General features: G+C 40.7%; 1 protein-coding gene across 1 annotated transcript; it reads right to left on the minus strand.

The window, feature by feature from the left end:
• Window positions 1-32,233: 32,233 nt before the first annotated feature.
• Sp4 (Sp4 transcription factor) lies at window positions 32,234-90,544 on the minus strand. Its single transcript, XM_050120829.1, has 6 exons — window positions 90,405-90,544; window positions 89,880-89,989; window positions 87,821-89,375; window positions 54,614-54,842; window positions 48,071-48,270; window positions 32,234-35,536 (listed from the first exon to the last, which is right to left on the minus strand). Exons 1-6 carry the CDS (start codon window positions 90,409-90,411, stop codon window positions 35,289-35,291), a joined length of 2,349 nt encoding a protein of 782 aa, XP_049976786.1. The 5' UTR covers window positions 90,412-90,544; the 3' UTR covers window positions 32,234-35,288.
• Between the last annotated feature and the right edge of the window lie 29,152 nt (window positions 90,545-119,696).

The raw sequence follows: 119,696 nt of genomic DNA on the forward strand, positions 1-119,696 counted from the left end.
GTGGGTGCACCCCTCGTGGTCCTGACTTCTTTGCTCATATTTTCCCTCCTTCTGCTCCTCCTTGGGACATTGGGAGCTCAGTCCAGTGCTCCAGTGTGGGTCTCTGTCTCTATCTCCATCCATCTCCAGATGAAGGTTCTATGGTGATATGCAAGATATTCATCAGTATGGCTATAGGATAGGGTCATTTCAGGTTCTCTCTCCTCAGCTGCCCCAGGAACTAACTGGGGACATCGCCCTGGGCACCTGGGAGCACCAAATCTCTTGCCAACCCTAAGGTGGCTCCCTTAATTAAGATGTGTGCTTCCCTGCTCCCCTATCCGACCTTCCTTTATCCCAAACATCCCGTTTCCCAAGTTCCCCCCAACCTCCCCTTCTCAAAAATGGGATCTTGGGGGAGGGGGGGGGGAGGTAAGGGGAGATGGGGAGAGAAAAGAGAAAAGTGTTTTTGTATTTCTTACACTTGCTTTTTGTCATAACATATTATCTACTTTAGAAAAAAGTCCATATGCTGCTTAGAAGAATGTAATTCTGTAGTATCTAGATAGGAATTTCTGCAGCTGTCTGTTAAGTTTATTTGATCTATGATGTCATTTAACACAGATATTTTCCTCTGAATTTTAAGGTTGCTGTTTTAGTATTTGTTTGTTGTTATTGTTTGCTTGGTTTTGGTTGGTTTGTTTTTTGTTTGGGATGTCCTTATCAATTGGTGAGTAGTGTATTGAAGTCACACTCTACTATTGTGCTGGGTTTAATATGTGACTTTACATCTTGTAGTATTGTTTTATGATATTGGGTGAATTCATGGTTGGGTCTTTATATTTAGAATTGTAATGTCCTCTTGGTGTAGTTACCTTAATCATTGTGAAGAATATCTTTTCTCATTATGTTTGAAGTCTGTTTTGTCAGATATTAGAACAGCAAAAACTGCTTGCATTTGCTTACAATATCCTTTCTCTGTCCTTTCCCCTGTGCCTGTCTTTTGTGGTAAATGTATTTCTTGGAGGCTGCAAATAAATGGTTCCTGCTGTTTGGTCCAACCTACTAGTCTCTGGCTCTGAGAAATTGAAATCATTGATACTCAGAGCAACTGGTGAAAGTGTGAACTGATTCTTGTCATTGATATTCAGAGCAACTGGTGAAAGTGTGAACTGATTCTTGTCATTGATATTCAGAGCAACTGGTAAAAGGTGTGATTCATTCCTGCCATTGGTATTCAGAGCAACTGGTGAAAGTGTGAACAGATTTCTGCCATTGATATTCAGAGCAACTGGTGAAAGTGTGAACTGATTCTTGTCATTGATATTCAGAGCAACTGGTAAAAGGTGTGGCTGATTTTGGCCATTTTGTCAATTTATGGTGTTTGGTTCGTCCCTCTTGCTCTCTTGCTGAAGAATCATTCTAGCATAGTTTATTTTTTTTTTCTGGCCTTGTGGATGGATTTGCCTTCCTTTTCAATCCATATAATACCTTCAAGCATGAGTATTTTCTGTAGAGTTGACCATAAATTCCTTTAGCTTATTTTTTCCACAAGTGTTTGTTTGTCATTCAATTATGACATGTAGCTTTGCTGGGTAGATCTGGTTTCTAGTCTAGGTTAGCCATTATTGTCTTCCTGAACTTGAAACATATCCTTCCAGGCCCTCTCTGGACTTTAAGTTTCAGTTGAGCAGTCTGCTTTCATTCTAATGTACCTGCATTTAAATAGACTTGGGCTTTCTCCTGTGCTACTTTCAATATGATTTCTTTTTTCTGTTTATCTAGTGGTTTGGTTCTAATATGCTGAGGGAAGTTCTTTTCTGGTCTTGTTGTTTGGTATCCTGCCGTGGGAACTCCTTTGGCCAATAGCCTTTAAGATACTGACCCCTTTTGGACATGGTCTCATGTGCTACAAATGCAGATATAAAGAATGTGCTGGGTCCCTTGGCTGCTGGATTTCATTACAGTTCCTAGAGTATGAAGAGGACTGTGGATCACTACTCTTTCTGTGAGTTTACCCCCTAATAAACCTTTGTTATACTCCATTCTGGGCTAGTGTGAAACTCTTTTGTATGGTAACAGTTTGGTGCCCAGGTAGTCAGAGTCCATGCCATTATCAAGAATTTCCCAGAAGGTCTGCAGGCTTCTCCCAGAACTCCCCTCTGGCATGCAGTTGTGCACCTTTTGGCTGGCCCACCACTCAGTGACTTGGCAATTTTCAGCTGGCATGACCACATACCTTGGTTCCACCTAGCTGACTAACTTTCACCCATAACTTTTGCCAACATACATCCAAGGCTTGTCTGGTTTCTGCCACACCTGCTCTGATCAGGCTTAACTCCAATTCTGGGGGCACAGATTGCTCCGGCTTACTTTCCAGTTCAGATCCATGAATGCCTAGACTGAGATCCAGCCAGTAACCTCATGGCTTGTGACTGCCTACGAGCTCTGGGTTCCTTGATATTCTGCCCACCTGAAACCTCTCCCTTTTGTCTAAATCTAGAAGATATGGCAAAGGTCAACACTGGACCAATGAATGTAGATCAACAAGAGAAAAACAAGGTAACCTGTCACCATCATGTAACTCCTGTGGGAGGGGGGGCTCTCACACGACTCCAGGTTAAATGTGGTCCAGCCATTCCCAGTTACTGTGGAGGACATGTCTCCCCAGGAAAAATTTAAAAACATAGTTTCTGTTGTAAAAAAAAAAAAAAAAAAAAAAAACATACTGCTCTGGATGATAGAATAAACATGGAAAATGAATCAAAAATTTCAAGAGAAAATAGGAAACATATATTTTGCCAGACTTCTATAAATGATCAAAGACCAAAGCTGAGAGTATGAATAAATAACACTGGAATTGAAAGATTACTGGACATGGGTGCAGATTTACATGTGTTATTATTACTCCAGAATCTTAACATCTGAATTGATCTCTTCAGGAGGCAGATGCTTAATTCCTAGGAATTGGAACCCTATCTCAAGTAAAACAAAGCATGAGATGGGTTGAATGCATAGGGTCAAAAGGACAAAGAGGAAGGCTGAGGCCATATGTGGCTAATATAGCAGTGAATCTGTGGGGTCATGATCTGTTGCAGCAATGGAATACCCAGATTAACATTCCTGTAGTCTCAGAAATGAAACATAAACCAACTCATATTTCTGGGAAGGATATTAATAGGGACTATAAAAAACAGTCACCAACCATTCAGGCTGTACAAAACCACAAAACAACTGGCAAACCTGCAGAGGTACCAATGGCTCTACCTTTAAAATGGTTAACTAACAAACCAATATGGGTTAAAAAATGGCCCTTATCAGAAAGAGAAACTGCAGACTTTAGAACAACTGGTGCAGGAGCAACTAGATGCTCACCACATTGAAGAATCAACCAGTGCTTGGAATTCTCCTGCATTTATTGTTAAAAAGAAATCTGGAAAGCAGAGAATAGTGACAGATCTAAGAGCTGTTAATAAAGTGATTTAACCAATGGGTCCTCTAAAATCTGGAATTCCTTTGCCTTCCCTATTGCCTAAAGGATGGGCTCTTATAGTTATTGATTTAAAAGATTGTTTTTTTTACTATACCTTTACAAGAAAAGACAGAGAAAATTTTACCTTCACAGTGCCTATATATTATAATATTTCCCAGCTTACTAAGAGATAACAATGGGGTGTGCTTCCAAAGGGAATGTTAAATAGCCCCACCCTGTGCCAATACTTTGCAAGTTGAATATAATACATAAGCAATTCCCTAAATCTATAGTTTACTATTACATGGATGACATTTTGCTATATTATTCAAATGTGTATACTTTAGGATGCATCCACACACTGAGACAATGGGGATGTTCTATCGGAAACTCACCAAGGCCAGCTGGCCTGAGTATGAAAAAGCCTGGGTTAAAACCGGTCTTGCTGAACATTGCAGACAATGAGGACTACTGAGACCTCAAGAACAATGGCAATGGGTTTTTGATCGTACTGTACCTATTGGTTTCGTGGGAGCCTAGGCAGTTTGGATGCTCACCTTACTAGACCTGGATGGAGGTGGGTGGTCCTTGGACTCCCACAGAGCAGGGAACCCTGATTGTTCTTTGGGCTGACAAGGGAGGGGGACTTGATTGGGGGAGGGGGAGGGAAAGGGGAGGCGGCGGTGGGGAAGAGACAGAAATCTTTAATAAATAAATAAATAAATAGAAAAAAAGAAGTAAAGAAAGTTTTGCCTAATTAGGGATTTAAAAATGTTCCTGAAAATATACAAATAGGAAATTCTACCAATTATCTAGGTTATAAAATAGGTTTACAGAAAATTAGCACACAAAACATGCAAATTAGAAGAGATTGATTGTGGACTCTTAATGACTTTCAAAATGCTGGGAGACATTTCCAACTGATGGCCCACTTCTAGGATAACATTTGATGTAAAAATTCATTTAAACAAACCTCAGATGGTGACAAAGATTTAAACATTCCCAGGGAATTAACATCTGAAGTTGAGGAAAAAATGACGTTGACTGAAGAGAAATTGCAGAAGGCACATGTGGATCATGTGGATCCAAATCTTAAATGCATTCTGGTCATATTACCCTACAGGGATTTTAATGCCAAGGGAAGGTACTGTCTTAGAATGGATTATCTAACCACATAAAGTGAGTAAAAAATTAAAATCTTATGTGGGAAAGATCTCTGAATTGATTATAAAAGGAAAAATGAGACTTCATCAATTAGCAGAAATAGACCCAGCAGAGATTATAATGCCTTTTAATAGTGAAGAAATTATGGGATGACTATAAACCTGGCAAAGAACTAGTACTAATTTGGGGGGAGATATTAATAGCAACTATCTCAAAAATGATAGAATTAACCTTATAAAGAGAGCTAATTGGTTCCTTCCCTGCATTGTAACACACCAAAAAACTGGAGCCCCATTCTATACTAATGCAAATAAATCAGGAAAGGCAGGTTACAAACCAGAAATAAAAGTGGAACAAAGTTTTTATAATTCTGAAAAAAAGTCAGAATTAAATGGTATTCTCATGGTACTAAGGGATTTTAAAGAACCTCTCAATATAATTACTGATATACAATATGCAGAAAGAGTTGTTTTGCATATTGAAACCACTGAATTTATACCAGATGATACAGAATTGACTTCATTATTTATTCTGGTTCAAGATATAATCAGGATTTGACTTTGTACCATATACATAACACACATCCTATCCTATACATGTCTGCCAGGCCCCTAGTACAAAGTAACACAGAAATTGATCTGTTATTGATTGGAAATGTGCTGATGACCTCAGAATTTCATTAAAAATACCATGTCAATAACAAAGCTTTAAAAATCAGTTTTCTATTACATGACAACAAGCTAAGGAGATTATAAGGAGATGCCCTACTGTTCTTTATATAACCAAACAACACTACCTGCAGGAAGTAACCCAAAGGATACTCAAAGGAATGAAATCTGGCAGATGGAAGTGTTCTACTTTAGAGTTTGAAAAATTAAAATATACACACCATACCATTGACAGCTGTTCAGGTTTTCAGTGGACAACTGCTTTGAGTTTGGGAAACGTTGATTCAGTAATCACATATTTACTAGAAGTTATGACCTTCATGGGTCATAACTGTACAAATAAAGATAGTCATGACTCACTTAAAAATCAAAGCTGGCTTTGGAGTTGGACTGTGGCTATCCTTTTCTACATCCAAGCATGTTGTTAAAAGAAACATTCAGAGTTTCAGCCTCATATCAGAAGCCACCTGGTATGGGACAAAAGGAAGAAAAAAAATTTAGGAAAAATTTTACTTCTCCCCATACATACTTTTGTCTCTATGGTACCTTTCATATGTCTATATGAATAGTGTTTAAGTTTTTCACATTGAACAATAAATTTTCCTGCAGTAAACTTTGAAGTTCCCAGCAAGAATTTGGAACCCACAACGATGATTGGGTTGATATGATGTCATTATGCTGATAACACTTTAAGATCAGTTTTGGGTTAGCTGAAATGGTTCACCTTCTTACATTGTTCTGGCAAGAACTTTAGATAAGAACTTTTGAAAAACCTAACCAGATACTCAGAGACTATCTGCAATTATTCAGACAGAAATCTAGAAACTTAACCATCATTTTAGTTTTTATAGGATCCCATAGAAATAACATTGCCTCCATGAGATCTCGAAGTAATTCTAGAAGATGATGTGCCCTCTCCCAACAAAGTTTGTCCTTAGGGTTAAGGACATCAATTAGGGGTTGGTTATAATTGGTATAGGGTTGGGGGTGGAAATTAAATAGGCTCAGGAATCTCTTGAAAAGAATGGGTTAGGTGGAATAATAGGTAGATTAGTGTGACCTTATTCACACTAATAATAATAGTGAGAATACTTGTGAGCTATTATTTATAGACAATTTACATTGTTATAGATTTTTGTATATTGAGACAAATTCAAATTACATTTGTTGTATTTAATATGCTCCTATTTCTGTTTACAATATTTGTGCACCTATGCAAAGTTATTTTGTCATATTGTATGCATGCATGTTTCTACCTCTGCTTAAGATAATTTGTATATCAGCTGTAGGAGTTCTTTGGTGGAGTTATTGGGGTCACTTATGTGCAGTATCATATCATCTGCAAATAATGAAAGTTTAAACAAGTGAGAAGGGGAGCTTGGGGGAAAGGGATGGTTGGGATAAAGGAAGGGAGGATATGGGAGCAGGGAAGTATATATCCTAATTAAGGGAGCCATCTTAGGGTTGGCAAGAGTCTTGACTTTAGAGGGATTCTCAGGTGTCCATGGAGATGTCCTCATCTAGTATCTTGGGCAACTGAGGAGAGGGAACCTGAAATGACCCTATCCTGTAGCCATACTGATGAATATCTTGCATATCACCTTAGAACCTTCATCTGGCGATGGATGGAAAAAGAGACAGAGACCCACATTGGAGCACCAGACTGAGCTCCCAAGGTCCAATTGAGGAGCAGAAGGAGGGAGAACATGAGCAAGGAAGTCAGGACTGCTAAGGGTGCACCCACTCACTGTGACAGTGGGGTTGATCTATTGGGAGCTCACCAAGGCCAGCTGGACTGGGTCTGAATAAACATGAGATAAAACCAGACTCTCTGAACATGGCAGACAATGAAGGCAGATGAGAAGCCAAGGACAATGGCACTAAGTTTCGATCCTACTGCATGAACTGGCTTTGTGGGAGCCTAGCCTGTTTGGATGCTCACCTTCCTAGACCTGGATGGAGGGGGGAGGACCTTGGACTTCCCACAGGGCAGGGAATCCGGACTGCTCATCAGACTCGAGAGGGAGGGGGAATGGAGTTGGGGGAGGGGGAGAGGAGTGGGGAGAGGAGGAGAAGAGTTGGGGGAGGGGGAGAGGAGAGGGGGGAGGGGAAGAGGAGGGGAAGGAGAGGGAGGGAAATGGGAGGTGGGGAGGAGGTGGAAATTTTTTCAACAAAAAAAAAATTTAAAGAAAGAGAAAAAAGATATTTTGTATATTGATACAACTTTAAGATATATTCATCATATTACACTATACATTTCAACCTCTGACAAAGATACAGAGAGAGAGAGTGTGTGTGTGTTTACCTTTTGAGGTCATTTTCCTCATTGCTGTACATTTGTTTAAAGATTATTTAATATTTTAATATGAAGCCTTAGTCTTTAAACTATAGGTATTAAGAATTATAGGTCAATAGTCAGCCATGTTTGTCATACTTATAGTTATACTAATCAGGTTCTTTAGATGCATAGAGATTGTATTCCACATAGATAGGTAATCTTCAATCACTTCAAAGAACTGTAGAATATGGCATTTAAATAACTTAGGGTTCTATTGACATGAGACACAATTGTTCCTGGCAGCACCTATCTATTCCCGAGACAATGTTGGGCACTGAAGACACTTGACTTGGAGCTTGCTTTCTTCTTGGCAAAACTGGCCTTTGGGCAAAAAACTGCCCATGCCTCAACCACTACAAAATACACATTTTCCAGATTGGATAAAGCAGGATAAAAGCAAAAAGATTGCCAAACTTTGCCAAGACAGGGTAAGATGTCTTTTAAATTTTTCCTGCCTCTGAAAATGGTCTGTCAGTTACTGTAGGCCTTAGCCAAAGTTGGTTGCCCCAACATTACAAATGAGACTTTGGGTGATTGCCTAGGTAGCTGGTTGTCTCTGTCATTTCTTGCACCTTTTGGAAGTTGTTTGATTGTGCTACCTATTTACTCAAGTAATATTATTTCACTTCTCAGGTTTTTGGTGGGGTTGAAGACTAAAGAGTTGTAGTTACTTTCCTTATATGACTTAGCCAGCCATTTCTATTATACAGACTTAGACTCTTTAGGATAGGATAACTATTGAAGCATTTAGCGTATGTTTCTTGCTTGATGTTGTTCATGCTGGTTGCAATTCTATTTTTTATACTTGATATTTGTTCTTATTGTATATAGTTTTGTATTAGCCTTAGAACTCTTATTTAGACAAAAGCGGAGGTGTTATGGGAATTCCTTCTGCCAATAGCCTTTAATATACTGGCCCACTTTGGGCATGGACTCACGTACTATAAATGCAGATATAAAGCATGCACGGTCCTTTTGGCTGTTGGATTTGGTTCCAGTTCCCAGAGCATGTAGAGGACTGCAGATCACCACTCTTTCTGTGAGTTTACCCCTAATAAATAAACCTTTTCTACACTCCGTTACGGGCTAATGTGAAACTTTTTTGTGTGGTAACAGTATCCTAAATGCTTCCTCCATCTGGTTTGGTATCTTTACTAACTCTAATAAATATGATATTGTGATTCTTTAGAAAATCATTTCTATGCTTGTAGAGTGAGATTCTCTTCTGCCTATATTGTTGTTATCTGGATTTGACATTTTCAGAATCATGTATACCTTAGAAATCCCACTTAATACCTCCTTATTATTTGGTTCCTTGTTGGATCATTCCATCTCTACATGTTAAGTCCAGATGTTCTGTCCTCTCCTTGATTGTTCTGCTGTTGAGAATTCCCATGATGCTTTTTATTCGACTTACTGTATTTTTCATACCTAGCATATCAAATTTGTTTTGCTTCAGCATTTCCTTCTCCTTGCTAACTTTCCTTTCATTGTTTTGAGTTACCATACTCATTTCATTCGGGTCTGTGTTTTCTTGACCAGGAGCTGATACTCTTCTTTGATTTCTTTTGGGTTCCCTATCTGGGATGTCATCTAACTCACACTAACTGAATGCTATCACTGTAAGATCAGTTAAGTTCTGCAGAGTTTCCATTGCCTTGGTTTTTCATGTATTTTTTCATCAGGGTTTATGCATCTGGGTTTATTTCATTGCTTGGTTGTAGTAATTGGAACGGCGGGGCTACATCCCCAGCACCACGGCTGCCTGCTAGCTTATACCCCAAAATAATTACACGGACACTGTATTCTTTTAAACACTGCTTGGCCCATTTCTATCTAGCCTCTTCTAGGCTAATTCTCATATCCTGATCAACCCATCTCTAATAATCTGTGTAGCATCAGTCTTACCAGGAATGATTCTAGCCTACGTCCATCCTAGGTCGGAGGAGCTTCATCGTGTGTGGCTCTAAGAGGAGCTGCATGATTTCTGACCTCACTTCCTCTTCCTCCCAGCATTTTGTTCTGTTTACTCCACCCACCTATGTTCTTACCTATCAGGGCCAAGGCAGTTTATTTAACCAATGACCTTCCTCCATCACTTGGTCTTTTCTGTATTCAACTATATCCTTTCAATTGAAGCATTTGCAATACTCAAGTAGGACTTTGATATGTTGTAGTTGGAGTGCACCATTCATAAAATGCTCCTCAGTGTAGATTTCGGGAATATTAACTACAAGAATAAACACAGCATTGTACTAACTGAATAACACCAGCGGTCCCTTTGACCTCAGTAAGTGAGAGGATAAACAACAGAGGAGAGTGTGATATGTACTTGTATTTCAGTGACTAAGATAATGTGGGGGGATAAGGATAGGAACAAGTACTAGATTGACTTTGAAAAACAAAAGAGAAAATTTGCTGAGAAGAGAAAACTGTAAACTGGTAGGATCTACAAATTTTAGAGGGAGTTAAAGCTGTAGATGGTTGTAATTAAAAGGTAAAGAAGAAGGGGAGAAGGATGAAAGAAAGAGGAATACAACTTAGCAATGGGAGGAAATCTGTGAGATGCAGGTGATGAGTATGGTGGAGAGTGCCTGGATATAGATCAGGTGAAAAGAGCATTAACAGCTATCCTATTACCTACCTGAGCAAGGTCCAGACAAAAGCAAACTGCTGTGGCACATAGATGCCAGGTGGAGGATAATGGAGACTATGAAATTAATAGAATACTGATGTAGTGAATTACTGGCACAGCTTTCCCTGAGTTCGGAGGTGATGTTCTGGACCTTGCTGGTACTGGGGGCAGTGGGAATGAAAGTAGGGAGTCCTTGGTCTCTGCAGTATTCATATTCTGTGTAGTTTCTTGTCCCTCAGGTTTGGCGTATGAAAGGAACAACATTTCTCAAGCCATTCTCAGGCAGTTTTATCCAACAAATGGTGCTGGTTCAAGATAACTTACAGCTGGGCCCCAATTCCCAGCGCTTCAGCCTTCTTTCTCTGCAGAGATCTTCCCAGCTACTGAGTTCGTCTACAGACCTTGACTCTGAAAATGAGTATACTGTGTATGATCTTGACTATTTTCTTGGATGGGTTTCAGTGACCATGACTCTAATCTGCCATCTCACTCAGAAGTTCTACTCTCTGCTTTTTGAGTTCCACTCCAAGTTTTAATGGAACTCATGGTGACCCAAACTAGACAATTAATTTCCAAGTTTCCCTTGGAACTAATGGGAAGTGAAAGTCATTGAGACATACAACATCTGACTTCTTAGCTTACCACTTCTCTTTCCAATTTGCTGGCAAGAATACAAATACAGAATGTTGAACCTCATTCAATTATGCAAAATACAGTAAGCATAGGAAAGATGCTGAGTCGTCCTCCCAAAATAAAAAGGCAAACTATAGTACAATTCTATTATTTTATTTTTAAATTTCTTATTAGTTCTTTCTTATTCAATATGCTTTTTTATCATATTCATTTACTCTGCTGACACTTCCAAGATCCACTTCCTCCTCTCTACTCACCTGGTCTTGTGCATGCTGTTGAAACCTCCCCGAGCTTCTGTGTGCAGCGGCCTTGCTGTGTCTGAAGACACTGTTTCCTCTAGTCTTGTAGAACTCTTTCCACCCCCTCTTCGGCAACGATCCCTGAGCCTTGGGACAAGAGGGTGTGGTTTTTGTTCCTTGTAGGACTGAGCATTCTGTAGTCTCTTATTCTCTGTACCTTGCATGTTATTGGTCTGTATTAAATACCATCTGCTAAAAGAAGGTTCTCAGACAAGGGCTGAGAGAGACACTAAGCTTTGTAATTTACTCCTCACAGGAAGGCACGAGAATCACACCTTCCTAGCTCTGTAGCCAGCGAAACCCAATCTGTGGGTGTGATTTCACTGGCGAAGAGGAAACTGCTCGCATCGTTGAGAAAACAGATGCTCTCACCCATCACTACAGGGAACTCAAGATGACACAATCACAAAGCACTCAGGAACTACTGGAGAAGTGATCTGTGCATCACTTCGATGTAGTGAGCTTCTCTCTGGAACACTGGACACAAGGCTAGTCACTATATTAGGAGCTGGAAAGCTGGAGAAGCCAAATGTGCAGCAATCAGAGGTTGGTTTGATAATTGTGAGATACAATGGAGTGACATACAACTATTAAAAAGGATAAGGAATTTGTCTACATGCTTCCTGAAATGCTTTCTAAGGTACTTTTGAGCAAAAAAAAAAAAAAAAAAAAAAAAAAGAAAGAAAAGGAAAGAGACATGTGCGTACTAGCTACCATCTATGAAAGCAGAGGATTGTAACACATACAGTACTGATGATTTATTGTTTTAAGAAACACAATGAAGTAATCTCCAAACTAATCATCAAACATGGAACAGGATAGAGGAAGCCAGACTTTTCAACATGCTTTTCCTAGATGACTTGGAAGCACATAAATATACAAAAGTTTAAAGTTTGAAACAAAATGTATAAAAATCAAATGCATTAACTGTGTTGATTTGATGGAAAAATCAGATTGAATGATGTCATGTGACTTTAAAGTAGCAATTAGAGAGTATGTCCTTGATGTCAATCTGTCCCAAGGACAACAGAGCTGCACAACAAAAATAGCATTTTTAAAGGATTTTCCAAATTGTGGCATTGTTGATGTGTCCATGTGTTGGGAGCATGAAGTTGGATTCTCTGATACTCATTGTCATTTGTAAAGAAGCACTCTTGTGGGGGCCAGGTGAAGGTAAAAGCTGGACTGTTAGGCAGTTGCAAGAGAAGGCTTGCTCAAGCCCATGAAGAACTTGAAAACTCTTTAAACTGAGACAAGAAAGCCACACCTTCAGTGTTCATGGCCTCAAGCAATATAACATAGTTTTTGGATGTTAGTTCACCTGGGTAAAAAGTACATACTAGTCAAGAAAGCTGTTTTGGGGTAGTATCATAAACTATCAGCTGTGGGGCACTGGGCAGCAACAACTGATCGGAATACTTCAATATTGCCTGAAGGGTAGGGAAGTGGGGATTGGAATCTATGTAATCTCTACACAAAATCAAATGAATTGAAAATCATAACTACACTGAGATTCCACCTCATTTCAGTCAGAATAGCCAACACCAAGAAAACAAAGGTTAGCAGGGCGGCGGTGGTGCATGCCTTTAATCCCAGCACTTGGCAGGCAGAGACAGGCAGATCTCTGTGAGTTCGAGGCCAGCCTGGTCTACAGAGCAAGTGTCAGGACAGTTTCCAAAATTACACAAAGAAATTCTGTCTCAAAAGACAAAACAAAACAAAACAAAAAAAAAAAACAAAGAAAAATAAAAGCAAACAAAAAAAAAAAAGAAAAGATTAGCTGGGTGGTGGCACATTGCCTTTAATCCTAGCACTCAGAAAGCAAAGGCAGACAGATCTCTGTGAGTTTGAGGCCAGCCTGGTCTTTGAACTAGTTCCAGGACAGCCAAGGCTACGCATAGAAACCCTGTCTCGAAAAACTGCCCCCCCCCCAAAAAAAAGAAAAGAAAAATGGAGAATTGCAGTGGACCTGAGTTTGGTTCTCAGAACCCACATCTGGTGGCTCGCAACCACCTGCAACCATCTGGCTCCAGGAGCTTTGGCCTCTGTGGACACCTGCATGCATACAGCACACACGCAAACAAGTAGGCACACACACATAAATAAAATTAAATACATTTTAATGTCTGTAGGGTGGTGCTGGGATGGGAAAGGATGCAGATCTACACGCTGTGGGTGGGAATGCATATGGATGCAGTCACCATAGAAATGAAAAACTAATCTAAAGCTATGCCAAGTGTGACGTTACATTACTGTGTAATCTCAGTATATTGATCTCAGCACTAAAATGGTGGAGATAGGAGGATTGGGGTTAACAGTGAGCCTCATCCACTAACAAGTAGGCGGCTAGTTTGGGCTACATGAAAGTGCGAGTCACAAAATCAAATACCACCACCACTACACACACATGCATGCATACACACACACACTCATACACTACATACACACAGAGATAAGAAAGATAATCAGAAATAAGATAGATGAGTTAAATCGAAAACCCTTCATAACCTGGTTTTGAAATTAGAGTTTCAATATATACTCACATTGTACTTTATCTTTTAAAGATTATTGTTTAGTTTTGCTTTCTGCAAAGGGTTTATTTAAAGTTAGAAATAAGTGGAGTATTGGCATGATAATTACTTAAGATATGGGAGTGGGAAGAAGCCTCATACTTTCAGGAAGTGCTGATGTCCTAACAAAGCATGCTTGTACAAAAGGGTAGAACCACTTCTGAGAGGCAGTGGAGGGTGTGGAAGAGTGGGGGAAATCTCATTAGGGACTTAGAAGAGATAGCTCATCAGGAAGGAACTCTTGCTGCTCAGTGAGCTGGCTGAAGTCCTGTTCCCAGCACCTTATCAGGTCGGCATGGCACCACTTGTAACTCCAGATCTAGGGGACCCAAGGCCTCTTCTGGCCTAGGACTGTGTGTGTGTGTGTGTGCACTCCCCCCACACTCTCACATACAACTGCATGCATACACACACACATACAAACACACACATATCACAGCATACAAACAAAAACACTGCCAGAAACCAGAAGAAAAAATGGCAACAAAGCAACCAATATAACCACATTCTGATAGGGCAAGGTATGAGTACACCCAGGAGGGAAATATAAATAATTATGAGTAATTGCTAAAGTTTCTGATGGAGATGGTCAGAAAGTAATTTGATCAAGGTGATAAAACTATTTTAAGAAAAACTTATGGAAATGCTAAAATAACATACACACACTGTATAAAGAATGTCTATGACAAGATCATCAGGAGTTTTAACAGGGATAGTGAACTTGTAAACAACTCAACAGGAACTCCTCAAAATGAAACAAGAAGAGAAAAAGAAGACGAAGAGAAAGGCCTTCACACCCCCATGCTGCAGAATGACATCAGTCTCTGAGTCAGAATCAGAATCCTGGACAGAAAAGAGAATTCATGAGAAGAAATGTTTTAAAATAACAGCTGAGGCATTCTTCTGAAATTAACAAACATCAAATCACAGATATGAAAATAGTTCTCCTTATGTGCAGCATGCCCACTGGATAGCCTATCTTTTGACGCAATTATTATGTTTGGTATAGATAGTACACAGGTTGTTGTCTTCAAGATGGTCACTTGCCTCCTATAATGGCACATTGAAAGCTCAAACTGCTTTGAAGACCTAAGTGGTTTCTTGCACCAGTCATTAGAAGGGGAGTGAGTGTCTTAGTCAGAATTCTATTTATGAAGAAATGTCATTATCACAGCAACTGTTAAAAAAGAAAGTATTTAATGGGGGTTTGCTTACAGTTTCAGAGGTTCAGTCCATTAACATAATGGCAAAGAACAAACAGAACATGGTAACACACAGACAGACATGGGGTTGGAAAAGTAGCAGAAAGTTTTTCATCTAGATCCATGGGAAGAGAGAGACACTGGGATTGGAGAGAACTTTTGTAACCTCAAGACCACTCCCCCCTCTCCCCCCCTCCCCGCAGCCCCTTGATACACTTCCTCCAACAAGGCTACAGCTACTCCAACAAAGCCACACCAACTCCAAGAAAGCCACACCTAATCCAACAATGTCACACCTCCTAATCCTTCTCAAATAGTGCTACTCCCTGATGACTAAGCTTTCAAATATATGAGCCTGTGGGGGGCATTCTTATTCAAACCACAGAGAGTGTGCTGATTCTAAGTTCAGTGGACTTCTGGGTTGTTCAACCAAGCAGAATGAAGTCTGAGAGTGGAGGGAGGGGTCTCCGAAGACATACTGTGGTCTTGAGAGGGTGGCTTGGCTGGAAGTAAGATAATAAAACAATCATTTATAGTTACTACAACAGAACCAAAGAAGTGTGAGATCCTTGTGCAAAGAATGAGAGACTTTGGAGCACTCAGCACTTAAAGGGATGTCTTCCTCAACCCCTTTCCCGTAAGCCTCAGAGATCTATGAGAAGAGGAAGTGGAAAGCTTGTAAGGAGGCAGGGGTGGTAGATAACTCCATGAAAACTGTGTCGTCCAGACACAACAGGATTGATGCACACATGCACTCACAGAGACTATGGGAGCACACACCAAATCTGCATAGGTTTAAACAAAACAAAATCCCAACACTGAAGACGGGAACTGTACACTGGGTTTACACCTAACCACTCAAGCTAGCATGGCCACGGAGTTGGGTAGACAGGAAGGTGGGGAGGAAGTGGAAGGAGTTGGGGGAAAGGAAAACATGATCGAAATATATTGCATGATAAAAACTAAAAAAGAAGAGTGAGTGGGGCCAGGAGCTTGAATAGAGTGGATTTCAAGATCAATGTTAAAGAGCAGCCAGCAATCAAAAGAACCAAAATATTTATTTATTATTTATTTATTTATTTATTTATTTTATAGGGAGTTATTACTGAAGTGCTGGAAATTCTTACAGAAATAGTATCTAAAGAGTACCTGGAAGCTATGAGCTCTGACAAGGAATAGCCCAGCAATAGAATATGATGACGAATTTCATGTCATCCTTGTAGCGACTCCAGACATAGTTCATGTATCATATAACAATCAAGTAGACATGAAAGATATCAAATTCATTCCTAAAGTTAATTACATGATATCTTCTTCAGAAAGGTAAAGGTAAATACTCCGAAAAAGAATTCAGATTTAAGCCTTCAGGATTAGACTTAGAAGTAATGGCACATTTCAAGTCCAAACAAAATGAAGTTAAATGAAATAGAGAGTATCTACTATATGCTAATACCTAACATTTTGCCATTTTATTACTAACACTGAATATGGTTTATTTCAGAGCCACTTTTGACTGTGCTTAAAACTTAAAACTTCTGAAGGCAACAAAAACAGCACAACCCCAAGAAAATCCACATAACTTGAGGAGATGTAATATTTGGCCCAGAGGTAGCCAGACAGAAGAGCTTGGTGCTGCTGTTCAGGTTGCCAACAGAAGGGGGTGAGTGAGGGTGGAGGCAGACAAGCCTCTGAGTCAAGCAAGATGATAAGCAGATTTCTGTCAGGAAAGCTAACTCCCTAGCAAGGTCGTTCCAAACTACCACAGAAGTGACCTTTCCTTGCCACTGTTAGTTTGTCATAATAACTAAAATAAAATAAATTAGAAGAGCTCAGGTATTTTTTTAGACTACAAGCACAAACTTAATAATTAAAGGGGTAAAACTAGAAAAATTCTGATAGACTTACAGGTAAGACTGATGTTGTGACATCTACATAGAACTCAGGTGTGCAGTCTGATAGGCTTATAGGTAAGACTGATGTTGTGACATCTACATAGAACTCAGGTGTGCAGTCTGAGACTGGACCCAGCAATCAGGCCCAAGAAGAAGCTACACAAATTCATCTAGTACTTGGTATGGTGTCTTCCTTGACCAGTGATTCATTCTGCCTTACATCCCTTATTTTTTTTTAATTTTTTCATTTTTTTATTGAGAAAAGGAAGAAAAAAAGTTTCCGCCTCCTCCCACCCTTCTCCCCCTCCCCCAACTCCTCTCTCCCTCTCTCTCCAGTCCAAAGAGCAGTCAGGGTTCCCTGCCCTGTGGAAAGTCCAAGGTCCTCCCCCCTCCGTCCATGTCTAGGAAGGTGAACATCCAAACTGGCTAGGCTCCCACCAAGCCGGAACATGAAGTAGGATCAAAACCCCTTGCCATTGACCTTGGCTTCTCATCAGTCCTCATTGTTCGCCATGATCAGAGAGTCCGGTTTTATCCCATGCTTTTTCAGTCACAGTCCAGCTGGCCTTGGTGAGCTCCCAATAGATCAGCCCCACTGTCTCAGTGGGTGGGTGCACCCCCCATGGTCCTGACATCCTTGCTCGTGTTCTCCCTCCATCTGCTTCTCATTGGGACCTTGGGAGCTCAGTCCAGTGCTCCAGTGTGGGTCTCTGTCTCTATCTCCATCCATCACCAGATGAAGGTTCTATGGTGATATGAAAGATATTCGTCAGTATTGCTATAGGATAGGGTCATTTCAGGTTCCCTATCCTCAGCTTCCCAAGGGACTAACTGGGGACATTGCCTTGGGTTCCTGGGAGTCACTCTAGGTTCAAGTCTCTTGCCAATCCTATGACTTGCTTCCCATTAGCAGTAACTGAGCCTTGTGAAGGTAGAGATGTCAGCAGAGTTTGGGCATATACAGGAAGTTCAGCTTCTTATGTATCAACAAGCCATGGAGCAGAAACACAGGGCTGCAGCAGTAGCAAAGATGGTTCATTTGGAAAAGAGACACCTCAAGGATCACAAGCTGGTTGAGCAGCCCAAGGACCCAGAGATGTACGCAGGCCTGGGAGGGCTGATCTTGGAGTGGTGAGGCTGTTCCAAAAGCAAGATGGCAGATAAGACAGTGGACAGCAAGGAGCAGGGCTGTGTGAGCAGTCAGGGACTCTATAAACTATAGTCCTGGGGAACTCAGAGCAACTGGTGTCAGACTACACACAAGGGTGAGGAACTGAGGCTTAATGCACTGTCCAGCAAATCAACTAATGGTGTAGGAGGTTCTTCTTTCTATGCGTTCATTTCATTGGTCAAATAAAGAGACTGCCTTGGCCTTTTGATAGGGCAGCACTTAAGTGGGCAGAGTAGACAGAACAGAATGCTGGGAAGAAGGGCAATGAGGCAGACACCATATTCTCCTGCCCAAAATAGACGCTGGTTAGACTCATGTCGGTAAGCCACAGTCAAGTGGCGATACACATTAATGGAAATAAGTTAATCAAGATGTGAGAGTTAGCCAATAAGAGGCTAGAACTAATGGGCTAGGCAGTGTTTTAATTAATACAATTTCTGTGTCGCTATTTTGGGGTATAAGCTAGCCAGGCGGGATGGAACAAAAGGACCCACTCTCCGTACTGGACACAAAGAACCTGCAGAGAGAGGAGTGGCACCCAACATGGTAAACTGACTCCACGTAAAAACTGAGAGGGCTTGAAAAGGAATTCTAGACACAAATATAGAGTTTAACACAGCCTTTTGCTGTTTGCCGGCGGGCTGCCACACAGAAATTTTCCTGACTCAGGAGCCGCAGGAGGAAAAAAGCCATGCCATTTTAAAACAAGGCTTCCTGGGCCCTGCCACCAGTGCAAACTCTGGCTGTGGAGCATTTGTGGGCACAGATGTTAGTGTGCCCACTCAGGGTTAGGAACAAAGTACCTGAGACCATGCTTGTGGCTTGGCGCTCCCTGCCTAAGTAGGCAGTGGGAACAGGTCTACTAGAAAGTGGCAGTTTTGAAATACCAGTTTCTGGGCTGTACCGCCATTGTGATCTCTGTCTGGCTCCTGCAGGAGACAGAGCTTTTGAATGGGGTTTGTGGGTAAAGTGCTACGGCTTGCTTGATGGCAATGTGGACTGCTGTGTGCCTGGAACTGTGCATGGCTCAGAGGCACAAGTGACTCAGAGGCATGAGTGGCTCAGCCATGCTGAACTGTGCTAATCTCAGGCAGGAACTACCGTAATTGCCATAATAACAGTGCAGTGAAGGTTTAGACTTAGCAGGAAACAGGCGGTACTGTATTACCCCTACATGGCGCAAGCTAAAGATTTTAAAAAGCACTTAGGATTTTAAAAAGTGCTCCTGGATAGTAAAAAATTTACAGATTCACAATAGGACAGATTCAGACATAAAAGACATTGTTGAATAAATGTACATAGGCTTGGAAGAGAAAAGATAAAGAGTATAGAGACTCATAAAATAAAGTTAATGCTTTAAAAAATGGTAAAGTCTTTAAAGAGACAGAGTAAATTAATAGAGTAAAAAAAATAAGCCACATAAAAATGGAAAATTCAAAGAGAGTCTGGATTCTATGTATTATTGTGTTTTATTTAAATTTTTTGACTGTAAAGGAGCTAAGTACAGAGAGACATTTCATTGTATGGGCTAAGCTAAACCAGCATGTATATTATACAGGTATAATGCCTTCACAATTTGGGTCTAAGGATATGATGCTTTGGAAAAAAGGTTTTTTGTTTTTGTTTTTGTTTTTTTACAGAGGATGAGACCCTGTGGATTGCTTCTAGACCAATATGGTATGATAGACCATGCCCTCCTGAAAAGTTGCCGTAAACACCCTCAGAAAATTACTTTGCCCAACTGCTGACTGAGAGGAACTTAGCATACAGGATATACCATGAGAGACCTGATTAACAGCGCCCCTATACAGCATGAAGCAGTTTGGAGAGAAAAAACTACACCCATATTCCCAAATATTGTTTATAAATGTTCTTTTACACTTAAAAAGGAATATGATATAGATATGAATAATTTGCATTGGTATAAATCTTGATTTATTGATACAAGTTTAAGATCAATTTTGTTGTATGTATATGTATTTCTGATCTTGATTAAGGTATTGTGATTGTGTAGCTCATTTAAAATGTAATGTATAATAGGAAATATAGGTTATAGATAATATCTATAATAATCAAGTTTGTAGAAGTACAGAGATATATTTCAGATAGGCATTCTTCATATTTTTCAAGGACTACAGAATATGGCATTTAATGTTTTAATAACTTAGGACTTTTCATGACAATGAGCCACGTCTGTTCCTGGCACCAGCAAGCTACTTCAGAGGAAGATGGGCATCGAAGAGTCTCCTTATGGAGTTGGTTAGCCATTTGGGCAAAAAACTGTTCTTGCCTGGACTGTTGCATAAACTGGATACAAAGAACCCACAGAGAGAGGACTGCTGAACTTGCCTAAAGGTGAGATGGTCTTTCAGGGTTCCTGATTCATAAAAGAGTCTACAAGACATTCTGCAGGACACAGCAGATAGTGACTGAACTGTCTTTGAAATTTCCTGCTTCATGGAAATATCTGCTGGATACTATGGGCCTGTAGGCTGAAGATGGATGCCCCAACGATACAAAAGAACTTTGGGTGACTGTCCAGGCAGCGAGATGTCTCTGTCATTTCTAGAGTTTTGGAAGCTTCTTACAATGTACTTCCTGTTTACTTAGGTAATATTATATCCTTCTGGAATCTTTGATGGAGTTGAAGAATAGATAGATAGTTATAGTTTTCCATTGTTATAATAAAAGGTAAAATAGATATAAATATTGTAACTGTAATTCTTGCTTGATGATAGTTTTGTTATATCTAATTTTACTGTTAAAGTGAAAGCCTTTCTTTTTTATTTAAACAGAAAAAGGGGAAATGGTGTAGGAGGTTCTTCTTCCTATGTGTTCATTTCATTGGTTAAATAAAGAGACTGCCTTGGCCTTTTGATAGGGTAGCACTTAAGGGGGTGGAGTAGACAGAACAGAATGCTGGGAAGAAGGGTAATGCAACAGACGCCATGATTCTCCTGCCCAAGATGGACTCTGGTTAGACTCATGTCGGTAAGCCACAGTCAAGTGGCGATACACATTAATGGAAATGGGTTAATCAAGATGTGAGAGTTAGCCAATAGGAGGTTAGAACTAATGGGTGAAACAGTGTTTTAATTAATACAATTTCTATGTGGTTATTTTGGGGGTTAAGTTAGCTGGGCGGCAGGATGCAGCCCACTCCTCTTACTACAAATTAATGTACCTGTCTGCTTTAATCTCACTACAAATGTCTTATTTCTGCCCCTCCCCTCTTTTCTGACTTCTCCACTCTTATTCAACATAGATCTAGAAGTCTTAGCTACAGCAATAAGACAAAAGAAGCAAATAACAGGGATATAAATAGAACAAAGAAATTCAAGTCCTCTTGTTTGAAGATACTGTGAGTGTATTCATAAGGGACCCTGGAGACACAACATAAAAGTGGCAGGGTAAAAATGAACATACAAAAGTTAGTACCTTTCTATATACCAATAACAGACATGATGAAAAAAATTAGAGAAACAATTCCACTCACAATTCACCCCCAGAAACAAATGGACTAAATCAGAGTCCCTGGGAGTAACCAAGGAAGTAAAATACCTCCACAGTAAAACCCTTAAAACAGTTCAGAGAAACTGAAGAAGGCACCAGTTTCTGGAAAGACCTCTCATGTTCATGGATTGAACAAATCAATACTGGGAAAATTCTTCTCTTACAGAAACAATTTATATACTAATGCAACGCCCATTAAAACTGAAACTCCATTCTTCAAAGACCAATAAAAAAATCTTAAAATTAATTTGAAGTCCATAAGACCTTGGATAATCTTACAGAACTAATGGAGAAAAAATAAGGTTTTGTAGCATAACTTGGAACCATACCTGATTCCAAGTTATGCTACAAAACCACAGTAACAAAAACATGGTACCAATACAAAATTACAGCCACCTGATTTTTGATAAAGATATCAATAATAGGATGGGGTCTTCAACAAATGGTAATGGAAAAACTGGAAGTTTACATACAAAGAACAAAAGCCCACACACAAACACCAACTTCAAATTGTTTGAGGATATCAATGTAAAATTGAAAACTCTGAAATTGCTAGATGAAAAATCAGGGACCACTCATGCAGATGATAGGGCTTCCTGAATAGAACTCAGCCTGTTTGTGGAGGGGCCATGGGGGACAAGGCCTCAAGTCAACAAAGGGACCTCATGAAGTTAAAAGCTTTGCATAGCAAAGGAGAACGTAGGCCTGCAGGATGGGAGGAAATCAATGCTGATTGTGCTTCTGTCAGAGGATTAGTGTCTAAAATATACAAATAACTCAAAAAATAACAAAAACTGAAGAATAAGAAAACAAGCAATCACATTTTTAAAAATCAGGTAGGGAATAAGCGTTCTCAAAGGAATAGACTGAAGTGGCCAATGTATGGTTTTAAACATGGCCACCACCTTTAGCTATGGGGTGCTTCAAGTATGTCTCACTTGAGTCAGATGCTGGAAAGGCTGTGTGAAGAGACAAATCCTTGTTTACTGTTGCAGTGTAAATGGGTGCATCCACGATTGAAATCACTGTGGGAGTTTTGCAAAATAAGAGTATTACTATATATAACCTCAGTATACCACTTCTGGGCATGCATCTATATCTGAAGGAGTCCATCGCTGACTAAAGAGACACTTGCCTATCCACTATCACTGCCTCTCTATTCACATTAGCACGGAAAGGGAACCAGCCTCCATGCCTGCCAACTGATGAAGGCATAATGAAAATGTGACATGCATATATAATGGACAGGGAGCTCTGCAGGAGGACAGAGGACCTGGATAAAGTAGGATCAGAAGGACAAATGCTGCATGGTCTCTGCCTTATGAGGAGTCTAGATTATAATTTTATATATTGTATTTATGTGGGCAAGAGTGTGGAGAGGCAAGAAGGCTAGAGAGAGACCCATGAGAGAGAAAAGAAAGGCCTTAAGGGAGAGAGGCACAGGGAGCGCAGCATAACACAGCACTAGGAAGTAGAGAGGGGGCTTCTGGAGGGCACAGTGGGGGTGGGGACCAGAGAGATGTGAGATGGCAGGAGATGGTGGGGAGAGTCACCAGAGCCATGCTTCAAAATCCCTATCAGTTACTGTCCTATTGCCGGGAGAAAACGCCATGACCAAGGCAGCCTATAGAAGGAAAGGTTTATTTGAGGCCTACAGCTCCAGAAGGACAGGAGTTCGGTCATCTTCATGGCAGAGAACACTACACAAGGCAGGCAGGCCGGGTGCTAGAGCAGCTGCTGTGAGCTCACATCCAACCCACAGAACAGGAGCAGAAAGCAGACACTCTGAGAGTGGCAAAAGTAAATACTATCTCTGTGGCATATCTCTCCAAAGGCCACACCTTCTAATCCTACCCAAACAGTTCCTCTAACTGGGGACCAAGTATTCTCATTCAAATCACAACATACCATAAGAATATCTGCTGCTTTCCAAGGTAACTAAAAATATAGAGTAATAAAATGGTTGAAAAAAGGAAAGTGATATACTTCTAAGGGAGGAAACAGGCTGGAGCAGAGGGTTTAGCAGCTTAAATACAACTGGGTAAAGGATGGATACTTTTGTGGTAGGTGGGGCAGCATTTGAGTTTATTTGTATAACATGGACTTTTTTCCTGCATGCTCAATATATATATTTGGTTTTTCGAGACAAGGTTTCTCTGTAGCTTTGGTGCCTGTCCTGGAACTCCCTCTTTATGCGTGTGTCATGTGCCTCATTGTCATCTTAAATTTCTTCCAGGGGTGTGTACTTTAGTGTGACAATGTCACACTAAATAATGTCATCTTCAGTGTCAGTGGGCATCAGTAAGTTTTCTACCTTCCTTTTGGCCAGGTTACCCCTGCCCCTTTTCCTCCATATACTAGTTTTAAAAACCTTTTTGTCAGACTCTCTGCCTGCTCTCCTAACTCACAGAAACCATAACCATGTCTTCTCTTTGTTTTCTTACAGCCTTCATCATCTAGCACAGACCCTCTAGCAGCATTACTATCCAAATATTTGCTAAATTGGTTGGGCATGGTGGCATGTACCTTTAATCCTAGCAGTTCCGAGTCAGAGGCATGTGGATCTATGTAAGTTTGATGGCAGCCTGCTCCATACTGTGAGTTCTAGGCAAACCAGAGATACACAGTGAGACCCTGTCTCAACAAACAAATGTTTGCTAAATTAGAAAGGACACCTCAGAGACAGAGAAGGAAAGGACTTCTGAGACCAGCAAAGCTCTCATTAGGACTCAGAGTCTCCTGAGGGGAAGGGGCTAAAGTTATTTATAAAAATAGATTAACGAAATGATAGAGGCCAGAGCAGGAAAGCAGATTTTCTTCAGGAACTTTTAATTTTTATCTCCAGGGAAGGAATGAGAATAAACCATCCAAACAATATAAAGGAGCAAAATTACAAGGAGTGTGGGAATAATTACTCCTGACTTCTCTCCTCAGTGGTAATAAACATCATCTTTCTATTTCTGTCAGTTACACCTCAACTGGAGGCCAGATTAAGAAAAAAGATTGCAAGTCCTGTGCTGGGAAGGGAGAGGGGGGTAAAGAAGGATTTGCCGTGGTGAAGGCATGGAGGCAATGGATGGTGACATTCATCTGTACATTTGCTAGAGCTGACCAGTTTATAAAACTCTGCTCTGTAGGATTTGTTGTTTAGGGGGTCAGGATTGAAGGAGGGCACATGTGCTTTGGTGTGCAAATCTTCGATTCCTTTGTCTGTGTGTCCCCTTTACCACTCACTCTTGTGTGCACATGACAAGCTTTCTTCATGGGCTATGCATGCTGTTGGCTTTTTTCTTTAATAACACTAATATGCTAGTGATAAATTTTTCCAGGATACAGAATATCATATGGAACTAGAATATTTCCAACTTTCCAAGGACAAATATGCTCTTATTGATGCATGACATTTCACCAGCATAGGATCCGTCAGCAACTACCAAAAGCAATCTCGCTCATACAAAGACTACATGCACCCCCACTGCCTACTCAGAGTTGCTATGATTAAGAGCCATGGACAGTTAAGATATCCTGTCACTATGGGACACAGAAGATGTCAACAGAATCATCTCTGTAAACATGTTTGTCCTAAAATGGACAAAATGACTGTCTTATTTTTCAATAATTTATTTTTATTTATGTGCATTGGTGTTTTGCCTGCATGTCTATCTCTGTGAAGGTGTCAGGTCCCCTAGAACTGAAATTACAGATGGCTGTGAGCTACCATGTGCTAGGAATTGAACCTGGGTCCTCTAGAAGATCAATAAATGCTCTTAACAGATAAGCCACCTCTCTATCCCCTAAGATGCTGGTCTTAACAGAAGAAAGGAAATTGGTTGTTGTCTGGGTTTCTATCCTGCCTGGTTTCTGCCCTCCCACCAGGTCCCATAGCTGTTTAGCCCCAAAGAAATCACACAGAGGTCTATATTAGTGACAAACTGATTGGCCCATTAGCTCAGGCTTCTTATTAAATCTTATAACTTATATTAACCCATTATTCTTATCTATGTTAGCCACAAGGCTCGGTACCTTTTTCAGCGGGGCATCACATCTTCCTTCTTCTATCGCTGGGATAGGATTGGAGAGGGAGCTTCCCTCTTCTTAGAATTCTCCTGTTCTTATTAACCTGCCTCTACTTCCTGTCTGGTTGGCCCACCTATACTTCCTACCTGGCTACTGGCCAATCAGTGTTTATTTAAAACATAATTGACAGAATATAGACATTTGTCCTGCACCAGTTGGTGGCAGTTGAAAATAAATAAAACACAACTTAAAATGTAGTTCATGGGTCCTGCAGAGTACATTGTCCCCTCCTCCCATTTTAGTATCTTTCAAATTGGTATATTTGTGGACATGCAGAAGGTGAGTCTATAAAGGTGTTTTTTACATATTGTTTAAGGGACTCTATTGCTTTCATAAAGTCGATTTTTTCCACTTCTTCTGTGTTAGGGTGTTCAAGTCCTTTTGTTGTAAGATCATTGGGTTCTGGTGCTTTCATGTTGTTTTTCAGCTTATTGGGAGAATTTTTGCCTTGGCGCCTGCCCATCTCCTCCTATTGACCAGCTCCGGTCTTTTAAAACCGGATCAGGTTTCCCTGCTGGCCAGAGGCTCCTCTTGCAAAGTTCCCTCGTTCTGTTTCCTGGCTCCTGCCAGGGGCCAAGATCCCTCTCACCCCTCAGACGGGTCTTCAGGAAAAGAACCAGGTTCCCTGTTTGCCAGGGACCTCGCCAACCAAAGGCCTACCTCTTTGTTTTAATTGTCCTGGGGCGATCTGCTCTTGGTGTTGCACTGGTCCCTGTCGCCTGCGTTGTCTGCCACTGTGTCAGTACCCGCCGGTCCCGGCCGCTGCGCCAGCTACGTCGCCCGCCGTGCGTGTCCGGTTCCGGCTGCCGCTGGTGCCGCAGAAGGTGAGTCTATTGTCATTCTTTTCTCCCTCTATACATCTTCAGTATGGTTTGCTTGGATATGGTCAGTGAGAGGAAATCTCGGAGACCCCATTGGAGCATCCTGTAAACAGTGTGTAAATGTCGATGCTCTGAATGACTCAGATGATGAGACTGACTGAAAATTGAGGACTCGTGGGATATTAGTTATCTATTGTGGTCTAATAAATCACTCTCCACCCCAAACATAGCTGCTTTGAACAATACCCAACAAATCATATTGCACTGATCAAGAATTCATGAGGCGTTTTGTTAGGCATCTCTGGACAGAGTCTCACAGTTTGAGGCTGCAGTCACCCTAACAGTGGACTGGCTTGGACAATCATTCTGGGCTCACTTGAGAGGCTACTGTGCAGAGAAACCATTGCCTTGCTGCCAGCGCGTCTCATAGGGTTGTTTATGTGACAGGATCAGGACTCTCTAGAAAGACAAATCCAAGAGAACAGCTAAGAGGGAGGCCACAGTGGTTTCTAATGATGTAGTCTCCAGGTGTCTGGTCTATAGACTGTATTCTATGTTTTAGAAGCAAGTCACTAAGTGCCATCTACACTCAGCAGAGGGTGATCAGTCTCTATTACACTCAAGAGTAGACATAGGGGCATCCCAGCACTTGGAGGATCAGAAGTTCTAGAAGTTCTTTGATACATATCAAGTTTGAGGTCAGTCTGGGCTACATGAAAATTTTATTATGCAGTGAGAGGGGAGGGGGCAGAAAGAGGGAAAAGAAAATTAACATTTGAATCTGCCCTGGTGCTGTATGTCTGAAGTCCCAGCATTTGGGACAGACATTGAGGAAAAATGCTTGGGAGTTCAAGGTCTTCCTCGGCTATATATCAAGTACAAGACCAGCCTGGACTACATGGAGACCCCACCTCAAAAACAAGACAAAGAAAACAAAAGTCTAACACCCAGACAAAAACATGAATAGAAATTTCAGCCCTGGTATGAAGGAGAACTTTCATGTTTTCTTCGTGTATGAGAGCAAGGCATATAGAAATGTGTAAATATCTAGCAAGCTTTTTCAGAGGTATAAATGAAAACATTTAGGCAATACTGTAACATCAACGATGAGGCTTCTCAGTGGGGGCATAAAATTGTGTCCTACATTCAATAAATAGCAAAGAAAATTTTGGAAGAAATCGATCTTGTTTATCTGTTACTGTTGCGTTTATTAACCATTTCTCTGATTTACCTTTTAAAATTGTTCAAAATATGACAATCAGATCAATTGGCATCCTATGCCAATTTTATGGGAAGTTTTGAGTCAGCCCTAAGGATTTTGAAGGAAAATGACTTCTGCCCATCTTTTCTTGATTTTCATGTTTAAGCACAATGCTATGTAAAAGCATGGGCTTCATCACAAAGTTAGTTTAGCAATTAAATGGATGCTTGATTGACTGGGTTTTTGCATTCAAATATTGAAAACGGGTATAGATTGAGCATAAAGTCATCTGGAATCATATACTAGTTATTAAAATATTGAGGAAACTGCACACACCAGGAAGTAACAGACACTTCTATTCCCCAACTCCACTTTAACCCAGGATCCAGCAAGGATGGGAGAGAGGAAGAGCAGTTGCTCTGGGAGCCTGCTTCTGTCACTATGCACAATTCCTTTGCCGAATGGACTTTGTGCTTTGTGCCTCATTAACTTCTTGCCTGTCACCCTGGTCTCTGTTTGCGTTGCTATAATAAAAATACATAAATTAGGTAGCTTATCAATATCAGCAATTCCGAGGTTCTTGGTGCTGGGAAGCACAAAATGACGGCCCACAGATGCTATTTTCTCTGTGTGCACTCATATGGCAAAAATATCCAGCCAGCTCTCTGGGGCCTTTCACAAGGGTACCTCTGGGACAGACACTTGTAAAATTCCCACTCTTGACACGTGAGCTCCTTAAAGATTAAGTTCTAACATTAATTTCGGAGTGACCCCAATATTCAGAACACAGATATAGAAAAAGAGAACCCATAACTGTCTTTATAATCTCAGAATAGGGTAAATGGGTTTGACATCTAAATACAGAGGAAATCTATTGTTCTGCCTTGCTGCATAAATTCAAGATCAGAGCATGGACACTGGAACGAGCTGCATGGACTTCAGGGCTATGTCAATATTCAAGCTTAACCAAGGAAAATTAATACAGGAGGGCTGTTGGAATCTTCTGAAAAATGACACTTTGGGATTATCCTGAATGGTGGAGCGAAAGACATTTTCTATTTTCCTAAAAGACATACATATTTAATTCACAAATCTAATCAAAATTCCATTAGAATAAAATATATGAGCAGAAGATAAGCATTCTATTTGGATTTATTTTCAGGGGGAGTCTTAACTCATATTAATATTTTCAAGAATTGCCAAAATCAAAGATTCAAGTCAGTTTAATTAATATTTAAAATTTGCTTTTATCAGCAAGATAATTCTCTTCCTAAAAATACAGAAAAATGCCTGTCTCTGTAAAATGATTACTCCAAGAAATCTGCCAGGTTTGCTTATTTCTTCCACTTTTTCTTGAATATGTCTTGTTCACAAATGGGTTGTAGGAGAAAGCACTTCCAGTGATTTGCAGAATCTGTGGACCAATTTACATAGATGTCTAATACAAACCACCATCCACATCGTAAGAAACAACATAGACATCTAATACAAACCACCATCCACAACATAAGAAACAACATAGACTTCTAATACAAACCACCATCCACATCGTAAGAAACAACATAGACTTCTAATACAAACCACCATCCACATCGTAAGAAACAACAAAGGCAAATGAACAAGAAGAGGCAACGACAAAAATACTTCAGGTTCTTTAAAGAAACTAATAGAGGACCACCAAACTGGGACTTGACTTTCCAGTAATGATATTTTTTCTGTCCATGAAATCAGAAAGTAATCTAAAAACTCATAAATTTCATTCTTACAACGCATCTTTACACAAAGCACACGCCAGTGTAAAGAAAGCTGTAAAGATATAAAGTGATTGTGTCAATTAAGGGTGTAACCAGCTACACTATTATTGAATTTGGTATGTCTTTTTTGTTAGCTTGTTTTCTTTTATGGTATTTACTCAGTAGTAGTTTTCAAACCTGTTAGGTGATCAAATGCTTAGAAATCATGATGTCTTTTACATTGTGCTATGAATTATTCATATATTTAATTCCAGCATAAAGTTATATAAACTAGAAACAATTTTATCAGCAGAAAATATAACTTTATTATAGCTTCCACATCACAAAAATACTACTATAAATAAAATATTTATTAGACTGAATTTCATAGCAAGATAATAAATAACACAATTTAAACCAAGCCAACCACCTAGGAAGGTAGGGTGCAAAGAATAATCGTTGCTCCAGGCATCTGTGCAGGCTCATCTCTTCCCGTCTCCTGTCCCTCCGTGGTGTGGAATCCATCTCTGGATGAGCTTTCTCAGCTGTCTTGAAACCTGGGCATCCTCACTTGCCCTGCTTTGGCTCCTCCCAGGAGGCACCATCTCAATATGCTTCAGTAACTTCAGTCTTGTTCCCAGTGTGACATGTCACTCCAGAGACTGTTGTCTCCCAAACTAGCTCAGCTTGAGAAAAATGTAGTTGAAATGGATAATTCTCGATGACGTTTCCTTCCTTTTTGTGCAGTTTTGAGTTAGCTTTGCACTATGGTGCTCCGATTCTAAGCATCTGGCTGCTCAGTGCCCCCTGCTGGGTCTGATGGGTTGTCTCCCCAGATCCCAACACAGTAGAGGTGTGGCCTCTCTGAGGTTGTAAGATCTTAAAAATGGTGAACTCCTGAAATGGTGTTAGTGCCCTCGGAGGGCCACCTCACCCCTTCTACTGTGTAAGGGTTGTCAAGGCAACACATGAGCCAGGGCTGGCTCACAACAGACACTGAACCTCTGGCCTGTTTCTACTGTTCACAACGCATGCAGTTTATGCTATTTTGGGACAGTAATGGGAATGAAGAACCTTCTTCTAGGTTACCGACTGCGAATGCTGCTGCTTACCAGGCGCTTGGCGGGCTCACTGACAGTATCAATCAAGACTGTGCAAGGAAGGGCAAGATGCAGGAGGAGGAACTGAACACTTGGGTCAGCAACCACGGAGCCAGCCCAGCCTGAACTCTGGCTTCTTTTCCAAGTGCCATCACCATGGAGAGATGACTCCATTAGCAACAGCCCTTCATGCTTTCCTCCGGCCCTTCCTATCTCTCCTTTCCTGGATTGCTTACTATTTCCTTTTGAGATCGTGCTCAGGTATCCAAAAATAAATGATTTCACTTCCACCTGCTACTAAGAGAAGCAGAACCCAAGGCCATGCCAACCAGAAAAATCTTAGAAAATGTCTTTAAATTCTTCCAACACAATTATAAACTGATGGAGCCTATTATGTACATTACAGCATGAATAACAATCCCTGAAGAAAATCCAAGAATTCCACATCTCTTCCTGGCATCTGAAGTCATTGTACCCTTTAATTAGGACCTGACCTTTCAGATAGGGTAAGCTATGTGAAACACAAGGTTGCTGACTTCAAGGTCATCTTTAACAGCAGTGCTGTGGACTACAGGAGCCACATTATCGCTCTAAGAATGGCTTCTGCTCCACCCCAGTCTCATGTCAGCAGCCTGATTGTGACTGATCCCAACTTGTTCATGCAGTTGACATTCCCAGTTCAGAAACCAGACCATTACTGTTTTCAAATGAAAGTCTCAGGTTTTGAGTTTCATCTTTTCAGGCAGTGCCATCCTGATGAGTACATGTTAATCTTTCAGGAAATTGAAACATATATTAGTCTGGGGAGGGATAAAAAGAGGAACAAGCAAACAAGCCAAAGAATTCCAAGTGTATCTTTGGGAACTGACGTTAAGCTTTGGGCTAAGAACCACCCAGAGGAAAAAAGGACAGGCATAGTTGAACAAGCCTGGTCAAGATGGGTACCTTTACTTTTGACATGAAATCTTTTGACCAAGTTGTTACTTGGTGGGGGAGCATACATTTAACTGTCCCTTGGTTTGATCACTGTTAAGGACATATGCTATGCATGTACGTTGTAGCATAGTCATGCCCTTAGGCTGTGCTCTCCAAGCTATGCACACACACAGACACCACCCTACCTAGGCCATGTTTAAACACTCTTGGAGCCATGTGGGCAGCTCACTTCCCTTGGTGCCTAACATCCTGCAGTTCTCTCCAGCAGATCTGCTGTATATAGACTTGGAAATGCGTCCACTAAAGTCATACTCAAGTGTATTCATAAGGTTTTTGTGAAACATGCAAGTCTGCTAGAAGGAAAAGCAGCTCTGTTCTCCTTTACAGATCTCCCCACACCTAGGTGGCCTACACTTCTTCTACATACTGCTGTGGGCTTAAATATTATTTTAATTTTGTTTTCCAATTTTTAGACCATCCTATTATTTCCTAACATTTATTGCTTAAAATTATTTAAATGAAGTGTCTCTAAATCAAAATTTAATTTCCATAAATGCCTACAGCAACGGCCACAAGTTAACATGCAATCTAAGCTGGAGTTCTTTGGTGGTATACTGAGAAGAGTGTTGATCAGATCTGAACAGCAGGATTAAGAAGGGTTGCCAATACATTTTCTAGTGAGAGGCATTTAAATTTTCAGTGTTCACTGTGATGAGAAGGTTGATAGTTTAAACATTTTATTGCTGCTCTATGATATACATAATTAAATGAAGCATGTTCAACCCAAGGGGACTCTAAAAGGTTACTTGCAATTGTTACTGCAGGCAACAACTTGTACATGATTTTATTTCCAAATCCACAAAAAACAAATTTTATACAAATCAGCACTGTAAAAATGTCAATTACAGCCCCAGAGGCTTTGCTGGCAGAATAATTGTCTAAATTCTAGGATATGGGAAAACAGGTTCTTTTTTTGTATTCATCTTTTTTAACCATTTTCTTTTTTACAAAAAATTTACAAGTGAAATGTTACTACGAAACTTTTTATAAGGAATTTTTGCAAAACATTTACATTTTACCATCAACTATTTCTGTTTTAAAATCATTATGTAGATTTAATACCCTATGCTGCACATCAATTTATGTGAGATGACAACTTAGTGACATGCATAAAAAAACACCACAAGGCATTAAAATGGAGACTCAAATACAAATATTGTTGCAATAAAACAGTTATAAAATTGAAAAATAGGACCTAAACATCATGCTTATCTAAGTTTGACAAATTAACTTTTTCTCCTAGATTACACACTTTTATTACTGCTCTCATGAGTGTGATAAATAATGACTTAACATCAAGTTCTAATGTAATCAGCAACACATACACAAACTTAACCAAAGAAAGTATACTGTAAGAGTAAACTATTCTAACACTGGAGTTCTACCATGATAAATACAGAGCTCTGCACTGATAATTTTACAAAGAAAAGCTTCAGACCGGTGGCAAAGAGAATGAGCAGTGAAATGCCGTTAACAAGACTCTACCCGCACGTCTGTGCCCTACCACAGCTATATCCCACGGAGTCAAAGGACACTGAAATTTACGACTGCTGTACGACAGGAAGGTGGACTCAGAATGGTATGCAGAACAGACTGTCCAAATATTTCTAATTTCAGTGGTGAAATGTGTCTGCTGACTGATTGTTTTATATACCATAAGGATGTCCAGATTCGTCTGATTCATCTACAATAGGTCTCACTATTGGTGAGGATAACTTGCACTTCGGATGAGCATATGAGTTGCATGAAACTGGCTCGGGGAATAGTGATGCAGAGTGCTCATACTTGGTGCTAACAACAAAAGTATAGCTTGGAGAAAACATGATTAAAACATTAAGAAAGTCTCTTTGCATAAAAAAATTTATAGCACTGATTGTGTAGCATGATAGATAAAATATATATTTGATGTTTCAGCTCCTATATAATAAAATTAAAATTAACACTACCAAATGCTCCTCTGTACCAAACAAAACAACAAACTGATCCTGATGTTTTAAAGCCAGATGCATCAGTTGTTAAGACTACATTAAATAAAATATACAAAACAACTTACAAAATTCAACTGAAATTTAAAGACTTTGTTACAAGTCTACAAAAGCTTTAAGAAACTTGAAATTTATAACCACAGTGTAAAAATTTTTTCCTTTAATCTCAAAGCTTTTTTATACAAACCGAAAGCACAAAAGGCCTTCAGTTTTATATAACGCTACAAAGGGCTGGCCTGAAGTGTACATAGTGTAAACAGTGATCATTACAGTATTTCTCCTTCATCAAAAAGACAACAAACATCATGATTCCAGAAGAGAGTTCTCATGAGCAGTATTTTTCCTGAAATAATAAAGAATGCACAAGAAAACATATACCTATTTTCAAACCAATAACAAATGAATTAGGTAAAAATTTTAGTTTCCAAATGGTGAGTTTCAATAGTTATGATTCTGTGTAAGCACGGTCTAAAAACATTAAGTGTCTTACTAATGTTTAATCTAGTAGAATAATCCAATTGTTTTTCATATGAAATGTTTGGCCATCTTTCCTAATAAGACACTGTTCTCTAAGACCCTTGCACAAAAAAATGAAATATATTTTCAGTCACTATTTGACTGAAAAGTATTCTGGTTTTCCAAAAATATTTTTTTTGCTTCATAATATCATTTTTATTATATATTTGCTAAGCTGTCTAGACCTTTAGGGAAAACTTTGTTATTGATATAACATAAAGACATCACTGTGATATAAATTCTTATAAGCCTAACACAGTACTAGAAATAAAATTGGATTTGCCAATTTTTAGCAAAGGAAAACAAAATTATAATGTAGTTAAAAATAAATTTTTGCCGACCTGAAAAAAGTATGATAATTCTTTCTTTGGCTACTAAGTCAAAGCATAAAGAATTCTACACATTGTCAGCATAACTCATATTTACAGAATATGAAATTACATAGATTTGTAATCTATGTGAACATTTCCAATATGAGCATTTAAAATGAAATTTTGCTACTGAACACAGGGTTAGGCACACAGTCAACCCTAACTTCAAAACTTGTTAAACTGCTTCCTCTCACCTTTTTGAAGCTATCATGATTTCTAATAAATTTTCCCCCAGCATTTTCCTAAATTTTCAATCTAAAATTTAATCTAAGATTTCGCTCTAAGGTCCTCTTGTGTCTCCAAAATGGAGAAAATAATTGGGCTTCACTGATTGTCTGCATACACACTACTATAATGTAGTGGTGATAAAAACCCGAGATATATCTCAGGTTGGTATTTTGGAACATAACCTAATTCAACTTTTGAAGAACTTTTGATAGTTAGAAAAGACGGCCAAAACTATTTTAAGTGGATTTTTTCCCCAAAAACCAAGCTAAAGAAATACAGTATTATCCCTATTGTCATATCACAATCTGTTTTCTGTGCTAGAGAGTAAAAGTGTGTGTAAATTATTACTGACTAGACTTTGAACAAGGTCCATCCAAACAGATCTTAATTTGTCCAGCTTGCAAAAATGTCTCTTTAGACATGTCAGCAACTGGGACGTTAGAGGGAGGGTCTGTTTGAAGGTTATGTGATGTATTTCCAAAGACTACAGCAACTTATAACATGGAAGAAATACTTTTCTGTTTCCAGTACATTGGTTTTCTTTTTTTTTATTTTTAAAAATTCAACACTTTATGCGTTGAACCAAAAATCCCTGGAATACGTAAATATTCCAAGGTGCAAATGCGATTTCCCACTCTGATTTCCACTTGACCAGCCCATTTCCAGATTTCAAAGGTGTGTAAACTTAAGTGCAGCACTAGAGGTCTCTGTTAGAAACAGCGTTTCAGAATTCTTCCATGTTTGTTGAAACATTGGGAGTTGCTGGATTGGAATCTTGAGAAATGGCTGCAACTGTAACAATCCGTGGAGAGCCAAGCACCTCTGTGACAGACGAGTCCAGTTCTCCCGAGGTAACAATGGCAAGAGCTGTCCCACCTCCTTTCTTATTCTGGTGAGTTTTCACATGTTTGGAAAGGTGATCACTCCGCATAAACCTTTTAGAGCATTCTGGACATTCAAATCTCTTTTCACCTGTAAACATAAGAAGTAAATGAAATTATACACATATTTTATTAAATGAAGTTTTAATTTCTAGTAATTTCTCTTCCAAGAATATTTCACTTTTATAAGTTATGATATATAGAGATATGCCTAGTTTGAGTAGGGACACAACATTTTCTTCTTGTTTTTAGGATGGTAAGGAGCCAATCCTAATTCAGAGCCTTGTTCAGGCATGTAGGCAAGCTCTCTACCACTAAGTTATCTCTTAGTCCTTTCTATTTAAAACAATAACAAAACAAACAAGCAAACAAAAAAACCTATCAAGCAAACAATGTAGAGGAAAACCAAGTGGCTGAGAATAAAAGACCTGAGCTTAACTTAAAAGTCCTCTTTTGCCATGAACTAGGGGGGTAAAAGTTGGAACAAGTAAAGAATCACGTTGAGCCGGGCGGTGGTGGCGCATGCCTTTAATCCTAGCACTTGGGAGGCAGAGGCAGGCGGATCTCTGTGAGTTCGAAACCAGCCTGGTCTACAAGAGCTAGTTCCAGGACAGGCTCCAAAGCCACAGAGAAACCCTGTCTCGAAAAAAAAAAATTTTTTTTTTTTTTACTCCGTTGTAAATAACCTTAGCTTCTTCTCTGAACCAGGTACTACATTGTAATTGTGGCCCGGGCTCTAAAACACCTTTAATTAAATCTATCCAGTCNTCTCTGTGAGTTCGAAACCAGCCTGGTCTACAAGAGCTAGTTCCAGGACAGGCTCCAAAGCCACAGAGAAACCCTGTCTCGAAAAAGAAAAAAAAAAGAAAAAAAAAAAAAAAAGAATCACGTTGAGCCTTAATTTTTCCATCTACAAAATAAAAAGGTTCCTGATATAAGAGCTCTTGATGTCTCTACCAAAAAGCACAGTACAAAGGGAAAAACCATGTGTGCTGTTGATAGCTGGGTCTCATCTTTAAACCTGAAATTTTTTTTTAAAAGTTTTTCAAGACAGGATTTCTCTGTAGCTTTGGAGTCTGTCTAGAACTAGTGTCGGTCAGGCTGGCCTCGAACTTACAGAGCCTGCCTCTGTTTCCTGAGTGCTGGAACTAAAGGTGTGCACCACCATCACCTGGCTCTTAGAAACTATTTTAAGCTAAGATTTTAGTATGCTAGGTTTTTATGAGTAAAAAAATGAGAGCTGGGAACATATATTTCAAATTAAATCCAGCCTTAAGTTTCCAAAGAACAATGGTGCTATTTCGATCCTTAAACATGTTTTCTACAAAATATAAGCCAGTTCTAATTAGAATCACTTCTACTTACTAGAGTACAAATCAAATGTTCACTAAAGAGGGCAAAGGCCCCTCTCTTCTTTTTGAGTAATGGAGTAAGACATGAAACCTTGGTTGACTGTTCCATCCTGACGTTTACAAAGGCTACCTAGCTAACAGCTTTAGTCCTTCCTTTTACAATTGTTATGGCAGTGAAATAGGGTTTTCCTGGTGGGAAACAGAATTTAGATAATATGGACATTCATTTGTCTTGGTTTCCTTGGCCCTTCTTTGACTCGCCAAGAGAAAACCCACAATTCCAAGTTCTGGCATATCAGATGTTCCCCCATCCAGCCCTTGTCTTCACTACATTTACAATATAGAATTTTTCTTCTAAAGGCTAAATAAATGCACTGGACAAAATTCTCAGAGGTACTGAAAATACAGGCAGTAAATCGCTAATGCAAAGGAATACGGATATTATTAATGTTGACACTCAGCAAGGGTGAAAATTAAATACAATTGAGAAACAGTTTTGCCATCATTTTCTATTTGACCATAAATGACTTCAGTTGATGATGTTCAAGCTAGAGAAACCGTGATGATCTAGTTTTAGATTTTGATTTTATAGATGAGGTAGTTGAGGCTCAGAAACTAGCTTGCCTGGAGAGCACAGCACCTACACATGTGCTTATGTTCCAGCACAGGGCAACTAGACTGCCATTACCTCACAGCAGCCAAGGCTGAGTCACAGGCCAGAGGGTGATGGCCTGAGATGTGGGAGCCTTTTCTAAGTACACAGCTGGAGATAAAGCTGCATGGTGGCTGTTTAGCAAACCTTATTTAATTGCAATGTTCATAAACTCAGTCACTTTCCAACAGTATTTGTTGAGTATGCATGGCACTGGCCACAGAAAGACTGAACATGTCTGACTTTTAACTCCTCTCTCAAACCTTCAGCCACCATGTACATCTATGACTCCGGTGAGCAGTCCAGATAGTCTAGCCCGCAGCATTCCATGACAGATGGCAAGAGGGAAACAATGGTGACATGCTTAGTGGGGACTTCCCCAGCCTTTCTACACATCCATTTGGTTACCAAATTAACTTCAAGCCACAAAGGGTGGGTTAAAATCTCAAATATTCAAATTATATCGTACAAGGAAATGTACACTAGGGAAATGATTCCTCTTTTCTCAAGGTCCTTTTCCAGAGAAGTGTTTTCTGTTATATTGGGTAATAATTTCTTATTTCCTAATCTTCAGCAAACACCATCAGTGGACTTTACTTCAAGGAAGTAAAGAATGTTTATGTTAACTACAGATGATACAATTTTAGACAAAATTATCTTAATTACTCCAAATCTACCTGAGCTTTCAGAATTTATGATCACCTTTTCTGATTAAAGCATCTAGTAAAATCAAATCTGTTGATACTGGCTACTGTCATAGACAACATGGCTTATAAGGATGTGCATGTCCCAATCCCCAGAAGTTACACATACGTTACAAAGCTTAACAGCTGTGACTACACAGGTTATGGAATTTGGTGCAGGGAAATTATTCTCAACTGTCTAGGTGCTCCAATCTAATTGCACCAGCTGTTCAAAGAGACCTCTCTGTATCTAGCATTAGAAGGAGAAGTGTGACAGGAACCAACCAGAGTTTTGAGGTGTTCCAGAACACATACGAGAAGAAAAGCACACACCATTCAAGAGCAAACACTGGCCAGGTGACCAATGGCAGGAAGCAGGGACCTGATCTAACTCCAAGGCTGAGCTGGCTGAGTGTGGATGGGCTTCAAGGCAGCTTCTTTCCCTGAGTGCAGCGCCATACTCACCCATGACCCTGTGACCTAAGGAAACTAAAGGACAATTGCGTTCTTTTGAGCTGCTCAGTTTGTGTTGTTCTCTTCAGTTCACTTTTATGAACTTTTATAAAAAAGGCCAGAGAATCTTGTCAGATACTTACTGTGTCATTTAAGTCTTATTAATAATTTCTTATTCCATTATTAATCTGGTAAGTTACCTTGCCTAAATGACTTTCAAATGCTCAGATTTGTACACCTGGAATGAAGTCTTCTTAGATTTGGATCCAGGATATTATTTCCTGGAAGTTTTTAATAACAAATTCTATTTCTTTACAAAAGAGGGATTTTGTGATATATATTTTCTTTCATTTTAAATTAATTTCAAGACGGACTAGGTTGGCCTTAAGGGCTCCAGTGAACAAATCTTCAACTGTACTCTCAGTGGTCCCAGGGGCAGCTTCAGTGTGCTATCCTTGGTGCCCGTTCACTCGGCTACATCCCAATCCTATCTACTTCTCCGTGAGCCAGTCCTGATCCTGGGCCTTTCCTGGGTTATTTTCACATTTAGAGTAGAGTCATGCAGCTTGTCCATTTATGCCCATTTAATGTCTACTCTTCCTTCAGTGGTGGTCACACACTTTCTTGGTCAATGTGACTGAGGGATGAAGAAGATTCTCAGCAAATCCAATTTTGGGTTCAGTGGTCTGGGCACAACTAGCTCAGTGGCTCAGCATGTGTCTAGTCCGCGTGCAGCCTTCGGATCCGCCTCTGGCGGTACAGGAATGACCCATGCCCACAGGCCAGGGTCTGAAGGGTTTTCAGAATTGTTTCCCTATTTCCACTCATTATTTAACTTCTCATTTTGGATTTCTTCATTCTTATTTCTTAAGGTAAAAAACATTAGATTACTGACTGAAAAAGAGGATTTAATGGTATAAGTTCCCTCTTCATCTGAATCTTATAAATTATGTGATGAAACTTTGATTCAGTAGAAGTTATTTTCTAATTTCCCTTGAGATTTTCTCTTGGCTCATGGGGAACTTAGAAACATGCTGTTTGGTCATTTTAGGCAAGTCAAAGGCCAGCATGGGTGACAAAGCCTAGTTTCAGTTTCTGCCTCCATTTTCATTCTTACATTTTCTTTTCTCTCTCTCTAGTGTGTATGCATATTGTGTACACACCCTGCACACACACCTATGTATAGACACAGGGTCTCAACTATAGAGTGTTAGCTGGTCTGGAATTCACTACGTAGACCAGATGAGCATGAACTCAGAGAGAGATCTGCCTGCCTCTCCCTCCCTAGTGCTGAAGTTAAAAATGTGTACACTATGTCAGGCACTAACTCCAGTTTTTGTTGATTAAGATGGTTCTCCCTTCACTTCAAGTTTCTTTCTCATAACATTTACTGTTTTACCATCAAGAACTTTTGGATATAAAAGTATTACCATGAAATATTTCTTTGATGCAAAGTTGATGATAAATATTTTTAATCTGATTTCATCTTGAATAAGATTGTCTGGAGAGTACTTGTGCAGTCATGAGGAGCTGAATTTCGATCTTCAGATCCCAGCACCATGTAACAAGCTGACAGTAGTTTAGCACATACCTGTAACTCCGACACTATAGGAGGGTGGTGAGAAGGGTCACTTGGGCTTGCTGACTGTCAACCTAGCCCTGTGAGCCATAGGTTCAGAGAGAGACCCTGCTTCCAATGAATAATGCATAGAGTGATAGAAGAAATATTTGGTGTCCTCTTCTGGCCATGCACACACACGAGTGTGCATCTACACATATTTAGGTGCATTTACCATGCCTAGGCTGCATTTCCACTCAGACTCTCTCTCCTCAGCTTCTCAAGTTCTAAGATTATAGGAATGTGCTACTACAGGTGGCTAAATGGTCCCAGTTTGCTTTCGATATCAAGGATATCCTCCCTCACTCCTCAACCCCCATAATTTTTAGGGGGAAGCTACTATTGTTTAAATTTCCATTTCCTGTATATGCATATACATATACAATGTGTCATTTTCTTTCACTGCCTTTCAAGATTCTCATCATCTTTGGTCCGCAGTAGACTGATCTTGTGACACACCTGGGCATGTTTTCCTTTTAGCACTTCGCTAGGATTTAGCTAACGTTTGGATCTCTAATACCTAATATGAGAAGCCTTGGCCACTGTATGATGTTTTTCCCTTCTTTCTAGTTATATGAACTTTAGATTCTTTATTTCTGCCCCATGCATCCCTGAGGTCCAGCTCACTCTCTTGCTGTCTTATCTTTTCCTTTGCCTTTCAGACTCTAATTTCTATTGCTCTATCTTCAACTGCACTGCTCTCTTGTTACAGTTTAGTCATTTCTTACTTTGAATATTGTACTTTTCCACTGGGTTATGTCCCATAGTTTTAATTTCTCTAATTGCAAGTGTCTGCTTTTCCATTTCTTTTCATCATGTTTGCTTCTAATCAGTCCATGGACAATGGTTTTAGTGGCTGCTTTAAAGTCTGAGAAATTCTTAAATCTGGATTATTTTAGCATCCTGTTTTACTCTAGACAATTGAGATCTTATGTTGTGGAGATTATGAGTCCTTTAAAATCTTCTATGAAATGTTTTTGTATGAGAAGAAAATACCTCCACTTATGTCCATTCAGATTCAGTTTCGTACTTCTTTTTTTGAATTTCCAAGTTTCAATATTAACTCCTCTTTGAAGGCATTGTTAAAGGGCTAGGGAGATGTCTCAGTGGGCAAAGGCACTTGCTAGACAACCATGAGGACCTGAGTTTAAACTCTAAGTACAAAAAAGGAGGGGGTGTAATGGCTGTGCAAGCTATAAGCCTAGCACCGTGGACTGGAGACAGGTGAATCCTGGAAGTTTGCTGATTAGCTAAGCAACCTAACCAGAGACTAGCCTAAACCATAAACTGCTGGTTCCATAAGAGAGGCTATCTCAAGGCACTAAGACAGAGACTGATGCCTCCCTCTGGTTTTTACATGTGTGTGCACGGATATATATATATATATATATATATATATATATATATATATATGTGTGTGTGTGTGTGGATTTAGTGCATTTTCTCTCTCTATCTCTTTCTCTAACACACACGCACACACACACACACACACACACACACACACACACACACACACACACACCACAGAAGGATAGGGAGAATGTGCACATGCAAGAATTAGGTAATGGTTTATCAGGTTTTGTGTCATTCTATGTTGACCCTGTGCATGCACAGCTTAGGAATGAGCTAGCATTTCTTTTGTTGTACACAGAATTAATGACCAGCTTTTATCTTCTTTCCCTCAATAGTTCCTTCGTATTTTTCAAGGCACAAATGTATCTTTTTTTTTTTATTTCATCAACTAGAATGCCAAGTTTTATGGCCTCTTATAGCATCTATCTGTGGCCACAGTTTGAGCAAAAATATTGAGAGAAAAATAATGGTCATTCCACTCACATAGCATGGTAAACAGCCCCATTTTGTGGATCCTCTTGCTAGAGATGTGAGCGTGTAAAACCCGTTTGGTATCTATGTTGCCACAACTGCAATGGAATGTTGATAGGCCTGGCTTGGGAACCCACTGGCCCCTTTTCTGACTTCTCTGGCCATATACATGGAATTTCTCTTATTTTTTTGTTGCTTGCACCTCTAAACACTAACCCATAGGATGGGGAGACAAAGTAGGCAGAACAATGTGAAACTTACGTGCACTTGGTACTTATTTAAGTTTGAGTTCATGCCTCAATTGTCTGCTTTGTTAATCCCATCATTTAGATAAGAAAAAAGCAAACTACCCAGTTATAAAATGTTAGCCCGGGTACCAAAAGGCTGATTCATTTCGGCTGGTGGCCAAGTCACAGGAAATAGTTATAAACATTCTCCAAACTTACTGAAGCAGCGAGCAGCTACTTTCTGGGAAAAAAAATTTAATGTATCTATAGAGTTTCTGACCTTATCTATTTCACCAATTAATCCTTTTTCTTTTGTACATGAAACCATAGGCATTTCAATTATCAACTGTCCTTTCCACTTGAGCCTCTAATTACCTATACCTTTATACAGGATATTGTGAAACTCTCCGCAACACATTGTAAAGTCTACTGTAAACAGCACTTCAGGTGCATCTCTGGGTTTTTCTTAGCTGGTGAAAAATAATAGATGTGGTTGAAGATGAAACCTCCCTGTAACGTTACTTATCAGAAATCATCCCTGGATTGACTACTTCTTGGCACAATGTAACTGGACAATGAAATATTCTAAAAACATGGGTACCATATCTACAGTAAAATATTCACTGAAATGAGCTATACTATTACATGAAGTATGCTCTATGTACATCTATATCATTATTATGTACAAGAAACACTTGGTTCTATTCCTATAATATTTTCCAATGAGCAGAGAAGGTAAATGTAATTCTTTATTAAGATGGCAGCATGATCATACCTGACTGCCTTCCCCTGAAACACCATTAGATTAGCAGTGATGGGGGAGGGGGAGGGGCTTAAATCTGCAGCATAAAACCAGAGGAGAGTCACAAACAAAACAATGACCGCACTGCATCTGAATACCAAAACAATAAGGGGATGTGTTCTAGAACAAGTCACTTCTGCATAGAACCCTGGATGTCGAACCAACGACATAAAGTTTTGTTGTTTTCTTTTGAGGCAGGCTGTCCCTCTGTATGCTGGTTGGTCAGGCTGGCCTACCTCACAGAGATGCACCTTCCCCTTCCTCCTGAGCACTGCTGCTCAAGGAACGAGTCCCCAGGCCAGCCATTATTCACAAAATTAACCTGACTGTCATAAAGTCAGGCAAAATATTTCAGTGTATCTAAAGAGATACTATCACAGCATCTGTGGTAGCCATCACAGGGGGAGAAACAAAACAAAACACAGTGCAGTAATTTTCTCTTGCAACCAGGATGAGAGGTGAGGAAGAGCCTCCTTCACAAGTTTATGTACTATCGATTTTTAAATACTATGCATGGATCATTACAGACTTTACATTATTTTAGCAAAGCAAATTAATCCTTACTACTTTCAAAGGAGATTAAAAATAATTTTTTAATTATTTTACCTACTCACAGTCAATCAATGTGTTTCTATTGTGAGTGATGGCTAAATACTGAACAAAAAGCCATGAATGATCAAAGCTTTTTCAACTTAAACATATTCAACTTTTAATCAATACTTATTTCAAAAGATATTTTTGTTTGATATTGTTTTCAACAAAATTAACAAGCACTGGCATGGCTATTTTCAACCCTTTTGAAGTCCTCTCTATAAGCACATCAACACAGGGCTTAGGAGTTTTGGTGCCAAACAGGTTTCACCTTGTCTCGCTGCAGTACTGGGACCTGCACTTCCTGCACACTATGCCAGCATTCTACCACCAAGCCCCAATCTCAGTCCCTAATATGTTTTGTTGATTTTTTAAAACACTTCCTAACATTTTAAAAAAGATTTTTAAAATATAATGTGAAAGCAGCTCTGTCTGTGGAGGAGAACATAGACACGAGTGCCAAAACCCCTGGCAGCCAGATGATGGAGACGCTGGACTCCCTGGAGCTGGACTTAAAGGTCCCTACACTGATGCTGGGTGCTGAACTAGGGTCCTCTGTAAGAGGAGCACAGACTCTTCATATAGGCATCTCCCCATATCCCTCAATATGCTTTAATTAAATAATTTATATAGAATAATATGTATTCAAAACATTTGTATCAATAAGCATAAAGAACATCTGATTCTGAGTTACTAAGAGAGCAGATGATTACAATCTGGATCATATTAAAAAGGAGAGGGAAGAGAGAGGAAGGGAGGGATGAGGAGGGAAGAAAGGCTAGAGATGTGGCTTAGATGGTGCATGCTTAGCAAGCACAAGCCCCTGGTTTAACACCAAGAATGGCATAAGCAGGATGTGATGATGCATGGCTGTACTCTAAGCCCTCAGGAGGTGGAGGCAGGTGGGTTAGGGAAAGGATACATGAGACCCTGACTCTAAAAGGTGGGGCATACCGTCAGTTATTAATATTTGATTCTGTAGCATTTATGTTTTGTGTACCTGTATGAGTATGGATGTGTGACACAGAAGACTTTACAAACACATCAATTCAAACAACTGCAATCACAAAGCAAGGCTTCAAGTCAAATGGCAATTCTCCTCAACTTTGTTAACTTTTCCTCTGCAAATCCAGGGAGGAGATGGCAAATATTCTAATGTGGGCATACATAGCAGAGTCATTCTCAAGATCACACACAACACTGTCATGGCATTAGCTTTGAATCACATCATATTTGATAATGTCAAGAATGAGGTGGCATTAGAAGTACCAAGTAACACTAACAGATTTAAAAACTTGTAAAAACTTAAGTTCACAGAGGTAACATAATGCTAAGTTCCTGGGCAGAGCAACATGCTCATTTGTGTTGCTACTCCGCGGGTGTGCCAAGGTGGATCATACCATGTTTGTGCTTTGTAATTTATTACCAACTGATGGTGCTGGGAACGGAGCCTAGGGCCTCCGTCACTCCTAGTCATCCCCAGATATCAGAGATCACTTTCTAATCTAAGGACAGAGCTTGTTTCTATCTCATGGTGAGGCTTGAGCAGCAAATGAAGTAATACCTTCAAATACATAAGAAACAGCAGCTCCTAAGAAAGGCCAGTTCTAGGACCTCCCACGTCTTTAATATACAACTTCAGTTTCTGCAGGGTAACACCTAACTTGAAACGTACTCAGTAAGAACCAGGTACTTTCTCAACACAAGATTTCATATAGCTTACAGTAACTGAAACTGGATGGTGCTGGTGCAAAAACACTTCGTCACAGGGGACCTAGAAATTAGACACAATTACAGAGGATAGTTTGAAAGAAATGTTAGTGCAAATTAGTACAGAGAAATAAACCAGTCAAGAAATGGCTTTTCATACGGAAAATATTACAGCCTTAGTTCATTCTCTCTCTCTCTCTCTCTCTCTCTCTCTCTCTCTCTCTCATACACACACACACACACACACACACACACACACACACACACACACACACACACACACACNACACACACACACACACACACACACACACACACACACACACACACACACACATACACACATGGGGCAAAAGAAAAAATAACCAAAAGGACACAAAATTACTCGTCTGGGCAATCTAAAGATCAAACTAGAGGCAAAGAACAAAAAACTCAAAGCTATAAGAATAAAAATGTTTCAATAACATCAAAATTATTTTAGACTTGAATTTTTCATTAAAAAGGCTTTGCAGCGAAAATTGTAAAAGTTCTGTATGACAAAAGGAAACACAAAAACATGGGGTAAATCTGCAATGACATATAAATGACATGACTGAGAAATACCCCAGAAGATAAATCAAGAAGTAGGATGGCAAAGAAGTCAAACAAACAACACACATAAAAAGATGCTTGATCTCAAGGAAAACCATGAAAAATGCAACTTTAAAAAGAGAAACTAGTTTAAACAGATACGAACTCTGAAGCCTTGGCACTCCAGTAGTGAGAATACATGAGCACGGACTTCTGACACCGCTAGTCAAGCAGAAACGTTGAGGGCCACTGTAGAGACACCATTAGCAAGTCCACATGCTCTGTGATCCCTTATATATGTCCAGTGCTGTCAGAGCAGCAAAGAACATACCAACAAGCAATGCTGCAGGACATGATTTCATGCACTGCGGTGACCATGTGAAGGAACACTGAGAACACTGCAGGACATGACTTTATGCTCTGTGGTTATCACGTGAAGGAACACTGAGAACACTGCAGGACATGACTTCATGCACTGCAGTGACCATGTGAAGGAACAATGAAAACAAACAAATGTGTAACTGAGTAAAAAGGAAAATAAAGTAGGCAGAATGATATTGTTATGTAACATTTTATGACCTGCATAAAACATTGCTTTCTATGGAGACCCACAAATAGCATGCATGAGTATTAAAAATACACTAGAAACATGACACCAAAACACAGACCGATGGTGACTGCTGTTTTTGATACTGACTTCTTTGGTGAATTGATTTACTAAAAATAACAAAATTGTAATTGTGAAAGAATGTTAAGTGGATATTTATTATGTTATTGTTGACATTTATTGTAAAAACGAAAGGAAGATTACTCAAAGACACCAATATGATCACTGTAGGGATCAGGCACTTAAATTTACCATTGCCTACCTGCTGGTGGTCAGGGACTTGTGCCCTGATGCTCCTTGTCCTAAAGAAAAACTCTGCTGGCTCCTACCACAAAGTTTACAAAGGCATGGTACAGCAAACGCATGGTTCAGGTCCTATCCCTTCTCAGTCCTGGGTTAACTGGTAGCATCAGCACTGGGCCACCAGGATTAACTACTTCCCTAATGACCTCTCAGTTCACCCAGGACCTCATCCTCATGCTCGAGGGCCAAAACGACTTGCTGGCTTTGTGGTGTTACAGAACTGGCAAGGATTAGATCTACTAACCATAAAGAATGGTGGTCACTTCTAGAATATTAGTAAAGATGTGTTACATTTATTTACACTGTGGAATATTTGTTTAGTGATGCAAAGATGTGTTGCATTCTTTTATGTTGTATTTGTTTAATTCTGTGATGTTACTTTTCCTGCCTAAAACACCTGATTGGTCTATTAAAGAGCTGAGTGGCCAATAGCTATGCAGAAGAAAGGATAGGTGGGGCTGGCATACAAACAAAGAGAATAAATAGGAGGAGAAACCTAGAAAGTAGGAGGAGCAGAAAAAGGAGGAGGAGAGGTGGACACTAGAGGCCAGCCACCCAGTCAGCCATGGAGTAAGAAGAAACTAAAGATGAAAAGAATAAGGAAAGGTAAAATGCCCTGAGGCAAAATGTTATTAAAGAGAAACAGGATAATTTAAGTTTAAAAGCTGGCTAGAAACAAGCCAAGCAAAGGACTTCAAAGGTAAGAAGTCTCTGTGTATTTATTCAGGACCTGGAGGGCAGACCACCAAAGATAAAACAATAAACAAAACAAAACAAAAAACCAACTATAGTGGCCTTTGCTTCATCCTCAGGGAGAAACATTGCTTCTATGTTGACCAATTAGGTATGCTAAAAGACAAGATACGACAACTCTAGACATCTCCAAAAATGTAAAGAACAGCCCAGTGTCTCTGGCTGATGGACTGTTGATAGTCCAATATGGAAGTGGATACCACCTTTCTTAACCCCTTTCTCCTCCTTAAAAATACTGACAATCATAATCCAGTTTTCGTCTTACATGTTTAAACTTATTTAAAAAATAGTATGAATGTAACATCCTAAAAAGCAAAAGGAACAAATTCCAGGTCACATAAATATGGTGATAAAGTTGCAGAAGTAAAATAAATGTACGTCAGAAAGAGTTATGGTGTCTTGCCCTTCACAGTGTGACTGTCAGTAAGCACCGGAGAACTAAGTAAAAAGAACAGCTACAGCCTGAGATAAACAACTCACCTGTGTGGGTCCTTCTGTGCCTCTGAAGCTCATCGCTCCTTGTGAATCTTTTGCCACAGAACATCCAGTTGCAGATGAAAGGCCTTTCTCCAGTGTGCCAGCGGAGATGTGCTCGGAGGTGAGAGGTCTTGCCATACACTTTCCCACACCCTTCAATGTGGCAAATGTGCTGCTTCTTCTTGCCTGGTTCACTGCTTCCCCTAAGAAGAAAAGCAACACCATTACATCCCAAACTCAGCTTCTGTCTGTGCCAAAATGGTAGGCCTCTACATGATTAGAAATTTCTTTTGAGTATGTCTGCACATAAAGAAACATGAGAAAATTGTGCATTAATGAAAAAATAAAATATGCTCATGTACTACATAAAAAAACTCCAATGAAAATGTGGCAAGTCTCAGAATTTATGTCTATTACATAGCTCTGGTTGCCTGGACTTGATAATCTCCCTGCCCCAGTGTCCTTAGCGTTGGAGTCCAGGCATGCTACTGACACCTGGGTAAAGAAAAACAAAACTTGTGAAAATTCTCCTCTAAGTACCAAAAAGCCTGCTAACCAAGATGTGGGATACAAAGACCCACTGGTAGCAGGCCGGTGTGTCAAGGAGTTCCATGAATCCTTCCCAGCAAAACCAGTAAATTATAAATCTACCTCCCAACCACCGTCCAAGAGTCTCCGGTCATGGTCCTAAGAACAAATAACAGCAAATATTCACTCAATGACATCTATAGAAGTATATAAGAACAGTTGGTCTCCTTCCCTCCAACCTCCATGACAAGTTAGAGGGCAGTACAACCTCCAGTCAAATAGCTATCTTCCAGAGAGGGGCAGTGTGCGGTGTTTCTCACTCTACTGCCAGCACCCCCTGTTCTGAGGCTGAGTGCCAGCTGGGGGTGGTTAAAAGGCACCCAGTGCCAATCTAGGGCACATACACGGGAGCTGGAGATAAGGCTTGACCACAGGCCGGCTAGCACCTAGGGCACATACACGGGAGCCGGAGATAAGGCTTGACCACAGGCCGGCTAGCACCTAGGGCACATACACGGGAGCCGGAGATAAGGCTTGACCACAGGCCGGCTAGTCCTGGGAAGAAGCAAGTAGACAGGTCCAGGGAGCTTTCAGATGTGAAAAATGTCAAACATACATATGCTCTCAGACATCAACAAAATGACAATCCTTCAGCTAAACTAACCAAGACAAACAGACTCAATTAACTCACTCATAAACGAAAATCATTATCAAGCTCATGAAAATAGAAAGGATCTTAAAGGAACATTAGGGATAAATCTGTTATCAACCACTTAGATGAGGCAGATGAGTTCTTAAACAGAAAATCTGAAAATTGACAAACAAGCAAACAACCAAATACAAGTGGCCAATCAAAATAAATCTGTAGCGAAAAGAATTAGAACTATACAAAGCCTAGGTTCAGACAGCTTTACTGATGAAATCCCATCCCCTAATACATATCATTGTTTGCTTTTGAGACAAGGTTTTCCTATACATCCCTGGTCATGTATAAAAAGAATTGTACACCATGACCAGGAGGATTTTATCATAAACATGCAAAAATGCTGACTTGTACTAACTACTTACGTTACAACTATATAGAATTTCCTTAAAAGTTCATGATCATTATAACAAATGCAACAAAGTGTTTGTCATAATAATCCTTCTCTGATTAAAATGAGAAGAAAAGAGTGTCCTCAATTTGATCCAGGGTTCTACAGCTGGCGTCATAAAGGACAAACTAGATGACCTGCTCCCAAAACCCAAACAAACAGAACTTCAGAGTAGAAAAAGAAGTAAAACAGAGCTAATTTTTTTCACAGATATAATTGTAAATATAGAATTCATTGTTTTTACTTTTTTTAGTTTTCCTCTCCTTTGACTCTCCTAGGAGCGCCCCATCTCCTTATCCAATCAACTTTACATTGTTTCTCTTTCTCAAAAAAAAAAAACCTACGAAAATCAGAACACATAAAAGATCAACAAGACAAAAACTACAACAAAACAAAATGCGATCAAAAGGCCTCCCCCAGATAGAGTGAGTTTTGTGCTGGTCAACTATTCCTAAAGATAGGGCCTGCTCTGGAGCACGGCTGATATACTCAGTGCCACTCCTTTGGAGAAAACTCATTTTCCTTGGCTAGTAGGTATCAATTGCAAATAGCTTCTTGGTTAGGAAAAGGAACCCATTTCTGCTCCCTCTTCCCATCTGCCTTGAACGTGTGCAGGTCCTGTGTATGTTGTCAGTCTCTGTAAGTTCACATGTGCACTGGTCCTATTATGTCTGGAATACACTGTCTCCTTGAACTCACAGTCTTTTGATTGTATGACGCCTCTGGCTCACACGGCCTTTCCTACCTCCTCTTCCACAACATCCCCCAGCCTGAAGGAGAGGAGCTGATGAAGACGTCCTATATAGAAGTGAGTTCTCCAAAGTTTCTCCCTACCTGCACTGTCCAGCTATGAATCTCTGAAGTTTCTGATGAGTGCTGAGGGAGGCACTCACCTACGGTACAGCAGTCAGTCATTAGGAGTCACTTCACTGCTCTGTTCCCTTAGCAGACTAACAGTAGAAGGTTTTCCCTTAGGCTCATGTCCTATCTAGTCTCAGATCCTTGGCCACTTGATCAGTTTCAGCTATGGGTTCCATTTAATGGAGAAGACCTTCAGTACAATTTTTAAAAGTGGCTGATTGTGACAGAACATTTGTGCCCCTACTATGCTATGGTATCTTATAAGGTCGCAGTGTTTGTAGCTGGGTTGTCTTTCCCTTGCAGCATGCAGATTATTTTCTAGTACCATGAATGCTAATCAGGAGTGAAACTTCTTATTGGGTACCAGTTTGACTTTTATATATCCAATGACGAACTGTCTTTAGAAATGGGTCTTATAAATAAATTGTGTAGAGCAATCAATAACCTTCAACAATCTGTTATGTTTAGGGATTCGATGTGACCCTTCGGTTAATATCTCAACGAGATGTAGGCTGTGAGCACCAGTATGTGCCTATTGCTGGCACTGACGGTATTACAGGAACATAAGAGGCCTAGCTGAGTCATCGTCTCCCTACTAGTTGTGGCTCCTCTTAAATCCCTCATACACACCCACATCCCAATGGCCTTTAGTGCTGGTTATCCCTCTCCATCTTCCCTCCTTAATCCTCCTATTCTAGTCGCCCCTTTATTTCTCCATAGCTTTATCTTCCCTTACACGGGAAATTATCTCTTCTTCCCTGGTCCCTTACTTGGTACTTAACTCCTGTGGTTGTTTGGATTGTACACATATTCTGAAAACCCAGAGCTAACAGCTACATATAAGGAAGAACATTATTTATTTTTTGTGCTATTTATCTTTTGGGATCTGGATTACCTTACTCAGCATGAGTTTTTTCTAGTTCCATCCATTTACCTGCAAATTTCATTTTTTAACTGCACAACAGTATTCCATCGTGTAAATGTACCACATTTTCATTATCTACTCATCAGCTGATGGACATCTGGGCTGTTCCCAACTTCTGTCTATTATCAACAGAGCACAATAAACATAGGCGAGCAAGCATCTCTGTAGTGGACTGTCATCTTCTGGGATAAAAACGCCTAGGAGAGGTAGAGCTGGATCTTGAAGTACATCAACTCCCAGCTTCCAGAGAAATCTCCACACTGTTTCCATAATGGCTGCACAGGTTTTCACTCCCACCAGCGACAACCCACTTCCCTCAATCCTCACCAGTGTGAGCTGTCGTTTGTTTTATTAATCTTGGCCATTCTGACCAAGATAAGATGAAATCTCATGGTGGTTTTAATTTCCCTGAGGGCTAAAGATGTCGAACATTTTTAAAAGTATTTCTTAGCCATTTGAGTTTCAGTTTTTGAAAACTGTTTACTTCTGTACCCTGCTCTTTAATTGGGTTATTTTCTTGATGTTCAGTTTTTTTAGTTCTTTATATATTCTAGATACTAGCCCTCTGTTTGTGTATAGCTGGTAAAGCATCCGAATGATAATGTCCTTTGCCACCCAGAAGCTTTCCAGTTTCATGAGGCCCCATTTAGTTTTTAAACCATTTTACTGTATTTGTGTGTTCTGCTTGCATGTATGTCTGTGTAGAGCCTGCATGACTGATGGCTGTGAAGTCCAGAAGAGGGTGCTGAATTCCCTGGAACTAGAATTACACAGAGCTGCGAGCTGTCCTGTCTCCCCAGCTCTGAGGTCCTATTCACTAGTCACTGGTCTTATGTGTGCTCTATTCAGAACATCCTTTTCTGTGTCAATGAGTTAAAGCCTAGTCCCTGCCATCTCTTCTATCTGACTTCGGATATCAAACCCTATGTTGAGATCCTCGATCCAATGGGCGCTGAGTTTGTGAAGCGCAATGAATAGGTACCTATCTGACTCTTCTACATGCAGCCATCCAGCTTGACTAGCACCATCTGTTCAAGATGCAGTCTTTTTTTTCCCCAGTGTGGATGGTCTGGTTTATAGAAATCTTCAATTTCTTTAAATGTGTATAAGTGCTTTGCCCGCACATATATCTGCACACCACATGTATGCTACGAAGGCCAGAAGAGGGTGTCCGGTCCCCTGGGAATGGAGTTACAGACAGGTGTAAACTACTATGTGGATGATGGGTTTTGAACCTGAGTTCTCTGAAAGAGCAGCCAATGTTTTTAATTGCTGAGCTATCTCTTCAACCCAATAGATATAGAATTCTTAAGCAACCATTAAGAAAACCACAAGGAGAGATCATCAACATTCCACAATATAAGATCAGTACACAGAAGTCAATGTGATTATGTACACTTGGAATGAGAAATAAAAAACGGTTTCATTTATAATAACATCAGGAAGATTTAACAGGAGTAAATTCAACAAATGCTAAGCTTACACTCTTTAAAAAAACACAAAATACTGATGAAATAAATTAGCAAAAATCTAAATAAACAGAAAAATGCTCTTTTGTATGAACCTGAAGACCCAATATTGTTAAGTTGTCACTACCTGCAAACTGACCTGTACTTTCACTTCAACTCCCATCAGAACACCCCTTCTCATCTCCATAGAAACTGACAAGCTAATGCTAAAATTCATACAGAATCCCCAGTGTTGTTAAACACTTAATGCAGTTTTGAGAAATGGAAGCTAAGATCATTCAAGAGGAAAAGAAACTTCAGTAAATGATGCCAGGTGAATCCTTCCTTCATAACACATTTGAAAAGGGAACTAAGAATTATCGTATCTAAATCTCAGAGTAAAATATGTAAGATTAAAAAAAAACAGAACTATGAACCTTCCTTAGAATTGGCAATGGATTCTTCACTATGAGATCAAAAGCAAAAGCAAACAAAGAAGAAGAAACAAACAAAAATTATACTTCAAAAGGTTTCGTGCTTTGAGAGACACAATTTTGACCGTGTGTATTCATTCCACATACTAGGAAACAATACTTCCAAATCATGTCCTTGTGAGATCTTACACCAGAATATATAAGGAACTAGTCAGTGATTTTTAAAAAATGATGCAATTAAATGTGGAAAAGGATCAAAATACACATTTTCTAAAGATACACAAATGATCAAAAACCACATGAAAAGATGATCAACATTATTAATTACTAAGAAAATTTCAATCTAAAGCATACTGTGATGTCGCTTTCAGACTGATTATTAAGCTGACTTTAAAAAACAAAAAATCAGGCAGTGAAAAGACCTAGCAATTCTATGATGAAACTGGAACCTTCTTCATACAGTGCTGGTGGAAATACAGAATGGTGCAGCCACTTTAGGAAAGGAGTGTAACAGTTCCTTAAATGGTTAAACAGTCACCATACAGTCAGGCAACTCTATTTCTACACCTACACCTACACACACACACACACACACACACACACACACACACACACACGAGAAATAAAAACTGAATGTCTGCATGCACACTTTTATATACATGTATACAGTGGTCATAGTGGACAATAATGGACAATTCTGCTGTATATCAATGGGATAAACAAGTATGATACATAAATATACTAAATATTTCATACAATGGAATATTATTTGTCATAAAAGAAATGAAGCATTGATCATGCCATCACAAAAATTCAAATACTGTCTAATTCCATTTGTATGAAATGTCCAGTATAGTAGAATCTATAAATACAGAAGCCAGTTTAGAAGAGCTGAGGAGTTTGGGGGACAGAACTTCTGTGAAGAGGACAACAGTGGTTTAAAACACCGTAGTGACAGCTGTGTGGCTGTGGCTGATTCCGAACTACTGCACTGTATACAGCAGACAGGGAAACATCATGGCACAGGAGCTAGCTTGAAATCAATAAAGGCGTTTCAAGTTTTTACCTAATAAGTGAAAAAAGAAATTCATTTATTAAAAAAATTATATAACGCAAAACAAAAGACTGCTCCTCAAACAGCCCACTGTAACAAGACTGCATTACAGCTTCTGAGAGAATGCTCAGAGGCTCAGGTGATAGAAGTGGCCACTGACTGCTTACTAATTCCAGAAAGCAAGGGTGAGAACAGCAGTTACCTTCCTTCTCCTTCCCTACAATTAGGACAGGAGCAGGCAACTCTTCGGAGCCTCTTGCCAGGCTGCACCTCTGCATCCGAGGTCTGCTGGCCTTGCTGCAAATGCACTTGTGTGAGTTGGTCAGGACTAACAGCACCTATCGTTGCATTGGCAATCCCTCCAACCGCCACCGTCACAGGAGCTATTGTAGCTTGCTGGACTTTCACTCCATCCTGTCCTTGCTGCTGACCTAAGAGAAAGACAGAAAAACAGAGCATCAGAATGCCTCTTATTCCTAAAGAAACGATGAAAAGAACCTCCATGTGGACATGGAGCCCCAAAACCAAAAGAGTTAATTGTTTATACCAAGCTAACCCTTCCAAAACATACAGCATTTACCTTAGCCACTCTTTTTTCATCTGCTGAGATTATATATAAACACTGTGAGGACTCATGGCTATCTGAAAACACTGACCCTACGTGGAAAATGCTCTATCAATACAAACCATCATTATTACTTACAGTCAACAATATTATCTCAAGAAAACGCAGGAATAAAATATAACCAGTATAAAGATTAAATATTACAGACATTTCTCATTTCTAAGCAAACAAACACCTCCTTACTGATGACTTTTTTTTAAGAATACAAAAAGAATTAAATGTTCTCTTCCTTTATTCTGTTGAAACAGGGCACTGCTATGTAGCACAGGCTGGCCTGGAGATCACTACATAACTCAGCTGGCTTCAAACTCAACAATCGTCATGCCTCAGCCTCCTAAGTGCTTGGGTTACAGGCATACCACCACCGTGCCCATCCTAAGTGGTTTAATGCAAAATCAACAGTGACATATATACAGTCACTACAGCAAACACATTTTTTTCTAACTTTAGTCTTTTCTTATACTTTTGCTTTTACTCTGAACTATGTCAAGTATGTACTAACTTTGCTTCTTTACTAGAGAAACTATGAAAATGTATAATATGACAGTGTTGTAGGATAGTAGTACATTGCATGAAGATGTATTTGCTGTGATTGGTGTAATAAAAAAGCTGAAAGGCCAATAGCTAGGTAGGGTATACAGTCAGGATTTCCAGGGACAAAGAGGACTCTGGGAAGAAGAAGGTGGAGTTGCCAGCCAGACACTGAGGAAGCAGCATGGGCAGTACAAAGAAATAAGTAATGAGCCACATGACAGACTGTAGATTAAAGTAAATGGGTTAATTTACATTATGAGAGCTATAGAGATTTGCACTGATATGGATTTTGGTTTATTGATACAAATTTAAGGTCAATTTTGCTATATGTATATGTATTTCTGATCTTGATTAAGGTATTGTTTGTGTAGCTCATTTAAAAATGTAACGGATAATTAAAAATACAGGTTAATACAGAGTCATCTATAATAGTCAAGCTTGTAGTCATGTTAGTTAGTGTACTTCAGATGGATAGATATTCTTCAGATCTTTCAAAGACTGCAGTATATGGCACTTAAAATGTTTTAAGAACTTAGGACTTTTCATGACAGTGAAACACATCTGCCCCTGGCAGTACCAATCTACTTCAAGAGGAAGATAGGCATTGAAGAGGCTCCTTACAGAGTTTCCTAGCTAGTTGGACAAGAAACTGCTCTTGCCTGGACTGTTTGGTGTTTTGGTATATTAACTGGACTTGCAGGAGCCACAGAAAAATGACTGCTGAATTTGCATAATGGTGAGGCGGTCCTTCAGGGTTCCTGCTTCATAAAAGAGTCTGCCAGACATTGTGCAGGAAACAGAAAAAAGTGACCAAAATAACTGCCAGTATAGGTGGAACTTTCTTTGAAATTTCCTGTTTTATAGAAAAGTCTGCTGGATATTATGGGCCTGCAGGCTGAAGATGGATGCCCATTGGTACAAAAGAACTTTAGGTAACTGTCCAGGCATCAAGATGTCTCTGTCAATTCTAGAGTTTAGGAAGTTGCTTACAATGTACTTCCTGTTTAATTAGGTAATATTATATCATTCTAGGGTCTTTGATAGAGTTGAAGAAAAGAGTTGAGTTTTCTTAGTTATGATAAAAGATAAAGTAGATATAATATAGTAACTGTAATTCTTGCTTGATATCTGTTTTGTTATAAGTAATTTTATTATGTTAAAGTTAAAGCCTTCCTTTTTATTTAAACAGAAAAAGGGGAAATGGTATGGGAAGCCCTGTATATGTGCTGCTTTTATTGGTTAATGAATAAAGAAGCTGTTTTGGGCCTGGCAGGGCAGAATAGAGCTAAGCAGGGAAAGCTAAACTGAATGCTGAGAGAAAGAAAGCAGAGTCAGAGAGAAGCCATGTAACCCTGCTGGAGACAGACACTGAATGGAACTTTACCCAGAAAGGCACAGCCATGTGGCAATACACAGATTAATAGAGATGGGTTAGTTTAGAATGTAAGAATTAACCTTACATACACTTAAGCTATTGGTCAAACAGTATTGCAAAGAATACCATTTCTATGTGATTATTTCTGGGATGAGCAGCCGGGAATGAGCTAATAGCCTTCCTACAACATTTTACCTTCTCAAACATAGAACAAAAAATCATCTTTGGCGGACTTGTACATACTGCACATTCCAAATTTGTACTATTGTAGATATCTATGTTACCTTTAAATGTCTGTGTATTTTCAGAAAAAAAAAAAAAAGAGGATCAAACACTAATGAAGACAAGTAGCCCATGTGATGATCTAGGCTCTCAGAATGTCTCTGTTGGATTTTCCTCTCTATAACTACTTCAAAGTTGCCAGCTGAAATGGTTCAGTCTCACAGACACTCAAGCCAGGGCTTCAGATAAGCACTGTACTTTCCCATTACACAGTAACTGGACAACAAAAGATACAGCTAGCTCTCCTAGGACTTGACCATTATCCCAATTTTCTCAGAGTCCCCTTAAGATGCTGCTGGCCTCAGATAGCAGGAACTAATTTTAAGAATATGACACCCACATCCCTAAGTGGCATGGTGGATAGTTTTTGGTTGTTAAGTGGGTTGTGGATGTTTGTCATCATTTAGAGAGGTTGGTTTCAAATTCTTACTGGTCAAGGTAAGGGAGGAAACTAAGTAAGAGAGGGTTAGATTTAAAGATCTCTCTCTGAAAAGAAAAAAAATGGGGATATGGGAATGATAGGATAAATGGGTAGATTAATCTACTTTTAGATTAAAAAGCAAATATTATTCTCAAATATTTTACACTGGTATGAATTTTTGTATATTGATACAATTTAAGATAATTTTTGTTGTACTGTGTATATGTTTCTACTCTTGTTTAAGTATTTTACCTATGTAGCTCATTTAAAAATATTATGTAAAGTTCTAGTCCTTGAAAGCTAAAATTATAAATCATTTAGGATAATTAAGAAATGCAGGTTAGTAGTTTGCCATCTATAACAATAAAACTTGAAGTCATGTTAGGTATGTTTTCAAGATCAAACAGAAATAAATTTTAGATAGACAGATGGTCTTCAAACACTTCAAAGACCTACAGAATATGGCATTTAAGATGTTTTAATGATCTAAGGCTTTTCATGACAGTAAGATATGTTTGTTCCTGGCAGCACCAATTTACTTCAAAAAAGGATGATGGACATTGAAGAACCTCCTTATGGAGTTTGCTTTTATTGTAGCAAAGTTAGTCACTGGACAAGAAACTGTCCTTACCTCAACTGCTGACAGTATACTGTTCAAATTGGATAAGCAAAATACTAAAGGCAACTGCCAAACTTTGCCAAGTCAAGGTAGGACAGTCCTTCAAAAACTTTCTGCTTCACAAAGAAGTCTTAAGATATTCTAGCCCTGTAGTTTAAAGATGGATGCCCCCAACATGGCAGAGGAAACTTGGCTTTCTATAGTAAGTTGTTTGCTCCATGTTTCCTGTTTACTCAGGTAATATTATATCCTTCTTGGGTCTCTGATAGAGTTATCATAATCCCTGACTTCAAACTCTACTACAGAGCTATAGTACTGAAAACAGCCTGGTTTGGGCATAAAAACAAACAGGAGGATCAAATTGAAGACTCAGATATCAATCCACTCACCTACAAACACCTGATTTTTGACAAAGAAGTAAAAAATATAAAATGAAAAAAAAGAAAGCATTTTCAAGAAATGGTGTTGGCATAACTGGATATCAACATGTAGAAGAATGAAAATGGATCCCTATCTATCGCCATGCACAAAACTCAAGTCCAAATGGATGAAAGACCTCAACATAAAACCAACCACACTGAACCTCAGAGAAGAGAAAGTGGGAAGTACACTTGAACGCATTGGTACAGGAGACCACTTCCTAAATATAACCCCAGTAGCACAGACACTGAGAGCAACAATTAATAAATGGGACCTCCTAAAACTCAGAATCTTCTATAAAGCAAAGGACATGGTCAACAATCAAAACGACTGCCTACAGAATTGGAAAAGATCTTCACCAACGCCACAATCAGACAAAGGGCTGATCTCCAAAATACGTATCAATTTTAAGAGTTCTCTACCTCAGAGAGTTGATATAAGGTTTAATATGTACAAATCTCTTGCTATAGTTCATGGTATAGAACTGTTCACAACACATTAGCTGACGTCACCCTTAGCCACTGAGTTGGGTGGCACTACAAGGATGCACTATGCTGGCAGAAGCAAACACAGGCTTAAAATAAAAGTGCTTATTTTAAAATTGCACTTGCAGTCCTTTGAACATATGAAAAACTGAAAACCACAAAGTAAAAAATATGACCTTTTCTCAACAAATATAAACCTGAGTTGACTCTCCCATCCAAATTAATCTCAACTTCCACTGTTAACCCACGACACCTCGGTTCCTTAGGAGCACCCACAGCTAAAACACAAATGCAGGCATCCTTCTGCATCCAGGAGAGCTGATTTCAGAACTTCCCTCTCCATCTAACACTATACGTTGAAATCTACAGATGCTCGAGTTGCTTAGACAAAATGGCATAGCTTTCTATAATCCCTATCACACCATCCCCCCATTAGTTTTAATAACCACTAGCATACTTATACAATGTATGCAAGACATTGTAATACTGTATTCTTTTGTTAAAATCTCAGAAGTTGCTGGGTGTGGGGCATACACCATTCATCCCAGCCCTCAGGAGGCGGATCTCTCTTGAGTTCACAGCTACTCTGATCTACGCAGTGAGTTCCAGGACATTCAGGATGGCCAGGGATACACAGTGAATCCCTGTCTCAAAAATAAAAACAACCAACAACAAAAATGTTAGCCAGTCATACATTGGTACCCTGCCCCAAATACTTCACCCAAGGATTGGTTAAATCTTAGGCTTGAACCTGAAGATAGAGTAGGCTGAACGTAAATTAAGAACTATGTTAGAGAGAGTTTTAGGAAGTTCACAATGTCTTCACTTTTGAATAAGTACATAAGGTAAAGTGACCCAAGTGAGACCACAGCTGTGAAGTCAACACTGTACACTCAGGGACTCTGTGTTCTTATCCCAAAGCAGTCACCTGGACCTCCCTAAAATTCATGTCTCTTACCAACTTCAAGAATCATTTCTGCCAAGTACTGTGGTGCATATCTTTAATTTTAGCATTAGGGAAACAGATCTCTGTGAGTGGGATGCCAGGCTGGTCTATTTAGCAAGTTCCAGGCCAGCCAGTGTTACCGTGAGAGAAGGGTGTGTGTGTGTGTGTGTGTCTTTGTGTGCATGCACGCACGCGTGCCTGCCTGCCTGCCTGCTCCTCTCTGATTGTCTGTCTCTGTTGTCCCCCACTCTCTCTCTCTCTCTCTCTCTCTCTCTCTCTCTCTCTCTCTCTCTCACACACACACACACACACACACACACACACACTATTCTGGGGGCTGGAGATGAAAGGGCTTGCTTCCCCAAACATTCAATCCCCACTGCTAGCCCCCACCACTCAGAAAGAAAAGGGGACACTTTTGATGATCAAGTTGGGTTTTCATATGTAAAATCTTATATTATAAGCCAATATACAAATACAAAGCATAATTACTATGCCTCATTGTACCTTGAGTATTTACAAGTTTTAAATATTCCATAAAAGAGTCAGGTAGTGCTGTAAACCTTTAATTCCAGTACTCAGGAGGCAGAGGCAGGTGGACCTCTGTGTGTTTGAGGGAATGACAATATTAGGAGGTGTGGCTTTGCTGGAGGAAGTGTGTCACTGTAGGCATAGGCTTTGAGGTCTCCTTAGCTTAGCTCAAACTACACCCAGTGTGATGAACAGACCTGTTGCCTGCAGGTCAAGATGTAGGGCTCTCAGATCCTTCTTCAGCACATCTGTCTACATGTCATAGCTTACCGATAATGAACTAATCTTCTGAAAATGTGAGCCACCCCAATTAAATATCCTGCTTTATGAGAGCTGCCGTAGTTCTGGTGTCTCAGCAACAGACCCTACCTAAGCCAGGGTGCTATTCTGAACAGAGCCCTTCCATGCTCGCTGTCCACGGTTGACTGCAGTAGTGAACATGCAAACTATTCCACCACATGGACCTCATTTCTGCTCACAGACTTTCTTCCAATGACGATGCAAGACGTTACACGGTCGCTATGCTTCATCTGCGCTGCTTATCACTCCATCTGACTCTACTCTCTGGGCTTTCAACTGGTCAGAAATGTCCCTTCTCTCGGTTTATCTTTGGACCAGCATTTAAACCCACATTCTTACAGACTTACCTGCTTTCTTTGTTCTTTACCACTCGTTCTCTTCGCAAACTATTCACTAGGTATGTCTCCTGTCACTGGTAAATATCATGGCAGAAGTAACTGACAATTCATCTGTTTGTAACTGTACTCGATTCCCGGCCCCTCCCACTTTCCTGTGCTTCTCTCACTTCATTCTGACCACTCCAGCTCACTGTCCTCACTAAGCTTCCCTGACACTCCCTGCTGCTCTCTAGGGTTCTGCTTTCTTAGTTTCTCCCCGGAGACTGTTCTCACCCACTTTCACATTTACTGTCGGCATAAGCTAATGCTTCCCAATTCCATCCCTTCTACTCAGGTATCTCCTAGGAGACACCTGTCTGTCACTCGTCAGGAAGCATTCCCAAACAGATTCCTCAGAGGCAAGCTGTCGAAAAACCAGACAAGTTAACCTAGCTCTTTTGACTGTCCAAATAGGAAATCTGGAAGTACTTCCCACCTCCCCTCTATTTTTCCATCTCCTACAACAGAAGCTATCATTTAATACCTACTGTGAGGTAAGAAAATTTTCCACGTTTTGCATACTAACATCCCAGTGAACTTATTATTGCTGTCCCCATCTTCAGATTTGAATATTCAGGTTTTTAGGGGTATGGAAAACACCCAATTTCACAAAGTAGATATGAAAAAGCCAACTCCAGAGACATCTTTATTTTACCATACAAATTGCTTATGTTGGTCCATAGTCCCCTTGAGATACCTCTTCAAAATATCTATCTGTCAACATTCTCTGCCCTACTAGAAATTAGGACAGGCAGACCCTTATCAGCTTTTATCAGTTTTGATCCTTGCAACAACATCCCTATTGCATGTCTAGTTCTCCCCAGTCCGTGAGCCCCACATGCCAGTATTTCCACCACATGCACAGCTGCCGACTGACATCTTCTCCTCTTGGCTTTCCTCTACTCTACTCATGGCTACATTCAGGGAGCTCCTGTTTCCTGTAGTGGCTCTTGTGTGACACATTCTTCTACCCCACATCTCAGTCTTCCATTACTCACAACAATTGAATGCTCTCAATTATAGCTCTACAATCAACCATGGCCCAAAGGGAACAAATGAAAGTTTTAAAAAGGTACATTGTATGATTCCTGTAATAGTAAAAAGCTACTGGGTTAAGGCCTTTCAAAGACAGCAATATACAGCTGAGAACAGGCTTTGGCAACTTAGAAAAGCATAAAGGGTTAGCGAGATTCTGTGGTGGGGGAGTAAAAAACAAAGAAAACAGCACCTGAGGTTTTTAAGACTCTTTTGCACAGTGGAAAGGTATCTGAGATCCTAACTTGAGAGAGGAGGTTTTATTTTGACTCACAGATCCAGACGCTTTAGTCCATGGTGTTTCTGGGCCTGTGGTCATGCAGCATGCCATGATAAAGGCCATGACAGAAGAAAAGCATTCACTAATGTAAGACCTAGATGAAGTTTTTAATGAGGCAGAAGAATACTCCTGGAAGGAGATTATTGATCCTGGCTTCTCTCGTTGCCTGCCGTTGTCCCGGCTCTGGTGTGGATGGCTTTGTTGTAGCGTGTCCAGTAAGGTGTGCTAAACTCTTCCTACCCCTAAAGGCAAAGGGTGAAGCCTCTAGAACTGTGACTTATTTTAGTGTTTTCTGTCTGTAATTTCATTATTTCAGGCATTTTTATAATAATGAAAAGCTGATGAACATAAGAATGCAATCTACAAGTGAGATTTATTCATTTGAAAAGCTTCTGAGTACCTGTTTATGTTTGATGTTTAACGCTCTAGCAAAATAAAATCTGATCTAAAACACTTACGTGTAAGAATAATGAGGCACTTAAAACATGCACAATAAAACAATGCACAAAGCGCAGCTAAGCTACATAAAGTGATTTACAATAGAGAACAATGATAAGGACGCATTTAAAAGCCTAAACCCAATGTAGCACTCTGCTAAGGATTTAAAGTTTAAAAGACTGAAGAGATAAGAAGCAGAAAATCCTCCAGGAGCCCAGCATGATGGTATGTGCCTATGATGTATAGCTGTATTCCAGGAGTGGATGCTGAGGCAGGAGGATAATGGGTTCAAGGCCAGCCCGGCCTACATAGCCAATTCCAGCTCAATATATCATTATTATATATTATATATATCATTAGTGTTGGAGGAAAAACAGGAAGGGTCTTAATCAATTTAAATGATCTAGATTAGAGAAGGGAGACCATTGTTAAGCTATGTCACCCCCCTCCCATTCAATCCAGAGAAGAGCTGCAATATGTCATTCATGCTTAAGGAGCTAACTAAATTGTGGGAATGAAATTCAACATATTATATTTAATCATGAAATGCTCTCTTCTAAAGCACGGGGAAAATATACAGATTTTCCAAATTTGTACACATTTACTACCCTGAGTAGTAAAACACAGATATGAATCTAGGTTAGCCATAATCCAGAGCTGTGAATTCTTTTTTCAAAACGGCTACATTCTTTCCTTGAGAATTGGGGATACTATTTGAGGCTTGGAGACACAAAATATCTCTAGGCATATTACCTGCCTATCAAAGCAGATGTCTAAAGACATTCCTCCTCAGAATATCCCTAAACTAGGAAGGAAAGCACCCACGTAAAAAGCCAGGCATGACTTTGGCTACATATACATAAACCCTAGCTTGTGGGTGGTAGGGTGGGGAAGACAGGCAGACCACTGGCACTCACTGGCCAGCCAGTCTACCGAATCAGCGAGCTTTGGGTTCAGTGAAATAGTGTCTCAAAAAATAAAGAAAAGAGCAACTGAAGAAAATATCTACCACCAACACCTCTGGCTTTTACATGAAAATGTGCACATGTGTATACACACATACAAACACACCTACAAAATGGATGCAAGTGCACACACACACAGAGTCAAAACAAAGACACTCCTTTTTTACTTCTAATTGTTTCTACTTATTTCAACTTCTTTAAAGAAGTACAGCCTCCTCTCAGCCATGGTCCATATTGAGCCACCTACAATCTAAATATCATGACAAATATTCCACAAAAGGAAGACTGAAGGTGACCTTTAAAGATAGATTTTAAACTCCTCCTGTTAAGAGAAGAATTCTCATGGCCTGATCCTCATTGTCAAGATCATAACGAGTACCAGAGTACTATCCTTAATGCCCTGATGACATCATGTTATTAAATGGATCTATCCTTTGACCACGAAGGTTCTTTCTCTGTCGATATGACTAATCTCTAGCCACACAAATACCCTCAATGCTTACATGCGAGACTCCTATGTTCTCACAGGTTTTTGCGTTTGAAGGCATCATCACACTATCTTTATAACTAGAATCTCAGCATCCCCACCAAACATGTATGCTAGAAAGCTCTCTCTCACACCAGTTTCTGTAGCTACTGCAACACCTGCACCTAACAAGCTCAATACTATGAGATGAATAAACACAATCACTCCAAAGCCTTTCTGTGTCAGCCCCAAAGTATCACCTTCTCTGTCTTGAAACTCTCTGAAGTATATCATATACTTGCAAACTCTCAATCATCCTCTTTCAGTAGCTGAAGGTTTGGCTAGGATTCTTAAGCTTTATGGAGTAGAATCATCCTGCTGAAGTTTCTGTGGTGGTAAAAATGTACCACAGGGCTCCCAGGATGGCTTACATAGTAAGGGAAGACCAGAGTTCAATCCCTAGAACCCAGGTAAACATACCAGGCATGGTCGTGCATACTTGTAATCTCCAGTGTTAGTGGGGTAAACACAGGAGGATCTCTTTGTCTTGTCTTATGAGTGGGCTGTAGGCCAATGAGACCCTGTCTCAAAGGAGGTGGACACCCTTTCTGAGGATGACACCCGAGGTTGTCCTCTGGCTTATACAAATGAACACACATATGTACCTGCACACATGCATGTGCACATGCACACACGTATCACAAAATACATGCACATACGTAGAGAGAGACAGCAGAAGAAACCCTGAGTGAGCACAATCCTGAGTGAACGTGCATTGCTGTTGAAACAGGCATAACCATAACCGGTATATCATTCTGTTCTTTACTTCTGCCAGACAAGTTTCCATTTGTCATGGCTTAAGTTTTTCCTTCTGTTGCTCAGAGAATGAGCGGAGCCCTCATTCAGGTTCTCATCCTTCAGCACTTCCAACTGTGCCCCTTGTCACCTTCCCATCCCACCACCATCTCTATGAAGATGCCTTCTAAATCCAGAATGCTGACTTTCTGACAGCCAATCTCCAAGGTAAACCGAGCTGTTTCAGGGGGATGCTAGACTACTCTTTAGGATCACAAACACCAGAACTCAAGCTTGTTCTAGCTTCTTTTTTTTCTAAATGCCATTTCTTAAAAATTTTACATTTAATCCAGGCGTGGTGGCACATGCCTTTAATCCCAGCACTCAGGAGGCAGAAGCAGATGGATCTCTGTGAGTTCGAGGCCAACCTGATATACAAAGTGAGTTCCAAGACAGCCAGGGCTGTTACAGAGAAATCCTGTCTCAAAAAACAAAACAAAATTTACATTTAAATGTGTGTGTGTGTGTGTGTGTGTGAGAGAGAGAGAGAGAGAGAGAGAGAGAGAGAGAGNCAGAGAGAGAGAGAGAGAGAGAGAGAGAGAGAGAGAGAGAGAGAGAGGTGTTCCAGCATCAAACTCAGATGGTCAGGCTTACTTTTACGAATACTTCTTAACATGCTATTGGCTACAAGGTTTGATTTCTTTTTACTGATATCTAAGTTATATATATGGCCCAGATACTGGTTTCTCCGTATGTACTAGATGATAAACCACTTTCTGAATGTATTTACCTTCTCTCACCCCTCAAACCCATACACATTTACCATATCCTCTGTGATTTACCACCCATCTTCCTGTCATTTGAAATCTGGACTTCTATCCACACTGCCATCTTCATTCTCTGACTGTTCTGCCAAACGCACACCTACTTCCTTGTCCTTTGTACCTGCTGTCTCTTCAACTTACAATCCCTTCCTTCTAGACTCTGCTCATTAGGGCCTCCTCAGAGCATCAGTTCAAGTTTCACGTAACCTTTATTTCTGCCCTGGAATTCAGTGGCTTTGCTCTACTCTTAATTCAGAATCACTAGCATTCGTCATTCATTACGATTTTCGTATCTGCTATCGTAGATTACTCCTATACAGTAGAATATAAGCTTTCTAGAAGGCAAAGGTGTACACCTCCACTGTCTCATAATTTGACTTTAATTGGACAGGATGGACATGTCTGTAATCCCAGCACACAGGATGCAGAAGCAGCGAGTCTTTAGTTCAGTGCTGGTTATACAGCAGGAACTTAATAAAAACAAAAGGACTCAGGTCTTAACGATGCATGTTCTTAATGGGAATATAAGAAATAATCACAAAGCACATGTGTTTGAGAGACAGCAAGCAGCAAAAGACAGCAACCAAGGACACTGGCTATTAAAGGGGTAAAACAAGAAGAGAATAGCAAACTGGTATAATCACAGATAATATGAGCAAAGGCAGTTAATTTTATTATACTAATCATCTAATAACTCTTTGGATTTTTTTTGTTCTCAAAGTACATGAAAAAACATGATTTCTATGTCTACACATATCTCTCCATAAGCACACAAATACATTAATATGTATTTTAATGAAATTACAAGGAAACAGGCAACTCATATAGATAGGTTTAAGAATTCCTAACAGGCCTTAATTCCATAGATGTTTCTAGGTGATCTTTCCAGCCCTGGAAATACAGAACTGGCACTCGGGGTTAAGAGGGTACAGTATACTCTGTCAGTTCTTAGGGTCATCTCTTAAAATAGATGCACAGTTTAGGGCCAAGAGAGTCTAGTCCAACACTGTTCCTTGTCATGGAGCATAATCTAACCTCACAGAGACGGCTATTTTAAGATGCATCTCCAAACAGCAAATGGAATGACCAGGAAGACGCTTGCTTTCTACTTGCAAGTGTAAGTGAAGTAGCCACAAATTTTCTCTAACAACTCAAAGGAATTACTTCTGCCATAAACACCACACAGCACATTCCACTGTGCAATGCAGGGCTCGGCTGTGGCCAGCTCCTCTCGCTTCCTCTCAGAATGGAAGAGGATGAACATTTGGAGGAAACCATCAGATAGCTAGTATTTTTCTCTTGGATACAAATAGCATTTGGCTTATTCTGGAAGGGTAAAAACAGGCAAAGAAAAGGCTTTGCTCACTTTCCCGATGAGCTCAGTGTGAATGTTGTCCTTACAGTACTTAACCTGGACAAAAGAACCATGTGTAAAGGTGATGGATCAGACTAATCTAAACAGTATGAAGAGATCCTCAAAGAAAGGCATGACCTTTACTGTAAAACTATCTGTTATCAAGCTTCATCCTTTCTATGGATAGCTACATTTCCTTTTCAACTCAAATTCTGAAGTATTTTTAAATTTCTTCATTACAATAAACTTTCAAAAAAAACCCGTGATACTGGCATTATAGTTCATTTAAGAAACCATACAGTTCTCCAGATGAAGTGTAAGGGTTCAAATATTAGCCACCAGAGAAACACAGATAGAACTCCTCAGAGATCCCATCCCCCAGTGGAACTATAATCACAAGACACAACCTGTGCTGGTGAGGGTGGCGGGCGCTGGATTTTATATCCATTAAGAGAATCAAATGAAGACTCTGTCCAAAACCCAAAAGTAGATATACCACACAACTCAGCTATAATATACCTAGGTATATACCCAAAGAAGTCTGACATACTACAGAGATACTTGTACATCCATCCATGTTTATTGAAGCTTGATTTACCAAAAGATGAATGGATAATGAAAATAAAGTACATACACACACTGGAATTTTATTCAGCTATAAAGAAAAATGAATTCATATTTACATGGAAATAGTGAGAGCAGGAATATTATCACTAAGTGAGGTAGCTCAGTCTTGATAAACATCTCATGTTCTCTCCATGTGGATCCTATTTCTAAAGATTAAATATATGCTTAAGTGGAATTAGTATGAGGAGAAGCCAGGAAGTTAGAAAGAGAACCATGCAATAAGACAGGATAGAGACTGGGAAGGCGGAAGGCAGCAGCACATGCTATAAAGGGGAAACAACAAGAGGCGGGAGGAAGGAGAGGGAGGGAGTTGGGATTACATCTCATTTGATGTACACAACTTTATTATTTCACCAGCACTCTATTTATATTGTAGTAAATGCTACATGTATCTAAAATAGAGGGCTGGAGAAATGGCTCAGAGGTTAAGAGCACTGACTGCTCTTCCAAAGGCTCCGAGTTCAATTCCCAGCAACCACCTGGTGGCTTACACCCATCTATAATGAGGTCTGGTGCCCTCTTCTGGTATGCAGGCAGAACACTGTATACATAATAAATGTTTTTAAAAAAATAAGAAGAGATACAGAAATCTGAAATTATTAAGTTCTTTTGGGGAATGTTATAAGATTGGTATTACATACAAATTTTTATAGTTTTAAATAAAGGATTTTAAACCATCTTCTATGACAGTCCAAGTGAATATATACTATTGGAGTAGGAAAGCCAAGTGCAATAAGAAAACACAAGAAAAATGTAGTCATTTATTGTAACTTTTATTGGCAGTTACAAAACCCATATTCAATATAAAGCAGACATGTATTATTAATGTAAGATTTTTTATTGTTGTTGTATAGCTGTGTGCATATTCATCTGTGTACGTGTGCAGGCAAGAGGCCAACCTCAGGTGTTGGTCCTCAGGAGCCCTCTATCTTATTTTTGGAGTCCAATTCTTTCATCTGCCTGGAGCTCAAGAAAGCTAGACTGGCTGGCCATCAAGCCCCAGGAACCCTCCTGTCCTGGTGAGGGAAGTCCCAACAACACTCGCCCATGCTGGGATGACAACTGCATGCCTTTACTCCTGGCCTTAACATGGATTCTGGGGGACTCAACTGAAGCCTTCTGAACATGTAAGCACTTTACCCACTGAGCCTTGCTTCAGTAAGTATCTCTGGTATTATGGAGACCAAGTGTGAGAGCTGGAGACAGACAAATGGAGTAGAAGATTAAAACAAACAAACAAACAAATAAACTGAGTTACCCCGAACAAACAAACATACTCAGATTATTCTGTGTCATTAGTTCATGATTCAAAGTTGTGCTATTAAAAACAACAACAACAAAACTCACTGAGCAAAAAACTCACTAAGGAGCACTTCATTTAATACAGTTAAGGAAAAAGAAAGGCAATGGGGTAGAAGCAGCCTAGCTCCACTACAGTTTCCCAGGTCATCAGACCAGTGCTGAACATACATGGTTTTCTCAAGTGTTTACTTAATGTTTTGTTAAAAATTACTTTCATTCAGAGAAACAGAGAAGTTTCTCTCATTAAGGAAATGCCAGGCAACTGAGAAGGCAATATGAAATTCTAGAAGAACATGCTGATATAGTATAACCAAGATTTTCACTGGCAAAGATTTAACACCTTTTCTTGCTAACTTATAACCCATTTAAGCATCAATGAAGAACACATCAGTTTAACCTAGTCCAACTTTCAACATAATGACAATTTTTCAGTTTTTCATGGACATGAACAATCTTAAATGTCAACATGGAAACCACTTCTCAGGCTTCATTATCTTCATTTCTTGAGATGTGGAAAACCAACCAAGGATCCCAATTTACATAAAGAGCCAGCAATATAAAATACATAAAGCCCCCCTCCGCTCTTGCATTTATCTTTTAATATTATGGGTGCCCCTCCCAGACAGAGCAAAGAAGAAAAAAAACACCAGTTACACAGCATTCCGTGGTCATTTTGGGATACGTGCTGAATGTGTTCATGCTTGAGTGTGCAAATGTGTTCTCAACAACTCTCCACCTTAACCTTTTCACTGTTTGGCAAGACTGCCTGGACAGCCAGCTCTTAGGGTTTGACTGTCTTTATAGAATGACCATGCCCAACTTTTTACATGGGTGACGGAGATCTGAACTTAGTTCTCATGATTGCTTGACAAGTACTTTACCAACTGAGTCATCTTCCCAAAGACTTATTTTTTATTATAATCCACTGGCCTCCCTTATCAACAATTCTCCCTCCTAATATCTCTATTCATAATACAACTGCTTGGCACAATTTATCAAAAAACGAACATGGGGCTGTGGAGATGACTCAGCAAATAAAATCTGCTATCTGAGCAAGTCTGATAACCCGAGTTCAGTCCCCAGAAGCCATGTAAAAAGCAAGGTGTGGAGGTATGCATCAGCAAATCCAGCATTCTGAAGGCAACACAGCAGGCAAAAACAGGAGAAATGTCCTGGAAGTTTGTATTGCAGGCCAGCTAGTCTGGAACATGCCTGCAATAGCCGAACAACCAGAGACGTCGTCTCAACAGAGCAGAAGGTAAGTAACAACTCTGCCACACTGTCCTCTGACCTTCACATGCACACCATGCCGTTCCCCCACTCTGTCTGTCTGTCTGTCTGTCTGTCTCTCTCTCTCTCAAACAATTTTACAGAGTCAAAATGCAGAACAATGTCTACTGGCTTAATGACTGTTATAAGTTTCTATGTTTGCAAATCTACTGCTGAAAACAGAATAAAACAATAAAATCATTTTAAAAGCAGGGTACTATAGCAGGTAGCTAAGGGACATACTGGGGTCTGTCATTAAATAGAATATATGATATAAAATTTAAATAAGCATATTAAAATTGAAGTTTAACTTTTCTAGATGGAGAAACTATTCTATATATTGGTTTAAATTTGACAGCTAAATCGCTATCCCCAGACACTATTTCCCTAAGAAGGAGAGAAACTGGCACAATTTGCCTACAATTAATTTTTTTTTTCCTAAAGAAAAGCTTCTAATACTTGAATGTACCTTTGAGCCTGAAGGACTAAAAGCTGCATTGTCTTGACATTGCCAACAACTAAAGATTTGATTTGGATAAAACACACCTAATATGGGCTTTAGTTTTTGTTGTTCTTATTAAGTAAAGTCAGCTGAAACACAGGTAACACACTGGAGTTTGAGTCTAAAATGTACCTTACATGTTTGTTTACTTGTTCCCCTGCTGATGGGACTATTCTGGGTTCTGGCGATTGTTGGGAGATGGTAACATATGCAGGTAATATTGCTTCCCAGTTCCCACTTTCTGTGCTTGTCTGCTAGGAGGTAAAACACTTTGTCCTCCATACCCTCCTGCAGTCACGGTGTTCAGTGCGTGGTTGGGTGGCATCATGCACTTTGGCAGAATGTCACGACTGCATGCATGTACATATTGGCTTACATACACACCCCTCAGCAACCTGATTCAATTCAGATACCTTCAAAAAAAAAATCCCTTAACTCTACTTAATACTATTTCTTAGTTATAAAATGTTTTGACTAAGAATAGCTTTAAAAACAAAACAATATTATAATGATTCAAAATAATCTTGTTGACAGAAAACAGCCACTGAAGAGTTTGTTACTTACAGTTTACAGGAAAATGAGCAGAAACCCTGCCATGGATTTGAGAGGATGCACAGGGGGCAGCAATGGGTGAACACCAGGAAGTAGAAGAGGACAAATTGTGGGAAAGAGCTTTAGGGTGGTATCTGCAGAAAGGAGCTTGTAGGACAGGGTAGAAGAATTAGAATCTGCTTGCTTGACTAATTTAAAGGGCTCTAGACCACGGATGCTGCTCCTTCCTAGCCATCTGGTGGAGCATCGTAAAAAAGACAGCTCAGATGATGAAGCCCTTGCTACTCAGCATAAGAACCCAAGTTATACCCCAGCACCTGGACATGTAAATGCTGGAGACAGTAGCCTTTGCTTGCAATCCCAGCACAGGGGAGACAGAGCAAGAAAATACTAGAGTTCGCTGACTGCCCAGCCTATGTGGATCAGTGGCCCCAAATGCCTGGCTAAATTGCTGCAGGGGCAGTCCTACCATGGCCAGTGAGGATCCAGATAGCAAAGTATCATTTTGAGATCTTAATTCAATAAACAAGGTAGAAGGGACTGCAGATAAATCAGTGGGTAAAAGTGCTTGCTATCCAAGTACAAGAATGTGAGCTTGAATCCTAGCACCCATGAAAAAGCAGGTGTGGTCAGGAGTACCTATAACCCCAGCAGTATGTATGTTGTGGGAAGGGCGTAGGAACATTGGGGTTTGCTGGCTAGCAGCACGGGCCTCGCTTTAGTGAGACCCTATCTCAGGGGAATAAGGCAGAGGGACACAAGCAGGACATCCACCATCTCCTCTGGCATCTACACATACCTGCACATATGCAAACATTCATCTCATAGACACACACACAAACAAAATGAAATATCCTGGGGTTGCAGAGTTGGTTCAGTTGTTAAGAACACTTGCTGTCGTGCAGAGGGACCTGGGTTCAGTACCCAGCACTCACACACAACTCAAACCATTGTGACTTTAGTTACAAGGAATCCCAGCTTCCTCTTTCAGACTTTGCAGGCAGCAGAAACACACTATACCTATGCATACATACAAACAAAACACTCAAATATATAAAATAAAGATGAATGAACCTTTTAAAAGTGTGACGGCTCTTGAAAACTAGCTTCTGAGGTTGAAGCTCTGGCCTCCACATACCCACACATGTGTAAATTCATAAGGGGGGAGTAATCAGGGTACAGATTTATTTGTACTGGAAATTACACTGGCAGGATAACTACCATCTCTACAAACTTGGCTAACTATAGGAGAGGCAGCCACTCCAGGGCCAGTAGGGTCCCAGAAAGCAAAACCTCAGAATACACAAACATATGCTTAACACACCTACTTCAGTGAATCCACAATTAATAAAAACTCAGAGAGAGAAATTGGAGTTCAACCTTAAGGTCTAAAAAGCAAAACAGTCAGCTACTGGTTCTAACCTCTATCTCAGTCTGAAATGGCGATCCTACATCCAGGAATCTCAAAATGAGACTGAGCCTGAGAGCTGTCTCCTCCTGTCTTATATTTCTCTCTAGGGCTGGCATTAAAGGACTGCACTGCCCGATTTCTAGTGTGGCTACTGGGATTAAAGGTGTGTGTTATTGCTGCATGGTCTATAAGGCTGGCCAGTATGGCTGCTTTACTTTTCTCATCCTAATAAATAATAATAAAGTTTTATTTATTAAAATCCAAGTGAAATACTACTACTTAAGGTAAGTAACAAAAATATATCTTTAATGTTTGCTATATATTATCACTCCAGTTATGAATTTAGATCACCATCTAACAGGAATACTAAAAACACACATTAATTCAGAAGAGGAAAGGAAAACATAATAGTAATAAGACATCTATTTAATGCTCTGGCATTTACAAAAAAATATTTTTACATATAGTGCTCAGTAACTCCTGGAGAATGACTATCTGCTAAGTAGACATACTCTTCATTCACAGCTGTTTATAAGGACAGTCAAGGAGCACAGCAGACCCCACCACATGCCAGACAGTAACTGGCAGAACAGGGGACCAGCAGCACAACATGCCTTCAGCTTAACCTGAATCTACAAACTACATAGAAATAAAGATAGTCATTCCCGATCACCAAAGATTAATTTTAATTGCTCAATGATTTTACTGTAATAGGTGTGACTAACCTAATGAAAACACGTTAATAACTAATAAAACACAAATCTTTTACTAGGAGTATGTGGAAGTGGGATACTAACAATTTTTTCTTTAAGTTTCTATAACAGCGGTGTGCTAGACCTCAACATAACCTTTGATGTATATTTACAAAATAGCTTTTATTTCTCAGCAATCATTGTTAATTAAATAGTTTAAAATGTGTTTCTATAAATTTGGATTAACCTACAAAATGAAATCCAAGCAAATAAAGTACTTAAAACTGCTTCACAGAGTGGGAATAATATTAAGCATCCTCACCACTAAAATAATTATATGAGGTAATTAATGTAGTTTCTAATTAACTATAATATATTTAGCCACAGCACAATATACAAATGGTTCAAAACTTCATGTTGGTTCAGAGCAGCATTGTTTGTAATAGCTACAACCTGGAAACAACCTAGATGCCCTTCAAATGAAGAATGGATGAAGAAAGTATGGAATATATATATATTAGAGTACTACTCAGCAGTAAAAAACAAGGACTTCTTGAAGTCTGCAGGCAAATGGATGGAAATAGAAAACACTATCCTGAGTGAGGTAAGCCAGACCCAAANAGAGAAGCTAAATAAGAAGGAGAACCCAAAGAAAAACATATAGGCATCCTCCTGAATATTAACCTTCATCAGGCGATGAAAGGAGACAGACACAGAGACAGAGACCCACATTGGAGCACCGGACTGAAATCTCAAGGTCCAAATCAGGAGCAGAAGGAGAGAGAGCACGAGCAAGGAACTCAGGACCGCAATGGGGGGGGCACCCACACACTGAGACAATGGGGATGTTCTATCGGGAACTCACCAAGGCCAGCTGGCCTGGGTCTGAAAAAGCCTGGGTTAAAACCGGTCTCCCTGAACATAGCGGACAATGAGGACTACTGAGACCCCAAGAACAATGGCAATGGGTTTTTGATCCTACTGCACGTATTGGTTTTGTGGGAGCCTAGGCAGTTTGGATGCTCACCTTACTAGACCTGGATGGAGGTGGGTGGTCCTTGGACTTCCCACAGGGCAGGGAACCCTGATTGCTCTTTGGGCTGATGAGGGAGGGGGACTTAATTGGGGGAGGGGGAGGGAAAGGGGAGGTGGCAGTGGGGAAAAGGCAGAAATCTTTAATTAATTAATTAATTAATAAACCTTCATGTTGTACATGAATAATACAAGCTATTTTATCTGTCAATTAAAAATGAGTAAAAATTATAACTAAAAAGTTTTAAACTACAATCTCCATATGTTATAACTACTCCATTTCTGGAAAGTAGTCTCACAGGAAGCCATTTTATTTAAGCATTCATTGGCTTTAATGTAATCCAGGATTTCACTGTCTTGCCAAGGTTCAGTTAGAGTCCAGGATTACACTTCGTTTGTGTGAGCAGTTGTAAGGCCACAGTAACTCTCCATGCTCCTGCTTCTACCAGAAAATCACAAAATTCTAGCAAATCAAAACAGCACCCTGCTCTGAGGAGAACATTTAGGCTATAAACCAGCTGTGACAGTCTTTAACAGCTAGAAGAGGAAGCAAAAACTTACTTCTTTTAAAGTGAGAACCAAGATCTACCTAAGATGTGTGCCTCTAACTTTCTACATTTTACAACAATGTGGTAAGTTCCTTAGTATACCTAGTCATGAGGAACTCAGGATAAAGCTGCAAGGACAAGAAACACCCTAAATTCCTTCAAGACTGGGCCTGGCTTCCGTAAAGGCCACAAAGCAATACTGGACTAGTGACCTCTCTAAAGGTTACTGTGACCGTAGCTCCTGACACAGGGGCTTGTTGCTTGCAAACTAGAGAGCTCAGCTCTAAGCAAGCACAGTCCCTGGTCTGAAAACACAGCTAGTGCCTCGTGAGATCACATACTCCAGTAATTCCAGCACTACAGAGGCTGTGGTAGCGAATTACAAATTCAAAACAACTCTTGGCTATACAGCACATTCAAAGATAGGTATTGAAACTGAGCCCAAAACTAAGGAAATCGAAACAAAAATGTAGGCTGTCTTTGAACAATCATGTTTGATGTATCTGATACCATGGACGTTAGAGGGTATAGGTAAGGACTAAATGCCAAGGGTTTGGGGACCTCACCCTCACTATTTGCTATTCCTTGGGCTGGATATGGACATATTTACAAAGATGCTAGCGAATGAATCATTTCCTAAAGCATTCTGAGTCTGTGACAATGACTCAAGCCTAACTACTCTCTAAGGGAGAATAACAAGACACATTAGATTTGCCAAAACAAAAACAAAATCTTAAAATTTCTTGAAATATTGATAGGCCTCATTCACAGTTAAACTTCAAGCTAGCAATGATTTTCCTTCTGACCTCGTAAAAGAAAGTGAAATTCAACCTGATACACATTGTACCTTTAAATTACAGTATTTTAACACTAAGTGAAATGTCTCTGCTACTTAAGATTACAAATGCTTAAATAAAGGAACCTTCTACCAAAGTCAAACCAAATCAAAGAGCCACATGGGTGGTAGCATACACCTATAATACCACCTCAGTACTTGAAAGGTAGAGAGAGGAAGATCAGGAGTTTGAAGCCAGACTGGGCTATAGGGAACCCTCTCTCAAATGAATAACAAATAAAAGAGGAGGAGGACCAGGAGGAGGCAGGGGACAACGCTGCCATCAAGACCCTATTCCCACCAGTACACAAGTGTTTCAAGGCAGAGACCCTCCCGTACACATACCAGTTACCACTGTTCATCCCAAACTGATTATGAAGGAAATGTGTGACTTTCTTTCAGTTTGTGACTTAGTTATCACTACCACTGCAGACAGCTGCCACGGATTCATTTAAACATCACTGAAAGCCATCTGAGTACTTGGGTTTCAGAGTTTTCTTTGTAATTTTAAGGGCAGGGCAGGAATGTGAAGTGGTGAGTTGATCTTTAATGAATATCCCAATCTGAGTTGGTATTTTTAATTATAAAATATGGTTTAAATACACATACAATGCAATCTCCTTAAATTTTTCATCAATGTTTTAATGAGCCAAAGTATAAGACTATAAATGTATAGAGGAGTATATACAAAGGCAAAAGTATACAAAATAAAACATGTACAATAAACATACATACCCCTCTCCCTACATATGTATGTATGTTTAGATGTATCAATCTATTTAAAATGTAAATTCATTAATTATCACTGGTAATTTATAATCAAAAGACTGAAGAAATTTCTAAACCCTCTCATGGTAACTACAATTCCACTGGTGTCAAAGATTTCTTAAGAAAAACACACAAGAAAAGTTTTAAAACTTAGATAGAATTTGGGTTCTTTTTCCGTGTCTTCATTCACTAATTCTGTAACAACCAGCAAATTATTTTAACTTCCTTGGCCTTGATTTTGTCATTTATTAAAAACACTAGAAATTGGGTATTATTAGATCAGTGGGCGAGCATATACCAGATAAGGCCTAACTCAATCTCCATCCAGGCACACGCACACATCCATACAAAACAAATCCTGGGCTTGGGATGGATGTCAGCAGAGTGCTTGTCTACTAAGTTCGGGACTTTGCACTTGGTTCCCAGCACTGCAAAGCAGAAGAGAACGAAAGCTCCTACAAAGAACCAAAGAATGAGAAAACAAAAGTTAAGCAGAACAAAATACAGCCCGTGAGGGCTGACCTGTGTTTCTCCTGCACCAGCCACGGTGTGTCACCACAGTGGCAGACACTGCATGCACCTTGTTTACTGTGAGAAGCAAGAACAGCATCCCTGCTGACTGAGCTCATGTCACAGAAGAGAACACGCAGGTTAAAGACTGTGAAATTCATAACTGTTTTGTTGTATGTAATTTTGCTATGTTAAACTTAAAGCCTTTCCTTTTTGTTTAAACAACAAAAGGGGAAATGATGGAAGGTCATTGGTTAAGTAATAAAGAAACTGCTTGGGCTCATAGGTTAAAACATAGGTGGGAGGAGTAAACAGAACAGAATGCTGGGAGGAAGAGGAAGTGAGCTCTGACTCGACAGCTCTGCTCTCTGGAGCGGAGACACCATGCTCCGCTCTCCCGGGCAGATGCGATAGCTCTGCCCTCTGAGGCAGACGCAATGAACTCTGACCCAGGATGGACATAGGCTAGAATCTTCCAGGTAAGACTGATGCTACACAGTTGATCGAGATATCAGAATTAGCCAGTAAGGGCTAGAGCTAATGGGCCAAGCAGTGTTTAAATGGGGAAAAAAAAAAAGACTGTGAAATTCTATGTATATAATTCTTACAGTCACTGGGCTTTCTTAAAGTTATTCCTTAGTGTTATTTCCTCCACAGAATGAACATGTTCATCTTTTAAAAACATGACAAGTCATTTCTAATAAAGGCAGTCATGAAATGTAAAACATATTCTTTGTAGTGTTGTGTAACTATTAATGAAAAGGAAATATAAAAATCTCACTTATATTCTTGCAAGGTTTGTAGAATGATTTTTAAAATTAACTCAAGGTCAGTGTGTGTAGCCAAGAATATATTACTACTAGCCTGAAATTCCCAACCAAAGCAGGATTCAAAGTCATAAAATGTGTTTTCTAGTCTACTCCCCTGTGTGGTAGATGCACTCTGTCCACAAAGAGGGCCAAAGAGAGCACTCTGCTAAGGACCCAGGGACTCATTATCTGGCTGGGTAGATTCTACTATCACAGTCACAGTGACACGTATGACATGGTGCCACTCACCTCCAACAGTCCATGCAGAACCTCAGCCCTGAGGCCTACTCTCTTTACAGCTTTGCTTTCTTGTTCCATATGTATCTACCTTTGCCAGCATACATCACTTCCCCAGTCTCGCCCATTTCTGAGCTCTCCCGATATGTTCTCTACTTCCAAACCCAGTATGTAAAAGTACAAGCTTGCAAGCAGATGCAGATCCATTCAAGCGTATCATGTACTTAGTCTTATGTCCCTGACACTAGCATCCTTTCCAGAAAAGTGAATACTTCACAGGCTGAAGCAGAGCAGACATTTACTTCTTAACTACAGGGAAATGCATGGCTTCTCCTGTACTTGTAGTCATACCTATCTCTGTAGCCTTGGTTCTATTTGGATCAAAGCTTTTTGATCTCTGTTTTACAAATTTCATTTAAACTCCAACTCATAGAAATCCAAGCACTGACACCTACAGCAAACTCTTCTAGGGAATGGTACTCCGTGGAGGGCTTGCCATAACCTCACACAGATAGTTTTGATTATAATCTATAAAAGCCCTTTCTAAACACATTATCTGGCCTCATCTATGTAACACTATGACGAAAACGAATGGATGTCTATCACTATTCGACAAGTTTGCCTAGTAACAGCTAATGGAACCATTAATGAAGAGCAGTATCCAAGCAAAGTCTAAGTTTTAACTCTTAGCCTTGTTATCTGTGTCTGCAGGAACCAACAATAAAGCCACTACAAGAACCCACTTCTCTGGTCAATGGGAACAGAGTACTTCCTACCTTCCTAAACATATTACTATGCCTGAGGTAAAAGAACCTTCATATATTTGACTTACCACCTTTTTTCCTTACTCAAAATGTCCTTTGGTCTGAAAGTTTAAAACAAACAAACAAAAAACTTCCCTAGTAGATATTTTGAGTTCATAAAAAAAAAATAGAAAAGGAAGGAAGGAAGGAAGGAAGGAAGGAAGGAAGGAAGGAAGGAAGGAAGGAAGGAAGGAAGGAATTAAGAAGAAAGCACACATTCTGGATCTGCAGAGTCCAGGAGGTAAATAAACAACGCTGTGACCGCTTCATGGGGTGAAGGCTCAATTAGTACCCTGGCTTTTCCAACCGTTTTCCTGATTCAGTTACAAAAGAGTGAGCACATTGTTCATACTGAACTACAAGTTCAGTGTTGGACACTACACTAGATGTGTGAAGATACTAATGCTTTCTCATTCATCAAATTAGCAACTAACAGAAAACTAATACAGAGGAATTCTAAAAAGTAAAGGAGAGCAGAAAGATACTTGTGAACTGGACTAGAGCTGGTCTCACTCCACTTCTACCACAATAAAGGTAATGCCACCCTAACTTCCCGATCTTAGCTATAAGGACCATAAGTTTAAGAGTTTCTGTGTGCTCCAGTCATATGCTAAACAGACATACCCAATATAGGACCACACATCCAAATATCCATGCTCTTAGGTTTTAGAATTAGATCCAATCAAACTTTCTGTATAGCGTGAGCAATTCTTCCATAATCTACAAGCTCTGACTGATGGGTAATCAGCCTTTAATGACGAGATAACTACCTAAAGAAACCAATCATTCTATTGGTACAGCTCTTCTCTGAAAGGTGGGACATAGCATATTCTGTTTCCCATGCTCAAATCTAACAGAACCACTTCCACCTTAGGAACTGAAGACAGTAGCTTGTTCCTATTTAACAGTGAAAACCTGCACTCTGACAATTGCTAGGATTAACTGTTTTCATCCCAGGAATCCTTGCTATGATCATCAGCTTATTACCATCCCAATAAAATGTCCACCCAATACCATACACAGCAGTGCAGCAGCAGTCTATAAACAAAGTTTTAACTCAAGCCATGATAAGCCAGTAACTAGTCCTGTTGCTAAAGGCAGGCTTTTCATCCTGTAGGTACATGATTCCCCTACTGTAAGTGGAGTATATTACTTGCTTTACTTATCTACCCACTGATGCTTCCAGCCTATTAAGCGCTCTGACTCTCAATTCTATATCCTATCATACTGGCGCTATCCTTCAGCCTTTTCTCATTTGTTAATTCAGTAAATAGGGCCATTCCTTCAGTCCTGTACTTAAAAGGCAATGGGGGGGGGGAGTTACACTGCATCAAGGATAGAATCTATTAGGCAGTAGACACTGCTACTATGGTTGACAACCAAAGAAATTTTCATCCAATTGTGTACCCATCTATGAGTCTTTGAGAAGCTACCACCATATTGAAATTAAGATATAGTATAATTCTTTGTGTGGTGGTGCACGCCTGTATTCCTAGCACCTGAGATGAGAGGCAGGAGGATCAAGAATTTAAGGCTGGGTCTGGCGATGGCTAAGCAAGTATAGGTGATGCCATCAAGCCCAAAGACCTGAGTTCTTTCTATTCCTGATAGGATGAGAGAAGTGACTCCCACAAACTGTCCTCATTCTCCATATACACTATGCTCCCGCTTCATAAATGGAACTTTTATATGTAATTTTAAAAAGTTCAATACCACCTTCCACTACACAGCCAGTTTCAGGACAGCCTGGGCTGGATGATGCTATCTCCAAACTCATAAAATAAAGCAAAGACAGAAGGACACCACTGACATTAACTCCACGTGGATGTTTGAAACCTCCATAGTAAGCCCAAACTAAACTGGGGTGGCCACTTGAGACCGCCGTGTGAGACAAGTGCACAGGATGAAGAATGAAAACAAAGCAGCATGACACTTTAAGAACGTTAGCAAAGCAGAAACTCATACTAATGCCACGTTTTAAAAACACCTTTAACAACTGGTAAGGCTCTACATCACAGCAAGAGAAACACGGACTATTTAAAGACAGGCTTCCTCAGTGGCCTTATCCTTGCAGTCACTTATTGCTTATGTATTTGTTCCCAAACAACTAAAGCTCAGTGAGGCAGTCAGGGAGGGACACAATACCTACCCATAAAATGATAGTCTGTGCTTTAATATTATGAATACAAACTCAGCACAGAACACATATTAGCTACCGTAAATGCTTGCTTTCTTCCTCCACAAGTACTACTTTTTAAAATGTTCATATATGGTGGGCCCATCCAGGGAATACTAGACCAGGGAGGCAGTGGGAGGAGGGTGAGGTCAGCCTGAGCTTTCTAATGAGTTCAAGGCCAGTCAGGGCTACATAGCAAGGTCCTTTTGTCATTTTTAAAAACCATTTCTAGTGGTGGAGAGATGGCTCAGAGATTAAGAGCACTGGGTCTTCCAGAAGTCCTGAGTCCAATTCCCAGCAATCACACGGTGGCTCACAATCATCTATAGCAAGATCTGTTGCCCTCTTCTGGTATGCTGGAATTCATGCAGGCTAAACACTGTACATGTAATAAATAAATAAATAAATAAATAAATCTTTTTTTAATCCATTTCTAGCTATTGTTTCAGAAAAGATACATGTCTTTGACCTGAGGATCATACATAGAACTTACTAATATTATTAGATACAAACTCTTTTATTTCTTATTTTTTTGAGATAGGGTCTCTATGTAGTCCAAGGTGGGCTGAAATTAACTATGTAAGCTAGGTAGACCTCAAACTCATGACAAACCTCCTGCCCGAGCCTCATCTAGAATTCTGAGAGTATCAACCTGAGACCCATGTCCTCTTAAACTTAAGACTTCCAAGAAGTGAAAAATAACACTATCTAGGTCCTACATTAAGTTCAGTAACAGACCCGGAGAGCTGTATCTTTCAGCAATGTTTTATTTAATATGCCAGCACTGAATATCCAGGTGACATAGGGACAGTCTATCCGTGAGAAGGCAAACAAGATAATTCTAATTCTCTAAGTCCTAACTTCAGTCTTATTTTCTCATGTGCTAATAAAAGATTTGTATAAGCTAGAAATATAGTGGGAAAACAAATGGAGTCAAGATGGCGTACTCTGCTGGAAGATCCATGTCACTCAACTTTCTGAACTTGTACCTTCATTTCTAAAGAGGGCTAGGAATGAGGGTGGGAGAGAAAGGCTTGAGTATATCTAAGTTACCTGAGCAATGCCAATTTCATTAATCTTTTATCTCACCAAGTACCAGTTCCTTTGACACAACTCGCTCATTCACTCAGCAGTAAAAATGGCACACATTTTGTACATCCCAGAGCAGAAAAGCACGCATGTATGGTCTGAGATCTGGTTCCCCCCTCAATCTTTACTGTCAATCTTTAATGAGTCATCCCCAAAGTACTTAATGGAACATTGGAGAACCTGACCCACATTTCTGTCTTCACCTAAAATAGTAAAATAAAATACCTTTAAAAATAGACTTTCACAGCAATATGAAAAGGCCACAACTGTAAGCTATAATCTCAAAGATCTTTTCCAACTACGAAGCTATCACCTGGTAAATCTGTTATTTCTGCAAGATTTACCCATGGCATCTCCCTTAGCTTCCTTTTCTATCTCTCTTCAATCTGTCTTAATGCGTGTTCCAATATTCCTTACATATTTCTTCATACTCTCTAAATTAGAGACTGGAAAACAGCCAGAAACACTTGACTCTCAGCACTCCTGAGAGGTGGATCACAAACTCAAGACCACCTGGGCTTAAAGTGAGTGTGAGGCCAGCCTGAGTTACACAGGGAGGCCTTGTCATTTAAAAACCAAACAAATAATTTGAAAAGGAGATGAGAAGTGTTCTTAGCTCCTCTGCCTGCCAAGGCCTCACAAGGTTACTACTGCTGTGATGAAGACAACTTGGAGAGGAAAGGGTTTGTTTGGCGTATATATCTTGAGTTACAGTCCTTTGAGAAAAGTCAAGGCAGGAATTCAAGCAGGGCAGGAACCTGAAGGCAGGGGCTGATGCAGTGTGTGGGTGGGTGCACCCACAATGAACTGAGCTCTCCCACACCAATCACCAACTACAAAATGCCCTACAGTCCTGCCTGCAGCCCAAGCCTATGGAGTCATTTTCTCAATTGAGGTTCCCTCCTCTCAAATGTCTCTACCTTTTGTCAAGATGACATGAAGCAAGCCAGCACAGATGTCCTTGTAAATTAACGTGGCTTTACATGGAGTATTTTTTATCTTCTATGGAAAAAAAAAAAACTTCTGGAGGCTAAAGGTCAAACTGGTAGTTCAGAACGTGAACTTACGACCCTTATGATGAAGTTCAAGGTATTTGAAGGTTTTAGTGAAAAAGTAACAGAATAACTGACTGTCTGAAAAGGAAACGACAAAGCATAAGTATGAGGAATATATATATATATATATATATATATATATATATATATATATATATATACAGGTATGGTTTTAAGAAGTTCTAAAAGAAAAAAAAGGAAAAATACTATCTGTTATCTGTATTAAACCTTAAGCCACTTTTCTACTTTGAGTAATGCAGAAGAAAATGTAGATGTTAAAAAGTTAATTCGACTAAGTTAAATTTGGACTTTTAAATTAAATGTAAACAGTCATTAAGAACTGGCCTTTCCATTCCTGGCTTTATATTACATCCCCAGGTTTGAAACCTTAATTCCCTATAAAGCAAAGGAATTATGTAAGAGACAAGTTCTTGGATTGTCAGCAACATCTTATCAAGTCTCAACCTCCTTTACGGGAAAACCAGCATAAAAATTTAGTTTCTACTGAAATTGACAAATAACCACTTAATCAAGCAAAAGGCTTATGGCACGACAGTGTGGACCACTCAGATTGATCACTGAAGCAGAAACCAATAGTACCCATTAGCTCACGTTTATAACAAAACAAAAACACTAGAAAGCATTGTGAGAATATTGGAAAAACTTCTACTTTTACTTAACTAAAACATATCTCAAAAGCTCTGCCTGACTCTGCCACCCCTACTGGGATTAAAGGTACAAACCACCAAACATGGCTCAAATAAAGGTTCATAAACTCAGTTGTTATCCATCGAATTCGTCCCAACAAGAAAATAATGTATTGGGTATATACTTATGTACATAAGTCTTTAATTATAACTACACTCTTAACTGATTAAATGCTGGATGCTTAGCCTAGAAATCAGAATTTTCAGACAAGAGCAAAGAAAGCAATTTTTCTGAACAATATGCAAAGGAAAAAAGCTTGTCATTTCAAAAAATTGTGAAGCTCTTCAGCTTCAAAATGTGGGTCCATTCGATTTATCTTGTCTGATTCTTCCTCTCCCGTCCATATCAGACCTCTTCCACTTCCTGAGAAGGCAAAGGAGCCTGAACCAGAAGAGATGTTCAGTCTTGCCCATGAGCTGGCCGTTATTCTGTCAAAGGTAATTAATTCTTCCAAGCGCTGAGATTTGTCAAGAGCATTTTCTTACTTATAAGCAGAGGGCCCAGGCACGTAGCTCAGCTGGTAGAGTGCTAGCACCGTGATCCCATGGATCCATGGGTACCTCGGGCAGGCGCTCACATCTGCAGTCCCAGCACTGAGGAGGTGATGAGGGGCGGTCACTCACTCACGGCCTGCTTTAGCTACCTAGAGAGTCTGAGGCAGCCCTGAACTGTGTGGAATCGTGTCTAAAAGAGGAAAGTTAGCAGGCTGAGGGCAAGGCTGGGAACAAGGAAAGTGGGTACAGTCACTTAGAGTATCATCTAATACCCAACGGCAGCACAGTAGGTGAGCAGTGCCTGAGAGTAATTGAGTAGCAAACAGAATTTTGAATGTTCCCAAGACAAAGAAATGACAAACGTCTGAAGTGATGACATAAGCACCCTGATCTAATCAATACACAGGGTAGAGTATTGCAATATCACATTAGACCCCACAACTATGTACATGAATTATGTATCAATTAAAAGTAAAATAACATGTTAATTTAATAAACCTATGAATGTTAACAATAAGTATTTTTCCATAAATTCAGCGCCACAATTCTGGAAAGGAAAAGGTTTGAAATAAGAGAAAATGGCAACCCAAAGTATTAACTCTAAACTAGGGCTCACTTATAAAAGGGATGTAGGCATGCGTTCTCCCTCTTCTCATAAAGTGTTTAGTGTTCTGCTTCTAGTGTATTTTAAAAGTAAAAACAAAAGAAATTAATGAAAACAAAGCAGTTTCATTAGATTCACTGTAACCACTCTGGAACATTGCTCCCATGTTCGGAACCGTCAAAGAATACTGTCCAGTTTGCTAGGTAACAGGATAAAACTGTCAACAGTTAAACCTAAATTAACTGTACTCAACTTGTGGAAATCTGGTCTACTTCTGCTCTTTATACTACAACCATCTCTTAAAGTATCAACAAAATTTTAAATTGTTGGCTTTCAGCAGAGAGGAAAGTCTTCGTGTGTAGACTTCACTTAATAAGCAGATCTCCTAAACTATGCAAACTCTAAGTAAAAACTATAGGAATAACTATATCTAGTATTAGTGTTCGTTGGGGTATTGTGTGTAGTGTGACTAAAATGGCTATCTGTCAACCAAACATTGGGCTCGTATTAACTGGCTTAGCCCCACCTGCTCCCAGTTCTGCCTTCCGACTCACTGTTGATTCTACCTCTGCCCCCAAATTTTACCCCTAAAAGCTTTATCTTCCATTGTTTATAATGCACCATTCCAGGAGTTGGGGTGTCAGAATACTGGATTACCTTCACATTTAGTAAGAGAGAATTTCTGGATTGCACAGTATTAATTAGAGAGCAGAAGCACTGGCCCACTTCTCTAGCCCACTGGATAAACTGCTCAGTGCCATGAACCACAATTCATTAATGTTTAACAGGCAAGGTGAAATGTAAATAAAATAACTTCTACTTTGACAATGCAAACTATTATCCAAAACACCAAACCAGGCACTGTTCTCAAACACTCCAGGTAGTTTTTCGAATGAGCGGGAACTGTACAGAGTAAGGACTGGAAACGGAACCATCACTTAAATACTTGGGTGCTAAAATTTTAGGTGAAGAATCACACTGAAAACACTGACAATATACACACAATATTCGAGGTAAGAGCCACTAGCTAAATGCGGTTACTTGAATAAAACTTAGACTTGAGTTCCTCAGTCATGCTACTTTTACCATGTATTATACGCCTAGCCACTGTGCAGAACTAGTGGACAGCTCTGGAGAGGACAGACACAGCATGCAAACATCACACAAAGTTCTACTGGGCAGTGCTGCAGAGGCAAGAGATAAAAATGTAATCAGGTTCTCATGAATGGGTAGGCTCTCGATGGACAACTTTTAAGTGTTCATCGGCTTGAGTTTTGTGGAAAAAGAACCCATCTTAATTTTTCTGCACCTCATTTTGCAAAAGGTCATTCAAAAAGTACAAGCATATCCAATCTTAAAATATCAGAACAGAAATTTTTATTTAACAAAATTTGAAAAATCAAAGGTACTAAAATCAAAGCAAGTTTCTACCAACTCAGAATCAAATAAGTCTAAGTACAGTTAAGACAGCTCCCCAAAAAGATTCTACTACTTACCAGAACTAGGTTTTGAAGTACTTTAGATGTATCTAATTCTATGCATAAGAAATAGCAACTGTTTCTACAGCTGCTTTAAAAACAAGATGGTCATCATTTGTTCAAGCCAGTGACATTTTACTACCTACAGCTTCGCTTCTCACTAACCACATGACATCTTTAAATAATTCAAAAGGTTTAATAAGGACCTTTTAAATAAGACTTTTTAATAAGGACCTTTTTAATAAGACTTTTCCCTAAACTTTATACATCAAGTACCATTAAAGTCACACTCCTGAGCTAATCCTGAGTCGAGCAACTTACGGAAACAATTTGTAACTTCAATTTCTATCCTAACTGCAACAATAGCTAGTTTAAAACTGCTCTAGACACTATAGGGAAAATGCCTCAAAAACAAAATGCTGAAACAAGAGAAGGCCAAGTTAAAAACCTTCTTACACAGAAACAGCATTTCAACAGACTCACAACCATATCCGAATTCAAGTTAAGCCAATTTTCCATCAAGAAGAGCCGAGCTCCTCTTCCGGAAGAGTTCAGTGTACTCAAATATGATCTCTATAATTATGGCTCTAATCAGAAAATAATGCTTTATGAAATAATTTAAATTATTAAACAAATTTGACACACAAAACTGAGTGCTAAAAGCTACAGAAATCAAGAGACCGCACTGATAACAATATATGGTTGTGGTGTAATAGTCCAGCTTTGACTCCTCACCAGATGTGTACCTCCGAGATGTATCCAATCTAAAAGTGAACCTGGAGCAATAGCTCTGTCACTAAGCTTTGCTAATAAGAGAGTAAAAAGATGTAGCTTACCTGCAACACTAGTGATTGTTACTGGAACTCCCTGAACTTGAACGCCCGCAGCACCCAGGTTGGCAACGCTCACTGTCTGAAGGTTAGGCACTGATGCAAGCTGGGCAGTGTTCAGAGTTATTGGGGCACCAGCAACAGCCACAGGAGCAATCTGAGCAAGAGTTGTGCCACCACTTGAAGACACGGGGGTGATGGTCAGCTGCTGAGATAACCCAGCATTCTGAACTTGCAAATTTGAAAGACTCTGAATATTCTGAACCTGGACAGTTTGCCAGCTGATTTGCCCTGAAGGTGTTAAAGTTGGAGCCCTGATAAGCACCTGAGTCGGGTTGACAGCTTGAAGTTGAACGTTCTGCAAAGGCTGCTGCTGGATGGTCTGAATGGTCTGCCCTGACTGCAGCTGAAATGACTGTGGTGGAATCGCTTGAATGATCTGCTGCTGAGGCTGCTGGATCTGGATCTGCTGCAGGATCGGCTGGCCCACAATCTGCACCTGCTGGAGAGAACTGGACTGATCCTGGGCAGTTTGTATCCCATTGGGCTGAAGCTGACTGGAGCTCTGGGCTTCAGACTCCGTAGCAGCAGGTGTCTGCGATTCTTCAATGGTGCGTTCAGAACTACTGGCTGATGTGCTTGCGTACTGGCCCGTATCTGCTGAACTCACTAATGTGTCACTGCTCGTTAGAGATGTGGATGCAGTGGTTGTGCAAGTAGTCGAGGAAGAGGGCGATTCAGGCATAGTACTGGCAGAAGCAGTGGTGGTGGTGGGCGTAGAAACTAATTGATTCCCATTGGAAGTCCCACTATCAGTAGTGGTGGTAGGCTGGCCAACCTGTCCAGTCCCTCCTCCTGCAGTCACGTTATTTATCACGGGCAAGGCTAAAGTCACTCCTCCAATGTTAATTGGTAGGGTTGTTACAACTTGGGCCTGAGTACCAGGCAGGGTCTGCAACTGCAATGGTATTGAAACACCAGGTCTAATTTGTACTGGAACGGTCTGATTTGCCAGGTTCTGAGCAAGAATATTACCAGAGGCTGTCCTGTTAGCAGCAGTGAGGATAGCTTGATTATTACCTGCAGAAATGAGCTGAATTTGACCCTGCAAATCCTGTAGAGATGAACTACTAGTTGGATTGATTTGAATTTGCTGACCTTCCACCGTCTGAAGTTGGGGGATCACTTGGTACTGTACACTACCACTTGGATTCTGGACTTGTATGACTTGAAACTGATTAGGGGTAGAAGAATTACCTGATTTAGTTTTTGTAGGAGACGAACTCCCGTTATTACTGCTGGAAGAACTAGATGAACTAGAAGCTGCTTGAGAAATGTTATTTTCCTTTGAAGCGGGAGGAGTGGAGGCAACAAGTTGCCAAGCGTTGCCAGCAAGCTGTGTCGTCACCAGTTCTAGCTGCTGCGGCTGGCTCTGAAGTTGGACCAGTCCTTGGCTTGGGTCTATAATAATCTGCTGCTGTCCGGTCGCTTGATTTTCACCAGGAGTCCCTATTTTGCTGCAAGTAGCTGCCAGTAAAGCCAGAGGAGAGGGCTGAGAGTCCTACCCAAAATGGGAGGGGAAAGGAGAGGGAGGGGAAAAAGTGGGCGGATTTAGTGGAAGACAGTAGTGGGAGGGGGTTATTTATTTTGAGAGCTCTAAGTATCAGAACATACTCAACAGGCAGCAGAATTAAAAGGGAAATATGAACAAAAGCAGGTAGAAGCTATACGAATAAGAATGCAAGTCCTGTTACATGAAGTTTAAATTAAAAAGGAAATTTCTGGTAAACTTTCTTAAAGTATTATTCTTCTGAACTCAAAAATGCCCTTGGGAAAATAGACACTGTTTTCTACCAGTCTGAATTCCTGGTGAAATTCTAAACATCGTTACAGCCTCATCTAGGGGAAATACTCATGAATTCACAATTTAAGTTTCTCACTCAGAGATGCTTTGAGTGGCCAAGCATTTTTATTCTGTTCTTTACTTCTGGGTATTTAGAGGGCATAACTCTCTATGTTCCCTAAAGCTTCCTGCTGATTTTTTTTTTTTAACGTTTGCTTTTACCTGGGAGCCTGAGGTTTTGGGTTTTTTATTGTTATTCTCTGGCTCAGAGGTTTTCCCTCCTTCTGTAGCCATCGCCGCTGCCGCCTCCTCCTCCTCCTCCTTCTTCTGATCTGCAACAACCCCCCCCCCCAACACACACGACAACAGGTTATTAGGATTATTATTATTCGTTCTCCTCCCTACTTCCCCCTCCCTCCTTCTGAACATTAATCTCCATAAACCCGCGATCCGTGCACACCGGCAGGGGGTGGGGGGGAAGGAGGGGAAGGGAGGAGGGGGCTCTCACAAAACGTGGTTTGAAACCCGACCCATAGGCTCCAGAGCAACACCCAGAAGGAGGTTGTTCTAGCTTAGACATTAAGACAAAACACAGCCCTCCTTCCCTCCCCCTGGTTCCCTCCCGCCCTCTCCTCCTCCCCTTCCAGCATCTCGGCGGCCCCGGGGGAGGGGGAAGCGAGCAGGGTCTGGGGAGGGAGGGACAGAGGGAGGCGGTGAAGGAGACCGAGGGGGGTGGAGAATACGTACCGCTCATCCCGCATTAACAGGACAAACCCTCACAGAGACACTGGGATAGAGGTGGGTGGGGGTGGGGGCGAGGCGGGAGGAGAGGCCGGTCCCGCCCGCCCGGGGTGGCTCGGAGGAGGCTGTAGCTGGCACAGGCTCTGCCTCTTTTTCCGCGAATGGCCGCCGCTGGGCTGTGGCGTAGCAGCTCCTCTCTCCGCCCGAGCCCGGCTGACTCGCCCTTGATTGACAGCGGCGGCGTGCGGCGCGGGCGGCGGCGCGGGCCGGGGGCGGAGCCAGGGCGGCGCGAGCGCGGCGATCCCCACCCCCCTCGGCCTGCCTCCGCCGGCGCCGCCGACTCTCCACCCCTTCCCCCAGCGGATTGGCCGCCGACCTGCCGGGGCCGGGGCGCTGGGGCCGCCCCCTCTCCTCCCCTTTGCCCGGCCGGTGCTGGCCGCGGCTCGGCGTGTGCCTGCGGGCCCACGGCGCGTGCGGCCTGGGCGAGCTAGCGGCGCCGTGCCAGCGGCGGGCCCTCCATACAGCCAAGCTTGTTGTCTCAGGATATCCCGCCCCCTCCTCAGTTCCCGGCGCCCTCCACTCAAAAGCGCACGACAGCAGCGCGCGAGGGGCCGCGGAAGGAAGACATGGGACTAGGCTCGCGGGAGGAGAGCGGAGCGGGCTCGGCGGAGCGCGGGCTTCTTGCCGCCCCGCGCGCTAGCCGGACCGCCCGCTGCCCCCGCGGCGTGAGCATGGCTTTCCTAAGGCGCATCCGGACCCGGGCGCCCTTTTTCCCTGGCTCGGTTTTCATTGGGTGATGCCGCTGACGCACCTCAGTCGTGGGCGGAGGCGGGCGGGCCTCTGGCGCAAAGGCTTTCGGGTCTTGTAGTTTCTGTCGGAACCCCCAGCGAGGCACCACCTTCCTCCCGCCCCCGAGCGCGGCCTGGCTGCAGAGCCTAGAGCTGCCCGAGGGGGCGGTGGCAGCAGGGCGTGGCCGGGGCCGAGTGGGAGTTGAACCCAGAGCTGGGGAGGGGAAAATGGGTGTTGTTTCCCTGGGCCTATCGGCCGAACGGGGCTGCCCGGACCGCCTCTGCCACCGCCTCCTCGGCTGAAAGCCGCTCCCCGAGGGGCGAGCTCACACCCGGAGCGCGCGGCGATTGAGCAGGCGGTGGCGAAGGGAGGCGGGGTCTGCTGTCCTCCGGGTTTGAATGAAGCTGACTTGGGGAACATTCCCTTCACCCTACTTCTTTGCTCACCTAGCTCGCTGGGGCCTCCGGTCTGAACGCAAGGCCTGGGTTCCCACCGAGCAGGAGCTTCCATTTTTATTTGTTGTCTCTCTAACTGGGTGCTGGGGCAGAGCAGTCTTCTAGGGTGGCGCCTTCGATCCCTCGTTCTTGGCGCGCTTCTCGCTCCTAGAGGTCTCACACAAGGTTGTCCGGGTGAAGGAAAACCCAGCAGCATGTGGGTCAACCCTGCTCATGGTTTCAGCGTGAGATTTTAGGCCAGCGCAGTTCGCATCTAGCTGTGCGAAGCACTTTGTCAAATGCTCCTGAGCCGGCCCCCAGCTTCGCTCCAAAGACATGAAGTCAAGATACCAGGGAACATACATGCGACTAATGAAATGTACCAGAGCTAGAAGTGAATCTTAATATGAACCTTGGAACAGGACTCCATTACACACAGGCTTAAAGTCCTCTGCTGTCATCGACGTGGACCCCACACGTAGCTTTGTGTGTTTTTGTCTGGTGCCTGAGGCTGACATGTTGCTAGGGTGAGAGAGGAAGTCGTTGGTGCTGTACTTGACTAGTGTTTCCTTGTTAAGTATTTGGACTGATGACAAAGCATTGCAGAAAGCAAGGAACTCGAATAAAGAATTACAGTGTTGTCTACTCCATCTTGTGAGTTGAAGATGCTACAGTAATCTGCTTCCACACACATCCCAATGTGCTAGATTTTAGAAAGCTCAGAAGTGTTCTTTGTATTTAGAGGCAGTCTCTCCTCAAACCCTGTCCCCACCCAGTTCGCCATTGTAAATGAAGGCCAGATAAGAACTGGAGCCCTTGTGGTTTTCATTAGAAAACCTGCCTCAGAGAAGTAACACCAGTGTATGGATTTGCAAAATATCCTAGGAGCTCCACATCCTGTTGATAAGTGGATGTACTAGTATCCAGGAAACAGTGACAACCCTCACTTTTCGCTGTGGACCAAAATCTACAAGTTCCTTGCTGTTATGGACTGAGTTTTTGGATCCTCCAGATCTACATTCAGATACTGGGACTCTGTCCCTCAGTGTGATGTTATTCTGAGGCAGAATCTTTGGGACATTTTGGTTAGGTGAGGTCATCAGAGTGGTACTCTCATGAGTAAAACTGAGTGGTCTTACACCGCCTATCCTTCGTTCTGCTGTACCCTATGAAAAGTACAATCTCAACCTGATGGTCTGCCACCCACAAGACCCTCCCCAGAACCTAATTGCCCATACTTTGATATCAGGCTCCTTCCTAATAGTGGGAGCTACACTGTTGTTCACGAGATACGGGTTGTGTTACAGCAGCCTGAGCTGATCAAAGCTCTGGCTGCGTCTTGAGCATTGGCCTGGTGGCAAATGAACCGCTTCTTGTGGACTTCATCATATTGTTTCCACCTAAGAGGAGGCTCAGCTCACTGAGACAGGTTCAGGAGCACAGTCACTCCTATACCACCATCCTAGTTTAAGCTATGTATGTACTCTGCTTTACTTAATATTTCTTTAACCCATTTTGCTTGTTTTTATAGTGGTTAATTTAAGAAATTTCCATTAGCTGAGCATGAAGGCTCACTCCTTTAATCCTAGCACTTGGGAGGTAGAGACAAGCGGGTCTTTATAAGGCTGAAAAAAGCCAGGTCTATATAATGGCTTCCAGGCCAGTCAGTTCAATATAGACCCTATCCATAAAAGGTGATGGAAACCAGTTCTGCAATAGAAACAACCAATAACAAAGACTCTCCTTTGACAAACTTAAGCCATTCTCTGAATCTTGTTTCTAACTTAGCCGTGACCTTGGGTTGCAGGTTAAATTTAGTATCTTTGTGCATTTAGTCGAGTTTAAGCAATAAACCTAATGGGTTAGTTTAGTGACAGCCTCCTGTCGTTGCTCTCGGACCAAATTCCCTATTGCTCACCCTTGCTGTCACCCTTCAGTAGCAGTCTTGTCCAACAGGGTTGACAGTATCCCCTCCCACTCTGGAATGTTCCCAACAGTAATTTTCTACCCAGTGACCCCACTGTCCTCCTAAGTTACATATGTCTACTTGCCCTTGATCTGATCACAGTTGAGCTAGGATACAGACATGCACCATCATTGCTGTTTATGTGGTGCTGGAGATTGAATCCAGGGCTTCACGCGTGTTATCAAGCAGTCTCTCACTGACTGACCTCCCCCGCTTGCATGCTTTGTATGCTTCCTTCTCCAGTACCAGTCCCACTCCTGGCGGCCAAAGGCCAAGACGTCAACCCTGCACGATGCTGAGGTTGCTCAGACAATGGGACTGAAGGAACTCTAGAGGTGTTTGTATAGCTTAGAGGAAGGAACAGATGTGACGTGACTGAGAGAAAAGCTCATTTTCCAAATGACTCCTTCAAGGGCCTACTTCCTGGAATAACCATTGCGCTGCTTCATAGTCTTTCTTGGAAGTAGAGAACTGTAGAGCTGAAGACAGCTCCACATTTACCACCCGCTTCCCCTCAGCACACCGAGAGTAGCTGACAAGAATCAGATACCAGCTCAAGGGTGTATTCATAAGTGGTCCTGTTAGGAAGAAAGACACTGTACATGTTACCATAAAAAGGCCGTAGAGTGTTCAAAACTATATTTAAAAGGTAAAATTCTTAATCAATAAGAACCATTTATAGAAAACAGAAAAAGTTTGAAGTAATTAAGACTTGAATATAGAAAATTTACAAGAAAATAGACAAAGGTTGACTGTGGATGTGGGGGCCTTTGAAAGTCAGAAATGTTTTTAAGTGGCGTTTCCAAGTGGACACGACCAAGTGACAAGTATAGATAGTCACCCAGAGAGCCTGTGTATGAGCAGCTAGAGCTGACAGCTTGACTCTTCCTTGTACATACTCAGTTCCTTCATGGAGTGCTAATGTCCATGACTTTGAGACAGAGCCAGGAGGCTCAGCAATGAGTCCTAGGACAGACTAGTCTACAGAGTAGCTTCTCGAGTATGTATAGCAGCACCTTATTTCAAAAAAACTCTTAAAAAAAGAAAGGAAAAATAATCAAAACACATTTCACTATGTTTAAGATGTTGAATTTCTGATGTTGTCCAGTTTTATTTGTTGTTGATTGAGATTAGGATGGAATGAACAGTTCTTGGCAATTACTTGGGCATAGCATAAGACAAAACATTTTGATACTTTATATTCATTTATGTATGCAGAGGAAACAAAAGATCACAAAGTCACTTTCTTCAGACTATAAAGTTGGTTATCAAAACAAACCTCATACACCTGGCTTCATAGTACTCATGGTAATCTCAGGATTAGGACTGGTCTGTGAAGCGAAGAGACTTGACTTGAAACAACAGCAACAGATCAAAATGGCAGCTTCCCAAAACACACCAGTTGTTTATGATGGGCCTGTGGTTTTACTGGTAATGGGATCGTTCATTGAATTTTTGCTAGAATATATCACTGAAAGCAAACTAGATTTACTTTCCTAGTCTGTTTCCAGTAAAGGTACAATCTTGGGCAGGTGATATTGACCTCTCCGAGCCTCCGTCCTTCAGGATGAACAGTAAATACCATACTGTTAGCATTGTATAAACTTATTTTAGGAATTGAGTCAGGTTAAACTTTTCTAGAATAGTGTTTGGTAAACTCCCCTTGTTAGCTCTCTGCCTGGAAGTATAGCTCAAACCTTAAATACACAAGGCCTGGATTCTGTCGTAGCAACCAGCAGAAGGGGTGGAGGGTTGAAAGGAGGGAATGAAGTTAGCTAATTAGCACTTTTATTTTTTATTATATTTTGTAGTGCTGGAGATCAAACTCAAAATGTGCTCATTCAAGGCAAGCACACTACCGCCAAGTTAAAATCATTTTTATGGTATTATCAAATATATGTGCCCATTCGCTTACTGTTGCTATTATTAGAATAGGCAGTTTTACCAAACCAAATACAGAAATACGTGCAACAAGAGCATCTCTATTCCATGCAGTTTTTCCTGAAACACTGGAGTGATCAGTGTAAACTATTGGTGTAAACTTTGACACTTTGACTTCCATAAATTATATATGTGTTTGTACTGGGGTACGAGATTTTAATATTAAATTACACGTACAAACATACTTCCAGCCATACATGCACAGACTAGCCTTTTTGTTGTCTTATCTAACAGAAAAATATTAATTGAAACTATCATTTTAATACAATATATTACTTGATGCTGAAATATACTTTATTCAATATAAATACTGTTATCAGTAGAGCTATTTGTGCCTGACTGTAAATAATTCATAAAAACATACCTGTTCTAGTACCAGCAAAGATTTTTAATAGCTGCAATAAGATGACTGCATAAAGGGCTTATTTTATTCCATATATTTGCTTAGTTCAGTGTGACAGGGTTCACGTCTCTGCAGTTTCACCAGCATTATTATTTCCAGCCTGCCCAGTTATCAGCACAGTGATGGCAGAGTGTGTCTGCCTGACTGCTGGAGAAGACCCAAGCATCTTTGCTTTGTGGCCATGTGCTTTCCCAACACAGCAAGCTGCTTGTGTATCTCCTTCTCTCTTCTATTTTGTATATTGTTATTTTTTTTCTCTTACCAGTTTTATGAGCTGAATGTATTTGTATAGCACTATGGCTTGCATATCTTTTGTACTGTTAACATAGTTCCCCAATGTACTGTTTTTGCCCTTATATTCTGTATAATATGGTTTGAACTCGGGTATTTTTTTTACTCATTGAATACACTTGTTTTCTCCATTCCCTAGAAGGCCTATCCCACGGTAAGCATTCACTAAGTATTTAACGAGCCAGTGACATTTCAACATTTAGTGCATAATCAATACCAAAAACTTAAGTAACCTCTTAGGTTGGGCAGGGGCTTTATAACCTAGGATGGTCTCAAACTGGCCACTCTCCTGCCTCAGTCTTTGGAGTTGTGGGTTTACAGGCAGGCACCCTGGCATGGCATAAATTAAAACTCTAGCCATGAAGTACACCATTGGGAGGGCTGAAGACACATGTCCCCAAGGGAACAGTGTTAACACCCAGGCATTATAACCAGTTATCCACCCTAGCGGCTGCAGGCATTGATTTTTTTTTAAATGATGGTTATGGATTCTCTGAACTATCCCAAGGGCACCTAGTAATAATAACATTCTGGTTATACTTCCCTATTTATTTATATTCATAACATTTTTCTTCTCACAAAGGACCTGTAATATGTCATAAGACAGTAACATAGGGATTGAATATAAAAATCAGATCCAATATAAAAGAAAAAATTGTACCTCAACAGTGTCAGCAGGCATTTTATCTGAGCTTTAATTTGACTCCAGGTTTCCTGGCAGCCAGAGCAAATAAAGAAATGTGTTTGTATTGCCTCATTGTTTAAAAAGGGCATGAAGGATGTGTGCTACTTACCTCAGAGAAAGCAAAGTTTTTCCTAGCTCCAAAAATTGATTTCTTCTTATTATAGTTTATAACCTACTTGTTTTGGGGCTAAATGTGTCGTTTTAGGCACTCAAAATTCTTGGAAGAATTAATTATTGTACATTTAAGAATATGTTTTAATGGAACTTACTGACTTCCTATGTAGACTTATTTAGGAAAGGTTTATGTTTGCTTTGGGATTAATAAGAAAAATCACGGATTAGGGCTGGAGAGATAGCGCTGTGTTTAAAGGCCCTGGCTGCTCTTCCAGAGGCTTGGGGTTCAATTCCTAGCACCATATGGAGGCTGACAACCATCTCTAATTCTAGTTCCAGGTGACCTGCCATTCGCTTCAAGCCTCAGTGTGCACCACACAACACATGCAATGTAGACATACATGTAGGGAAAATACCCACATACATAAAATAATAATAATTTTAGAAGATTAATCAAAGATCATTTAAGAGCAATTTTATTCTCCTATTCTAATATAGCGAGACCTGACAACAATATTTGAAAGTTGCAGAAGATTAATCAAGTGAGTTTACCCCCAGACCGACACACAGAAGGATAAAATTTCTTGCCATTGCGACTGGACCTGAGCTCACCTGGGGGACCCACACGCATGAGAGAACTGGCTCCTGCAAACTATCTTCTCACTCCACATGTACACCATGGCATGTGTGCACGCCAACTCCATGAACATGACTTTAAGAACATAATAATAAAATAAATAAATTTTTAAAGATTTATTTAAAAGAACTAAACAAACATTTGAAAATTGAAATTGAAGGCTTGAGGGAAAAGTTTTGACCTTAAAAAATTAAATGTTCATTGCAAACCCAAGATTTGTGATTTTGTTCTCCTGGACTGTCTTATAGACTTTCTTGAATATTTGAAAATTTCACACTGAAACCCTCAAGACAGCGAAACAGATTGACTTGAAAGTAGATTATCTAGGAATTTCAGCTAATGCCCAAAATTTTGATCTTTCCATGTGATTTTTCATTTTCTCCAACAACAAAATCAGTCACCTATGGAAGGCACTCTACTCTATGGTAAGATTAACTGGGCAGGCTAATCATGAGGAAGATAGGGCTCCTGGGAACACATCTGCAGTCCATGAAAAAACAAATTCAAAATTAATCATAAGGTCTGAAGAGGAGAAAGAGGATAGGAGACCCTTGTTTACTTGTTTCTCCGTTGTTTGGGGGAGAAAACCCAGGGCCTTGTTTAACACCGGTCTGTCATGGAGCTCTTCTGGCCTATAGCATTCCTCTGAAATCACTTTGTGTTGTTTTGTTGTCTTCTGACTCATTACACCGGGACTTTCATGCCTACCCAAAGTTTGGTGTGTCTATAAGAAGTCAGACTTGTTAGAACATCAACCGCGGTGTTCAGGTCTCTTTGTTCCAGCTGTTCCAGAGTGAGTGAGGTCAGGTAGGATGGATATGAGTGGATTTGGAATATCCTGTCTCAGTGCTCCCTCAAGGTACTCAATCTCCCTGAGTTTCTTCATCTATATGTAAAAAATCCATGATAATTCCAATAATATCAAGTTATTAAGATTAAATGAACTTCTCTCCATAATAGGCACTTAATAATTAATCTGAAATTCTTTCCTTCTGGTTGAGTGATTATATTACCGTTTAGGATAATTTTTAATTTTCCTTTTCTTCTAGTTCTAAATGTACAGTGAGCAATCAAAGTAGGTCAAGGATCTTCTCCATGAGCAAATAATGCTTTGGGGGTCACACATAGCCATTTTGGGTTTCAGTGTCGATATGCATGTAATTTTTAAAGCACTTTACTATGACACTTACAGAAAGCAATTCAGTTAAAATTAGCAAAAGGAGAATGTCTCTCCTTAGCTCCAAAGAGTCAGAGATTTGCAGTTTGAAGATTTTTCCAGTTAAACTGAGTGAGGACTTTGTCCAGCAAAGGGAATAGGCATCAGAGTCTGCTCTTTGAGATGGTAGAAGAAGGCAGGGAAAGCCTCAAGGCAAAGGTCTGCAGTACTGCCTCCCAGGGGCTTATTCTGGGAAGGGCTGGGGTGGTGCTGTGGCATACCTTAGTGGGGGAGTTGATGATTACTGAACAAGAAAGAAAAGAAACAAGGAAAACAAAAGGCCAAGAGGTTGAGAGGAGTCCTAGTAAAAAATGGCAGCATTGTATTCTACGGTGAGTTGTGGCCTTAAAATTTTTCTTTTTCCAGCTGTTGTAAGCAGTTTGGGAAAACCTGGAAGAACACAGAGGAAGCAATGTCTATCAACGAGTACAGACACAAAGGCATTATTGGCAAAGCTAGCTGTAGGTGTGTTATCTTCCCAAAGCATGTGTCTGTTCCAAATTTGTGGTCATTTCCTGACAGATGACATAGATGTGAACACCATCACCAGAAGAAACTAGGAAGTATTTCTCAATAGTAGGAAGTATCGGGGGAAGCAAAATGAAGGTCCAACATGACTGTATAGGCTATGAGGCTCACAGCAAATATAGCAATGACAGATTTTCATCAGGGTACATGCAAACTCTTCCACAAAGGGTAGCAGTGAGATAGCTTTGTTCCTTTGTCAATCAAGCACACCTGAATGTTTTTAAAGGATGTCATCAATGGAAAGAAAAGATAGGCCAAGAGAGCAAGAAGGCAGGGATGGTTGGAAACATGGAGGTCAGTGGAAAAGGTGCTCTTTTAGGTCTGTTACAGAGGGATTGGTTTGGGGGTTGGTTGTTCAGTGGTTGTTTTATGCAGTTTCCGAGGCCAGAACTAAGATCAATACATGAATGCCATCAGGAGATGTATTTGACAATGTATAAAAAGTACCCTTTGGAAGGGAAAGTGTTGTTCAAGGATAAAAAAACTTTTAGAACCTAGGCCAAAGTAGGCCAGAGGCAACGAACTGCACCTTGGGCTGAAACAGGCCTGAGGCAACAAATTCTACAGGAGTGGGACTGTATCAGCTACCTAGGCAGGAGTGGGCCTGAGGAAGCAAGCTCCATAGGTGCCCGAGTGGATCCAGCTCAGGGACAATGGCAGACAAGGATTGAGGCAGTGACCTGGGCCAGAGCAGACCTGAGACAGGGAACTCGACAGGAGCAGGTACAGAGGAGCAACCGCTGAATGAGTGAGCCAGAGCCAGAGACTGCTGAGGGTCTGGATGTAAATCTGGAATATTCAAGGGAGTAGACCTAAGCCAGGACCCCTGTGGGTCTGGGTGTGAGTCTAGGACTTCAGAGGAACTAGGCCTGAACCAAGTCCCCTGCAGGTCTGGGCATGAATCTGGGACCTCCGAGAAAGTAGGCAGGAACCAGTGATCTCTGTGGGTCCAGGCATGAGTCTGGGACCTCAGAGGAAGTAGGCTTGAGGCAGATCCTCTGCAGGTCTGGGTGCACCCCAGCCTGGGAACTCTGAGGGAGTAGACCTGAGTCAGAGAGCTTTGTAGGACCAACTCTAAGCCAGGGACCTCTGCAGGAATGGATCCAGACCAGGATTTACAAAAACAGGTCAAAGCTGAAAACCTAGGCTAGAGCAGGCCTAAGACAGCAAACTCAAAGGTAGTAGAACAAAGCCCAGGAGTGCTGAGTGACCTACAGGAACATGTAGTGATCAAAGGGGTAATTAGAACTGTGGCACTGACTGTATGACAAGGAACAACCACCTGAGCCTTGGATTCACTGGCACCTAGAAGATTAATCAACAGAATCACTGACAACCCCAACACACCTATTAGAGGAAAAGATGAGTAGAAAAGGTAAGAACACGCACAACACCACAAAGAGCAACACGTTACCAGTAAAACCTAAAGACCCTACAACAGTAAGACTTGAACAACCAAATATAGATGAAGCAGAAGAAAATTACATAAAAAATAACTTCAGGAGAATGTTTGAAACTATTAAAGAGGAAATGAGAAATTCACTGAAAGAAATGGAGAAAAGACAAACAAAAAATTGGAAGACATCAGCAAATCCCTTAAAGAAAGCCAAGAAAAAGCAATCAAACATATGAAAAAAACTCTTCAAGAGTTGAAAAGATAAAATAGAGATAATAAAGAAAACACAAGCTGAGGGAATTATAGAAACAGAAATTATGAGAAAATGATCAGGAACCACAAATGCAAGCATGAACAACAGAATGCAAGAGATGGAAGAGAGAATCTCAAGCACTGAAAATACAATAAAGGAAATAGACACGTCAGTCAAAGAAAACATTAAATCTAACAAAGGCTTAACACAAAACATTCAGAAAATATGGGATACCATGAAAAGGCCAAACCTAAGAATAATAGGTATAGAAGTTCAACTCAAAAGCACAGAAAATGTATTTAACAAAATTGTAGAAGAAAACATTCCCAAACTAAAGAAAGATATGCCTATGAAGATACAAGAAACTTACAGAACACCAAGTAGACTGGATCAAAAAAAAAAAAAAAAAAAAAAAGAAGTCCCCTTGCCACATAGTAATCAAAACACTAAACATAGGGGGCTGGAGACATGGCTCAGTGGTTAAGAGCATTGCCTGCTCTTCCAAAGGTCCTGAGTTCAATTCCCAGCAACCACATGGTGGCTCACAACCATCTGTAATGAGGTCTGGTGCCCTCTTCTGGCCTTCAGGCATACACGCAGAAAGAATATTGTATACATAATAAATAAATAAATAAATAAATAAATAAATAAATAAATAAATTAAAAAAACACTAAACATACAGAGTAAAGAAAGAATATTAAGAGTTGCAAAGGAAAAAGGCCAAGTAACATATAAAGGCAGGCCTATCAGAATTACACCTGACTTTTCATTGGAGACATTAAAAGCCAGAAATTATGCAGACATTAAGAGACCACAGATGCCAGCCCAGACTACTACACCCAGCAAAACTTTCAATCACCATAGAAGGACAAAACAAGATATTCTATGACAAAATAAGATTTAACCAATACCTAGCCACAAACCCAGCTCTACACAAAGTACTAGAAAGAAAACTCCAACCCAAGGAAGTTGACTACACCAACAAAAACACGGACAACCGATGGTCTCATAGCAGCAAATCCCAAAGAAGGGAAAAATGCACAAATTAGCATCACCAACAATGAAAACTAAATTAACAGGAGATAGCAATCACTGGTTATTAATATCCCTTAATGTAAATGGACTAAGTTCACCTATAAAGAGACAGGCTAACAGACTAGATACAAAAACACAATCCATCTTTCTTCTGCATACAGGAAACACACCTCAACCTTAAAGAAAGACATCATCTCAGAGTAAAGGGTTCTGAAAAATATTCCAATCAAATGGACCTAAGAAACAACTTGGTTATTTTGTTAATATCTAACAAAATAGACTTTAAACAAAAATCAGTCAAAAGAGACAAAGAAGGACATTTCATATTATTCACATGAAAAATCCATCAAGAGGAAATCTCAATACTGAATATCTATGCCCCAAATACAAGGGCACCCTCATATGTAAAAGAAACACTTCTAAAGCTTAAATCATACATTAAACCCCACACACTAATAGTAGGAGACTTCAATATTCCACTTTCACCACTGGACAGGTCAGTCAGACCAAAAATGAACAGAGAAATAAGGGAACTAATGGATGTTATGACTCAAATAAACTTCCAAAAAATATACCACTTTTTTGGTATATATCCAAAGGATGCTCAGTTGTACCACAAGGGCATGTGCTCAACTATGTTCATAGCAGCATTGTTTGTCATAGCCAGAATCTGGAAACAACTTAAATGCCCTTCGACTGAAGAATGGATAAGGAAAATGTGGTACATGTACACACTGCAGTACTACACCGCAGAAAAAAATGATGACATCTTAAATGTTGCAGACAAATAGATAGAGCTAGAAAACATCATTATGAGTGAGGTAACCCAGACCCAGAAAGACAATTATCACATGTACTCACTCATAAGTGGTTTTTAAACATAAAGCAAAGAAAACCAGCCCGCAAATCACAATCCCAGAGAACCTAGACAACAATGAGGACACTAAGAGAGACTTACATGGATCTCATCTACATGGGAAGTGGAAAACGACAAGATCTCCTGAGTAAATTGGGAACATGGGGACTTCAGGAAAGGGTTGAAGTGGAGGGGAGAGGCAGGGAGGGGAGCGGAGAAAAATGTAGTGCTCAATAAAAATAAATTAAAAAAGAGAGACAACCCCCCCAAAAAAACCTTTCAAATAAAGAATTTGTGGAGAATTAGAACTTTGAGGAATGAAACATGCAGGACTAGAGAGTACCCTTCTATGGGAGGTATTTAACATCCTCTTGGAAGTATTCTAAAAGAGGTTTCATATCTGAGAACAGATTTGGAATCAAATATCAAATATCAGATATCAAAGCTTGGAGGAGTTTTGTTTGTTTGTTTGGTTGGTTTTGTTTCAACAGTTCTGGAAATTTAAGCTTTGTTAATATTGTGGGAAACTCATAACAAAAGAGTCCATTGGCATCAGTTAACTGCAACTTGCATTTATTTTCAGATGAGTGTCTGGTATCTGTGAGACAGCATGAAGGTAATAGAAAGAGGACGTGAAGTTAGACCTACTTAGATTCCTGTCTTTCCTTAGTTTTTCACTAGTTAGATAAATTTGGGCAAACCTCTTACACTTGATGAGTCTCAATTACTCAGACAAGACTGAGGTAATGATTGTAATCAGACATATTTTTTAAAATCTTTATTTTTTATTGTTTTTATTGAGCTATACATTTTACTCCTCTTCCCCCCCTTTCTCCCCCGACCTATTCTGCCCTCTTCAATGATACCCGCACTCCCAATTTACTCAGGAGATCTTGTCTTTTTCCACTTCTCATGTAGATTAGACCCTTGTATGTCTCTCTTAGGATCCTCTCTGTTGTCTAGGTTCTCTGGGATTATGAATTGTAAGCTGGTTTTTCTTTGCTTTATATCTAAAAACCACTTATGAGTGAGTAGTATAGGAGGTCCTTCTGTATTTGTGTTGCTTTCATTGGTTATTAAAGAAAACTGCCTTGGCCTAGTTGATAGGGTGAAACTCAAGTAGGTGGGGAAGACAGAACAGAATTTTGGGAGGAAGAAAGCAGAGACAGGCAGACGCCACGATTCTCCTGCCCGAGACGGATGCTGGTTAGACTCATACCAGTAAACCACAGTCAAGTGGTGATACAAATTATTAGAAATGGTTAAATCAAGATGTGAGAGTCAGCCAATAAGAGGCTAGTGATAATGGGCCAGGCAGTGTTTAAATGAATACAGTTTTTGTGTGATTATTTTGGGTGTAAGCTAGCAGGGTGGCTGGGAAAAATGCAGGCTCCTCTCCCTCAACAAGTGAGTACATATTATATTTGTATTTCTGGGTCTGGTTACCTCACTCAATATGATACCTGTCCAGTGGTAAGAGTAGGGAGTTGAAGTTTCCCACTATTATTGTGTGGGGTTTAATGTGTGGTTTAAGCTTTAGTAGTGTTTCTTTTACAAATGAGGATGCCCCTGTATTTGGGGCATAAATGTTCAGTATTAATATTTCCTCTTGATGGATTTTTCCTGTGGCTAATATAAAATGTCCTACTTTATCTTTTTTGATTATTTTAGTTTGAAGTCTATTTTATTAGGTATTAGGATAGCTACACCAGGTTGTTTCTTAGGTCCTTTTGATTGGAAAATTTTTTTTCCAACCCTTTACTCTGAGACAATGTCTTTCTTTGAGGTTAAGTTGTGTTTCTTGTATGAAGAAGGATGGATTCTGTTTTTGTACTCAATCTGTTAGCTTGTGTCTTTTTATAGGTGAGTTGGGTTCATTTATATTAAGGGATATTAATGACCAGGGATTGCTAGTTCCTGGTATTTTAATTTTCATTGTTGGTAATGTTATTGTGTATGTTTTCCCCCTTGGAATTTGCTGCTGTGAGACATCTATTGTCTGTGTTTTTGTGAAAATAGCTAACTTCCTTGGGTTGGAGTTTTCCTACTAGTACTTTGTGTAGGCCTAGGTTTGTGGCTAGATATTGGTTAAATCTGGTTCTGTCATGGAATATATTGTTTTGTCCTTCTATGGTGATTGAAAGTTTTGCTGGGTATAGTAGTCTGGGCTGGCATCTGTGGTCTCTTCATGTCTTCATAACAGTTGATCAAGACCTTCTGACTTTTATTGTTTCCATTCAGAAGTCAGGTGTAAGTCTGATAGGTCTGCCTTTATATATTACTTGGCCTTTTTTCTTTGCAGCTCTTAATATTCTTTCTTTATACTGTATGTTTTGTATTTTAATTATTATGTGGTAAGCAGACTTTTGTTATCTTGTCTATTTTGTGTTCTCTAAGCTTCTTGTATATGCATATCTTTGGTTGGGAAAGTTTTCTTCTCTGATTTTGTTGAGTATATTTTCTGTACTTTTCAGTTTTTCTTCTCCTTCTTCTATCCCTATTATTTTTAGGGTTTTTTTTTTGGTGTCCCATATTTCCTGGATATTTTATGCTAAGCTTCTGTTAGATTTAGTGTTTTCTTTGCCTGATTAATCTAATTCCTCTATTGTATCTTCAACACTTAGGATTCTTTCTTCCATCTCTTGTATTCTGCTGTTTATGCTTATACCTGTGCTTATGCTTATACCTAGTCATTTTTCCATATTTTCCATTTCCAGAATTTCCTCAGTTTGTGTTTTATTGTTTCTATTTCCGTTCTCAAGTCTTTAAATATTTCTTTCACTTATTTGATTGCTTTTCTTGGTTTTCTTTAAGTGATTTGTTGATTTCTTCCAATTTTTTTTCCCTTTGTTTGAGAGAATCTTTCATTTCCTTTTTAATGGCCTCAAACATTCTCCTAAAGTTGTTTTTTAGGTAATTTTCTTCTGGGTCATCTATATTGGGGTGTTTATGTCTTGCTGTTGTAGAGTCACTAGTTTTTGTTGGTGTCATGTTGCTCTTTGTGGAGTTGTATTCTTACCTTGTCTACTCACATTTCCCTCTAATTGGTGCAGTTGGGGTCATTTCTCTAATGATCACTTTTCCTGGTGCCAGTGGATTCAAGGCTCAGATGGTTCCTTGTGATAGAGCAGGTCCATGGTTCCAGTCGGGCTGGAGGTCACTCGACATTCCTGGAGGTCCCTCCATGCTCCTGGAGTTTGCTTTGCACTCCCACAAGTCGCTGTGCAATCCCAGAAGTCAGTCAAGCCCACTCCCACAGAGGTTGCTTGCTTGGGTCTGCTCCTGCGGAGATTGGAGATCGCTGGCTTATCCTTGCTCCGGAGGAGGTTGCTGGCTCGGGCCTGCTGTGGCAGAGTTTGCTGGCCTGGGCTGGCTTAAGCCTGGTCCTGCAGATGTCCCTGGCTTGAGCCTTGTGCTTGTTCCCGCAGAGGTTGCTGGCTCATGCTGGATCCCACAGAAGTTTCTGGGTCAGGCCTGCTTCCTTGGAGATTGTTGCCTTGTACCTGCTCCAGCGGAGGTCCCTGGCTCAGGCCTGCTCTAGTAGAGGTCACTGGCTCAAGCCTGGTCCTAGGGATACCCCTGTCTCGGGCCTGCTCCTGCAGAGGTTGCTGGCCTGAGCTTGATCCCATGGAAGTCCCTGGTTTAGGCTTACTCTGGTGGAGATTGCTGACTCAGGCCTGGTCCTGCAGATGTCCCTGTCTCGGGCCTGCTCCCACAAAGGTCAGTGTCCTGACCCTGCCCCCTCAGAGATTGCTGGCTCCGGCCTGCTCCCACTAATGTCGCTGGCTTGGGCCTGCCCTGACACATTTTTAGAGGGAATTAAATTAATATGTAAATTACCAATAAGTAAGAATTGTGTAGTTAATTAATTATAGTCACGTTAAGTTAGATGTGAGTTGTCATCAGGAAGGGCTTTTTAAAAGTGCTGTTTGTGGTTTTCATCCGTCATCAGGAAAATAACGAATGACATTGTTCCTCATCCTCCAGTTTAATGTAGAAGCCAAGAAGCTTATGAAACGTCACCAAGATTCAGTATTCAGGAGATTCGTTGCATGGCTAGCCCTAGCTTGTGAACAGGCTGAGCAATCACCGTAGCCGAGTTTGCGAACATCAGCATCTTAGTCTCCATTTGCTCTTGCCAAGTTTAGAATTAGACTAAAAGACTGAAGTATTTGTGATCATTTACTTTACAGGAAGCAGGCAGCAAAGGCCATCTGTATATTGACGGGTCACGGTATGCATGAAGTAGTAGGTTAGTGGAAACCCCTGAGCATCACACAGCTGTACGACATCATTCACCTGGAGCACTTGGGCTATTCAGAGTAGAGGCTTCTGTCTGGTGGCAAGATCAACCAAGAAGGCCGGGTGGTGGTGGCGCACACCTTTAATCCCAGCACTCGGGAGGCAGAGACAGGCGGATCTCTGTGAGTTCGAGACCAGCCTGGTCTACAGAGCTAGTTCCAGGACAGGCTCCAAAGCCACAGAGAAACCCTGTCTCGAAAAACAAAAAAAAAAAAAAAAAAAAAAAAAAAAAAAAAAAAAAAGTTAAATGTATAGAATCACAGACCTACGTGTGGGTTTTAACAAGATATCCAGGCCATTAATTAATGCAGAGTCAAGTTTGATCCAGTCAAGTGCAATGTATAACAACTTTCTCCTGATGCTATGCATCTCTGAAGATCTGCTTTAGGCTTTTTGAGGACGTTTCCCTTTATGCAGAGACAGAAGTAACTTCTGATGGACACTTGCCTGCTGTTCCTTAGGAGAAGGCTCAGTTATCTGATTCTCAGTGCTTTATAGTCACTGGGTTATGGGATAATGTTTGATTGAAAGTGAGACCCCAGCACACCTAACACACCTATATCCAAGAAGTCTAAGATGAATGATTGGAATCGTCACCCCAGCCACTGGCCTGGGAGTTGCGTTGGTCCAGACTCCAACTCCCAGCCTGCCAAGCACTGACCCAACACTGGGGAGGTCAGGACCTCCCACAGGAAAGAAGGAACATGTGGTTTGGGGTTTGTGTGGGCCCCTGTCCCTGCCATGCTGTCTCAGTACCCCCGACTCCCAGTGCCGTATTTATTAAACATGGGCATTTTAATCTGGTCTAATCTGGTTTGATTGGAGTTTTTTGCACTGGCAGAATGTTTTTCAAGATTAAGCCAACAGATAGTTCAAACTTAAGGTGGCCAGTCATACCTGGCAGAAGATTCAGACATCTATCTTTATGATCCCCTTATTTCCTTATAAGACATAGAAAAGGAAAAGTGGGAACAGAGGTTGATTCCCTACCCCAAAGGGATTCAGTTCGTCTTTCTAAATCTCCCTCTCTCCCTTGACCCTCCCTCTCTTCCTTCTTTCTCCTCCTGGCTTCCTCTCACTGTTACCCGGAACCCAGGGGGACAGTTCATTGGGAATGACTCCTGGGGAGCCGTAAGCAATAGAAAGAAGAAGTATTGAGGTACAGCCCCTCCGTGTTTTCTAACATTGCTACTATTTGGATCAACATTTCCAGACCTTGGCTGCTGTCCTGGGAAATCAGGAAAGAAGAGAAAACTATTTGGCCTTTGTTACTTTTAAATTAGTCTTAAAAAATAATCGAGTGAGTTTTCCATGTATCCCAGCACAGTTTCCCAGAGATGAGGCAGGCATTTGAGACGGCTTCTTTTGTTTAGAACGTACTCTATGCAGTGAGTATATGTACTGACCATGGATATTGTAGCAACAAGTATTCATTCGGCATGTAGCAGTACTAATATATATTGATGCACTTCATCCTCCCAACAACCCGGGGATCATGGTTGCGTCCATTTTACAGATGTAGAATCTGAGGCAGTGAGTTTAGAAATTTACAGGGTCATCCAGGTAAAAGTGGCACCTCTGGGACTGGAGGTTAGGAGCAACTTGTTTGAGATCCATGGTAACTTGCTTGTCTCTGAGCCCACAGGAAGGATGCCTGGTTTGAGTGTTCTTCCTCCTCTGGCTCATATCAACCTAATTGCATTACGGTTCCCTACAGAGCTCCTTTGTGCCAGTGAGGGATGGCCTTTAAAGCCTGAAAACTGTGTGTGACTTTGGTGAATGGGGTTCCTTGTTTAACAGACCAACCCAATTTCCAGACTAGAGAAGGAAGCATCTCACTGGCTTGGAAAGGCTCTCCACGGCATGCATACTTATGATAAAAAAAAAAAAAACCATTCAGACGAAATGAGATAACCTGGTTAATCCAATTGCACAGAGACAGTTACCATTTTTCAGAGGTATGTTATCTAAAGGGTAAGATTTTTCAAAATGGGACCAATTAAACTCATTTCCTTGTTTGGGCTGAAGCAAGTATACTATTTACAAAGCACTTGCACAGATATTTACTCCTTGATTTTACAGCACCCTAAAGATGCTGAAAGGCTTGCCTAAAATAGCACACGAACTAAGAGGCAGCACTGAGGATGCAATCTGGCCCCTGAGGTGAAGAGGCAAGAAGCTCCAGCTCCTTCTCTGTTCTTGGATGATAAAAGTAGGCTGGGCGGTGGCATGAGAAAGCACAGCAGACAGTAACTTGGAAATGTCTAGTCACGTAGAATTAACAGTTACAAGGAACCAGGGCTTCACCAGGCAGCAGATACTTATCTAACAGTGTCGCAGAGTGGGATTCATTTAGTCCCTCCTACAAATCCAAGAGAAGCATGGTGTAATGCCCATTTGTGGATGATGAGATGGATGCAGTTCAGTAATTTACCCAGACTCACCCTCCCAGCAACTGGCAGACCTCAGATTCGAGCTTGAACATCTGATTCCAGGGCTGCTCTCTTATCTTTGCAGGTCTTCTATCCCTGCTGAAGAATTCATTTCCAACTGTTTGACAGAGAAGCCATCAATCAGCCAGGAAAGAGCAAGAGGATGTAATACTCTGTTGTGAGAAGAACTATTACCACTGTACTCTCATGTTAAGAGATTGTTTGGAAGACAACAAGACTAGGCACTGTATTCCACTGGGGACATCAGCAAGAAATAAGTTAAAGTCAGCTTTAAAGATGTAATGTTTAGTGCTGGAGAGATGGCTCAGAGGTTAAGAGCACTGACTGCTCTTCCAGAGGTCCTTAGTTCAATTCCCAACAACCACATGGTGGCTCACAACCATCTGTAATGAGACCTGGTGCCCTCTTCTGAAGTACAGGCATGCATGGAGGTAGAATGTTGTATACATACATACTAAATAAATAATTAAACCTTCTTTAAAAAGATGTAATCTTTAATGTGGTGGTCCTTTATTGTTTCAAGATTCATTCCTGGGAAGGGTCTGCCTCTGTTTTTTAACTTCAGGAGGAAATGAAATATGTTTCCTCTTGAAATTAAATAAGAGGGCTAGGAATGTATCTCAATTCACAGAGTTTGCTGAGTGTCAATGAAGCTCTGAGTTTTATTCCAGACCTACACAAATCCAAGTAGGCATGGTAATACAGACTCATAATCTTAGTGCTCTGGAAGTAGAGGTGGGATGATCAGAAGTTCGAAGTCATCCTTGGCTATACCCTGAGATCAAAGCCAGCTTGTGTGACATGAAACACTAATTCTCACTGAAGAGCTTTTTCTCTTTTTATAAATTCTATCATCTTATATGATCTAAATACCTTCTCTATGTCAAGTTTTCTATCAAGTGATTCGGGGGATCCAGAGACAAATAAAACCTTCACAACTACTCCTAGGAGACTGGAGAGGCCATAAGACAGTATCTCCAAACTATAAAGAGTTCAATGCAAGAATTGAGAGCTATAACAATTGTTAAATGAATTCCCTAGTGGATAACTGCTGGGAGTTCAAGACAAAAGGTAATGCCCCTCAGACAATTGCAAAGGGAAACTTTGTCCTGGAGAAGTTTGTGGAGATAGAAAAATGCAGGGCCATTTCCTCCTTGTCTGACGTCAGAGGGTTTGGAGGTTGACAAGCATAGTTGCACATCCCAACTCAGGATGTGACTGCTTGCTTCTTTTGAAATTAAGATAGCTCATTCTAGTAAATCCATGCCATCCTGACAGGTGGTCAGGATATGCAAATGTATCTCTGCTTCTTCTTTTGTAACTATGAGGTCACCTGTGGGAAGCGGTCTTCAGCGTACCTACCGGATCTAGAGCACCTAGACTAGAGAATGCTAATGATTTGATGTCTCCGGATGATAAAGTGATTGACTGTGTAAGCTATCCTTCCTATCATGTTAATAAAATCTTCTGTCACTTTCTCTCCCCCCTCCCCCGTTTAGGTTGGGTTTACAAGCTGTGGAAAATAACCGCAGGTGAATTTCAGGATTTCAGTAACTGGAATGCACTCGCGATACTTTCTATGTTTTCGGTCTTATTATTTTTTTGCTTAAATTTCTTCAATTCCCATGCCCCTACTCTGGTAAGAAGTATTTTTGTCGAGGCCGATCCTCAACATATGGTACCAAAACGTGGGAATGACTAGTGAACCCTGAAATACACACAAGTGTCCAGGCGTACAAGAGAGTATGGAGTAACCCCGCGAGAAAATTGCACCGCAGGTTGACAGGTGAGTAATGTGTGCTCAAAAATAAATACAGATAACCAAAAGGAAAGAGAAAGGCAGGAAAAATCTGGAGTAAAACTAAATGTTTGTATATATGGGGCAAAAAATAGCATTCAACTATCAGTACAGTTGCTTGGATGTACTTTGATAGCTAGAGGAGCTGAAGTGGAGCAGAAACAAAGGCAGAGATATTTAGAGTTTGTAATTAGTTTACTTCCGTCCCTGTGTGAATCCACCATGTTCAGGCTGCTCCTGGTCTCAGGGGGCCAAAGTAAGGCCCGCCCCTGCCAGCGGCAGGGTTATGGTCACTGAGCTGCAGCCTCTAAGGCTACTGACCTGGTGTGAAGAGTAAAGGGAATGCGGCGTTTGGCCTAGCAAGGGCCTGAGTTACTGCTGAGGTTGTGGCAGTCCACGCATACGTGCTGTAGCCAGCTGAATCTGACCTGCGCTGTGCTGTGGAGCCAGAAGAGCCAGAAGACAGACAGAAGAGTTTAAAGGGTGCACCTCCCACAGTCAGCTCCCGGAAATGCCTAGAGGCTAATTGACCCATGAATCAAGGAGCCTATATGATTAATTCTATGGGTTTTAACAGAGGAGAAGACTCAGGAATTCTCCAAATTTTCTGATTACAAGATTTACAAGAAATACGCAAAGATAGTAAGAATTGGCATGGCTATGCCTGCCTAGGCTTATGGTCTCACCCTGCAGTCTCAGAGCCGCTACAACGGCGGACACCTGAGAGCCTGTAAATGTATCAGCCACCTCTAACGGTGGCCTCTGAGGAGAGCGTTAAATGTAAAAAGCATAGCCTGGGCCCAGGCACAACAGGCAATGAGGGACGAGCACTTCCTGGTCCCTAGTACCCAGGCAGGACAGTCAAACGGCAGAGGAAGCATGGCTTGTGCCCCGCCTTGTGGCCCAGCTTCAGCTAGGAGCCTAGCTTGACCTGACAGCCAAGATGCAGAAAAAGCAGCTTCAGGCCAGTCAAGTGTCTGCGGGAATGTAAACACTCGGGTTAAATATGCTTTCTTTGTGCCATTTTGCATCTTTTGCTTCTTTGTCAAAAATCAGGTGTTTGAAGGTGTGTGGCTTAATATCTGGGTCTTCAATTGGCTTCCATTGGTCCTCCTGTCTGTTCTTATGCCAATACCAGGCTGTTTTCAGTACTGTAGCTCTGTAGTAGAGTTTAAAGTCAGGGATTGTGATGCCTCCAGAAAGTCCTTTATTGTACAGGATTGTTTTGGCTATCCTGGTTTTTTTTTTTTTTTTTTTTTTTCATGAAGTTGAGTATTACACTGTCGAGGTCTGTGAAGAATTTTGCTAGGATTTTGCTGAGCGTTGCATTGAATCTGTAGGTTGCTTTTGGTATGATCGCCATTTTTGCTATGTTAATTCTACCTACCCAAGAGCATGGGAGATCTTTCCATTTTCTAGTATTGTCTTCAATTTCTTTCTTCAAAGATTTAAAGTTCTTGTCATACAGGTCTTCTATTTGTTTGGTTAGAGTTACTCCAAGATATCTTATGTTATTTATGGCTACTGTGAAGGGTGATGTTTCTCTGATTTCCTTCTCAGCCCATTTATCATCTGTGTAAAAGAGGTGCATTTAGGTTGTTTCTAGATTCTGGCTATGACAAATAATTCTGCTATGAACATAGTTGAGCACATGTGCTTGTGGCACGATTGAGCATCCTTTGGATATGCCCAAAATTGGTATTACTGGGTCGTGAGTCGGGTTGTTTCCTAATTTTCTGAGAAATCACCATACTGGTATCCAAAAGGGCTGTACCAGTTTGCATTCCCACCAGCAATAGAAGAGTGTTCCCTTTACCCCACATCCTCTTCTACATAAATTGTCATCAGTGTTTTTTATCTTGGCCATTCTTACGGGTGCAAGAGGAAATCTCTGATGGCTAAGGATGTTGAGCATTTCCTTAGGTGTCTTTCAGCCATTTTAGATTTGTCTGTTGAGAGTTCCCTGTTTAAGTCTGTACCTCATTTTTATTAGATTATTTGTTCTTTTAATGACCAATCTCTTGAGTTCTTTGTATAATTTGAAGATCAATGTGGGGTTGTGAAGATCTTTTCCCATTCTGTTGGCTGATTTTTTGTCTTGGAATGATCATTTCCTTTGCTTTACAGAAACTTCTCAGTTTCTACATGTTGACATCCAGTTATGCCAGTACCATTTGTTGAAGATGCTTTCTTTTTTTCCATTTTCCTGTCAGCTAGGCAGACTTGCAATTTGGACTAGAAAGTCAGCTTACAAACTTTTAATAAGACGTACAATGGCTAAAGCCTCATCTAAAATATCCTTATGGGAGACCTTGAGCCACTAAGTGAAATTCTTTTTTTTTTTAGCTATCAGCTTTTTTTTTCGTTTATTTATGTATTTTTATTAAATTTATTTATTTATTAAACATTTCTGCCTCCTCCCCACCATTGTCTCCCATTTCCCTCCCCCTGCCCCCATCAAGTCCCCCTCCCCTGATCAAGTCCCCCTCCTCATCAGCCCAAAGAGCAATCAGGGTTCCCTGACCTGTGGGAAGTCCGAGGACCACCCACCTCAATCCAGGTCTAGTAAGGTGAGCATCCAAACTGCCTAGGCTCCCACAAAGCCAGTACGTGCAGTAGGATCAAAAACCCATTGCCATTGTTCTTGAGTTCTCAGTAAGTGAAATTCTTAAAGGGAGCAGTGATCCAAATTCCAGCAGACAGCTACAGAANTTATCATATAATTAATTATATTAATTATCACCTTGGCAAGCATGTATATTACCTACAAAACTTACTCCTACAGCAGTTTTATGGCAAATGGCCTGCTTCTATGGCTGCACCTTTTCGTTTTCACCAGTTAGGTATTAAACCCTTATTTTGAAGCAATAGCCTGCTTAGCACAGAAGAGCAGGATGGAATCTAGGAGATATTTTGGTGGGGAACCAGCTATGATCAATGTTCCTTATACTAAGCAACAAATTGATTGGTTATTTTAATTCTTGGGCAATTGCATTTGCTCAATTTGAAGGCCAGATTAATAATCTTTTCCCAGATGATTGTTGCTGCAATGGCACAGCTATATTCCTTTATTTCTCCTAAAGTTGTAGCAAAAGATCCCTTAAAGGATGTAATACTAAATTTTACAAATGCTTCTTCCAATGGAAGACCTGCATATCTTGTTAATGGCGAAAAGGAATTGTGGGGCATGCCCATAGCTCCTTGAAAACAACTTAAAAGGTTAAAAACAGAAGAATTAAGAATCACCACATAATGCCTTAAGTCATACACCTTTTATGGATGACTGTGAGCAATCTGCTGGGGACAGATTTGGCATGATGGCTCCAAGGCAACCTTTGCTAAGACAAGGTGAAAAAACCCTTGCCCTGGATTATGAAAAAGACCTGACCCTGTATTAATTTGGGTTGAGGATATGTTTGTGCTGTTTTCACAGGAAGAAAATAAAGCTGGATGGGATGACTGCATGTACAGCAGAGGATGCCAGTCCTGAAGACATCGCAGCAGCTGATGACACCATAGGAGAAGCAGAAAGAGGTTCCTGATCTCTGTGGGACCAAGAGGTCCCAACACTCAGTACCCACACAGCCACTGAGTCTGCTGCTGCTTCTGCCATGATCGATCCTGACAACAGCTTGCTGCAGTCTGAAAAGGCAAATGAGATCATGGTGACGACTGGTGATTTCCAGCCTCTTAATGGACTTGCTATGCAGACTTCCAGACCTAGTGAATCCTGTTTACCTTGGAGCTGGACCAGAAACAGACTGAACATTTGACTGTTTTATTCTTTGGGACACAGAACTCATTTTGACAGTATGGTATTCAATCTGCTGCTGTAATACAGGACCTGAGAACTGAGACCTAAACTTTTTCCTGGCAAGGAGTGACTGGTAGCACATCTTCAAATGTCAGGAGGGTAGCCTAAGGGTTTTTGATGTTACTCAGAGCCTGGGACAATTACTTAAAAGCAGCAATGTGGTTGGACTCTCACCTATCAAAGAAACCTTTTCTTGTCTTCTGATTAGAATGGATTTAAGAGAATTGTGATATGACAAATTATGTGTTTATTGTTAATTTCCACTCTAAAATTATGATATTGACTGTTTAATATTTGTAACTGCTGTAGTTCACAATAATATGTTGAGAAAAGTTTGACATTTCCTATGGGTACATGGATTTAACATATTTAATAAAAAATTTAGATTTCGATACAGCTAGAAATTGTTAAGAAGCACTCTAGACCAACTGAAAAGGGCATTCCTAACCTTGGTGATCCTCCTATCCTTTAATTAGGAGACTGTAGCCATGGAGACATGTTTATTCACAAAACAGTATCTAATTGCAGATGAACTCTCTTAACAAGAAATTTTCTCAAGACACAGAGCCCAAAAGCAATTTTCTCCCTTAATCCTTTGTTTGCGGAGGTTGGCAGTCATTGCGGGGTGGGAGGGGAAGTGGATGGGGGGTGGGTGGGTGGGTGTTGATCCTTTTTCCTCCCAGACTCCTAAGACTACAGGTACTGAAGACAGGTAAGTCTGGGAAACGGGAAAGTGTTCACCTAATGCAGACATGATTATGTGTCGTGTTGCAGAAGCACAGGGTTTATAAAAATTAATAAAAAGAGAGGAACTGTGGAGGCTGGAAAATGCAGGGCTATTTCCACCTTGTCTGATCGTCCAAGAATTTGGAGGTTGACAAGCATAGTTGCCCGTACCAACTCAGGATGTGACTGCTTGTTCTTTTGAAATTAAGATAAATCCACGCCATCCTGACAGGTGGTCAGGATATGCAAACATACTTCTGCTCCTGCTTTTGTAACTAAGAGGTCACCTGGGGAGGGATGGACTCCAGAGCACCTTTGCTACCTAGACAACAGAATGCTGATGATTAGATGTCTCAAAGTGGTAAGGTGATTGACTGTGTGAGTTATCCTTTGTATCATGTTAATAAAGTCTTTTGCTACACCCCCCCCCCCCCGCAATTGACATTGGGCATAAAAGCTATGGAAAAATAACTGTGGGTGTGTCACGAGCCGTTTCCCCCCTAAAAATCATTACAGGAACCATCACCCTGGGGAGTCTGCAGGGAACCCCACACCCATAATTATGTTCTATTGAGAGAACCTGCCTCACACCCATAATTATGTTCTATTGAGAGAACCTGCCTCACACCCAATTAACAGTTATCTGTTAGCGGAACCTGCCTCACATTCCAGCTATCCAGGGAACCAGGTGTGGCAACTCGTGACTTCTTGGCCTACCTGACCGAATGTAACCTAGCCTACGTGACCAGGACCACGCGGCGAGATCCCGTGCCCTGTCCACCAAGCCCTCATCCAGGGGCTATATAAGCAGCAACCATGATCCTAATAAAGGGGGCTTTGACAAATCTGCTTGGCCTCATTCTTCTGTCCTAGCTCATTCCCTTCCAGGTAGTGCCCCTTCAAGACCCTGGAATAACTGATTGCAGGGTGGGTTACAAACCCCTAGACTGAGTAACCCACCCAACGCAATCGACAGTGGGTGAATTTCAGGATTTCAGTAACTGGAATGTCCTCCTGATACTTCCTATGTTTTCTGTCTTATTATTTGCATATTTGTGGCTGGTCCTTGACAGAGGTTTAAACCTGGTCTTGAAGGTTGCTGAACTGCAGTATTTTTGAGCTGCAGGAGAAGGAAAGGCTGTTCCAGGCAGAAAAGTGTGAGCACTAGTTTAGAGGAAAGGCCATGCTAGAAAAGCACATTTGAGGGGAATGGGAGAGTGGACCCAAAGTCCGACTGCACCGGAGTTATTCCAGTGCTGACCTTGCTTCAACATGACTGCTATGGAAAACATCTGGTGAGATGCTTCTGTCCACTATGTCCTGCCTAGAAGTCGTTAACGCCTGACCTTTCTCATCCTCTCCAGGGCTCACTGAACAAAGACGAATGTGAGCACCTTCTTGCCAATTGTTTACAATGTCCTGTTTCAGAATCCTGAAGATGTCAACATGGTTAATTTTGATTGTCAACCTGACAGGATTTGGAATCAACCAGAGGACATACCTTTGGGTATCCGTGAGGGTATTTCCAGTCAGGTTTAACTGAGGAGAAATGAACCTTGGGGAACACAAGTGGCACCCTCCCACAGGCTGGAGTCCTGGGCCGAACGGAAAGGGCTGAGTATTAGCGTGTCTCTCACACATACAATAGGAGTAGCTGCCTCGGGTTCTGTCTGCAGTGGCTAGACCTCTTCTCACCAAGATTTTGTTGACATAGTGGATTCCACTTCCACCTGTGACCCAAAACAAATCCCTCCCCAAATTGTTTTTGTTACACCCTTTTGGCCCTCAGCAAGAAAGAGAACTAGTACAGTTTCCTAATGGTCTGTAGTTATTGACCTAGACCTGTGTTCACTTTAAATTCCAGGAAGAGAGAACCCCTGACCTACAATATGGGAGTTGCTACCCACAAATAAAATTTCATGGCAATGGAAAATGTGGTAGTTTTGAATGAGAATGACCCCCCCCCCCATAGGCTCATATATTTTAATACTTGGTTTTCAACTGGTAGACTTTATAGGAAGGATTAGGAGGTGATGTGTCCTTGTTGGAGAAGGTATGCTTCTGAAGATAGACTTTGAGGTTTCATAAGGCCCTACCAGGCTCAGTCCACCCAACTCAACCTGCCTCCCTCCCCAACACCTTGCAGATCAAATGTAAACTCTCAGCTACTGCCCTAGTGCCATGTCTGTCTGCCATTTTGATCATGGATTAGACTTCCAGTAAACTGTAAGCAAGCCTCCAATTAAATGCTTTCTTTTGGTCATGGTATCTCTTCACAGCAATGGAACAGTAACTAAGATAGAGCATCTATCTATCTATCTATCTATCTATCTATCTATCTATCTATCCATCTGATGGAGGTGGGTCTTGTATCTTATCTGTTGCTTTGATTGGTTAATAATAAAGAAACTGCCTCGGCCCTCATAGGACAGAAAATTAGGTAGGTGGAGTAGACAGAAGAGAATGCTGGGAAAAAAGAAGCTTAGTGAAGGAGTCGCCATGATTCTCCCGCTCCAGACAGATGCAGGTTAAGATCCTCCCTGGTAAGCCAGCTCGTGGGCTACACAAAATATTAAAAATGGGTTAGAACAATATGCAAGAGCTAGCCAATAAGAAGCTGGAACTAGCCGGGCCAGGCAGTGTTTAAAAGAATACAGTTTCCGTGTAATTATTTCGGGCATAGCTAGCCATGCGGGCAGCCGGGTGCCGGGGACGCAGCCCTGCCGCCGCTCCTATTTCAACAGATGGCGCCCAACGTGGGGATAAATCCACTTAAAAACCTGAGAAGGCTTAAAAATAAGGGAGAGAGAGTTTAACACAGATTTTTGCTATTTGTTGGTGGCGCGCTGTAGAAAAATTTCCTGATTCAGCAACAGCAGCAGAAAAAAAGCTGCGTCATTTTAAAGCGCTGCTTCCTGGGGACTGTGCTGCCAGCGTGAACTCTGGCTTTAAAGCATTTCAAGGCTTTTATGGGACTGGAAGTTTGTGTTCCCGCTTGGGATCGGAGGAGAGTGCTCTGAGACTGTGCCAATGGCTCAGCGCTTCCCGCCTGCACCTGGGCAGAAGGCAGAATCAGGCTTAGGCAGGCGGAAGAGCATGGCGGATTCCTGCTGCCATACAGAGACATGTTTTCAGTCTGCGCAGTGCTCTGCGTGTCAGATTTGGCTGTAACTTGGATGAAAAGAGTTTCTGTGCTGCACACTCACTCAGTCTCAGAATTAAACTGCTGATTGTGGCTCCAATGTGGATTGCTGTGTGCCTGGAATTGTATGGCTCAGGGGCACCAAATGGATCTGAGGCAGGAGTGGCTGCTCCATGCTGAACTGTGCTGACCTCAGGCAGGAACTACTGTAATTGCCATAATAACAGCACAGTCAAGGTTTAGACTGGGCAGGACACAGGCAGTACCGTATTACCTGTACATGGTGCAACTTAAGTTTTTTAAGAAGTGCTTAACATTTTAAAAAATGCTCCTGGATAGTGAAAAAAATTACAGATTCACAGTAAAACAGATTCAGACATAAAAGACCTTTATGGATCACATTGTTGGATAAATGTACGTAGGCTTGGAAAAGAGAAGAAAAAGAATATAAAGAATAAAGTTAATGTCTTAAAAAGAAAAAGGGTAAAGTCTTTAAAGAGACAGAGTACAGAAGTACA

The sequence above is a fragment of the Alexandromys fortis genome, unplaced genomic scaffold (genome assembly GCF_014885135.2).
Source record: "Alexandromys fortis isolate MF-2015 unplaced genomic scaffold, M_Fortis_MF-2015_v1.1 scaffold_182, whole genome shotgun sequence".
NCBI classification, from domain to species: Eukaryota; Metazoa; Chordata; class Mammalia; order Rodentia; family Cricetidae; genus Alexandromys; species Alexandromys fortis.

Excerpts from the sequence above, each read along its gene's own strand:
- Sp4 (XM_050120829.1), bottom strand. Across the intron at positions 54,843-87,820 it reads AACAATCACTAGTGTTGCAG|GTCAGCAGCAAGGACAGGAT; the intron begins GTAAGCTACATC and ends TCTTTCTCTTAG. Across the intron at positions 48,271-54,613 it reads TGTAGGGAAGGAGAAGGAAG|GGGAAGCAGTGAACCAGGCA; the intron begins GTAACTGCTGTT and ends TTTTCTTCTTAG.